This window comes from Pygocentrus nattereri, chromosome 6 (assembly GCF_015220715.1).
Source record: "Pygocentrus nattereri isolate fPygNat1 chromosome 6, fPygNat1.pri, whole genome shotgun sequence".
Lineage (NCBI taxonomy): Eukaryota > Metazoa > Chordata > Actinopteri > Characiformes > Serrasalmidae > Pygocentrus > Pygocentrus nattereri.
The window spans coordinates 16,841,213-16,960,009 of record NC_051216.1 but is presented as its reverse complement, the minus strand read 5'-3'; the positions used below and the strand labels follow the sequence as shown (position 1 = coordinate 16,960,009).

At 39.4% G+C, this 118,797-nt stretch overlaps 10 protein-coding genes and 1 long non-coding RNA gene across 18 annotated transcripts; 5 read left to right on the top strand and 6 right to left on the bottom strand.

The window, feature by feature from the left end:
* Positions 1-22,323: 22,323 nt before the first annotated feature.
* lss (lanosterol synthase (2,3-oxidosqualene-lanosterol cyclase)) lies at positions 22,324-34,621 on the bottom strand. The gene is made up of 22 exons (XM_017691466.2): positions 34,498-34,621; positions 33,778-33,946; positions 33,230-33,368; positions 32,990-33,098; positions 32,298-32,419; positions 31,392-31,488; positions 31,159-31,294; positions 30,349-30,457; positions 30,130-30,248; positions 28,302-28,399; positions 28,165-28,192; positions 27,914-27,970; positions 27,703-27,774; positions 27,514-27,564; positions 27,227-27,376; positions 26,505-26,601; positions 25,713-25,818; positions 25,561-25,626; positions 25,269-25,358; positions 24,385-24,555; positions 24,209-24,287; positions 22,324-23,866 (listed from the first exon to the last, which is right to left on the bottom strand). Exons 1-22 carry the CDS (start codon positions 34,566-34,568, stop codon positions 23,729-23,731), a joined length of 2,274 nt encoding a protein of 757 aa, XP_017546955.1. The 5' UTR covers positions 34,569-34,621; the 3' UTR covers positions 22,324-23,728.
* A 551-nt stretch (positions 34,622-35,172) lies between these two features.
* On the bottom strand, positions 35,173-48,573 carry LOC108423943 (minichromosome maintenance complex component 3 associated protein). Its single transcript, XM_017691631.2, has 28 exons — positions 47,018-48,573; positions 46,646-46,881; positions 46,449-46,530; positions 46,145-46,292; positions 45,692-45,894; positions 45,462-45,601; positions 45,129-45,326; positions 44,697-44,965; positions 44,362-44,524; positions 44,067-44,227; positions 43,692-43,903; positions 42,846-43,129; positions 42,603-42,703; positions 42,255-42,386; positions 41,944-42,057; positions 41,633-41,785; positions 41,310-41,507; positions 41,152-41,220; positions 40,931-41,065; positions 40,507-40,669; positions 40,058-40,331; positions 39,815-39,912; positions 39,065-39,455; positions 38,064-38,324; positions 37,789-37,918; positions 37,085-37,273; positions 36,792-36,939; positions 35,173-35,780 (listed from the first exon to the last, which is right to left on the bottom strand). The coding sequence occupies exons 1-28, from the start codon at positions 48,546-48,548 to the stop codon at positions 35,607-35,609; spliced, it is 6,357 nt and encodes a 2,118-aa protein (XP_017547120.1). The 5' UTR covers positions 48,549-48,573; the 3' UTR covers positions 35,173-35,606.
* Positions 48,574-48,623: 50 nt separating this feature from the next.
* LOC119263625 lies at positions 48,624-55,637 on the top strand. The gene is made up of 4 exons (XR_005130397.1): positions 48,624-48,755; positions 50,443-50,626; positions 50,897-51,341; positions 55,577-55,637. It is a non-coding gene; the product is annotated as an uncharacterized LOC119263625 (long non-coding RNA).
* Positions 49,881-54,713, bottom strand: LOC108423942 (cytochrome P450 27C1). Its single transcript, XM_017691630.2, has 9 exons — positions 54,470-54,713; positions 53,704-53,894; positions 52,948-53,147; positions 51,774-51,971; positions 51,437-51,600; positions 51,163-51,329; positions 50,711-50,792; positions 50,428-50,628; positions 49,881-50,265 (listed from the first exon to the last, which is right to left on the bottom strand). Exons 1-9 carry the CDS (start codon positions 54,698-54,700, stop codon positions 50,137-50,139), a joined length of 1,563 nt encoding a protein of 520 aa, XP_017547119.1. The 5' UTR covers positions 54,701-54,713; the 3' UTR covers positions 49,881-50,136.
* A 4,659-nt stretch (positions 55,638-60,296) lies between the features above and the next one.
* LOC108423941 (mitochondrial chaperone BCS1) lies at positions 60,297-67,305 on the bottom strand. Of its 2 annotated transcripts, XM_017691629.1 has the most exons (8): positions 67,148-67,305; positions 66,600-66,995; positions 66,207-66,346; positions 65,555-65,749; positions 65,391-65,454; positions 63,226-63,398; positions 62,814-62,931; positions 60,297-60,719 (listed from the first exon to the last, which is right to left on the bottom strand). In XM_017691629.1, the coding sequence occupies exons 2-8, from the start codon at positions 66,917-66,919 to the stop codon at positions 60,467-60,469; spliced, it is 1,263 nt and encodes a 420-aa protein (XP_017547118.1). In that variant the 5' UTR covers positions 66,920-66,995; positions 67,148-67,305; the 3' UTR covers positions 60,297-60,466. The 2 variants fall into 2 exon arrangements, with proteins under 2 accessions (XP_017547118.1, XP_037395266.1); XM_037539369.1 differs by lacking the exon at positions 67,148-67,305 and having other exon boundaries at positions 66,616-66,749.
* Positions 67,306-67,351: 46 nt separating this feature from the next.
* znf142 (zinc finger protein 142) lies at positions 67,352-77,423 on the top strand. Of its 5 annotated transcripts, none has more exons than XM_017691624.2 (8): positions 67,352-67,401; positions 68,053-68,245; positions 68,392-68,634; positions 68,754-69,578; positions 70,242-70,419; positions 70,508-73,391; positions 73,572-73,677; positions 74,062-77,423. In XM_017691624.2, the coding sequence occupies exons 2-8, from the start codon at positions 68,107-68,109 to the stop codon at positions 74,532-74,534; spliced, it is 4,848 nt and encodes a 1,615-aa protein (XP_017547113.1). In that variant the 5' UTR covers positions 67,352-67,401; positions 68,053-68,106; the 3' UTR covers positions 74,535-77,423. The 5 variants fall into 5 exon arrangements, with proteins under 5 accessions (XP_017547113.1, XP_017547112.1, XP_017547115.1 ...); XM_017691623.2 differs by having other exon boundaries at positions 67,356-67,401; positions 68,039-68,245; XM_017691626.2 differs by having other exon boundaries at positions 67,366-67,401; positions 68,050-68,245.
* Positions 74,700-86,193, bottom strand: plcd4b (phospholipase C, delta 4b). The gene is made up of 16 exons (XM_017691628.2): positions 86,058-86,193; positions 84,699-84,738; positions 84,420-84,578; positions 83,729-83,957; positions 83,407-83,536; positions 81,127-81,358; positions 80,692-80,893; positions 80,093-80,237; positions 79,834-79,986; positions 78,360-78,518; positions 77,693-77,849; positions 76,869-76,985; positions 76,452-76,630; positions 76,212-76,344; positions 75,887-76,036; positions 74,700-75,789 (listed from the first exon to the last, which is right to left on the bottom strand). Exons 2-16 carry the CDS (start codon positions 84,718-84,720, stop codon positions 75,698-75,700), a joined length of 2,259 nt encoding a protein of 752 aa, XP_017547117.1. The 5' UTR covers positions 84,721-84,738; positions 86,058-86,193; the 3' UTR covers positions 74,700-75,697.
* Positions 86,194-88,799: 2,606 nt separating this feature from the next.
* Positions 88,800-105,756, top strand: usp37 (ubiquitin specific peptidase 37). Its single transcript, XM_017691617.2, has 24 exons — positions 88,800-88,919; positions 90,227-90,490; positions 91,566-91,731; positions 91,899-91,993; positions 92,083-92,198; positions 93,298-93,375; positions 94,196-94,284; positions 94,378-94,471; positions 94,640-94,795; positions 94,877-95,008; positions 95,120-95,243; positions 95,438-95,643; positions 97,506-97,623; positions 97,829-97,908; positions 97,998-98,162; positions 101,538-101,585; positions 101,680-101,812; positions 101,951-102,167; positions 102,430-102,590; positions 102,771-102,831; positions 102,931-103,046; positions 103,275-103,344; positions 103,565-103,703; positions 104,431-105,756. The coding sequence occupies exons 2-24, from the start codon at positions 90,317-90,319 to the stop codon at positions 104,510-104,512; spliced, it is 2,820 nt and encodes a 939-aa protein (XP_017547106.1). The 5' UTR covers positions 88,800-88,919; positions 90,227-90,316; the 3' UTR covers positions 104,513-105,756.
* A 61-nt stretch (positions 105,757-105,817) lies between these two features.
* On the bottom strand, positions 105,818-108,390 carry ybey (ybeY metalloendoribonuclease). The gene is made up of 4 exons (XM_017691622.2): positions 107,683-108,390; positions 107,248-107,379; positions 107,099-107,167; positions 105,818-105,970 (listed from the first exon to the last, which is right to left on the bottom strand). The coding sequence occupies exons 1-4, from the start codon at positions 107,890-107,892 to the stop codon at positions 105,875-105,877; spliced, it is 507 nt and encodes a 168-aa protein (XP_017547111.1). The 5' UTR covers positions 107,893-108,390; the 3' UTR covers positions 105,818-105,874.
* A 51-nt stretch (positions 108,391-108,441) lies between these two features.
* On the top strand, positions 108,442-112,250 carry LOC108423936 (spermine oxidase-like). Of its 3 annotated transcripts, XM_017691619.2 has the most exons (5): positions 108,452-108,490; positions 109,677-109,892; positions 110,029-111,236; positions 111,330-111,513; positions 111,722-112,250. In XM_017691619.2, the coding sequence occupies exons 3-5, from the start codon at positions 110,047-110,049 to the stop codon at positions 111,854-111,856; spliced, it is 1,509 nt and encodes a 502-aa protein (XP_017547108.1). In that variant the 5' UTR covers positions 108,452-108,490; positions 109,677-109,892; positions 110,029-110,046; the 3' UTR covers positions 111,857-112,250. The 3 variants fall into 3 exon arrangements, with proteins under 3 accessions (XP_017547109.1, XP_017547108.1, XP_017547107.1); XM_017691620.2 differs by lacking the exon at positions 109,677-109,892 and having other exon boundaries at positions 108,442-108,490; XM_017691618.2 differs by lacking the exon at positions 108,452-108,490 and having other exon boundaries at positions 108,507-109,892.
* Positions 112,251-112,389: 139 nt separating this feature from the next.
* On the top strand, positions 112,390-116,625 carry LOC108423937 (spermine oxidase-like). Its single transcript, XM_017691621.2, has 3 exons — positions 112,390-114,846; positions 115,274-115,457; positions 116,451-116,625. The coding sequence occupies exons 1-3, from the start codon at positions 113,693-113,695 to the stop codon at positions 116,577-116,579; spliced, it is 1,467 nt and encodes a 488-aa protein (XP_017547110.1). The 5' UTR covers positions 112,390-113,692; the 3' UTR covers positions 116,580-116,625.
* The last annotated feature ends 2,172 nt before the right edge of the window (positions 116,626-118,797 follow it).

Here is a 118,797-nt window from a genome sequence, read left to right as displayed (position 1 = left end):
TAAAAAACACAATAGTTTTACATGCATGCACTATGAACCAGAAATGTACTACTATCTACACAGCACACGAGTGACATGTCATCACACTGTGCTTTGTGCAAATGAATTTTGCACATTTCACACAGGTCATGTTTGTCTTGACATCGTCAGATGGCCTGCAGACCTGGCACCAGCCTTTCATCCACTGTGATATTAGGGCTTGGGTTGTAGAGTAGTGGACGTTGCTCTACCCACTTGTCCCACACTGTCCTAATAGCTGCCAGCTTGTCTCTCTGGTCTATCAGCCCTTGTCTCTCGATTATCAAATCGAATTACTCTGGAGAAAATATGAAAAGTCTCCATAGACATTGTGGCTCGAAATATAGCCCTGCCTGTCTCTGCATCCCACAGACCGGCTGTCAATTCATCTTTCAACTTATAGACCCCCTCCTTCCACTTCTCCCCCAAAACACGCCTCCCTTCTAGATTTGCCATTTCCAGAATGATTTTTTTGTATTGAATCTGGCATGACCAGCTCAAAGGCTGACTTGATGTCAGTCACACAACTCAGTGCCATCCTAGTGGGCCCTGGCACTGTCTTTATTATGTTTTCTGCAGACAGTTTTGCCTGACGCACATTTGGGGATGAAGACCACTGTATTTCACCATTTTTTTGACACGTATGTCTTGCTTGGAGGAATAGGAATAACAATTCCCTCATCTGGTTCAAAATCAGAATCATCAGAATCAGAATTTAGCTCAAGATAGTCATCGTCTTCAGACACATCCTCCTCTGTTTCACTGTCATGATCAATGATGACTTCCGGAGCCTCCTGGACTGTCATCCTTTTGCTTCAGCTGCTCATTTTGTAAAGGTCTGGTCTGCTTGACAGAGTGTAATGTTGGGTGTACTCCCATGCAGAGGATTTTATATTTTGCCCCTCCCCTGTTTAGTGTCCACTGAATGTGGGTGTAGTTTACCCACGAGAACATAAATGGTTTCTATAAGGTAAAAGTCATAACATCTGCACCTCTGTGTGTGTGTGTGTGTGTGTGTGTGTGTGATTGGGGTGAAATATGTCTCACAGTTGCAAAGAAAGAAATACTCTGACATTTTTGACACCCTATTACCTCCAGTTTGACTGCTGGGTCATATTGACCCGAACAGTATCTATGTGATATAAACATGCAGGGGGTGGTTACAAATATGTGAGATGAACCATTTTCATATTATATGTTGATTACACAATTTAAGGCAAGCAGAAGAAGTTTGATGCTGAAAAAATACTTTTAACTATTTTTCCTAGATCTTCAAACCTTGAAACGGGTCAATTTGACCCGTAACATAATAGGAGGGTTAAGCAACTTTTCTACATGCAATTTCTAATAAGCTGATATTTTGTACATACAGATTTGTTTTGTGGAAAGAAAATCATACTTTTGTATTTTTTCAGTAATTTGCAACAGGAGATAAAGACTAAACACCTGGTCTAGAAAAGGGCTTGATTTTTTTGGGTTTTGATCTTGCTTTCATTTGGAAGAATGAAAAACTCAGTATTACCAAATATTACTATATTCATTACTTTACCAAATTCAGAACAGCTGTAAACCTGGAAAACTTTATTTGAATCATCCTCCAAATTTGTTGGAGAGACAACATTAACTGACACTCTTTGTTATTAACAACATTCAGTCCTGTTCAGCACAGTATCTTAGTCATTTGTGGACAAATTGGTTGTGTGAACAAACTGGTTTTACTTCCAGCAAAAGATTCACAAAGAAAAGAAACGTCACAGAGAATGAAAACAGGTTTGTTATTTATTTGGTGGCATTAACTCCCAAATTATTTATTTTTTCCAATGTGGTAAACTTTCCTTAGAAATTGTAAACTAAAAAATGCAGAACTAAATTTCATATTTATGTGAATTCCCTGTAGAGGATGTGTAACTTATTTTCACTTAAGAGAATCAACAAAACATGTTATTTGACAAGGGGCACCAAAACTTTCACCACAGCTGTGTATTCAGTGATTTAATTATAGCATTGTGCAAAAAAAAAATATTTCAGTCTAGTCACTGATGTGGCCTATTTACAGTAATGAAAACACTGGGATTGCGAAAGCCTTAAAGTCTTAAAGGAAAACTTTAATGTCTGATTCAGTCAGTGCTTTCAAACACAGCTTGTTAAAGAAGGGTTAGTGGTGGATTAGTGTAATGATTCATGTTCCAGGACCCAAACTGCAACACTGTCAGAGCTCAAAAGTTTGCTGTTAACATTTAACCCAAAATCACCTTTAGACAATTGTCCTCTTACCCCAAATGTAGCCAATCAACTAAAACACGTTTCCTTATTAAGTTTTGCAGTAAAGCTAAAAGGCATATGTAGCTATCAAGCAGAAGTTTCCATCACCCAAAATATTTTATGTATTTAATATAAATATTTATATTTATTCAAGCAAAACAAGAAAATCCAAGAAACCAGTACCAATGTTGGGTTGAATTGGAATAAGCAGTATATATATATATATATATATATATATATATATATATATATATATATATATATATATATAAATATTTTGTGAAAATAAATTATTAGAATTTGTGTAAAGTAAATGCAGAATAAAAGAATGAAAAGCACAAAACATTATATATAATATATATAAAACATACAATATAATATAAGCAGGTTTCCCCTCATGTTTAAAATACTATTAATTTCAATAAATATCACAATAAAAGACAATTTATATAGCACTTCTCATTTTAATCACAAAACAAAGAACTTTATGAAGGAATCTTCGTAAACGTTGGAGAACTACATGTCATATTTATTGATTATAAAAGCTTTTCTGGTTTAAAGTGCTAATTCTGCATTGAATGTGTTTTTACACATCAGAAAACTGACAAAGAAAATGTTTACTGCACTTTCATAGTAAAATAGAGAGTGAAGTGAGGACAGGCTCTTGATTCTTCATCCACTGTGAGTCACTGCAGGAATTGCCTCTGAAATGCTCAGAGAAGACATGAACTCGTCAGACACAAGAACAGCTATTTTATCTCATAATTATCTGTTACTACATAACTCGCTTCTTTCCATTTCTGATCTTTAGTCTATCTTGTTATCTATCTGACTCTAGATAGAAAAAAAGTTTCAGCAGTGTTTGGGGTGTCTGGTGGTCTCACCTTGCCATTTCTTTGCTTCTTCTAGCAATGCTTGCCGTGATGGCCATGATGATGAAATAACCCATGATGATGCCCATGATGGTGGCCGTGTCCATTGTGATGGCCGTGATAATGCCCATGGTGATGCCAATGGTGATGCCCATGGCCATGATGATGATTAAAGGGGGCATAAACTCCATGTCCATACCCTCCATGAGGCCCTGGGTGCATTGGTGGATAGCAAGGCGGTGGGTATGACATGTTGTTGCAAGGACTTCCCCAAGCCCCTGGCTGCTGATGACAATGAGAGTCCATAGTGATCCTATCCTGAAACACAAAGAAGTCAGAACATGCTTTTTACTGTAATTTATAATAATTACACCCTAAAAAGATTACAAGAGTGGTGACAGACCTTCTAGACCTACAGAATGTACAGAAGATTTTAATCAGACCTTTTCAATGGAATGCTTAATACTACTAAAATTCTGCTCCTGTTATTCTGAACTTGTTATTTGTCAGTCAGAGTTATCGATCACCAATTAGCAATTATTTAGTTTTATTAGTAACCAACCAGATGTATTTTCATCACCTAACTCTAATTTTTGCTGTTGATCTCAGTTGCCTAAAAATGTTTCATATTTTGAATTACCACAAGCCCAAAATCAGTTTCTGTATAATACAGTGTTCAGATGTAAAATTACCCCAGAAAAAATAAATACAGGTGTGAGAAAATACAGATGTTGTACATCTGTGTGGACTTGAACCATGAAAAGATGAGGCTTAATATGTTTGAGTAATAAACATCACTGACCAGCAGAGAGTGCAGCTGATTCATGCCCAGTTTGACTGTTTTGGTCTATGAAACGTCCTGTAGGCAAAAGAGTGGGATGGGAAAGAAACATAAGTCTAACTACATTATGCAAATTTAGTCATCCAAGAAAAGTAAAATTTGTGATTTTACCATTCTAATCTCAACATTTAAGAATAGAATATTAGTTAGTGTATTTCAAAGGTTTTTATGGTTTAAGTAAACGGGAACCTACTTGCTACCAGAGATGAGTCGAAACTTGTGTTGAGCCAGGTGCCAGGTGAAGAGCTGAATTCAACAGGTGCCAGGTGATGTGATGATGTCTCTTTATAGTCTGGAATGACGTCATTATGGGTGACACCCTACACCCATGCGTTCTCTGCTCCCACCAATCTGCATATGTATGTAGGAAGTAAGAACTACTTTAGACAACAAATGGTTTACTTTACTCTTTTAGTATCCATGTTCAGTCTCTTGATCAATGGGTCATCATAACACCACAAAAGAACTGAATGTGTCTAAGAACAAACTGAACAAGTGTTTCAAACCCTCATTTACATACATGTAACTAAACTTACCAGCCCTCATATACTGACTACAATTTGACAACATTTACTTTGAACATATTCAGGACATTTTGAAATCTAGAAAACTTTCAGTCTAAATTATCCATCACATTTGTTTGAGATGAAACGTCAATATGCATTTGTCATCCTTAATAAACATTCCATTCTTTGTACTCAGTTCAGCATATAAATGACCCTGACGGAGAAGCGGCTTAGAAAATGGATGGATGGATGGATATTATTTTTAAATACGTTTTCATGAAACCAAAGTGAAATGCACTGTAATTCATAATTTTGTATATTGTTATTAAATGACAATATGTAATAATTCAGGTCAAGTTTCCATAAAAAGTGTTCAATGAGTGTGTTAGAAACTAACTTATGGACTTTCTTTAGTTTACATCACTATGCAAAAAGAGTCTTTACTGAGAATGTGTTGTAGTCATTGTGTCTGTAATTTAAATCTGTCTTTGAGGATGGTAGTTTGAACATGATGCTCCACAATGCAGTGACTTTCAACACGTCACTAAAATCTGAAATTCATGGATAAAAAGTCCAATTTCAAATTTAATTAGTGTGGAAAATAGTTTCAAATATTGAATTGTACTTGGTTACAATAAGTAATATTTTGGAGGATTTGTACTTTACTCAAGCATATTTGAAACTCAAAATTTTTCCAATGGAGAAATCATGCTTTTTACCCCTTGTATTTAGACCTTCAAAGCACTTGTTACATATCCTAAAGTCCAGACTTTTCTTTTTGTTTTAAGTAATTGCTTTTGTCAATCATGCATCCAATCAAACATATCGTTGTAAAGTGAAACTGCCCACAACTATGCTGCTTCATCTCTGTGCAATGACCATTACTGCCTAGTTGTTTCTGCACCAGTTGTTGGCACTATGTATGCCAACTTCTTCTTGTATTTAAGTGTATTTGAATTTTACAAATATTTCAGAGTCTGTTGAAAGAAGTTTAGGCAATGTGTTACTGCTAGTCTGAGTTATGGAGCTGGTGAGAAACATGTATCTAGTATTTAAGTTATTTTAATTTGAATAAAAACAACAACAAGCAATTAAACAAAAATGTCACTTTCACTTAACTGTATTTTTGGTTTCACACTTCGCTGAGTAAGATTTTGACATGATACCAATAGTTTCACTTAAGTACAGTTTCTCTGTACTTTTCCCACCCTGGAGACAATCCAGCAATTTTTACTCACTCCAGTGACACACCCTCTGTATATTCCTACATGCTCTCTATGTCAGCCATCTGTAGTTTTTACTTCATTTTCATTTATTTCATTCATTTATTTTCATGATGCTTGTATTGAAACAAAATTTTGGTTGGAAACAAAAGGGTTAAATTCTTAAAATGCCCAGCAGAAAAAGATCCAACTGGGATTTTTTTCCTGCTTGGTGTTAAGGTAGATACAGTTAAGTGAGCTCTTCAGTTGGCTAGAACTTTAGAAGCTTTAACCATCAAGATCATTAAGAACTGACAGAGGAAGCAACCAGTCATGTTTTGATTTATGTCACGATTGGCTCCTCCCACTCCATGTGCCTTTTTGTTTTGGTTTGTCCATGTGCTTTTGTTTTGGTTTTGTAACTCCGCCCTGATTGTTTTCACCTGACCCTCATTTTCCCTGTGTATTTAAGCCCTGTGTTTGCCCCTTGTGTTCGCTGGTCTTTGTTCGATGTTTGCTTTGTTGAGCTCTGTTTGTTAGTCCTGTTCTGGTTTGTCATGTCTGAACCCCTGTCTATCCGTGTTGGCTATGTGAACCTGGACCGTTTTGACTATGACCCTGGATTTGCCCCTGATAAATCTTGCTTATCTCAGCGTATGCGTCTGCTTCCTCGCTCTGCGTTACGATTTACAGTAGTTGAGACCAATTTCATGAGAAAAAGCATGAATATGACGGGTTGCCTGACCAATGCATTCAAGTCAATTGTTAGAATTTCAAAAGAGGTCATTAAAGATCATATGCCAGAGCTCTTTACTGGGTCAGTATAAAACCGGTACAAGGGAAATGATTTGTTAAAACGTCTGTTACAAGCTTCATATAAAACACGGAATGTCTGTTACAGGCCTTAAATGTCTGTGGCCAAAAAAATGTTCATAGGAATCACCATTAGCTCAGCACTAACACACCATACTAGTACCCCACTAGCACACATTAGCATTAGCATTTTTTTTCTTGTTTTTGACTTTTAACTAAAGGCTTAGCTTTAATCTTCACGCGTCACCATTGTGTATTATGTAGTATAACTGACAGCTGAATAAATTACCCAACATGTTCAGTCTACAATGCATTCTATACTGTATAGCACATGAGTCAAACTCAAGGCCCGTGGGCCAAATGTGGCCCACCATGTCATTTGATGTGGCCCGCAAGAGTTTAAAAGATCCGATTGACTGCAATCTAGTGGCTTAATGCCGTCGCTTCACGGGTAACATAATCGGCATGAATTGTGGGAAATGGAGTTTATGGTCAATGCATGCTTTTAGACTCTAGTGCTAGAGTACTAGTACTCTTCGATGTGATTTTTTCAACAAGTGGAATTAAGAAATAGCTACAGATATTGATCCCAAAATGTCCAGGAAAAGAAAAATTGATGCAGATGGAAGACAGTTTCAAGAGAGATGGGAAGGCGAATACATGTTTGTGCTTCAAGGAGAAAAACCGGTATGTCTTTTGTGTTATGAGGCGGTGGCAGTTGTCAAGGAGTGCAATTTACATCGGCACTTTGATACCAAACACAGAGCTAAGTATGCCAAAGTTAGCTTTCAAGAAAAGCAACAAATTGTACAAGAATTTAAAGGCAAACTGCGATCGCAGCAGAATATGTTCACAAGAGCTACGGCCCCAAACGACGCAGCTGTGAAAGCTTTAGTGTAGCTGAAGAAATCGTCTGTCTTTTTCAGAGGGTGCATTTTTGAAGCAGTGTATGCTGAAGGTCTGTGAGCAGGTAAATAAATAAACCCTGTTTATTACATATACTACTTTATATGTGTAGCAGTGTATTTAGTGTTTACACAGGTTTATGTGTTTTTGTTTACTGTAATCAAACCATCTGTCATTAAGTGTATGTATGACCTCTGTAAGGATGTGTGCAGCCACTTGTTTTTTGTAAAATGCCACATCTGTTACACATGTTCTTAGCAGTTCACAGCTGTTGGTTGTATTGTATTTCTGCCCCTTTCAACTGTGACAAAGTTTTGAGTTAGTTAATGTCATAACTTGTGTTTGATATTTTTCTTTATTCACTTGGACAGTTTGATCGTTGATTGATGGAGTAATATTGAGTTTCTTAATCTGACAAATTAACAGGATTTATGTTATGTTAACAGAGCAACAAGCAAACAGTTTTACATCTATGCAAATATTTATAAGTTGAATAAGCAATAAATTCAGAGTTATTTAACATTAAGGAGTACTTACATTTATTCTACATTACATTTGGTTACATTTAGTTACATTTATACTGTCTTACAGTTACATCTGGCCCTTTGAGGGCAACCATTATGCTGATGTGGCCCTCTGTGAAAATGAGTTTGACACCCATGCTGTATAGCTTCTAGTGGCTAATTAACTTAAGTTTAAGACTTTTTTGCTGGAGTTAAAAATAATAAATAAACAAATAAAAAAAGACAAGAAATTAAAATAGAGACCGTTTTATTCCTTGAAATACAGTCTTACTGATACAGACGAAACAGAGATTCAATGTAATCTCATTGCATATTATATTTGATTCAACTTACAAAATGTGCTTTATAATAGAACACACATATGTAAATAAAAACAGATTTAACAGATCTTCAACCAGTTGCCCACTGCCAACAATAATATATTATGGCTACAAAGTCTAGCTTCAAATGTATGTAATACATTGATCATTTATTGAATTTATGGTATAATAAAAATATTGCTGCACAGTTTGGGCCATCATACTACAGCTGCAAACCATGACGAAACTTATTTGACATTAGCTGAAAAACAGGAATTTCTGTAAAATGTTAACTAGCTGTTCAGTATGAGGTTGATTATTTTGTGTGGTGTGGCGTGAGGACAGGGTGCAGCTTCCATGTGTGGAGTTTCTTCATGCAGTCTAATCAGAATCACTGCCAGAGCTGCTTCCAGAATGCTGTGGAAAGAATAAAACTCATCAAACAATGTTATAACATACAAATACCATCAACAGCAATAATAATTAGTTGTACATATTTGTGTCTGTGTAGATGCGTCTGTTCTTTTGGCACTTTTATATCACCTTGCCCTTTCCATGTTTTTTCCCATGCTTGCCATGTCCATGCCCATGACCGTGCTTGTGCTTGTGCTCATGTCCATGCCCGTGCCCATGTCCATGCCCATGTCCATGCCCATGCCCATGTCCATGTCCTTGGGCATGCCCACCACACTGTCCAGCACCATATCCTTGTCCTCCGTAGCAAGCTCCAGGGCCTGTGGGTGGATTGCATGGACCTCCCACTCCACACCCTGGTTGGCCTGGCTGTGGGGGTGGGGGTTGGTATGGCATGTTGCCGTGAGGAGCGTTCGGATTTGGATATGGTTGTCCAGGCTGCCCCCATGGCCCTGGCTGCTGTGGATAGTTGGGGTTCATACTTGTACCTGTCAGACGTCCTGCAACAAACCATATTTTATATTTTGTTATAATTATGTCAAAGATTCACTGTGGTATGTGAGAAAGCAATAATGTAAATGCACAGATATGAGCATAAATTTAATCACTGCCTAAAGTTTTGTATACGACTGTACATGTGACAATAAATCAGCAACCTGTTTATTTCTCATGATAATCTTGAATTTATCATTAATCTACCACTGTTTTGATATTAATGTTAGAGCACAAACTCTGGATACTAGATATGTGTGAGGTTTGTGAGGACTGTGAGTTACATACACAGATTTGATTGATTTAGTCACAGAATATTCTAAGAATAATTTTTCCATACTGTGGCATATTTCCAAGTGTCACAAAGACAGTTTTTTTGCTGGAGGGTAGATGAGGGTGGTCAGAGGAGGAGCAGAAACATGATCTTACTGATTAATGTTATTTTTACCCTGGTGCACAGTGATGTAGCAAAAAATCAGACTATGACTTTTGAAATGGGCAAAAGATTGAGGTTTACACAACAGCATTAATTCAGTCATTTAAGTGATATAACATGGTGAATTGTATTTAATATGACCAGACACATGAACTAACAAGCACATTTCAGGTTAACTTTAAATTGCTCATCTAAGAGAAAGATGTAGGTTTTCATCACAGAGATGAGCTTGATTTATGTTTCATGTTCAACAGTCACTGGACTCCATGTAGTCAGTGTCATTTTAATTGAGTGTCAGTTAAAATGACACTGACTACACACAGTCCAGTGACTGTTGGAATAGTCTAGTTGACTGTAGAAAGCACAAAGAAAGCTACAAAGGAAGTTGTTGTCTAGCAAATGTTAAAGTTTAAATATAGAAATTCTGGATGTATACACCAGCCTTAAAATGCTTGTACTGACAGTCACGAGCCATGGCAAGCATGCAGCTCTAACATCAAATGATCCCATACGTATTGCTTTTAATGAACGTGTTACTTCAGCACTTACTTCAAAGAAAAGTTATTTTAGGTTAAAAAAAAGTCAATAGACAAAATAATCACTTACTTTAAAATTGGAGACGTGTCAGAGAAAAGGTTCCTCAGAATAACAGGCGATCCCTGCAGGCTGTGTTCAAGCCTTCAGTCAGACTTAGAGTGTTTCAGTTATGGGTGTCACCTCATATCCTTCCAACTGGCACATTATGTGTGGGTGTTACAGGTGAAAGTCTGATACATATGGAAACATTTAACATCTAGATAAGATTTGGTCACATCTATTATATTTTATACTAACAGTGAACTGCTTATGGACTAAGTATAGTTATTTCTGAATTCACGTTACATTCATCAAAATAAGTCTTACTGTAAACAAGATCATGAGCAAGATTATGTAGAGAAAAATGCATTTGTACAGCTTTAACATGTCACAGTTCTTAAAAACTGGGTAAAATATAAAAGGATAATGTGTTTTCTAGAACATCTGATGGAATGAGAATTTAATTTTGTTTTAGTAAAACATGCAATGCTAGTGAACATTAGTGAAAATAAGACGAGGTAAGTAAGTCTCTCCCAAACTTGATCATATCACACCATTTGCAAGTGACAGGTGGCCAAACAGGTTTTTGGTTGCGTGTCTATCTTTGCGAGTCGAAAAACAAACAGTGTTCATTAAAAAACATATCAAAGGTTAACTAAGTGAGGAATTAAACTTTGATCTCTGTAAATCCAATATTTAAGTTGGACACACCGACTGAGTTTATCCTGGTATATTTATGTATATTTGGACATTATTTGGTTGAATAAAATGACTTGATGGAATGGAAAATATTACACAGAGGCCAATGAACAAGAAATGCAATTATTATGGAAACACATTTGCTAAACAAGGTAAATGCAAATAGAATCAAGTCATATGACTAATCAGCTGATTGTATTGTGCCAGGCAGATGTTGCTAGGAAACATAGCAGCTACCAGTGGACTGACTGATGAAGAAAATAAAATGTACTGTTATCCTGAGATGAGGGAAGATGTTTTAGAAGGAAATTCCACTGATTTAGCAGAATGTCTGCATAATAATATCTTGAAAAAGTAAACAAAGTCATACAGAATGGTTTAATGTGAAACGCTCTGTTCTAGAGAAACTTGCAGAGTCAGAATTTTTTGCACTAGTGCTGATAGGAACCAGACTTCTGAAGAGTTTAACGCCTCTAAACTCCCTCACAGAAAGTTATTACATGAAATGGTTTTGAGACATGATTTAATGGTCATCTTGAGATCAGATGTTGGCTTAAAACACATTTTTGAAGACAGAGAGGTACATGCAGGTAGCTGTAAGGCAAAACATATGCAAATGGAAAATTCAGGAAACTACAGCTAATCACTCCTGGACAGCTGTAACAAGCTGAAGCAAGATTTCACAGCATGCTCTGAGAGTAAGAAGGAAGATAAGAGAGAAGGTAGTATTTGCTTGAAAAGAGTTGCAGGACCAACACTTACTCAAAGAAAAATAAGCAAGGAACTGCACCACAGGCATCATAGTCATCATAACAGGGGCGGTGGCTGGGCTTGTAAAAATCCGGGGCTCAACACAGTTCTTTATAGAAAATGGTTGGTAAATCTTTCACCAGAATTAAAAATGTTTTATTTTTTTTAAACACACACGTCATCTAAAATGCTAATCCTGCTGGGTCGCGGTGGGGTGCTATGGCCTATCCCAGCTGTCATCAAGGGGAACGCAGGATACACCCAGTACAGAATTTAGAAATATAGAACTTGGGGAACTTGGGGAACTTGGGGAGCGGCACGGTGGCGTGGTGGGTAGCGCTGTCGCCTCACAGCAAGGAGGGCCTGGGTTCGATTCCCCGGCCGGGCGGCCAGGGTCCTCTCTGTGTGGAGTTTGCATGTTCTCCCTGTGTCTGCGTGGGTTTCCTCCGCGTTCTCTGGTCTCCTCCCACTGTCCAAAGACATGCAGTCAGGCCAATCGGACATGCTAAATTGCCCCTAGGTGTGACTGTCTGTCTGTCTGCCCTGCGATGGACTGGCGACCTGTCCAGGGTGTATCCTGCCTTCCGCCCGAAGACTGCTGGGATAGGCTCCAGCACCCCCCCGCAACCCTGACAGAGAAGCGGCTTAGAAGATGGATGGATGGATAGATTGGAACTTATAAACAAAATTATTCAAACAAACAAACAAAAAAGACACCAAAAGAAGAAAGACTGCAACAGAAAGGGAACAAAAACCGAGAAAATGTTTCCTCATTAATGCCATTATCAAAGGTTTTCTTCACCTTTCCTCTTTCTCCACACCAGACTCTTGTACACTTCTCCTCTCTAATGTCCTCTTAAAACATTTCATTTACAGTTTTATATACTTAAAAAGCTGAACAGTCAATCAGTAAAGCTCTTCTTCCCTAAAACCAAACAAGAACGGATATTTTTAATGTAAACAATGACAATAAAACATAACATTCTGTCTGGGTCATTTAGTGTCCTGTTAAACATTATTAGAGCTATGTAGCTCAAGCTGATAAACATGTTTTCATGTACATCGTTAAGTTTGGGTTGGGCTGGTTCTCAAATAAGTGATATTTTATGTACACTGTTGTGCAGCTCTCTCACTCTATCTCTTTCTCTCCCCCTCTTTATTGTGCCAATCTACCTATCTCTCTCTCTCTCTCACTCTTTCCTTCCCTCTATCTCTCTCTATTTTTCTCTCTAACTCTGTCTTTCTCTCTGTCTCTCTGTCTCTCTTTGAGTTAGAAGAGTGGGTGAAAACGCCCCAGAACAAAATAAAGGAAGATGGGAATATAATTGAATCGGGGTGAAAGGTGTGACATGTTAAGGTTACAAGGATATAAAAAATATTCCATGCTCCAGCCCTGGAAGCTCAAGTCAGGCGACGCTCCTGCATCATAACAACTTAATGATATTCCAAGCAAACTTCCATAGTACCCAAAAAAATTTATTTTTTCATGACTTTTTTTAGCATTATCAACACTACATATAAAAACATAACAACACTTGTAGGGTCACTGGTGGTTCTGGATAGTATAAAAATTGGTTATATTTGTGTTGTAGACATTGTGACTCCTGGTTTCTGTCACCACCACTATAAAGAAATCTGAATCGGTAGGTTTTTCCTTTCAGTGAACCATTTAACATCAAACCAAGCTGAATGACTTTGTTTACCTCTTAAAGACTGAATTATGCAGAGATTTAGAAAAACACTGAATTTCTCTTTAAGCTGGGCCTCCTGGAATGTTAAGCAGCATATTTGTGACAAACACCATGATGTCATGCTTTTTTCTTTATTAAATGATTGGCAAGAGAGGCCAAAAGATACAGCTGGATATATGCAGCCAAAACTGAATCCATCTTATGTTGCTTCAGGGCACAGAACAAGCCAACAATTACTGCTTTAACAACACACCCAAGATGACAGTTGCCAACTGTTGGCAAGGAAAGCGATTCCCTTCACTGTAAAATGCAGCATTAACTTTAACAGCTACTGCAGATTTTGAAGATATATAAATACATTCTAAAGAACAGAAAAAAGCGTTTGTTCTTTTTCTTGTTTTTCTGTTATTGTTTATAGCAGTTACAGTTAAACAGTCTTGAAATCTGCTTCCCACATTCCTGCCTTTATTTTATCAAAGAAGAAACCTAATAGCAGTGATTTTAGATGGTAACCAGAAAGTGCCTGCAGCCGATCTTGAGACATTTTATTACATCACTGTGTCTTTTTTTGTCTTTTCGTATAGAGTTTTAATCTCTAATACAGAGATGTTGGAGACTAAACTGTCTAAACGTATTCACTCATTAATTCATGCAACAACTGGACGGAAACCTGGTTACACACTCACAAGCACAACACCACAGTCCTGATGATTTAAATCTCTTTTGAAGTAAATCTCTTACGTACTAAACTTAAACCTTACCTTAACCATTACCTTAATCTAAAGCTTAACTCTGGTAAAAACTGTAGCTTTAAATCTAAAGCATGTACAGACAAGTGCACGTAGGCACATGTAAGAACATTCTCTGGAATTTCTTTTCAGAACTTGGAATTCAGTCAGCACAAAAAAGAAGTGCATCAGGGTCTACAGTTACGCCTGAAGAACCAAACCCTCAGAAAGCCAGACATACCGGTTTGAAGGCATGTGAGGGAGAGCACCACACACTACTGCACTGGCAATGAACACCTGCAGCACTAATCACTCCATCTCTCTTCTGTAAGATGGAATACCATGTGTATGCAAACTAGTCCTAACCAAGAGTGAGCAGATATCCCCGTTTTCCAGGGCACATTTTTTCAGTTTTCAGTGGCCTGTCCCTGGCCGGAGTCATCCCCATGATCAATTCAAATAATTTTCCTATAGGCTGACATGCTAACTGACATTATATTTAAACTGCAACATTCAGAGGATGTTTTTAGGATGTTTTCAGGGCTTCAGATGATGTTTAAAACGTCCTGCTGAAAATATGTGTTTAATATTCTCAGTTCTGTTTTAGAACAATCAAACTCCCATAAGGGCTACAATGTGATCTACAAACTGCATCATTTTTTAAAACTGCGTCACTTTTTCTGCCATCCATGTATGACATATGGCATGTGTTGATAGCAGATGTCTCTGTCAAATGGACTAGCCCAGGGGTGTGCTAAGGATCTGGGCTCCAGTGCAAGAACTACTACTGCTTACCGGATCAATTTACTTTCAATAATGAAAAAAAAATACAATGTAATTGGCACGTTTATTCAGTATTGTTAAGCTATGCCACTCCAACCACTAGCATCTAATGTATTTGGTTTACTGACTTCTTACTGCATTCCAGCCATCACTTGGATTTGTTCAATTCCATGAACAAAGTTCTACTGTATGTCTTGGACCTAATACCATGTACTGTGGATGTAAGAAGACCAATCGTGTGAGAGATCAGAGGATCTGGACCTGACAGTGCAGTGCTCTTGTTTAGTTCATCTTTTGCACTACCCAGCCTTTTTCTGTCCAGCAGGGCACTATCTGTGTGTGCTGCAATTAGTTTACTCGTGGCTCCAGTGAGGCTGTTTTCTCCTTATCTGGAACAGTCTGCCCTAGGAACGCACAAAGATAACAGGAAGCATCTGCTGTCTTGCACATATAAGAGTGTGGCCATTATGACACTTGAATAGAGAATAAATCACACAGAAAGGCATAATACCATATTTTCCCTCCACTTATACCACTGCTGCTACAGCACCTTGACAGTCCTGTATTTTTTGTTAAAGTTCTGTTTGTGGACTTCAGCTCAGCTTTTATCACCATAGTGCTAGAGCTGCTGCAGGTCAAACAGTCCCAGCTGTCTTAGTAATGCTGGAGTACCACAAATTTGTTTGTTCTCACCCTTTATCTTCAGTCTGTACACCAAAGTTTCTACAACAGGGATGAGTCTGCCTACAGAAAGGAAGCCAATGATGCAGCAGCTCCCACCTGCTGCTGAATGCACACAAGACTGGAGAAATGGTGGTGGTGATGTTCTTCCTGAGACAGCTGTAGAAATTCAACCTTCCTCAAGGCCTGATGATCTAGTTCTACACAGTGATCTTTGAGTCCATCCTCACATCATTCATAAACATCAAGTTTTTGTTCCTCCACCTCACAAGAATGAACCAAATTCCAGCGCATAATCAGGACAGCGGAGAGGATCATCAGATGTAGTTTGTCAGTGCTTCATTACATGTATTAGGGCAGGGTGAGGAAGTATGTTGGTGAAATTACAACTGACCCCTCTCATTCTGGATCTCACCTCTTCTCCTCCGGTAGAAGATTCAAGGCTGTCAATACTAGCACAACCAGACATGCTTAGAGCTTTTTCCACAACGCAGTACTGCACATTAACCACAGTGGACATCTCACACTTTAAACTTAAACTAAACCTAACAAAACTCTTTATTGTATCTCAGTAAATCTGCTGTGACAATGTTCATTTGCACAGTTGTACAAATGTTCATTTTGCTCTATAGTAATCTGTATATAATAGTTAATATAGGTATACTCAGACCTGCATATGTATAGATATTCATATCTGCATATATACAGATGTTCACACACCTGTTTAGCTCATTTCACATTGACTTTTTATCATTCTTTATTCCATTTATTGCATTTCTCTTACTAGTTAAATGCTAGTTGATAGTCTCTTGTAGTTGTATAGTGCTTGTCTTGTCTGTTCAGTCTGTTAAGTGTCATACATGTATGTAGTTACCAAGTCAAATGCTTTATATGTGTAACAAACTTAGCAAAATAAAGTGAGCATTAGCTGATGTTAGAGTGAAGTTCTAAAATGAGACAAGTGATCAAAAATAAAGCAATGCAGAACTGAACCAGCTCAACACAATGAAGGTACATCCCAAAAAGGAGCTAGGAACTAAATACTAATGAAATGGAACTGAGTAACCAAAGAAGGAGAAGTAAAAGTATTACCACTATCACTCATTAACGTACAAGTCCATCAACATTTAACTGACCCAGTGTAGCTATCATCTGTTCCTTAGTGTGTGTTTTACAGCCAATTAAGTTATTATTTTACATTGCTTACTGGATCTTAGTTTATCAATGCAATATGTGAACAAAGAAGAGAAAATATATGAATTAATGCCATAACTGTTTATGTCATGTTAGATAACCATTATTATGTTTGTATCATGTGTTTTTAATGTAATCTTAGCAAATATATGAACTAATGTTAGTTATTCACCACTTAATATGAAAACACCATTAACGTAATGTAATACTTACCTATTTATTTAATATTGCCTAGTTATTATTAATATAATATAGTTTCATGTGTTGTTCATCTTAAAAAGTGCATGATTTAATGTTAGTTCCTTAACATTTACAGTAAAGTGTTACCATTAAAATTAACTTCACCGTGTGCAGGATCTACTTTAGCCTGGGTGACTCTCACTGAGAGTTGCATGTATCAACATGGGGCTACAGCCACGAAGAGAGTGATAAAAGTGGTTCATGATGGAAGAAAGATATTATTGCTGCCCATTTTGGATTTCATTGTCATTTGAGCATGGCAGCTGTGCTTTACATTGTCTGAAAATTTCTTGATGAACAAACCAATAGAAATGCTCCAAAATAGCTCAGAATAAAAATAAAATCTCTTTACATTAACTTAAATTTAAAGTTAAGAACATGTTTTGCCATATCCTGTAAAGATACCTTTTTTGAACAACTGTGATATGTAAATAAAGACAAATTGGACAGATTATTAATTAGGTACTTCCTGCACCTGAAAACAATAGCATTTGTAATGTTTAAAAAAGGCTTAACAAGGTTTCAAAAGTTGCATAGTTAGTAGATCGTGTGTCTTTATACCATGTGGGATGCTGTGCTGAAGTCATAGATTATTTATTAGATGAATTTTGATACACTGATGTGGAGAAATTATAACCGCAAAGTATGGACCAAATGCTGCGGGAAGAATAGCACTCATGAAACAATGTTAGAAGATATAAAAACTATCACAGTTACAAATCTGCATGTTAGTTATAATTACTCATTTTTGTGTTGTGTGTAAATGCACCTGTTCTATATTCACCTTTAAACTTGACCTCTATATGATGATTGGAGCTCAGATTGGATGGAGAGTGAGGGGGACAGTGGGAAAGGGAGCTTAGCCACTTGGAGTAGTACTCACTTGTTTTGTTTGGATATATCTTAATGTGTGTACACACACACATACACACACACATACACACACACACACACACACACACACACACACACACACATACATATATATATATATATATATATATATATATATATATATATATATATATGCTGCTCAAAGGGAACACTTAAACAACACAATATAACTCCAAGTAAATCAAACTTCTGTGAAATCAAACTGTCCACTTAGGAAGCAACACTGATTGACAATCAATTTCACAGCTGTTGTGCAAATGGAATAGACAACAGGTGGAAATCATTGGCAATTAGCAAGACACACTCAATAAAGGAGTGGTTCTGCAGGTGGGGACCACAGACCACTTCTCAGTACCGATGCTTTCTGGCTGATGTTTTGGTCACTTTTGAATGTTGGTGGTGCTTTCACACTCGTGGTAGCATGAGACGGACTCTACAACCCACACAAGTGGCTCAGGTAGTGCAGCTCATCCAGGATGGCACATCAATGCGAGCTGTGGTAAGAATGTTTGCTGTGTCTGTCAGCGTAGTGTCCAGAGGCTGGAGGCGCTACCAGGAGACAGGCCAGTACACCAGGAGACGTGGAGGAGGCCGTAGGAGGGCAACAACCCAGCACCAGGACCGCAAGTGCAAGGAGGAACAGGAGGAGCACTGCCAGAACCCTGCAAAATGACCTCCAGCAGGCTACAAATGTGCATGTGTCTGCACAAACAGTTAGAAACCGACTCCATGAGGATGGTATGAGGGCCCGATGTCCACAGATGGGGGTTGTGCTCACAGCCCAACACCGTGCAGGACGCTTGGCCAGAGAACACCAGGATTGGCAAATTTGCCACTGGTGCCCTGTGATCTTCACAGTTGAAAGCAGGTTCACACTGAGCACATGACAGACGTGACCAAGTCTGGAGATTCTTTGGCGGGCCGCACAGCCCTCCATGTGCTCACCACAGGTAGCCTGACTACCATTAGGTACCGAGATGAGATCCTCAGAACCCTTGTGAGACCATATGCTGGTGCGGTTGGCCCTGGGTTCCTCCTAATGCAGGACAATGCTAGACCTCATGTGGCTGGAGTGTGTCAGCAGTTCCTGCAAGATGAAGGCATTGAAGCTGTGGACTGGCCCGCCCATTCCCCAGACCTGAATCTGATTGAGCACATCTGGGACATCATGTCTCGCTCCATCCACCAACGCCACATTGCACCACAGACTGTCCAGGAGTTGGCGGATGTTTTAGTCCAGGTCTGGGAGGAGATCCCTCAGGAGACCATCCGCCACCTCATCAGGAGCATGCCCAGGCGTTGTAGGGAGGTCATACAGGCACGTGGAGGCCACACACATGGGGAATGAGCCTCATTTTGACTTGTTTTAAGGACATTACATCAAAGTTGGATCAGCCTGTAGTGTTTTTCCATTTTAATTTTGTGTGTGACTCCAAATCCAGGCCTCCACTGGTTAATAAATTTGATTTCCATTGATGATTTTTGTGTGATTTTGTTGTCAGCACATTCAACTTGGTACAGAACAAAGTATTCAATGAGAATATTTCATTCATTTTCAGATCTAGGATGTGTTATTTGAGTGTTCCCTTTATGCAGTGTATATACATACATATATATATATATATATATATATATATATATATATAGTACAATTTCTAATTTCATTTCTAATTTCTTGTGTCTTATTATTTCAGAGCATTGTAATTCTCTATGAAAATGGCTGGTAGGCTACAGTCTGACTACTGAAGCAGTAAGTCTCAGAAACATATCTAATTCATAATCTGACACAGTACTAACAAAGATACAAGATAAGAACTGAGTCAAGCATCATGTTCTCACCCTTGACATGTTTTTTTCCTGGTCTGTCATGTCAGTGACCATGACCAGGCCCATGACCAGGCCCAGGCTCATGACCAGGCCCAGGCCCATGCCCAGGCCCATGCCCTCCATGGGACCCAGGTGGATTGCACGGACCTCCTCCTCCGTGCCCTGGCTTGCCTGGTGGTGCGCTGCCAGGTGGCCAACACGGTCCTGGTTGCTTTGGATGGTTGGATGGATCTCATGATAAACTTGAATTTCTTGTTAATTTAATCTATATTTTATAGCCATCAGTAGACATCATTGAGCACACGTCAGGCAAGTGCTAGGATTGTAAGGACGGTTTTTCTTTCTTTTAGCTGTATATTCTATTTTAAGAGTAATTATTGCTCTAATTATTGAATCTAAAGGCTTTAAATTGGTCACCTAAGATTAGAAATCCCAATAGCACATTTTAACATAGAGGAACCACAGATATGCAATTCAGATGAGATTGATTTATGCTTCTTGTTCATTAATCTGAAGGAACAACTGATTGAAACAACATGGACTACACTTAAAATTGAGTTGTGCAAATGGTGGCATGCATGGCCAGCTTCTTTAAAGTGTTGCTGTGACTGAGTGGAATGATCTAGCTAAGCATATAAAAAAGTTACAGAGGAAGTAGAAATGGAAAAATATGACTAACACATTTTAGAAGTCAAACTGATCTATGTTATCTTAAAATTACTTGTATATATAATATCTATCACTAGCACACGCCTCTAACATCATCATCAGTGTTAAACACAGTCCCTGTATTACTGTCAGTGAATGTATTGCCAGTTCAGGTATGAAGCTGTTTTAAGTTTGTTAATAAGAGAGTCAAAAGACAAAATACCCACTTACTGCGGTCTGAATGTGTAAAAGAAGATGATCCAGTAAACGTCAGACAGTCCCTGCAGATTATCTCCAGTGTTTCAGTTATGGGAGATGCTTTAAATACATTCAGTATTCCTACAAATTGGAGCACTGTTTATGGGCATAACACAGGTTAGAGTTTAACCTGGCACACCAAAACATTTAACTGATAAGATTTTACAATCAGCTCAATAATGAACTATTACGTCAAGGCTCCCTTGGTAAAAATAGGTAAAGGTAAAGTTTCTATGTTTAATTAGCTGAAACTCAAACAGAAAATATGCCAAGAAAAATATTTCATTACTTCATTTAATCTAAGATAACAAAAACATTTATCAACAGAATGTGTCACGATTATTGTCACCACTCAAAAGTCTAACTGACTTTTGTTCATTTTGTAACTAAAGCATTTGTTTCATTTAGATTTTTCTTTTTTAAGTTCATCTTAGTGTTGAGGAACTCAGCAGTCACCCATGACTGTTTTGTGGGGTTTAAATATGATGTGACATAGGCCAAATTCTCCTCTATACACAAATGAAACGTCAAAAGTATGTTGACCCTCATAAATCAGTCAATGGCTATAGACATAGCTACATGCATGAAAATATCCATATCCAGTGCAATATTTGTTTAAAAAAACTATTTTAAAAGTTTAAAACAGACAGAGCTGTAGTAAACAGACCTGGAAGGGGACCCTTTTTCATCCAGAGGCACAATGAGGAGATTGGATAGAGAGGTGAAAATTTCTCCAAGTCAAAATGGTCACCAAGTCAAAAAATATTAGACACTACCCTATACCATGCTTGTGTTGATGCTCATGAGCATGCCCATTCCCACTACAAAGCCTAAAAAAAAACATGTACTTGGACTGTGTGAACCTCTCAGTCCATGCCCTGGCTCACCTGGCTGTGGGGGAGCAGGTTGGTACAGCATGTCTCCAGGCTGCCCACACTGTAGTGAACCTGCCCCACCCTACAGTCTAAGAAATCAGATGCCGCTAATATGCCAACCAACTATTTGGAAGGTGTGCCAGAAAAGGTCTTTTATTTTATCTAACCACAAACATAAACATTTGGAATTCACTGGATTCTGCAGGAACTTTGACTAGAACTGGGATGATTTAAAAATTGAGCTTTTTGGCAGCAAACACTCAAAGTGGGTTTGATGTAAAAAGAAGGATGGTTATACAAAAAAGAACTTCATCCTGACTATTAAGTCTGGTGGAGGATCTGTAATGTTTTGAAGCTGTTTTCCTCCAAAAGCCCTGGGAATTTTGTTAAGTGGCATTATGGACTCCATGAAACACCAGATTTTAAATGAAAATCTGGCTGCCTTTGCCAAAAAGCCAGGATCTTATAGCTGCTTTAAGATCTGTGTACTATGTATACTTTAAATGTTGTACAACATGTTTGCTAGATTGCTAGAATGAATGCACATTGTGCATTCATCACATTGTGTTGTGGTAAAACACACAGTACAAGTGAACATTACAAGTGAAAATTAATTAAGAATGAATTCAATAATTAATAAAAACACCAAGACAGTAAAGAGTTAAGTAAAAACTATCTTCTTGAAACAGGTAGGTGCATTTCCTTATATCATGCTACTTTTTGTGCATGATAGATACTCAAACAGGGCTGTGGTTGAGTGTCTATATCAAAAAACTAGTCAAAAACAAAGTGTTAATAAAAATTTAAAAAGTATCAAAGCTTGAAAGAGTGAAGTATCAAACTTTGACATGTATTTAAAACCAATATTTATTACTTGGCAACTGGAGACACCAAAGAAATAACTGCCTAGAGACACAAACACACACCCATATAAACACGTGGTGCTTCACTTTTGAGGATGTAATTTTAGTAAAGAAAAAGAAAGAACTGGCATTCAGTCTGGTGAAGAGAACATGGTCAACATGTACAGAAAGCCGGACATACCGGTCTAAAGGCATGTGAGGGAAAGCACCATCCTGTACTGCCCTGATCACGCCATCACTCCTCTGTAAGATGCAATCGCATGTGTATGCAAACTAGCTCCGCCTTTCCGTCAAATCCATTACTCACAAAAACAACAAACCTTCTTCAATTCCATTTTGACCCATCATACTGTATTTTCACCACTGACTCTTGGGTAAGTTAGGAAAAGTTGGTTTCGTTTTCAGTAAGGTTTTATGGAAATCAGTCATTATTTGTTTATCTCAGGGAGTTGCATGAAGAGGAACTGATGAAATGTGAATTTTTAACTTATATGAGGTAGAGGAAGAGAATATGACAAGATCATTAGAGCTGTCAGGAGATCGTGAGTTCGGTCCCTGATGATGCCATGGCCATCTGTGGCCATCTGTGCCATGCTAGAACTGGCATTTTGCGTTCTCCCCATGTGTTGAGCTATTCCATGATGTTGTTAGCACCAGTTTGCAATGATGCAGTGGTGATTCATGTATATGGCAGGATGCTTGTGCCTTTACCCTCCCAGACTGGTAGCTTTGTGTGATTGGGGGAGGCCCAGCTAGATGGTGGAACTAGACATGACTAAATCGAGAGAGAAAAAAAAAGAATCACAGTGGTCGCAAATTCCCCAATTATTATTTATCACACAAGGAACGGGAATTCACCGGACATACTTGATTATACACTGTGCAAAAGCCAGAGACCACTCTTCATGTATTTAATTTCCAGTCAAAACAAACAGTAGGAAGCAGAAGTTAGTATAATAAAAAAATTGAGACTTATTATTCAGTAACTACAGCGATGTCAGAACAAACTGACTGAGCTGTTCTTAGGTTATAGAAATGTGTTTTAAAACCTTGGCCATTGAACAGGTTAACAGATGTTTAAACTGGAAAATAAATGAATAAAGTTGGGTCTACCCATGCACAGTACTGTTAATACTGTTTAATAGTGTATCAAAATTCAGCTCTGGCTTAAATAATGCTCCAAAGTCTTTTAAGCATAAAAGATGGACCAAAAGGCAAATGGACCAATAACTGCAGATTTAGATAACAAAGCCCTGTAAGTGCACAAATTTTAATGATTAACATACAAAATTACACTTAAATTACACTGAAGTACCAAATCAAAGAGTTTCACATAGCAGCAAATTAGTGTGTATAAAACAGAAACTCCCATCAGGTATTAAGGCAGATCAGACACCAAAGGGAAGTAAACTCCTCGCAGGTAATCTCTGAGTCCCTTAGAGTTTCACCTTCCCAGCAAGAGAGCTGGAGGGGTAGAGGCGCGAGAAACGGCCCAGGGTCCAGATAGGAAACACATTCCTGTAGGATGTGTAGCTGATGGCACAGCTCTTGTTGAAAACGCCAGAGATGTTCTCCTGCAACGGTGGAGAAAGTTCTGTTTGTAAAGGCACTTTCCAGTTAAAAAAGGACAGCAAATAGATTAGGAATTAGGAACAGCAAACAGTTATGGAATAACTGAAATTTGGGGGAGGACCATGCCTCAAACCAATCTTACACCCTATAAACTCCCATATCTTCCTTCTATTTCCCCCCAACAAGGTTTTCCAGAGGTTCAGCCTTCTAGTTCTAAGTAGAAGCCGCTGAGACAAAAGCCAAAGCCAAAGTTCCCTCCCTCTACTCATTGTACCACCATATGGTAAAGGAATGCAAACACAAACTGTCCTTGAACAAACAAAGACATGAACAAAGTAACTCACTTGTGGCCAGTCTCCATTAAGAAGCTGTTTGTCAATCAAAAGCTGTATTCCATGCTCAATCACCTTTAGGTCAGGGTACCTACAGAGGAATGAACCAATGAAAAAGTTGAGTTAAATGAACTATAGAAGCCTATTTCTCAGACAGATTCAGTTAGTATTTTGGGCTGTATTATCACCTGACAGCCATCAGGCCCAGAAGAGCCCAGCAGGTGTTGTGGATCTGTGAGTTTTTGCTCTGTACGTAGCACCTCTGTTCACATGACTCAAAGTCCTCTCCCCAGCCTCCATCTTCCATCTGCTTAGAGAGCAGGAAGTCACAGGCACGTCTCACCTCAGCACACACCAGCCTGCCGCACACAGAAGATACACTGAATGCATGACTGAATGAATGTGTGGAGGATGATCTGATAGAGCTGTTTAGATGAACAGCCATCACTAACTTTCCAGAAGCCCAGAAGACAACAGCAACAAACAGAAAACCCTTCTTGCAAAATCTTCAATTGCATGAAATCATGAATCTGAACTGAAATATGTTCACCATACAAATCCATGAGAAAGAAAACTACTGATGTAAACAAAGTCATTCAGGGTGGTTTGATGAGCATCGTTCTAGAGAAACATGCAGTTTTGGTGAATCAGGAATCAGAAGTCCAAATGACTCTAAAACTACAACAATAACAAAGTTATTACATGAAATTATTACAAATAAGCTGTGTGGTGCCTTAGGCATTGTTTACATTGTTTACATATATTCTGGCCAAACATGATTTTTGAAAAATACATTCATGGTGAAGAGGCACATGCATGTTGTAAGGAATAACAGTACCCTGTAATGTTTTTTCAGGTTTACCACTATATTAAAATGATCAACATTACATACAAAATCTCAGAATATGTGTAGCTTCACTGGTCATTTTGGAGAGCAAACAAATTTTTTTTTATTTGTGTTGCAGCTCCTGATTCCTATCACCACCACTGTAAAGAAGTCTAAGCTTTAAAGTTTCTCTACAATGCAAAACAGAAGGCTAACTCTCAGGTGCTTTATAAGTTCAAAACATACCCATCGTATCCATCCCGGAAAGTGTGACCCATACATGCAAATGCCTCCAGGCCAAACCAGACTCCATATGTAAAGCACACACCCCATGAGCTGTAAAAGATACAAATGCAAAAACTATAGACTTTGTACTTTAATAAAAATCGTCTGTTGCGTTGATGAATTACAGAATGCAACAAAGTTAAAGTACATATACTGAATCAACACCACTTCAGCAAATAACTATAGTCCAAAGTACAGTAAAATAAAATTTCTCTCTTCACAAATCAGCACTACATTGAAGGTGCAGGCCTACCCTTCCCATGAGCCATCAGGTCTTTGCATCCTCCTGCAATAGTCGAGCCCCTGCTGAAGCATGTTCCTATAATAACATATTAAAGCTTAACTCATGCTGTGTTTTGCCGTCAGTTTCCTAACATGTTCTGTGAACTGGTGCTGCAGATGTACCTGATCTCCTGCGCTCTGTGCTCAGGGTAAACATGGTGGAAGTGCTGCAGAGCTTGCATCGCAGCTGAAGTGCACTCCACGTAGGTGTAGTCGATCATGATGTCACCTGTTACAGGATACAAAGTGATAAAAAGCCAAGCTGACAAATAAAACCAAAGGCAAACTGAAGATCTTTAAAATACTGAAGAAATAGTGCACAGGAACTCTAATATATATACACTATTACATGCCATTATATATGCTATTATACACACCGAGTTGCCAGTTATTTGGCACCTTTTACCCATATGTTACTTCATCAGGTTGCAATGACACTTTCAGTTATGTTTCATGTACTGCACATTAGTACATATAATTAAACAAGATGATATCTTGGACTCCTGACATTGCTGGGATTTTAGCTCATAATCTGTTGACAATAACACAAAACCTTAGAGAGCTATACCACTTATTATCCCTGTGAAATCTCCTTTTAATTAGACATGCAGTTGGTCAGTGTTCTTTAACAACATCTATGATTTGCCAGAAAAGCTTATTGATTTATGCCAAATGTATCATGATGATGATATCATATTGTCATATCAGCTCTAATAGGTACATCTACAGTACTATGGAAATATCATTACTGTGGTGGTATGTTGGAAAAAACACCATAGGACCACCACTGACCAGATATTACTTGTGTATGTCAGGAGGAGCACATGGAGCCTCAGTATATTCATAGTAAATTAGGCTGCACATTTTCAGAAGGCTTGGGATGCAAATTTGCTTCATCAGGAGAGATGATCTTACCAAACACTTCTGAAGGATTGAGCAGTTCCAGCAGCTTTCCTCCACGTTTGGTCTCGTAAGTGGCAAAACCCCCATCAGCATTTTTCATGCTCAGAAGCTTGGAGAGAGTATTAGATCTGGCCTTCAGTTATTATAGCCTCAAGCTCTGGAAATCCCTACTGAAAATCCTAAGAGGCAGCAACATTCCACTAAAAAGTACCATAAAACGTACTTATTTAATACGTCATTTAAAGGGGATTTATTTTTACATATATATTTGTACATTATTGAATCATACAGATAAACAAAGTTATTCACAGTGTTCTGATGCGAGATCGTTCATTGCAACAAAACTGATTCTGAATTCCTTACAGTGGTGGTGATAGGAACCAGGGGTCACAATGTCAACATTGCAAATATAGCCAACACGTTTTCTGTGTTTTTCATTTGTAATGTTGATAATAGTAAAATAGTGGTAATGTCAAAAAAAAACAAGTTATATTTTATATTAAGTTTCATAATCATTTAATATACTGACTTTGTGAGGCATTAAACTCTCCAGACAACTTCAGATTTACAAAGACAGAACTGTTTCCATCATTGGTGGTGATAGAAACCAGCGAATCTTTGTTGACTGACTTGAATGACTGTTTACATCTTAACCATTTACTTATTTTTACAATTTTCAATAATTTCTTATTTTCTCTGTATTTTACTAAATGTTAATATTATTAAAGCCGTACCACATTTACTGCATCGAAGAGTCTCTCTGCAGGGATGTGATCTGTAATAAAGGTGCACCGCTCCTGCAGTAACATCACTGACTTGAGCCCCTCTGCAGTGCAGTCAGCCACAATCCAGCCACAGTCACGTGTGCTGAAAGGAAAACCTCCCTAATCACACACGCATGCATGTACACACACACACACACACACACACACACACACACACACACACACAATTAACTTACAGTTACACTAAAGCTCCAGATCCACTTCATTGTTTAATCGTACATGAAAGCAATTGGTACCTTGTTCATTTGTCTGTAGTATTTTTCATACTGTGGCGGGTTCTCTTTAATCTGAAATGAAAATCTGATCAGTTCCTGGATTCTCAAAAACATCATAACATTACTATCAAACACAGTGATCTTCTTCCTGGTCACTTCTGCATTGGGACATGACTTTGATTCATGCTTTATTTCATGTTATGCTCTTACCTGGGTTACATTAAAGAACTGGTGGGCCTTCTTTAAGGACTCTGTAAATCGAGGGTTGTCCTGGGCACCTGCCTGCACACCCAAACAAACTTTTTAAGAGACACTCAGGCCAGCACTACGGTGCCATGTTTCTGATTTATGAGGTTCTGATGACGTGGTTTACTATTCAGTCACACAAATATTGTAATAAAATAATAAAGCTTCTAAATACCTCAAGAAATGCTTGTGCTGCAAAGGCAGTGTCCCATAGCTGAGATCCATTGGTTCCCTGTGAAATTATACAGAAAAACATCACAAGCGCAGATCGGATCTTATAAAGAATAACTATATATAACTATATATATATATATATATATATATATATATATATATATATATATATATATATATATATATATTGTACAGCATGATGATTGTGCATTGGAAAAGTTTTTACGAAATTTTTATGAAGCAGAAACTAACCTGCATTTTCATGCCATCAATGCCTAACCTGCAAACAAATATCATCAAATCACTGTTTATGTACCTTATAAATAACTACAAATTGGAAAAACAATAGGTTGGCACAAGCAGTTTGAGATGTCCTGCTGGTCACTAACCAGAGGTAGTCTTGGATTCTGGACACATGCTCCTGGAAGACTGCTGATGAGGGTCCATCAACATGCCAGCGTACCAACATATTAATGGTCTTTGAAATCTGAGGGTGCAGTCAGGGTACGAAAACAATTAAATAATAAACATTTTGGCCATAATATATCTTAGGACGAACATAAAAACTAACCATAAAAATACATTTATGAACATGTTTACAAGTCCAAAGTTATCACAGACATTTCAGTGACAACTCAAACGCATTCACAAATGAAGACAAGATCCTGAACTGTCATATATGTACACCGACGGGACACTTCATTAAAACCACCTCCTTGTATCTACACTTACTGTCCATTTTATCAGCTCCTCTTACCATACAGGTGCACTTTATAGTTCTACAATTGTAGACTGTATTCCATCTGTTTCTCTGCATACTTTGTTAGCCCACTGTTTTTTTAATGGCCAGGACCCCCACAGGACCACCATAGAACAGATATTATTTGGGTATTATTCAACACACCTACATAGGCATAAAATGTTAAAAATGAAGTATAAAAATAAATCCAGTAGGACCCTAATACTCCAGTCGTTCATCATCACAAGTCTCACACAGTAGAGCTTCTTCTTTTCCTACTGTAAGGCTCTCTCTACTGGCAAATATGTGTAACAGCACGTGTCTCAGGCTGAGCACTAATGGGTCTACTTTAGTCTCACAGCATAGCAGTAAATCATGGGAAGGTAAACACAGGTATTATTTGGGTGATGGGAATCAATCTCAGCACTGCAGTAACACTGACGTGGTGGTAGTGTGTTAGTGTGTATTGCGCTGGTGTGAGTGGATCAGACACAGCAGTGCTGCTGGAGTTTTTAAACACCTCAGTGTCACTGCTGGGCTGAGAATAGTCCACCAACCAAGAATATCCAGCCAGCAGCTTCCTGTGGGCAGCGTCCTGTGACCACTGATGAAGGACTAGAGCAGGGGTGTTCAATCTTATCCACGAAGGGCCAGTGTGGCTGCAGGTTTTCATTCCAACAAAGCAGGAGGTTATCCGATCAGTAGTTTGAAGAGCGAGACCAGCTGATGAAACAAGTGAAGTCAGGCGTGTTCCAACTTGTTTGGAGTGAAAACTTGCAGCCACACTTTGCGGATAAGACTGTACATCCCTGAACTATGACCCACTCTCTAACTCCACATCTACAAGGAGGCCCAGCAAAGTATGTGTATCTAATAGAGTGGACAGTGAGTGGACACCGTTTAAAAACTCTGTCTCACCCACTTGTATCAGTGCAACACACACTAGCACATCACCACTATGTCAGTGACTGCAGCGCTGAGAATGATCCACCACTCAAATAATATCTGCTCTGTGGTGGTCTTATGGGGGTCCTGACAGATGAAGAACAGGGTAAAAGGGGGCTAACAAAGTATGCAAAGAAACAGATGGACTACAGCCTGTAATTGTAGAACTACAAAGTGCTCCTATATGGTAAAAGCAGCTAATAAAATAGAATAGAAACAAGGAGGTATAAAGTGGCTGTATATTACATACAAAAAAGGTAAGGGCAAGTGCATCTCCCAAAATGTATCCAGAGTGTTAAAAGAGTTAGCACATTTAAATAAAGTGCAGCAATTTTAAACTACTTGTCTTCATTCCAATGAGTTGGGCCAATCATGTTATTATCATTTCATAATTTTTCATCAACAACATTAAGAAACAGCAGCATCATGTAAACACAGGCAGCTTTGAGAACTAATAGGAACATACCAAAAAGTGTTTTTTACAGTGGGATTATACACAACATGTTAAAGAGGTTCACATAGTAAGAGCTTACCGGCCCAATACTGATGCATTTTGTAAAGCGATCGTCCGCTTTGATGTGATCATACAGCTCTTTCACTGCTTTCTCTCTCAGTGCTGTGCTGTGATGAGCCTCATATACATTCAAGATCACTGTGGAACAGTTTCTTTAGCACAATTCACTGAATACTGAACAACAGGACTGTATAAAAGAAAAGAGATTAATCAAAAAAGAAAATAAAGATGCACTTACAGTAGGCGACAGTGAGCAGGTTGCTGTGGGGGGTGTAAATGTCACAGGCTGCTACGTTGTTCCTTTGAGCAGGCCAGTTAATAGTTGCATAGTCCTGTACATACAGCTCCTGTAAATGAATATCAATGGTACATTGTGAAACAAAGTATTTTTAAATAAGGAGCACAAGTGTATCTGAGAACAAACCAAAACTGATTCCCAAGATTTTCTCCTTGTATGTTAACAGTGTTCCAAACTGAGCCAGGAAAGTCTTGCATTCTTGCAGTTTCAGCCGTTTGTACTTTTCTTCTTTGTGTTGTGATTGTTCTGATTATGTTTTTGTTTTATGTTCTATTTATTACAGTCTTGTAGTCTTTTTTGCCTTTGTAAATACCTGTTTGTGTTGTTTGTGTACTCACTTCATGCAGTCCAGACTATCTGCATTCCTGCTACGTCATCTGGGAATGTTTTTTATTTAGTCATACGAATTTACAGGCGGACTGACATCTCCACAAGATGTTTATTTTTCAATGTGTTCACTGATTTGTTAACATGAATTGGAAATCATAATGCTTCTCCTCCTGGTACTGTGATGTATTTTGAAATGACACCATATAACTTGTGTTTAATATGACCAAGGACATGAACTTGCATGGTAAAACAGATCAATTTTGATTTCAGGTTGATCTACACAGACATAAAATACTAAAAATGAAATATAAAAGAAATCTGGTAGGACTCTAATACCCCATTAACAGCTATTACAAGCACCACAAAGCTTCTTTTTGCTACTGTAAGGCTCCCTCTACTGGTGAACGTGTGTGACTGCACCTGTCTCAGGCTGAGCACTAATGGGTCCTCTTTAGCGGCCAGTCTGACAGCGTAGCAGTAGCTCATTGGAAGGTAAACCTGTCTGCAGTGGCACCATAGGGTGGATGGATGTGCCGGCACCCACGCAGGAAACAGCCTAATTGAATTTCAACATGACAGAATCTTTTGATCAAAATACATGTCTGTGGACAATGCATCATCATTTTTGATGAATCATGACAATGTGTGTTTACCACATCTCTGGAAAGAGGGTGTTCATCCCTTCCCAGCTGTAAACATTTAGGATGGCCAGCCAGAATTTTCCCCAGGATGGTATTCCTACAGCTCCCCCTGTGGAAAGAAGCACAACTCATTCATAAATAAAAAGGTGCATTTCAATCCTACTTTTTCAGTAACAGCTCACTGCACGTTGTACTTCATATACGCTACCATTCAAAAGTTTAGTATTACTTATCACATTAACTATATACTGTATTTTAGTAAAGTATAGTATACAGAACCATTTAAAAAAGGTTCTTTGAAGAACCGCATACAGGTTTTCTATTTTACAGAAGAACCATTTCATCATGCAAAGAACTATTTTTTAAGGAACATCGCAAGACATTATGTCTTTACAAGTGAAATTTTCCATGTTCTGATCAACATATCTAATATTTCTCACCATGAGACTGTTGTAGGAATATTTGAAGATTATTTTCATCTCTTTCTGGGTGTTTTTCTTTTTCATCAAAAATTTTTGTAATATCTCTTAAAAGACACAAAAGCATCTACCAACAGATTACGGCAATTTGAGGGGATAAATTGGAATAAAACAGTCAAAAATTTGAAAAAAAAAGGATAAATAATCTGACTAATGATTATAATATGAGTATATTTAAGATGATTTTCACTTGGCAAGACCTCATTTATTTAATATTTTTAAATAATTTTTGGGAACCCTAATTGCCTATTTGAAGTAATTTAAACACGTCTTTTACTATTCTCAAATCGTTCTGGATAATAATTCTTTATTGTTGATGCTACACAGTTTCCTTAAGTTAATGGAATCATCTACAGCTTTGTCTGTCATTCTGCAACACATCTGGTTTAAAATTTTCAAAAAAAACTTTTGAGCAACACTGTATGAGTTATGGTCAGACCTTTGCTGTGTAAGTTGTTTCTTGCCCGCACCATATCTGGGTCATCAGGCCCAACCCCCAGGATTCTCAGTGTAGTGTAATTCAGGGCTGTGCCAAATACAGTAGACTTGTCTTCAATATGCCTGAAATATAAAGATGTTATGTTTGGGTCATGTTGTCTGCACAAATTGCAACTTTCATGTCATTTTTCACATTCATCAAAATGCGTTCATTTTTTTTAATATAAAACAGCCACTCGTGATGCAGAAACCCTTCAGAGATCATCCAGAGTTTTTTGTGAAATCATGGATGTTAATAGAGAGTTTGCTGTAGTAATAGCCTCTACTCTTGAGGATTTGACAGCATCAGCAACAAGAGCATTAGTGAGCTCAGGTACTGACGTTGATGATCAGTTCTGGATCAAAAAATGCCAGTCTAATTCGTCCCAAAGGTATCGAATGGAACCCCATCACTCCAGAGAACAGTTCCACCGCTCCACAGCCCAGTGGTCGGGGGCTTTAGACCCATGTAGATGAGACACAGTATTGTGTGCATGGTGATATCATGTGTGACTGCTCCAGAGCATCCCATTCTGTTAGCAATGCTTTTCTATGGAGATTACTTACTGAAGAGAAGGGTCTGGATACTTTTGGACATTCTGCACTTGAATTACCTGGAACATTTATTGTGAGCTACTGTAAAATCATACTTACAGTCCCCATCCTCCATCTGACAGCTGCACAGAGCGCAGATACCTCACCATCTCTTTTTTATAGGCCTCTGGCAGGGAGATGTTAGCCACGTGGCAGGTTATAAGAAGACCTGAATAACACAGCAAAACATGCGCATTCGCTTATATCATATCATGAGATCTTCCAAAAAAGTAAAATAACTCCAGCTCATGTGAGACTGCTTTTCCCTGACACATTTATTAGTTCAGTACTTCATCGTACCTGGAAGCAGGAAAAGTGGTCCACCATAGTCTCCAGCCCAGTGGCCATCCTCAGCCTGGAGCTGACTGTAAAAGTCCATGCCCTTCAGCGCAGCTTCGACAGACGTCTGAGCAGCAGAGGATGCTGGGACAAATTCGCTCTGGGGAACAGGACCAATCATTACATCACATAAAAATTGTCATTGGTTTTAATGATATATCACAATCTTTAACCCAACAAAAACCGTACCATATGCTAATAGTTCTGATGAATATGTAAAAATGCCATCTTTTTAAAAAATGTGATGGAAGTAAACAGCCAGTTGCATCCACAGGAAAGCATGTGCACAGGTGTTTACAGATAGAAGCTGAACAGTGAACAGTCCAGCAAAGTGTGAAATGTAGCTGGATCAACTAGCTACAAAATATGTTCTCAAATCACGACATTAAAACTAGAAAGTAGGTATTTTCAAATTGTTCTTCCAAAGCTCATTACAAATACATGTGTTCATACATGTGGTCAGCTTCCATTTTTCTGTAGGGTTATTCACGTTGGTCACTTCTGTTTACCGTGTCTAGACCCACTGAGTGAGCCTCCAGTAAGCTCTGCTTCCTCTCCTCAGTGTCCTCATCCTCCAGATAACTCCAGGTCTGCCTGCCCTCCTCGTTCCTGAGCCTCCAGCAGGCCAGCTCTGTGGCTGGATCTGTTTTATAGGGCCCCCCTCTTCTCCTGAGACTCCTGAGTGAAGCGTGCATGATGTGTTTAATATAATGGAGATAATGTGCAGTCGTATGCAAAAGTTTGAGCGCCTCTGGTCAAATTTACACGTTTTGTTGATTTTGTTGAAGTGATAATAAGTTAACATCCTCTGCAGAGAACACACTTCTCTGTTTATTTGCTAGATTCAACATATTAGAAAAAAATGTGGCCTGTACAAAAGCACGTTTTGATTTATTTAATTTTTTTACAATATATTAAAGAAAATAAATATAAATTGTGCAGTAAAAAATAATAATAATAAGTGCCATTGTTGTAATTAAAGCATTGAAAAATAATGCACATAATGTAAAATCAGTACAATTAATAATAGTCATTTACAGAATGTATAGTTAACTAACACACTCAGCACGAGCAGATGATAAAATAAACAAGGTAATGGAGGCTGCTGTGAGAAAATACATTTGAAACATGGAGCCGATTACAAAATGCAAAAATGTTTATCTGACATAACTGCAGAAATGTTTTGCGCTGCTGTCAGAAATGGAAAGTGAATTAGAGCGAACACTTACGTGCCTTCCGTCATCTTCGGACTTTTGTGATTAAACCTCCCCAGACGTTCAAATCTGAGGCAAGTTACCATGCGAGACCGACGCTCCGCCACACTCCGCCAAATGCTTTATGGGCAATGTAGTTCATCATTGTCCTTTTCTTAATAATAAAACCTACGGCGCGCTCTTATCGACACTACACTTCCCATCTCGCTCAGCGGTGCCTTCCGACACAGCTTCTGCATGGAGAGATATGACCAGAGGTTCGAGCATCCAATCAAAATGAGGGGGCGGAGAAAGAGGGGTGGTATTCTAATTGACGTCTCAGATGAAACTTTAACAGGGGGAGAGGTGGTTGAGACTTACTCATGTTTAGTCAGCTCTGTGTGTGCAAAACGTTGATAGTCGTTAATATTGCTGAATATTTTCAAATTTGAGGCCATATGACAAACAACGAAGCTATAAAACACATTACTGTCCTGAAGTGTGAAAAACATCAGTTACCCTTTTGAGAAATCACAAGAAACTAACACCATTTACAGACCCAGATACACAGGCATTTTGCTATATTTATGCTTTTCTGAATGCTTATGATCGTATATGATAACGTTATTTATGTACTTGTGAGCAAGCAAATTGACATCCTCAGTTCCATATTAGTTCTTAATTCAGTTTCTTAATTTTATTAATGCACAGTTTATGGCATAAAAACATTGTTTTATTGGTCTCCTGAAAAATATATATATCTTAGACACTGGATAATCCTCACATGCCAAAAATATATTTTTCATCATTTCATTATAACCATGGTAAGGCATTATGTACACACATGCACGCATGAACAAAATGGTCAAAAAACAGCCAGCCATTCCTAAACTTTCATTTGGGCATCATATAAATGAATTAACATGTGTAGCACTCACATTACTTTAAAACATAATAAAAAGTTTAAATTTGAAAGTGGCTCCACACATATTCTTTCATAATCCTGACAAACTAAAAGAAAACATTTTCATGACATCAAAAGTAAAACAAACATTTAAAATGAACACAGATTCAATGATTTTGACTCAAAGATAAACCAACCATTAACCAAACATCAGGAAATAAAGAACAGTAACATGAATTTTTCAGTCTTCTATGATTTCCAACAGGCCTTTTAGCTTCAGACTGCATGCAAGCTCCTCTTCATGATTTGCTACTATCAGCCGATCAAGCTCCGCCAGCCGCTGTGTTAGAGATATGGGTACATCTTTTCTACAAGTGGAAGGAACCTTCTCTACATGGTCATCTGTTTCCATCTTCTAAAAAAGTAAATGCACACACACAAATATATGCCAGAAAACAACAACAACATCATCAACATCAACATCAACATCAACAACAACAACAACAACAACAACAACAAGAGCATAACACTAGCTACAGGTCTTTGACAATCCTCAATTATCCAGCCAGAAAGACCCTTTTTTTTTTTTTAGGGATTTTGGGCTGATATATTTTTCACTCCTGCTGCCATCTGTGAGTACATAAACATATATAAAATGTTCAAACTGAGGCTGCATCTACTTGCATCAACATTATGGAGAAATACAAATTTATTTCTGTAGTTTTACAAATGCAGTAAAATACAAATTTGCAGGTACTTCAGTGCAGTAGTCCAATGATGGCTAAATGCTCTGCTTTTCTCAAGCATTAAAAAAAAAAAAAAAAAAAAAAAAAAAATTCACAAATACTGGTTGGAAATATTGGTCAAACTGTCCAGTGCTGATAATTTTTAAAGAAATTATCTGCCAATACTGAAATAATTTAAACGTCATGGTGTGTATCTACTTTTAACTTGTGTTTTAGACAATTTAGTAAGTTACTAAATTACACATAATGTACCACATTTGAGTCCTCAAGGCATTTTAGAACCTTTGAGCTTAAAACATACTTCACTTTGGCTTATAGTAAATAAGCACAAGAAGAGTATAGATGAAGCATGCTGTGCAGAATTACTGCCCAAAAAGTGTAATAAAATTTAGCACTTGTTCAAAAATGTAGAATTTGCCCAATAATGTAAAACTACTGACAATCCAATACCTTATTACATTATTGGATATTAGGTACATTTTCAGGTGGACTATAATTAATGTCTTATTATTGGGTTTTGATACCTTTTTGATAAAGTGCAAAATTCTATCCAAGTTTTGGGAAATTATGACATATTGGGCTCTACATTCCATCTATTCTGTACCAGCACAGCAGAAGTATCCATGGCTGCAAGAGCAGTAAGAAAGCAGAGTAAAATATAAAAAGAAGCCTAAGTATACCTGTGTGAGGAAGGTAGTGGACACAGGGGGGTGTCGGGAGGGAGTCAAAATCTCAGGCACAGATAGTAGTGTAGAAGGAATAAATAGAGGCATAGAAGCAGAGTCAATGTGATCCACTTCCAACCAGCGCTGCAGCTGCTCCTCAAATCTAAACACATAACAGAAACTTCAGGATGTTTATACAGGTGATAGGCCAAATCTGCCACCAAATTAAAAAAAAAAGGCTCAAATAAACTGTTCCACATTGACAAGGATTCCCTAAACAATTTGCATGCTTTAAATGCTAGACTAACCTCTGGCTCTGAGCTCTCTCCTGCTCAATATTCAAAAGCAAGCGGTGGGGTAGCAGCTCCTGTGCAGAGGGAGTGTGTGTGATGTCAAGCACAGAGGGGCTCTCCTCTGGCTCTATCCAACTCTGGAACAGCCTCTGTCTGGGGAAGTGTGCCGCTGGGGACAGAGTCTGCCTGGAGCTCACTTTTGACCTGGGGGGAAAATAAGAATTATTAACACAAGAATTATGTCAAGCTCACTGTATACTTTACACAGTTAGATTGATGATCATTGATGCACATGACCATATAGCATTTGTAGAGTTTGGTGGTCATTTGACCACAAAGTATTTGTACAGTTACAGCAAATGCGGCAAGAGGCTGACAGGAAGGACTAGAGGAAATGTGGGAAGCACTCCTTTTGTCACAAAATTAGATCAGAACTGGGTTACTTGAGACATTTGTAAATGCCAGGTTGAAACAGCTTCGTGTCCTGCCTGTGGTTAGATCAGTCGAGATGGCTCTGTGAATACCTGGCCTTAAAAACCAAAGTGATGCTCCATTAGATACAGGATTATAAATGATTTCATTTTTGAACCAGTCTAACTCCTACCACATAGGAGCCAGAAAACAGGACTTTACAAAGGCAATTGCCCAGCTCCAGTAGGTACTAAAATGTTAAAGTATTTGGATTGGTCAGGTGTGCATCTACAGTTTCAGATTCCTACCTGTCTGTGTTCTGCTGTTTCTCCCTATGAGTGCGTTCCACAGCTGCCACCCAACTCTCTGGAGGCTTAAAGTCCTTCAGCTGTTTTTTGAAATAGTACACCAAAATCTCCCCATTGTCATTAATGGCATCTATAGCAGAAACAGAAAGCCAGGTTAAAATGGGTCCAGTCTCCAAACAAAACAATTTCTCCAGCTCATACAGGGTGACCGCACTAAACGAATCTGCACATACACTTCATGTACATTTCTATGATTCTTAAATTGTCTTCCTCACCCTTTGCTACAGGAGTCTCTAGTAACTGCCAGTCTTTCATACGATGCTCTATGCAAAGGAATAAGATGTCATCCCAAGGTATGTGGTTAAAAGGTCCAGCATTTTCATCACCATCCTTTTCATCTTCAATGTCTGTCTTTTTGGAACGCAGATTTCCAAGCAGGTGCTCCAGACGAGACATGAGGAGGGGCTGGCTCTGGGAAGAGCTGGGAATCTGGGATACATACTGAAATATGGATGCACACAAACGGGGCCACGAAGCTGGTGGAAGAACAATATGATGTTTTCATAAAAAAAACTAAATCATGCATTATGTAAAGTCAATGCACAGTGGATAACTTAAAAGTGCAAAGTGCATAATTACTTTTTGCAAGTAGCCAACATTTTTTTTAAACATTCTAAATAATCTTTTCCAATGTAGATTTCTTTTCTTCCACTCCAACATCTACTAAATTTGCATGGATAATAGCCAGACCAATTTCTTAGACTAATAAACTGGATGAAACCCAAACTTTCACGAGTTGTGCTAGACACTAGACCATTTATAGTTTTGCTTACATGCATGCCATTAAAGACTGATTTAACCTCAGTGAGAAACACCCTCTTCATGAAACAATTAAGTTTATAAACACAGAAGTACAAGTTTCCTGCAATTTGAAAATATCAATGCTCCTTGCATCTAAATGTGAGGTATGCCCCCCTTGCTGTCATTACATTACAGATAGTGCTGCAAATTGTCACAAAAACTCTGTAGTAGTCAGGGGAGTGGTCAAAGTGTTTATACGTCCAAATCCTATCTTGAAGAGCCAATATCGGCCTGGAACACATATTTTGAATCACACTTTGCTTTTAGGAGAACTAATATCATAGTGGGATCCTGACAACCAGACGGTATAGTTTACATGATCAATTCTTAAATTACATTTGGCTTAGAATAGTTCATCAGGTGGATATGTATTGCAAAAAATCTCTCAGTGATAAAATTTTAGTACCATACATACCATTTTGAGGGGGAAGATCCCACTCAGGGATCTGCAGGCTCAGGATGGCTCTTTTCAGCCAGTCCAAGTGCTGTGGAGAATTCCAGTCCAGGTGAGGCACAAGGTCTCTGGTCTCAGGTAGAGAGAACTCAGGTGGTGGCCAAGACACACCGATCAGCCTCTCACAGCTAACCAAACCTGCCAGATAGGTCAGTACGCTGTTATACAGCTGGATGATGGCTATTGCATCCTGGCATGAGAGACCTGCCTGCATACGCTCCTGCTTGTCATGGTGGAACCTGGCATGGAATTCACGGCAGAGCCCTCCTTCTACAAACTGGAGCAGTGGCTGAGATGAAAGGACTGTAGAGGCTGGAGAGTGGGCTACCAGCCAGCGAATTGCCTCACCAATCTGACCAATGAAACACAATTTACTCAATATTTACTTATTATAGAAGTACATACTGTAATATTTTCGATAAGTCAGAGGTCAAAAGATCAGCCTTTGGAGGTTCACTGTCCTAAAAAATTTAGCTCAAACCACAACTGGCAACGCTCCAACTAACCAATGTTTTTGCAGCAGGTCTTTATGAGTTAGATGAGGTGTTTCTGGAGTTAGAGCTGGGCAGATAGAAGTAAGTTTATAAAGAGAGCTGGTTCTGTTTTAGATTCTTTTTTGTCCATATGCATTTTTTATAGTAATTTCTTAAGACTCATTTTTATTAAGCTACTTGAGTGAACTGAGAGTCCAAACAGCTTGATAACACTGACCTGCTGAGATCCCTGGAGATCACTTGTGCTTCCTGAGACACGGATGAAGATGTATTTTGAGATGAGCCCATCATTAACTAAGGTCTTTAGCTGAAGAACTGTAGAAGACGACAGTCGACAGAAGAAGACAGACAACAGAAGAAAACAACATGAATTGTTTATTATAAATAATCTTCTCCTAAGCTCATAAAGAATATTCAAGTCATAATAAAACAAGAGGACATGCCATCTCCCCATACCCACCTTCCTCTAACTTCTGATCAGTAATTGCTTCCTCCAACTGGCCAGGTATGACCAGTGCCAGGGGCAGTGCAGAGTTCCAGCCACTAGCCTCTTGCACCTGCTTCAGCTGAAGAAGAGCAGACAGCAAAGGCACATCCTCATCACCCTGCCCAAGGTCAGTGAGACCAGTGCTGGGCAGATGTGGCAGCAGTAACAGCAGGGCGCTGGTGCCCAAGAGTTCTTTCTGTTCCTTTAACTGGCTCTGGCCCTCCTTGCTCAGAGGCCCACGGCTCACCTGCACACAGATGACACGTACAGTTGACAGTCCAACAGAAATGCATTTGCTGGGTGTTAGATTACAATATAACATATATAAAAATTAAGCATAAGCATATTTGGGGTTTATTAGGTTTATTAGCATAGTAGGTATATGTAGTTTAAACTTGTACTATCAAAAGTCAAGGCCTCACCTTTACACAGACATGAACTTTGTGGGTCTTTTGTCCAATATCTCTCAAGGTGTTACTGATGAATAGAGTTTCCAGTTTTCCTTCCACCTCTGACATGACTCTGATGCTCTCCTCCATCCTCTCTCCACCACCCATCTTCACTTCTAGCCATTTTGTCAAGGTGCTGCAGAATAACCATCACAAAACAACATCACTGAGTACTGAGCCCCAACAAATGACATTGGTTCCATGTTCATTTACCATTTTTCTTAAATCATAAATGAATGATTCCTATATGTTTTATAAGTATTAGCATAAGTATTAGCATTTCTGTGCAACATCAAGTACCATCTTTGCATCCAGTGTAGAATATATTTGGGAATATATCTCGACCATTGATCTACAGTTAAGGACAAATAGTCTTGGTATTCAATATCCCTAATACCTGGTGGCAAAGCTCATATCATTATCTTGATTGCTGGGAAGCAGAAGAGAAGCTTTCCAGAAGATTCTCTCAGGTGGACTGGGGGTGCTTTCAACCACCAGTGTGGGTAGATCAAGAGGATTCCACACACGTTCACTGAATTAAAGGAAAACACATTCATTGATCTGTCTGACAATGCACTATGTGGTTATGCACAACTACATAAACCCAAATTCTCCCACCTTAATAACAAATTATAGTAGAAGTTCACTCTCATCTGATGGATGATGTCGCTCCTTGTTTTCAGTAATCTGCAAATGCATAACACAATGACTATTAATGACATTATGACTAATCATGCTCCTGACAATGTGAACAGTTACAAAGATGATGTGGTCACCTTGTGCAGGACACAACCATGTTCCCTGCATTACCCAGGCTGATAAAGCCCTGAGCGAGGGTGTCCACACAGGGAGCAGATGGAGCACTAGGTGCCAAGGCTTTCAGCTTGAAACGAGGGTCCACACAGCAAGGGGCCGCAGGGAAACCGCGCATCTGTCTCTTTAGCTGTCTGCGTACTGCTACCACGTCACGCCACCTAAACATAGATTCACAATGTTTATTATATACCAAAGTCTACAGTTCTGGAAAGCCCATAGCAGCAGCAGAGATGATATACACACTCTGTCATGGAACATCGACAGACAGAGCAAAAGCGTTCACCTCTTGATGAACTTGTGTATCCGTCGTAACTCCATATCTAAAACCTCTTTTCCAAGCTGAGCGATTTCCAAGTCCAGCGTCTCCTCCACCAAGTCATTACATACCTCCTCTGAGCAACGAGCCAAACGTGCAGCCTTCTCCTCCAATGCAAATCTGTGGGGAAGAAATTTTACATTTAATTTCTACATTTTCCCATAACATGCACTTTGTTACATTAAACCTCTGTAGTACAACAGTTGACCATACTGTGGAACAAAATTCATGCTATTTTCAAAGTTGTTTAATATCCGGCCAAATGCATAGAAACTAACTTTCTCTCTCCATCAGCTATTTCTTTGGTGTACTGTGTAAGGACCTCCTCAATGATCCCAGCACACAGCTCTGAACTCAGCTTATCCAGAAAAGCCTCATGTTCTTGTCTCCGCCTGAAATCAACCACAGAAATGGCAGCAAGTGGTAAACAGGACTTGTAAGGTGGCATTAACACAATCTGCAATTACATTAGGAACATAATTTAACCCAGTATCACCTGTATACTTAATAATTGCCAGTTGCTGAAGGAAAAACAGAATACGAAAAAGAATATAGGGAATTCTTTGCAAATTAATATTCTTTCACACACCTGGCTTCTTCCAGCTTACGTTTCTCTTCAGCAATTCTCTCCTTTTCAGCGGTGATCTCAGATGCTGACAAATCTTTCAGCATCTGGGCAACAACCTCACTAAGCACAGTTTCCAGCTCATTCTCACTCACACTGCAGACAAGTGTAGGGTGTCAAGATATGTAGGCTCATCACAATATTAAAATCAGACAAGCTTAGTCATGTAAGGTTTTAGATAATGCATTACTCAGATGTGGATTAAACTAACAGTCCTTGACTATGAATAATCCTTCACCATAAACTTCTTGAAACCTTTAGTAACACATTCAAACTTATGGCATATTCTAACCAATGATGGAGTACACCTACTTGAGAGCTACAGACACATATTCAGCCCCAGCTTTAGCCATGTCTGAGACCTCAGCCTCCAGAACTTCTTCCATCATGGAGTCCACTTCAGCCATTAGATCCTGTAGGGGCACAGAATGGACCTGAGAGCTTAAAGCATTTTTTGACTACAATAACCGCTTCTGCAGATAAGTTATTGAAAATGAATTTTAAAATTGGCATAAATTAAACTGTACTCCTCCAAGTGGAGGTTAAGTGCCTCACCTGATCAGTGTAGGCTGGCTCTGGTTTAGAAGGAGGCGATGGGGGTCTGACAGGTTGAGGCTGTATTATGGGCTGGAATATCAGATCTGGGTTCACTGGCAGCCCTGGTACTGTAGCCTGGGATGACTCCCCAGTCTCTGCTGTGATGCCAGGCTGGCACAACTCCACTGCTGTAGGGGGCTCAACAAATATCCTTGGCTCTACCAGTAGCTTGGATTTAACCTCCGGCCTTGGTTCCATCTCAACCAGGGGTTTCATTTCCTGTCTCTGAGGAAGCACGTCCACTGTAGAGACAGCACAACAGTTAATCACTTTGTACAGTCATAAGCTATAGACAAAATCTCCCTAGAAGAAACACATTACCGGGACATAATTAAAAAGTAATATTATTTTGCCTTGATTAATTTTATATAATTGATCTATTTTATATTTTACTCCTTCTACTGAAGAATTTGACAGCACATATTATTCTGTCTACCATTTTTACATACTTTTTATAGAAATTAAAAATCCGTAAAATGGAAATAACTTTTTAAAAATAAAATTTCTCCCAATATTTCACCCAATTTATTGATTGCCACCAACTCACTAGGTCACTTAGAGTGAATTATCACAAAATTATATCCTTCCTCCAAGACACCTGAAGCAACACATCTCTGCCGCTCATGCATTTTTAACAGCTAACAGAGGCCCGAGTTGGTTAGCATCAGTGTGTAGAATGGAGAGAAATAGAGGGCCACACAACCATCCAGAGGGAGCAAGGCATGCTCTCTCGAACCCTCCCGACAACTCAGAGAGCCATGACTTACATGTTATATAAGGAGAATTTAGTTGATTTTACAGCACCTGTCACTGGCTCAAAGGGAGTTGGGTCCCCTCTGTATTTGTTGTTCGAGTCGAAGCTGCAAACTGGAGTGTGCTGCGGTGGGTTGGGAAGAGGTCCTCCATTCACAACCTCCCCAATCAGCACCAACCTCTTCTTCTCGATGGCCACAGACTTCCTCTGTGGCAGAGGCAGATCTGGCTCCTGATAGGCTGTACGGCTCAGCTCAACCATGCTGTAGATATTACACACATAAAAGTGAAAAAGGAGAAAACATTTGTGCAGGACACAAGCAAGCGCCGCATTACCCCCAACATTATAAAAATAGTTACTTTACATTATATTACATTAAGTTGCTTAATGTAATATGTGGACAAGAATATTATAAACGCCTTTACCCTTCAGTGACACTGAGCCCATACTGCTGCAAAAAATCAGTTGCTTCAGAAGCACTGCGGAACATAAGCATTCGGACTAGGTCATCCACAGGGAAGGTGGTGGACCTCTGAGAGCCCACAGTGTACGCTATATTCAGGGCCTTCAGTGCAGAGCGTCTCACCTATTCACACAAAACACACAATATATTCACTCTAAACTAATTCACTCTTTTTCCTTAACACTGAGTACATGTAGCCTAATATAGTTGCCATCTATAAACACCTGGGCTAATGTTAGGGCATAAAAGGCACAAACCTGGTTAAAGTATCTGTGAAGAATGCAGCTAGCCAGATAAGATGCTGCATTTACCAGCTTGAAGAACCTGACAAAGTTGTTGCTGTTGAGGGCTGCAAAAGCTTGTACTGCAAACTTCACCGCTGGTGAGTCCCGGACCTCTTTACGAAACTGCTGCACCTCCCTTTAAGGCAACAAACACCAATTTGCATAAGGTAGTTTTCACATCATAACAGGTAATACACATAAGACTACACCCAAGATTATTTTCACAAATACTGAAGAAAAGGACCACACATAAGGCATGATCATAGCCAACAGCACAACACTTTGTTATTGCTAAATCAGAAACATACCGAAGAATATCTCCATCATTAAGTTTGAGCAGCACATTGTACTGGCGGAATTCAGCCTCACGGGGGCAGTACACTTCCTTAGTGGCCAGATCCTGATACATTTCCTTCAGGCTTTGAAGGCATTTGGTCATGTTCTCGTTATTGATTTTGGCATCAAAGGACATCATAGGTTCCTCACATAGGTGGTGGGCACAGTGGATGTGGAAGCGAGTGCACTTTTCTATGAGAGACACAGTTGTTGGGTCGCAGAGATGCTGCTGGGTAATGTCCTATAAAGGCAAGCAGCAAAAATGCAGACTAGATCATTTCTGAATTTAAAAATAATATTAACAGGAGAAAAAACATGTTATCACAGACAGGAAAAAATATCAAAAGGATCATAAAATGATAACAAATAAACCACAAAAAGCAGGAAAAAGCAGTGAAGTGCACCTTGCGAATTCCTCTGGTTCTGTTCCAAACAAAGTCATACCAATCACGGCAGTTGCCTTCTCCCTGGTCCATTATCTGAGTGACCAGGTAGTCCATGGTCATGCTCAGCACTGGCAGAGGTCGCAGCTCATGAGGGAGAGGCTCCTCCTGGTCAGCTGATGATCTGCTGTATTCTTTAATGGCAGCACAATGGTCCACCTGTACAGCGGAGAAGAATCACTAATTTTATTTCCTTTCAACATTATTGATGTTCAAATTTATGCTTGCATTACCACCTGACAATGATCTCATGGTACATATAATTTGTGTAAAAGGAGAAAATTAGTGAGAAACCTTTTCTGTCTCTGAAATGAGCTCAAAGACACTGAGTTGATTGCGGGTTTCCCTCATGTAGCGCTCCTTCTCTGGGCACATATCAGGACAGGTTCCCACAAACACTTTGGACATATCCAAGTCTGTTCTCTTAGGGCGAGCTACAAAGAGAGAAATCTTCATTAGCTTTCCACCAGTCCAAGTAGAAAAGCTCAGTACATATAAACAAGCTAACAACAATGCATCTTTACATTGTCGAAGGATCTTGTCTTTCTGCTCAAGGAGACGATACTTTTCCTCTGATGTCTCAGCCAGCTGACCAATCAGATGCTGAAGGGATGAGGGCAGGTTGATTGCCGGTCGATCCATGCTCTGTCCCATTGAGCAGACATCCTGTTGTGATTCACTGTCAAACTGCAGGGTTTTTGCTACATTGGGTTTCTTGGCAGGAGAACTGGAAGAATAAAACAAGTTGGTTAAAAAAAAAATTAAGGTAATTAATAATACATTGTATTATGACATGTGGGCAACAAGGCTAAATTCATGGATAAGCAAGTTAAGGTAAGGTGATGTTAAGCTGAACAAATACAACACTTTAAGAATACTTTAAGCTGAATAAATTAAATCATGTTAAGTTGGCAGCTTTGTTGACATCAAATTCATGCTTTTTACATAAATCATAAATCACTGCACAGTTAAGTTACCCTTGAGTGAGGGAGCCAGAGCTGCCGACCACTGGAGATCTGGGCAGAGGTTTTCTGGAAAGTGGAGTGACTTGAGGAACCACTGGTCTTGACTCCCCTTCTGCAACTTCCTTGACCTCTGAAGGTCCTGTTGCTTTGTCACTTGGACCTGAACAAATAAATATGCCAGGATATTTTTAATTTGGCAGAATATATCAAACAGAAAAGGAAAACTTCTGTGTGGTCATACTGAAGTCAAGATCTGGCAAAGAGTTATCTGGCTGGCTTTGCAGCATATGGCTTAAAAATCTATGTAATCACTTACTTTGTTTCTTTCTTTGCCAAAAGATTTGGATTTCACTCCCCTGGAAATGTTTACCTCTCTTTTTTGCCTTTGCAGCTGATGCCTGAAAGAAAGGTAAAAGATGGCAATAAAAGTCTGTGGACTGTAAGATATTAATGTGAGAATGATCCAACAGATGTTGAACATACTGATGAACAAAATGACCAAATAAAACTCACATGATCGAGGAAATGCACAATGGCAAGATTTTTTGCAGGTTTGCAGTACACTCTCCGCATTTTCCCAAAGCGACCAAAATGTTTCTCAATTAGGTCTTTCCGGTTGAGGGTGGGTGGGATTCCTTTGCACTGTATAGCAGTGGCTTCAGAGGGAGAAAGACCACCTAGGCTGTCAGTGCTCTCCCCACGTTTAGCCCTTCGGACTGGGGTGATTATTTCAGGTTCAGGCTCTGGAGCTTTGAAAGATATAAGTCAGACTTAATACACTGCAACATCACTATGGAAGCTCTTTTCACAGAAGCATCAAAGATTATTATTTTTAAAAATGTTACATGCTAGTTCTGCCTTACAACCTTAAATAAATATACTCACCTGGTGTCTCTGCTTTTTCCATAACATGTCTTATGGGAACCAGAGCTCTGGGTGGAGCGACTGGTATATCAGCATTAGGAACAGGGGCCTCTGGCCTATCCTCATGACTCCAGTCCACAGGGTGATCTTCTTTCTTGATCATGGGAGCCGATGTCTTCATCAGATCACTCAAAGCATTTTTGAACAGTCCACCAGTAGGCCCTCGACTTCTAAGTAGGGGGCGCTTGGATAGATGCCTTGAGGCATCACCTCTACCTTGAGGCTCATCAACTTTGGAACTTTTTTCTTGGCTTGCATCAACAGGGTCAACAGGCTCTTCTTTCCGTTTCATGCCCTTTCCAAAACTACCAAAAGCTGTCTCTCCTGAGCTCTCCTCATCTCCTACTCTCCCCTCAAGGCTCTGTGCAGATTTTGGACCTCTGAATAATGTTGGTTGGCCAAAAGGCATACTACCAATCTGAGACATCTTAACTTCTGTCTGGGGATGGAGGACCTTTGCTGAGAAGCTGAATGAGGAAGAATTGCTGGGAACAGTGGTGGGTTGAGCAGCAGTGATGATGCTGCTGCTACTGGAGGGATTTGCAGGTTGAGAGAATGTGAACTGGAGAGAGTTTGCACCAAGTGCCTCTGTCTGAGAAACGTTAGCACTTGTGACTGAGGCAGAGGGGGCTGCTCCAGGCTGGGAGAAGCTGAAGCCCAGAGTGCTTGACTTTATACCTGTGAAAGGTGAAAAACCAGAGCTACTAGGTCCACTGCTGTTTGAGCCACTTGCAGTTGGCTTGGCTAAACTCAAAATTTCAGGAGCAGACTGAGAGTTGGAAGGCTCTGGACTGACGCTGAAAATAGGTTTGAATACAGATTCGTTTGGTGGCTTAAAGCTAAACTTTGTTCCAAAGCCACCAGTCTGAATATTGCTTTGGCCACTCATAGCAGAGGTTGAGGTGGCAGTTGGCAAAGAAAAGGCTGATGACTGACCAAAAGATGTTTGGCCAAAGCTAGGCTGAGATGCTCCAGTGCTGATGGAACTAGCGGACAGTTGCGAGTTACCAGAAGAAAGGGCAAATGGAGACGTGGGGTGTCCAAATGCAGAGGTTTGACCGAACGCAGAAGTTTGTCCAAATGCTGGCACATTACCAAAAGCAGGAGTTTGATTCTGTCCAGTAGATGAAGGAGATACTCCAAATCCAAGTGTCCCCTGACCCAAAGGTGACTGTCCAAATGCAGGTGCTTGAGCTATGGAGGAGAACGATGAGGACTGTCCCAGCCCACCACTTTGACCAAAAGAGGATGTCTGGCCAAATGATGGTGTTTGACCAAAGCCAGATGATTGTCCAGATGCCTGTCCAAAACCTGACTGCTGGCTGAATGTTGAAGGCTGGCCAAATGTTGATGTCTGTCCAAAGCCCACATTTGGTGTTGTGCTGCCTGTGCCCTGCTGACTAAATGACTGAAACATGCCACTGCTCTGACTGGCGTTACTGGGTACCTGAAAGGCACCTTGCTGCCTACCGAAGATATTAGATGGATTCATTGTAAACAAACAAAAAAAACCTTACAACAACAACAATACACTAAAACACACTGCAAAAGCCAACCCTATATTAGACTAGATTTACAGCATCCTAGGGGGCTTATCCTAAGACGAGGACAGGGCTTGTTCACACTCTGACATCAACGTTTGAACGCAAGACTGCGAATTCCATCGAAGACTGCCCAAACATCCTTCAGCCCTGTTAAGGTAAGCCAGAGAAAAGGTGTTTCAAAGAGAAAACGGTTCAAACCGATTGTTTCCTTTGTAATTAAGCATGCATAAAGATTACTAGGGTATTGTTAAATACCACCAGTTCCTCCACAAAAACACCAAAGTTAAAATATTTGTTATCGTTTGTCCTGAGTTAGTAAGCTACACCGATTCCTTCTGGTTTTAAAATGCGTCTGTAGCTCTCTTAGTTCAGGCTAGCTTAGTTAGTCCTATTATAAAAAAAAACTGGTGTGCTAACGATGTTAGCTTAGCTGGCTTTCTCGCTGAACGCTTTACAACACAAATCTCCAGAAGGTCGCAGTAAGCCACCAAACATACAGACTGCCGTCCTCTGTTAATCTAAATCAGGCGTGCATGTTACATAAATGTTAACCACTGCAAGACGAGATACGGCTAATGTTGTTAGCTTTAGCCAGTTAGCACCACTTACCAACACTTTCTCTATTCTTCGTTGTAATGGCGGGGTTGTTTTTCTGTGAGATTCAAAACTACCTTCTGCCCCCTGTTGGTAAACGGTAAAATCGTTCAGCTCCGACAGGCCACTCGTCTACCTCCGGTAAGATCCATTTTATTCGGATTGACAAAAAGTCACAAAACGCCTGTTCTTGAGTTCGGTGCTGCTGGTTTCAGCGTTCCGCTTGCTGTCACATCAGCACCAGAGCCACTGTCCCTGTTTTTATGTCACCAGTTGGTCACACGGCATTGTTAAATCAGCAGTCAAACGTTTGACACACTTCTACTTACACTATAAGTGCAGAATGTTTAGCATTGTGTTTTAGGCCAAACGTATTGTTAAAACAGAAGAACAGCACCTAACACGTTCTAGTTCCTATGCTGATAGATATTGCATGTACAAAGACATTTCACTAAGGTTCTTGAACTTAGTACTTAAGTAGCTTTTGAGCTGATATATTTTTATATATTTTGGTAGCAACTTTTGCTTAAAGTTGAGTCATTATTAAGTTAAGTAACAGTTTTACTTCAAATGCTGCTCTGCTTTTCCCTGATTAATTTCCACCTGAATGCTGCACTAAAATTGATATTAGTTTTCTTATCCCCGTTGAAACATATAGGCCTACAACTAAAGAGACAATAAAAACGTTTTGCATTTGTTGAAAAAATTTTATTGAGTGAAACATTTTACTGTGCATACTGAATAATATTTAACAATATTTATTACATTTGAAAGCTATACACCAAGACAGGGAGGAACAGATCACAGTGGTATTCATGATTGTTTATCACACTTTACCTCAAAGCACCAGAATATTGTGGAATGAGCATAGATGTTTGATTTTTTTTTTCAGACTACAGTTTCTGGAACAGAGTAATTTCCTTAAAAACAGTGACAAAGACTTTAAATTGTTGGATTTTTCCGATCCAGAAAGTAAAAGTTAACCTGCCTGTCTGGCACAAGCACAGTCCGATTGATTGCTTTGACGTCTCCTACTCTTGGATCGGGCTTGACTTCAAACAGCTTGATTATCTAGATGGGAATAAATTGCTTCAATTAAATACTTTAGCGCTGAGGAAGAGGAGGTTGTAAGATAGAAAAATAAGCAAAAAAGAACAAATTACATCACTTAAGCAGATAGATGCTATATATTGCAATATAACTCAATAAACCAATGATCATTTGTCTGCTTACCCTTGCCAATGCCAGGTGCATCTCGAGTTCAGCAATACGTTTGCCAGCACACCCTCTGACTCCGAACCCGAATGGGATGGACCCGAATGGGTTAGGCCTCACCCTACCATCCCGGAACCAACGTTCAGGCTTAAAGGACCGTGGTTCAGGGAAGACCTTCTCATCCTGACTGATCGCGTAGTGGTATAACACAAATGTGGTCTGTACATAAGAGTTATTGATTCGTTACATTTTCATTAATGGAAGGTAGGCAATGAAATATGGATAAAGAAAAAACAAGCACCTCTTTAGGAAAGTAGTGTCCTCCAATTATTGTGTCACTGACTGTAAAAAGGCGTGCATTTAAGGGAACAACAGGGTACATCCTAGACATAATGATAAAATAATCAATAAATGGTTAAAATAATGAAGTGTTAAACAAAACACAACATTAAAAAAATCTAACAAACGTCATTTGCATTTATGACAGGTTTGCTAGGACAACTGAAATTCAATTTACGTCATTTTCCATCAGCCAGGACATATTTTTTGTCTGAAGTTTTCTTCTTTGGTTTTGCACTGGAGCTCCAAGCCTAATTACGCTAACAAGTAATGGATGCTTACAGCCCAGCTAGCATCGTGATCTCAAATGCTTGAATGTTGGCTGATCGACTACATTTGGAGCACGGGGAAAGGTACATTTGTCTATTTGCCTATCAAAAACCTTGTTTTTTCTTTTTCTCCTTTTTACTCTACCTTAGAGTCTCCTTGATGACGGATTTAAGGTAGGGCATGTTGTTTATATCTTCAGCTGTTGGAATTCTGTCCCCCTTGATGGTGCTGGCCACTTCCTGATACAGTGTGTCCTGTTTTTCTGGATCACGTGACAGCAGATACAAGGCCCACAGCATGGTGTTGGAGGTCTTAATGCACAGGTAAGACAAATAAGTGTGTCTTCCTACAGCAGTTTAGAACATAATTTTTGAAGTTGTACTAGCCAAGCCTATGTAGAGAGCACTGTTGTACTTACTGTATCAACTCCTGCCAGTAACAGTTCAGCAACACTCCCATACACATCCTTTTGGCTCATGTTGGTGTTGGAGAGCAGGTAGGTGAGGTACTCTCCTTCAACTTCCTGATTTGTGTCCAGACGCCTCTGAATGTCCTCCATCTTCTTGTCAATTTGCTTGCAGGCTATACAAAACCAAATGCACACACACACACACACACACCCCTTCTAAGCCTCTTCTCATTCTGGGTCAAATGCAGACATTACTCTCAATTTCGTCTCATACAGGAGCTTAAGGTTTTTAGGGTGTAAAAGATATTGTTATATTTGTCTAGGAGAAATTAATTAATGAACTTACCAAACTTAAAAATGCCCTCCCAGCCACTTATGTACCACCAATGGAACGGCAAGAAATTGCGGGTCCAGCTGGGTAGAATGGACGCAATCATACTATAGGTGAACATCTGGACAATGCTGTTAATGAAGTCCTGGGTTTCAGCTGGTATCTTATTCTCTAGACAGCCAATGCGAGTCTCAAACAGTATGCAAGAGATCCCTGAATAAGCAGGAACAGGATAAAACAAAGTGAAATGCTCAGTTGGTTTATCTTCTCTATTTTGTTATATTTTTATGTATAAGTTTATAACATTCATGGTCCAAACTGGATTTAAAAGTGTCTGTGAGATACAACTGACAGACAGCTATATTTATAGAGGTATTCTGGTTTAAACTATTTAATATGTTTTTTTGTTTTTTTTTACATTCTTTCTGTAGTGTAGCATTGTATCCCACATCTTAATTGACTTGACAGAATTTACAATTTGGCATTGTTTTTATGTTTTCTGCCAGTGTTCTCTTATTTCAATACCTAGCATGCATTACATAAATACATCACTGAGAATCCCTAAAGCACTTAACAAATCCTGACCTAGCCACTGATCTAGAAGCTAATACATCTGTGGTGCTGGCTATTAATGGTATACACCTACTATAATTAGTACATATTACATGTAACACTAACCTCAATTGTCAGACTTTTTTCATTATTAAAGGACCCAGCTAGAGAACAAAATGCAAACAGCCCACCCCCAAGTATCTACCCCAAAACCATTCAAAATTATTAAGATTAAGTGACCCTTATTAGTCCCACGACGGGGAAATTTCACCTCCACATTTAACCCATCCGTGAAGTGAAACACCACATACACTCTAGTGAGCACACACACACACACTAGGGGGCAGTGAGCACACTTGCCCGGAGCGGTCTTGCTCAAGAACACCTCAGTCATGTGCTGTCGGCTCTGGGGATCGAACCGGCGACCTTCCGGTCATGAGACTGGTTCCCTGACCTCCAGCCCATTTACTTCTCCTTCAAGATATATTATCAAGAGGGATGTTTCCTAGTCTTTAAACCAGGAAATCTCACTCTAGAGACTAATGCAGCACCACTGTACAGGGTAAGCATGTGTTTTTTCAACAGAGGTAGCAATGGTTACATTTTTAATTTTGGCCAGATTGAGGTCTGACCATACCTTCTAGAGCAAATCGATAGAGCTCATTGGACATATTGGGCACCAGGTCTCCAGTGGGGCTCGTCTTGCGCAGGTGGTTTATCCTTTTGACAAAGTCTGTGACCACAGTGTTGACCACACTTTCATACTTCACTGAGTCTCTGGGATGCAGCATGCGTTTATTCAGCACAGCTCGGAGTGTGTACCACTTCTCTCCTTCTCTGGTGAAAGAACAGAAAACATATCACTGCTGTCAAGAAAAACTTCATATTTCCAAAATTCTAACTTTACAGGACAAAAGTAAAAAAAAAAAGTTTTTAGAGGCAATGAATATAACTATTTTATTTCATGAGTCTATATATTTTAGATGATTTTTAAGTCATTTTGGAGCATTTCCACTGGTCCAGTTGTCATGAAATGTTCACACAATAGCACTATCAAATAAAAAACTGAGTTAAGAGGTTTTGATATTAAGTACTGAGAATTGTCTTAGTGTATGTTTTATTCCTGTTGTATTGTTATTTGGAGGGACACTAAACACTCCAAAACACCAAACAGGTTGACCTTTTACATACATTTCGCAACAGCACAGCAGTACAACAAAATATGTAAACATTCCATGTTATGTAACCTCTGTGTTTTCTACCTCAGTTACAAGAGTAAACTTTTGCTCTGATTGGCACTTTATGGAACAATTAAACCAAGTGTCCAAATAAGCCTAACACACAATTGATGTTTACAGTTAAGGTTTAAAGCAATTCCATAAAACTGGCTTACTCAGTGAAGGGCCCATAGCCTAAGCCCTTCTTATCTCTGTATTCAGTCCAGATAGTCATGTCTCCTCTGCGAGGAAACTTCTCTTCTTTCCTCAACAGCTCCTCTAGCAGTTCCACACTGCTTATAGCAATGGTGTGCATCTGACCAGAGACCACTTTAAACATGTGTCCATAAATCTTCTTTTCATACAACTGTGGAAAAACAAAGCAATTACTCTTTAAAAAAACAGTGTGACCCACAATAATTCAGTAGGGTCAGTTCTCCAAAAACAGAAAACCCTTGGTTAAATTCCTCTTTTAATAGGGATTATTGAAGAAATAATGCTGTAATAACCCTTGTTAGTATGATGTAATGTTTATTCTTTGCCTAAAATATTAGATAAATAAACCTAATTTATTGTCTCATTAAGGTAGATGAGGCTCATTTGACCAGTGTTTAAACAATTCTTTGAATAAATCATGTTATTTGAAACCAAATGACCTCATTTCCATTGACTAATTCTTTTCCCATCGTATCCTAGAAGACAGACACATATGAAATCAACAGTTCTGGGTTCAGTTCTCAAATATCCTCATTTCATCTTATTTGAACACTCTCCTCCTACGAGAACTAGTTGTGGTGCACCATGACCTGGAACGCAACAAGACCACAAACATAAACACTTTTTTTTATCAGTTCTTTAATAAGGACCAGTTTAAGATGACTATCAGAGACTAACAGAGAAACAGCAGAGCACAGAAAGGCCATATCACTAAACACACTGTACCTGCATCTCATGCATGCGATTGTAATACCCTTTAAATATGAGCCTGTAGAGTACTGTGGGCAGAGTGACCACAGGGAGGTCAGCCTGGGTCCTGATGTTTCCAGGAATACCCTGTACTGCAGCAGCATTTTCTCTTGCCCCTCTCCTTACGTCCAGAGTCACAGCGCTGGGCCTCAGGATCAGTCGTCTGGCTGCAGAGCCAGCTGAGCAGAGAGCTCGATGGCCTGCCATCGGTGCACAAAGCAGGAAATGTGAACAGCAGCTTATGTTTCAGTGTTCAGGGAAAAGGAGGTGGGGCTACTCCCAGCAAGTTAACCCTTCACTCAAACGCACAGCTCAACCTGGCAACACCATTGCTGAAAAACACTGGTTCCAAATGAAAAAATACTGGCCTGCCTTCCAAGAAAACTAAGAAAGCTTGAAATTTCCTTTTTGTAATTGAGCCGTGATGTTAACTTACATAATGTGCTTTTGATAGTTTTGCAAATCTTGCTAAGGTGGCTTTCAGCTCACACGAGTAATTCCCACAAAAGTAATTGAATACAAATTCTAATTCAGAAAATGATTTCAAAAATGACATTTGAATAGAAAGTAGAGGGCCTTGCTGCATTCACTGATGGAAGGAAATTAAACTCAGCTTAACCTGTCCTGACTATAAACTGCCCCAATAGCTGTACTGTAGCCATTATAGTCATCTCACTCTTTATTTTAAAGAACGTGTACAGAAGCGAAGAACAAGACAAAGTCTTTAAGTCTAGACTAAAAACTTACTTGTTTAGTTTAGCTTTTGGTAGTTAATGTTAATTCCCTTTAGATAAGGCTGCAGATCCAGGGGTTCATGGACATAGTGAATTGTGGGTAAACTGAGATGCTGGTGCTGCTGTCACTCACTACATGCAGTCACTCAGGTTTGTGGACGGTGGAGTGGGTGAATGCCAGTGTCTCAGGGAGCCTCCGTGTCTATGTTACCTTCTGGCTCTCTCCCTTTAGTTAGGCTGTTATATTCAGACCTGCCGGAGTCATTAGTCACACTCTGATAATTTTTTACATTTTCTGTTCTTCATAAATCCAGTCTAAACTAATTCCTAAATCTTTCCTTCCTCCGAGTTACTGACTGTCCACCGGTCCGGCCCAATACTGATGGATGTCCCACCCTCAAGTCCCCCTGTCCCCCTGATTGACCAGACTGATGGAAGTTTCTGGAACGCAGCTTCTCCACTACAGATCACATCCAAATCTATATGAACTCTAATTGTTTCCACTGTTGATTATACACACCTGAATATATTAGAACTGCGTGGATGTAAAATTGACTTTTCAATGTTTAACTTATAAGTTGTCTGACCAGTGGTAGGATGGTCCCCCCTTTAGATGTGAGTCTTGGTCCTCCCGAGGTTTCTTCCTTCTCCAGCTCTGAGGGAGTTTTTCCTTGCCTCAGCGCTCACGGGGGTTCTGTATATTCTGTATATTATGTTCAGTGTTTTGTCTGATTCTCTGTGCTGTGATTCCCATTTTTGTAAAGCTGCTTTGTGACAACATCAGTTGTAAAAAGCGCTATATAAATAAATTTGATTTGATTTGATTTGACAAAGGAAAGGCCATCATTTATATCAGAGAGTGCTGTTTATTTACAACATCAAAAAAGGCACATGGAAAACAGAAGGGGATAGCAGGCAGGTCATGTCTAGCTATACACCACTATGTCAGTTAACATAAAACCCCACTAACTTTAACACACACTAACCAAGGAGCAACATTTCATGTCCCTTTTATGGAGGGAGGCTGGACGCATGACGCAGCTCTGCAAACAACACCTCCAAATCCCCTTGAAACATGGAATGTGTGTCAGGTGCCACATTGTGTTCATGCGTCACAATTACTAATCAGGATTCTGGATATACAGTGGCTTCAAAAAGTATTTGGGCATTTGTGCCATCCTTAAAAATGTTCATTGTGTGAGAAAACACCAAGTCAAACCAAGTGGTATTTACTTTAAATAGACAATTTAAAGGCTTTAATTTTCTTTTTGGCAATGTATTTTTTTAAAAGGAGCCTGGGGTGTTTCATTTGCATCCTAAATGCCTTTATACACTTTTGAGTTCATGATCCCATCTATGAACACAAGCTCACTGACACCACTGAAAAAAAACACCCCAGACTCTGATGTTTCCAGGCTTTCTCCACACAAAGAGTCTACCATCCGTTTAATGTTGTGCTGTTTTTTTTTTCTTCTGAAACAAATGACGGTTTGTTTCTACATTTTATGAAATAACCTGAAGAACTTCATTCAAGTTTGCCAATGATTAAATGTGTCCAAATATTTTTTGCAAAGAAGTGAACTTTTTAAAGCTTGGGCCAATGGTCTTAAAGACTCCACCATTGGTTGCAGTGCTATGCCTTTTAATAAAAACATTATAAGTTGTATAATTATAGTGTACTATATTTATTACCATATAATACCTTAATTACTCAGAAGACTCATGTTTATTGCTTTTGGTTCTTTTAAAGGATTTGAACATCACAGCATGTTAAATATCTCTGTACCTTATTCCACTACCTCAGGGTTTGCTCATCAGAAGTGGCTGACGTGTTTGTGGATATATTCAATCTGTCCCTCATGCAATCTTTTGTGCCATCATGCTTCAAGTCCACCACCATCGTACCCCTCCCAAAGAAAAGCATAGGGACATGCCTAAATGACTATCGCCTTGTTGCACTCACCCCAATCGTGATGAAGTGCTTCGAGAGAATAGTCATGACTGACATCCAGGAGACCATTCCGAACACTACAGACCCTCTTCAGTTTGCACACCGTCAGAACAGGTCCACAGACAACGCAGTGAACACAGCCCTTCACACAGCCCTCACACACCTGGAGGGCAAGGACACGTATATCAAAATGCTCTTCATCAACTACAGCTCAGCATTTAACACGGTCATCCCACACAAACTCTCAGAAAAGCTTCTCACCCTCGGACTGACTCCTGCCCTCTGTAACTGGGTGCTGAACTTTCTATTAGATAGACCCCAGTCAGTCAGCCGCACATCCAGCACAATAACAGTGAGCACAGGGGTCCCCACAGTCTTCACTTATGACTGTGTGGCCTCCCAGAACACCACCAGCATCATCCAGTTTGCTGATGATACTACAGCCGTTGGACTGATCACTGGTGGGGACTGCTCCACCTTCACTGTCCCTCTGATCTGCTCATTTCTAATCTTGTCCATCCTTGTCACTCCCAATGAAAATCTCAGCATCTTCATCTCCGCCACCTCCAGCTCAGCCTCCTGTCTTTTAGACAGAGCCACAGTCTCCAAACCATACATCATAGCAGGACGCACTACTGTCTTGTAAACCTTCCCTTTCACTCTTGCTGCTATCCTTCTGTCACACATCAGCCCTGACATCCGTCTCCACCCACTCCATCCTGCTTGCACCCTCTTCCTCACTTCTTTTTTGCACTGTCCATTGCTCTGGAAGGTTGACCCAAGATATTTGAAGTCATCCACCTTTACGACCTCTACTCCTTGCATCTTCACCTTTCCACCTGCCTCCCTCTCATTCACACACATGTATTCCATCTTATCTCTACTGACCTTCATTCCTCTCCTCTCCAGTGCAAACCTCCACCTCTCCAGCTTCTCTTCCACCTGCTCTCTACTCTCACCACAAATTACAATGTTATCTGCAAACATCATGGTCCATGGAGCCTCCTGCCTGACCTCATCTGTCAACCTGTCCATCACCATTGCAAACAAAAAAGGGCTCAAAGCTGATCCCTGATGTAACCCTACCTTCACCTTGAAACCATTTGTCACTCCAACTGCACACCTCACCACTGTCTCACTATCCTCATACATGTCCTGCACCACCCTAACATACTTTTCAGCTACACCTGACTTCCTCATACAGTACCACAGTTCCTGTCTTGGCACCCTATCATATGCCTTCTCTAGATCTACAAAGACACAATGTAGCTCCTTCCGACCTTCTCTGTACTTCTCTACCAACACTCTCAACACAAAAATTGCATCTGTGATACTCTTTCTGGTCATGAAACCAAACTGCTGCTCACTGATCTGGACCTCTCGCCTTAACCTTGCTTCAACAACTCTTTCCCATACCTTCATGGTGTGGCTCATCAACTTTATACCTCTGTAGTTACTGCAGCTCTGCACATCACCCTTGTTCTTAAAAATGGGGACCGGTACACTGCTTCTCCACTCATCAGGCATCCTCTCACTCTCCAGGATTTTGTTAAACAACCTGGTTAAAAAGTCCACTGCCTTCTCTCGTAAACATCTCCATACCTCCACAGGTATGTCATCTGGACCAACTGCCTCTCCATTCTTCATCCTTTTTAAAGCTGCCCTCACTTCCACCTTACTAATTCTCTGCACTTCCTGATCCACTCCTGATCTCTCCCCCCGTTGTCCTCCTCTCTCTTTCGTTTTCCTCATTCATTAGTTCTTCAAAGTACTCCTTCCATCTACTCAACACTCTCTGTTCACTCACTAGTACATTTCCCTCTCTATCCTTTATCAGCCTAACCTGCGGTACATCCTTTCCAGCTCTATCTCTCTGTTTAGCCAAACGATACAAGTCCTTTACTCCTTCTTTACTGTCCAGCCTCTCATACAGCTCATCATAGGCCTGAGCCTTTGCCACCATTCTTTTTACTATGCGACTAGCCTCACAGTACTCCTGCCTACCTCCTTCATCTCTCTGGTTATCCCACTTTTTTTAGCTGCCTTCTTCTTCTGAATACTCTCCTGGACTTCCTCATTCCACCACCAACTTTCCTTGTCTTCTTTCCTCTGACCAGATGAAACACCCAACACATTTTTGCCAGTTTCTCACATCACCTTAGCTGTATTTTCCCAGTCCTCAGGTAGCTCCTCACTGCCCCCAAGGGCCTGTTGCAATTTTTCCCTGAACTGCCTGCAACCATCCTCCTCCTTCAGCTTCCACCATCTAATCTTTGGCTCTGTCTTCACTCTCTTCCTCTTCTTTGTTTCTAATCTCATTCTACAGACAATCACCCTATGCTGCCTTGCTACACTTTCCCCTGGCACCACTTTACAATCTCCAGTCTCCTTTAGGTGGCATCTCCTGCTAAGGATATAATCCACCTGTGTGCACCTCCCTCCACTCTTGTATGTCACACTGTGTTCTTCCCTCTTCTGAAAATACATGTTTGCTGTGCATATGACAATAAAACTCTTAAATCAATCATGTGTTCCTCACAAAAATGTGTGCTGTGTTGGTGCTACACTGTCCTCTGTTTACTGTGTCTAATTTATCGTATTGTTTCTAGCTTACTTTTTGTTTGCACTATATCTGTATGTTTGCACTTTGTACTTTTTGTTCCTTGTTGCACTGTGTTGTTCCAGGAGGAACGTGATTTCACTCCACTGTGTACTTGTACTTAGATGGAATAACAATAAAAGCCTTGACTCGACTTGAAGTACAATGTGAAAGTATGAATAATACGTAGCCTAATAGGGGGAGTTTTAGAAAGCTGTCTGGTCTGCTTCAAACATTTTCAGCACATCCAAGTTTTCAGATAATAATTAACAGAAAGAATAGTTAAGAGAAGCTTACACCCTGTCCTTATGTAGCTTTATCACATCATGTGGGCTACATACAGCTGGTTATTGGCCTTTAGCCTACTTCATTTGAAATGATCTTGTTGCTGTGATTTCCAGCCTGCATATAAGATAGGCCTAAAAAGGATAATAATGATATCTTGTATGCTGCCATGCTACTTTGCATTATTTACTTATTACTGTACAAAATCTAAAATACTAGAAAAACAGGACTCAATAAATTTCATAGCTTTTAAATTTAATTGCCAAAAACTGTGTTTTCTAGAAATAGCCACAGAATGTCACAAGTCACTTCATGATTGGCCTCTCTTGAAGTTTCCTCTTTACATTTTACATACTGTTTATTTCAAAGTTCATGTCAGTGTTCCCATTAACCTCTGAATGTCCTCATTCTTTAAATTTTTCTACATTGTCAATAGAGCCTGCAGGGTCCATTTTATAAAGCATGAAGTGGCCTTGCACTTGAGCTGCACTGAGCTCTTTGTGAACACTTAGTGCTTGCTCTGCAAATCTTTCCCCCTCAGTTGCAGGCTCCAACGGGTAGAATCTCCGGAACATCTGGGTCAGTTGATAGTGTGTGCAGTGGCCAACATACTGCTTCAGGTCCACACGACCAGGTCTTATTAGAGCTGGGTCAAGTCTTTATCATATAGGGGGAAAAAAAACAAGACAAAGTCAGGATAAGATACATAGCACACAGCTGACATAATTACTTGCTGTCACTCTACAGTAATATGAGAGAAACAAGTATAAGAGAAGCAACATGTCATGATTTTAAAAAAAATCATATCGTATTTACACAGGTGCGAAGGTGAGTGAAAATCTTAATTGTGTAGCCTCCTTGTAGTTCTTAAACATATATAAAAAGTATACACATTATATACCCCAGTATTGCACTACTTTCAATAAAAAGTTTTTGTAACAGTAATACAAGTTATGAAACAAAAGCTATGATATGTACAATTTCCATTTATGCAATTGGCGAGTCTGACGTAGATAAACGAGATGTAGGGTACACAAGGGATAGAACATAGATATACAGTATATTCCAGATTATACCCAATAAGGATCATATGTACAAGATGTCAATCTACATGTGCAGGTATTGATTTGCTAGATTGAAGTTACAGTAAGGTCAGAATGAGTCTGAGGTGTGGATGTGATGTGGACTGTCCATGAAGATCATCATTACATTACATTACATTAACGGCATTTGGCTGACGCTCTTATCCAGAGCGACTTACAATTTGATCATGATTCAGATGTGTAGAGACAGGCTCTTTAACTGATACACCAGCACTACTGGACTGAAAGCAAGGTATAGAAATGTCCAAAAAGAAAGGCCACCACCAACAACGCTTCACTACCTAAGAAACCAGTTGGACAAATGACAGGCAGAGCGATGGAGAGATGGGTTAAGTTGATAGCTCAATTATGGGAGCTAGGTCAGCTGTGATTTGGTTGTTAGACAGACTGAGATCATAGGGGAACGCATAATTTTGTTAAAGCTGATCTCGGAGAGACAAGTCACATCAGCCTTGTGATCTATGGGACTAATCCCTATCCATGATCAACCCACGGACTACCCACTTTACACTGAAAAAAATCCATTATTCAAAAATCCAAATTGGCAAAATCCATTAGCCATCTACTGGGCACTGGAACTGTACAGAATATAGTTTTTGATTGGATACCCTGAAGCACACAATTAAGAATCAGTTTTCACTTCAACAGTTATATTTTCAATTAAAGGAGAACATTTTGTTTTCAACAGTGGGACGAAGCTTTAAACCTTTAAGAAACACATCTTCGGTAGCCTACATACAGTAATCATGTGTACAGCTAAAAAACATTTAATCAGATTTTTAAAAACAAGTGCCTTTAAAGGGTTGGACCTTCACATGTTCCCTGCTCTCCAAAGTCCATATTATTATCACCCTGTCCTCTCTTCTTTCTTTCTATCCCTTCCACAATGATTAGGTTTCAACCACCTCCTTCCTTCCACTTGTTGCCTAATGTTGGTACATCCATATTTACGTGATCAAGCTTATTATTAAATAACCAGGCTTAAATAATCTGATAACTGTTCCATGCCAGGACCACAATGACTTTCAAAAATGTTTCACTGTAGTGTATTCAGTAAAACTGGGACAGTATTTAAAATACAAAGAATTAAATAATTTATTGTGACTGCGAGGATATACACAGTCAATTATACATTGTCTCACTTTTGTTTAACTCACCACAGAAGAAAAATCAAATTAACTAATCAATATTTTTTATAAACAATTTGGCATATTCAAGTAAAAAAAATCTTGGTAATTATTTTACAATGTTGTAGCTATGCGATTATCAGGTAATAATATGTATGTAACATCACACCACTAAACACATGCATAAATCCAGTATAACATTGATGACAAGCTTAGCAGACTGTTTAGTCTGTTTAGACTACGTCCCAAAAGAGCTCAGTTATGCTAAGATAAATAGATCAATCAACTCTTGCTTTAGCAGAAATTTCAGTGTTTGCTCAGAAGCTGTTTGTTCCTCTTTTCAGTCTGTCTAACGAGCAATTTTGCTATATACCATATGATGATGTTAAAATAGTTAAAAATACAAGAATTAATTGTGTTTCTTTATTCTGAAGACATTTTCCGAAAACTTCTATTTTGTTACACCTAGTCCTCCATATAAATTGTCACAACACCTCTATTACCTCATCACTGATCCTTACCTCTCAATAAAGTTAGTAGTCATGAAGACAATTCTAGCCTCTGAAGAAGCCACTCCATCCAAAGCATTAAGAAGGCCACTGAAGGTGAGTCTTCCCATGCCTTGGTAGGCCATCGGGTCTAACAAGAACATAGACAGAATGAATTTGAAAGACAGGCAAACAATATGTGAACACAGTGATATAGTGATAACACATTTTCAGTTTGAAAAGTGAACAGTACTTAGAGGTATCTAATCATTATAAGCTATAGTGGTTCAGGTTGAAGGCTGTAATTACTAAATCATGTTTTCTACTCAACACTGTAGTATCTGCCTGATATCTTTATTGACAATATTGTTAAAATTACTCAATGAGGTCACTATGAAGTCACTAGGTGTACAAAACATAGCTTGTGTAAACTCTGTGGACTTACTCTCAGTAGGCAGAAGCTCTCGACTGACGAAGGCAGCATCCGCGTCTTCCAGCAAAATTATGCTCTGCTGTGGAGCCACACTCAGCAGGTGGTTCAACCGGTCATCTGATAGACTGCGGTCACTCAGACTCATCAAACAGATGCTGTAACCTAACTCCCCAGCAAGGGCTGTTCTGAAAAATTGAAGCAAAGTACACAAACATACCTAATACACATACATAAACATATATTTTGTTAACGTGTATTAAACTTTTTAATTTTATTTATTTTAAAAGACACCTGTTCATCCAATGTTTCTTCTGAAATCATGGGTATTAATTTGGTGTTTGACCCCACTTTGCTGCAGTTACCTCCATCCTATTCCAGGTAGGCTTTACACTAGATGTTGCAAGATTGCTATGAGGATTTGATTACATTCAGCCACAAGAGCATTAGTGAAGTCAGCTACTGATGTTGGATGATTAGTTTCACTCCAACTCATCCAAAAAGTATTGAATGAATATTCATCATGCCAGAGAGCGTAGTTCCACCGCTGCACAGCCCAATGCTAGAAAGTCTTATATACCTCTGTCCAACACTTAGCACTGGACTCACTGATCTTAGGCTCATGTGCAGGTGCTTTGGAGTGTCTTATTCAACTGACGGTGCAGTTCTATGAACATTATACAAGCTGTGTATTATCTGTATCAGCAGTGGGTACACCTTACTTTAGCTGAATTCACTAATTAGAAATGGGTTCTGGATACTTTCAGATATTGTTATGGAAATTGTATTAATTCAATGTATTCGTATATGTGTATTCATATGTATACGTGTCCCAGGTTGTCAGATGACGGACAAATTGGAGGACATTCATGAGATGAAAATAAACTCATCCTTAACCTCAAATAAATTTTGAGTGAAGGCTTTTCGTTGTATCCTGCACATGAGGACAACTGTGGCTCACCGATAAGGTATGATCTCTTTGACTTGCTGACGTTTTGAAATGAGGTAACTTTTACATAAAAGGGCAATGCGATTCTCCACCTGAGCAACGGCATTGGTTGATTTACCTTGTTTTGGATAAAAATAAAGCACATGGTTTTGACGAAAACATGTGGTGAAATATATAGAAGTATGCATTCCACAAAAGGTGGCGATTGCTGTGTACGAGGGAATATATTCATGAAAGGAGTGGTCCAATTATAAAACCACATTTTATAATCAGGCACTGAAACACAGTCTAGACGTACTTAATGCCTGGAACCACAGTATGTGGATAGTCAAGTAGAGAACAGTGTGAGTGAGACCCTGTGGTATTGTTGCAACACCTCGCTAAAGAGGGCCACAAAGCTAGCCTTTCTAAACTACAGTTCACCCAAACAAAGTGTATAGACCGACAGAGACTTCAGCAAAGGACCTGACTGGGGTGCTTGCAGACCGCGTTGCCAGATGCCTGCTTTCTTCACCAAACAGCCAGACAATAAATTGCGAGTACAAGGGAAGACAGGAGGGACTGCACACCTATCGTGTCTTAGTTTGTCCACTTTGCCCTGGCTACAGCGGTGGGGTCCTGCATGTAATAGGGACTGGGGTACTGGCCCAGTGGAGAAATAATCCTCTACCACGCAGTCCAGAGGTAGAGAGGGTGTGCTGGAGACTTGTTGAGGTGGGACGAGTGCTGATTGGGCGTGCCCACACTTCTGGAAAGACAAATTGAGACTGCTCTCACGAAGAAGGATTTGAGACACACATATCAGATGATTACGGTCACCGACGATGTGACTGTGGATCCACCAGACGCATACCCCACACCTGACTGGGTGCCTAACCCTCCGTCCGAGCCTGATTCCAATGAAGAAGGTGCAGATGTGCTCCTTTCCATCAGAAGAATGCTATAAACATATTTTCCTACTCTCTATAGCTTAGCTCAGAATTATAAGAGTGCTGTACACTTGTAAAAACAGCCTTAGCACAGTACTCATGAATTAATTTGTTATTTTGTTATAATTTACATTACACTATCATGAAATTACCATGACAATATACATATAGCCACGGCATCTTTGACAGAATATTTACACATTTTTATACATTTATGTTCCGTCTTTGACACACTATTACACTGGTGTTGTCATAAATGTAACAATGTTTTGTACTAAGGTCAAGAATGTCACTATTCTTACATAAAGCTGCTCTTTCCACAGCCTGGTGGTCCATACAGTAGATATCCTCTTCTATAAGGGATCCCTTAAAAAACACACAAATAAATAAATAAATATATAAATAAATACAAACATAAATATCCTCTTTCTCTAATCACATATAACAGACTATGTGTTACTGTTACCTCTATCAGTATACCACTTTGGATTATTAATGAATTCCTTAACATCATCCACAATCCTCTCAGCCACCCCATGATCCAGGACAACAGAAGACAAAGGGCGGCGACGGCGGGGAAACCCAAATGGCCTCCATTCTGCTCCCAGAGCAGTGTACATCACAGTGCGGCCTTCCTCCTGCTTCAGAGCCAGCTCTCGTGCTACACAAGCAAACAAGATTCAAATCAATCGTCTTGCCATAAAAAAAGTGAAATTTCACTGTGTTCTGGAAATCTACTTCTATCTTAAACCATTAGAGACTTAACGTTCAACTGAGTTAAACCAAGTATGTCAGCAGAGAAACACCGAACAGTGCACTGATGTAGCACTCCCAAGCCCAGGAGTTGCCCATTTCTGAAACAGAGAAAGTGCTATCGTTTCAAGTCAGGGATTCCCAACACTTGGGTACTGTCCAGGTAAATTTTAGTTTACTTATATATATATATATATATATATATATATATATATATATATATATATATATATATATATATATGTGTGTGTGTGTGTATGTATATATATATATATATATATATATATATATATATATATATATATATATATACGCACACACACACTTACATATTAAAAAGGTCTTTTTTTTTTCTAACAGTGTACCTTCCTGAAGTATGTTGAAGAATATCTGCCTGTCTCTACCAAGAGCTGTGAACGTTACAGACTCCCAAGGAGTTCCTGTATGCAGATCCACCATCTGCTTCTCTCGGGTCCTCTCCACTCTGATCCACTTACTTCCATACCTACAACAAAACCACACCTATTCATTATATTTTATATATTATTCATGCATGTATTCTTTCAAACAGCTAGCACTATTAATTATGAAATTTTGGCATTAAACAAAGTTGATTAGCTTTCATCACATTATGTCCACCACAGCCTTTACAATTAACAAAGAAGGACCAAATAACCAAATACGTTAAGTTACAACTGTCATCTGAAGTCTTTCACAGATTTTCACTGAAAGATCTGGTAAGGTCTGTGCTGCCTCACCAAATGATGTGGTTACCAGGACTTGGGTGGAAGTCAAACTGTGTGTGGACCCGTCCACTCTCATGCTGTAAGTATGAGGTCTCCACGCTTAGATGCTGTGTATGCTTGGCATGTTTGGTAATCCAGCTCAGCAACCAGTGGTAACTCTTATCTCTGCTGGGAACCTCCAGCGTGATCATGTAATGCCGCCTAAAGAAGACCATGCCTATCTGTGCCCCCTTCCTGGCAACTGCCAGCGCCGTGCCCACACCAACCAGTCCAAAGCCAGCCCCAAAGTAGGGATTGTCCTTCAATGCCCCAAGGAAATCTGAAAAGGTCATTATCTGGATGTCTTAAGTGTGTCCTTCATGAATCACTAGCTAGCAATGTAGCTGCCTCTTCCATCCACTGTGCACTCTGTAAAACAGAAGATCACAAACATACATTTATCCCAGTCTATTCAACACTGAAACAGCTTTGAAATGTCCAGATGATGTGATTATCGAGCTATTCTCTGTTCTCTGCCATTCAATACAGCCAACAGAAAACGCATCATCTAAATTACTTACGCTAATTTCATGGGCATCTCCAACGTCATGGTTTCTATAAGATAATCTCAAATGGACACATATTTGCTTCTAGTCTACCGTTTCCTGTGATTTGGAGACACAGGCACATCCATTGAACAAACGGCCAGGGCAAATCACATGGGCAGCACAATGACACCTCAGATGTTCAGGGAAATAGTTCCCCCTTGAAACGAGTACCACCAAAATAGTTCCATGCTACATGCTAGGTAAAAGAGAAACTTAAGTGGAAAGAGGTAGGTTATAACATTTAAAAAGCCAAAATACGCTTCATAATGTCTAATAAGGCGCCACGTAAAAATGTATCCTCCTTTTCAGCCTTTCCAATGCAGCAATAACGTAAATGTTGGTTTTGTGGAAACAAATGGCGCCGCTCGCACGACGTTTTGCTTGATAGCGCAAGAGCAGGTAACGAGAGAAGATTAGCAGAATTAAAACGTTTATAAATATTTTTTTAGTTAAATTGCTGAATAGCTGGACTTTTAAAGAACCCAAAATGATGTCTGAATGAAGCTAGTGTTAACAAGCTTGAGATTTAACAACATGAGCTGTCCTGAAAATGCGCTGTTTTCCAGAATGAAATGATCTGAAAACTCGAGGCAGTAGGTCTCAATTATGTTTCGATGGAAGTCACAGTGTGCTGATGTTCTCCTGTCAAAAACACTTCAGTTACTCCGTGTAAAACACGTTGTGTATCTTTAAAAATGTATTGGCCATTTTAAAAAGTGTTGAGGAATGTAAAGGAACCCAGCTAAAATCACGAAAGAAGTTTAGACCACTGACCTAATGTCACGCTTTTTGTTGTTTACCTCAGTTTGAGTGGTGTATTTCATATTAATACTAACTATGGGAACTGCGATGTGGTTAATTTAGTCTTCCTGAAGCAGGGTCATGGTCTAAAATACTGATGCAGCGGGACCCTCCTTGTGAACCTTGTGAAGATGCACTTGTCCACCTCACTTCAAGGCTTTACAACTGGGGTTTCACTGCTGGAGAGGATGGAGGAACGAAAAGTAAGCCTGCGTGATGAAGATCAGCTTCATCACAGCTTACAACATGAGAAAGCTGTGACAAACAGGGGTAAGATAGGATAATTTCAGGTGTAGCTAAACATTCAGGAAGACCCATCACAAAATTGCTTATTTAATAATAATAATAATAATAATAATGTCTTTAATCAATCACACCTGTTAACTTCATCTGTTTTTTCCCCTCTAATTTACCAGTTCATTACCAGGAAAACATTGTGATGCAAGATGATGTACATGATATGCTGTGTGAGAAAAACAAATCTGGAACTCCAAAGAAGCAAAAAGAGAAAAGAAGAAAAGTGCAAAATTCTTCATCAGCTTTGTCTCAAAGTAAAAAGACTGATGTTCAGAATCCTCAGCCTCAAGTACAGAAAAATCCAAGCAGAAGAGGAGAAGCCTCACTTCTTAGTGGGAAAATGTCTGTGCACTCAGTCCAAGGTGAGCAAATGTAAAGGTTCTAATTTTTCCAGATTGTTTTATTTTTATTAATTCATTCTTTTATTAAAGAAGCTTAAGATTAAGTGTAATGTATTGAAGAGCATGTTTCTGTGTTGTAGATCACGTGGAAGAGGGTGCAGAACACATGTTTCGCACTCACATATGTACAGAATGCAGGCGTTGCTTTAAGACCCGCTCTCATCTGATGGAGCATATGCGTCTTCATTTTCCTGACCCCAGCCTGCAGTGCCCCACCTGCAAGCACTACTTCACCAGCAAGAGCAAGTTGCGTGTCCACATGCTGAGGGAGTCTGGTGAGAAGCTGCACCGCTGCCACTTGTGTGATTATGGTGCTGTGGAGCGTAACACCCTGCGCCGCCATCTCATCAGCGTGCATGGTAATCTAGGAGAGGATGACGGTGCCATGGACCTCTATATGTGCCCGACCTGCCGAAAGGGCTTTCGGCAGAGTCAGGAGTTAAAGAGTCATATGAAGTCCCATCACATGACGCATGACGGGCAACCTCTGCCCTGCATCAAAGTAGGATGCCCCTTTCAGTGCACAGAAAAAAAAGTGCTTCAGAAGCACCTATTCGATGCGCATAGCATCAAGGCCATAGAGTGTCGCCACCATGCCTGCAGTGCTTTGTTCGGATGTAAGACAGATATGGAGGCTCATTTTCTGACCCATAAGGCCTTTCACTGCACACATTGTGACTTCACATGCTCTAACAAGAGCCGTTTTCAGCAGCACAAAAGACAAGGCCATGCAGGGGACACACAGCTAAGTTGTGACTTCTGTTCCTTCACTACTTTCAATCCAGTGGAGTTTGACCAGCACGTAGGCCACCTTCATGCCAGTGAGAAAACACACAGATGTCAAGAGTGCAGCTTCGTGACTGCTCATAAACGAGTTCTTAAAAGACACATGCTCATGCATACTGGTGAGATGACTTTTAAATATATTATTGTACATTTTGTATACGTTGCACAAATCTCAATTTCAAAAAATTGGAATAGCATGTGAAATGCATACTGCATTTGTACATTTGTGAATCCACTTTGACCTATATCAGTACAAAAACAGAGAAGATATGAAATATTTTACCATATCAGCTTCATTGTTTTTGTAAATATACACTCATTCAATTGTCGCAAAGAGTTGGAACAAAATTGCAGAAGCACCATTCATTGAAATAAAATAAAAACAGCTGCTTACATCATATCAAAAATTAGGCTTTCAAAACTGGATCAAATGATGTCTTCAGTCCTCAAACAATTATTAGGTGTTGATGAGATGATACAACAGTAGGAAACATGTTCCTTTCCAAACTTGAGGAATGTGTAGCAGACATTCTGTTTGGAATGAGCATATATTTACAAAAAAAGAAAACCATTAAAGCTCATAAGGTAAAACAACAAAAAGATGTTTTTACTTTTTTGTTTTCAGTTTATGGAATTTGCTAAACACTGTTTTCTATTTTTATTTGCATTTCATTTAGTCTCACAACTTTACTGTTGTTGGTTTGTGCTTGTTACTGTATATGTCTGTGTAATGCAGTATTACTAACTGTGGTGGTCATGGATTTATTTATAAATTTTTGCAGGTGAAAAGCCCCACAAATGTACACTGTGTGAATTCAGATGTCGAGATGAAACATATCTCTCAAAGCACATGCTGACACATTCTGATGACAAGCAGCACATGTGTTCAGAGTGTGGCTATGTTACCAAATGGAAGCATTACCTGAATGTCCACATGCGCAAACATACTGGTGATCTCAGGTATGTTTCAGTCTTGATTTTTTTTTTCTTAACTTTTTTTTCTATTAACACTTGTATCATTTGTTACATTTCCTATTCTCACTCTTAGGTACAAATGTAATGAGTGCATGTACCGCTGCCACCGCATTGACCAGCTGAACAGTCACAAGCTTCGGCATCAAGCAAAGAGTCTGATTTGTGAGGTGTGCGCTTATTCTTGCAAGCGAAAGACTGAACTGCACAAACATATGCAGCTCAAACACTCAACAAGTAAAGACCACCAGCCTCCTCTTTACCAGTGCAAGTTCTGTGCATACACAACAAAATATCGTCAAGCTCTTCACAACCATGAAAACTGCAAACATACTAGGACAAGGGAGTTTCGATGCGCTCTCTGTTCATACTCTACATTTAGCAACACTGGCCTCTTCCTGCACAAGCGTAAGGCCCATGGATACGTGCCTGGGGATGTGAAGTGGCTGGAGACATATGCAGAGAAAGAGAGACAAAACAATTCAATGGACCTGATGCAGACCTTTTATTCTAAAGTTGTAGGTACTGAAAAAATAGCTGAGGAGCAGGGGGGTTCTGAAGGTCATTCAAAAACCTCTAACCAAGTGGAGTTGCAAAATGCTATTATGACAAATGATGACCAAATTCCCAATAGTTGTGAAAGAGTGAATGATTCAGAGAGCATAAGTACTGTCTTAGAACATCAAGGCAGTTCAGATGTTAATTCATTCGGAGATAAGACAAACAATGAAACAGAACAGCCAGTAAAGATCAGACAACTTCAGCCAGTTGTCCCTGACCAAGAGGAATGTTGTATTCTAACCCAAATAACATGCAATGTTAGTGCCCAGGCAGCACCCTTGCGTACTGAATCAGAAGACCAGGGAATCACAGATGTGCCTGTTGATAGCTTCCCTAGACCTGACTCATCATGCAACATTCCTGAGATCCCTGTTGAATCTGTAAGTGAAGAGGAAGATGATGCTTTGTCAGACCCTGAGGAAGGTAGTGATTCCAAAGAGCAGGGGAACAGAGGAAATGTGATCATGCAAGAAGTGCCCCAAAGCTCAGTGGCCCATCATGCGGTCTCCTCATTAGTGTCCTCAGTTGATGGTGCAGGTTCAGAAAATCTGCTCCAAGTTATGAGGAGACGGGACAAAGACCAAGCTGATGCACTGATCCTGGAAGGTAGAGTCCAGATGCTGGTGGTCCAAACCCAGAACAACATATACCAGTGTGATCACTGCTCTTATGTGACACGAAAGCAGGCAGCCTTAATGCGGCACTGCAGATCTTCCTGCCAGGTCATGAAAGCAGCTCTCCAGTGCCAGGACTGCGGTTTACGCTTCAAACAATTACGTTCTTTTAACACCCACCGCCTCCGAAAGTGTCTTGCACTGCAGAAGAAAAAAAAGATTCTCTCTGTTGTGGAAACCTCACACAAGATAAGAGATTTTGGAACTACACAGGCCCAGGATACATTGCATAATAAGAATGAGGCTGCACGCCCTTTGTCACCTGTCACAGAGGCTGATCAATGTGGGGACTGTGTGCTCACAAGCTTAACTGGAGATAAAGGGGCAAATGTCATCCCACAGAAGAATAATACAAACCATGCTTCTGAGTCCCTGGGCTTGGCAACTGTTGACAGCTGTGGTTACCATGAAGATAATTATAAGTTCACCTGCAAAATATGTTCCTTTTCATGTAGCAGAAAAGCCACAATAGATCGTCATTGTGCAGCCTGCTTCCGAAGCAGAGCTCAAAGTAAGCTGACAGTGAATGAGCAAGAGGATGAACAAAGTGAATTAGATTGTGAGCAGGAAGAGCAAGATGGAGAAAACAATGAAGGAGACCCAGGAGAGAAAATAGTGAAAAGCATAAAACGATTTTCCTGTCCCAACTGTCCATTTGTTTGCCAACAGAGAAGAGCATTAACAAGTCATGAGAAACGTGGCTGTTTAAAGCCTGGCGAGATCCAGTGCCAGCAGTGTTCATTTGTGGCCAAATCAGAGAAGTCTCTAAATCACCATTTCTTAGTTCACAGTAAAGACAAGGATTTTAAACGAGGCAAAAGAGCTCGACTTCACTGTAAGCTTTGTATCTTCACTTGCAAGCAAGAGCGATGTATGGCTCAGCACGTGGCACTGAAGCATGAGGGTGCTCGCCCATTCCACTGCCGCTTCTGTGATTTCAGCACAGCACGGCGCCACCGTTTGGATGCCCATGAGTCCAGGCACACGGGCATCGGCAGACACTGCTGTGAGCTGTGTGGTCAGAGCTTTGGCACCTCATCTAAGCTACGGCTGCATCACCAGCGAATCCATGACAGACAAGCCACCCACTTCTGTTCTCTTTGTGACTACAAAGGCTATAATCCTACTGACATCAGCCGCCATACCCTCAGCTGCCACACAGGAGAGTTAAGCCATCCCTGCAACCAGTGTGATGCCCGCTTCAGCTCTGATATTGCTTTGAAACAGCATTGTAAGCGGACACACCAGGCTGCCAGCAGCCAGCGCTGCACCCAGTGTAGCTTAACTTGCAACAGCAAGGCCAGGCTTAAAGCCCATGTGCAACGTGAACATTCTCAAAACAATAATGTGGTCTCACAAGTAAACTCTGACTCTCAACTGGAAAGCCGCTGCAAGGTCACCCTCACCCAGAAGTGCCCAGATTGCCCTTTTACCACTGGAAAGAGGCTGCTGCTTGTCCAGCACATCTTGGATGAACATGAGGGAGGACATCAGGAAGAAAAAACTCTGAAGTGTGATGTCTGTGGCTTCTCTTGTTTCCATCAGCTGGTGTTTGACCAACACATCCGTTCACATGGTGGTACCTGTCTCTACAAGTGCACTGAATGCAATTTCTCAACCCGGAACAGACAGAAAATCACATGGCATATGCGCATCCACACAGGAGAGAAGCCATACCAGTGTGAGAAGTGCAGCTATACCTGTGCTGAACCTTCTCGGCTCAAGGTATGAAAGGCTGTAAGATGGCCAGATACTTCATTTGAATACTTAATTTGCATAAGATGGCCAAATACTTACTTATGCCTGATAGTTATTTTTTCACAAGGCAATTAGAAGTGTTTAAAGAGCACTGGATTTTCATGACTTAATGGATCTGAACTGTTATTATTATTGTCTTCATTGCAGTATCACATGAGGATTCACCAGGATGAGCGCAAATATCTCTGTCCAGAGTGTGGTTATAAATGCAAATGGGTAAACCAGTTGAAGTACCACATGACAAAACACTCAGGTAATCGCCATCTTCTATCATGTGCAATGTTTGTAATATGTGTAATATTTCTTCTTTGTCCAGACCTTAAATACAGTTTCTGAGTGTTATATTTGCTGATAGTGAACTGAACTGTTCATGTATCAGATTGGCAATCTAGTGACATACTTTCCACTGACTGCAAATCCTGGACTGCAAATCTGAAGACCTCTATAGTATGTATCACAGTGGTCCTCAGCCTGGTCCTTAGGGACTCCCATATGGTCCAGATTTTTTGCTTCAACCTAGCTTGCAATACATTAGGTTAGAGCCAAAGTGTGGACCATCTGGTTGGTTTTAGAACCACCAGTATTAAATCTGCAAGAACTGCTCACTAAGTACTTTCCAACCTTCCTTTGTGCTAAGGAGCCAAATCGTATGCATGTGAGGAATGTGAATATCGAACAAACCGTGCTGATGCCCTGCGTGTCCACTGTGAGACACGTCATCGAGATGTGCGCTCCTTCATCTGTGAAAAGTGTGGCAAGGCTTTCAAGACCCGCTTCCTGCTCAAGACGCACCAGAAGAAGCACAGTGATGAGCGGCCCTACGTGTGCTCCATATGCCAAAAGGGTTTCCGTTGGCCTGCTGGCCTCCGTCACCACTATCTCTCCCACACAAATCAGCTGCCCTTCCGCTGCCTGTACTGTTCCTACCGAGCCAAGCAGAAGTTTCAAGTGGTGAAGCACTTGCGTAGGCACCATCCAGACCAGCCCGTTCAGGGAGGGGTGGATAAGGACCCTGACACCCACACTGTCCCGCTGCAGGAGGCCCGTTTGATGCCAAAAGAAGACTTGTTGATGGATGGACAATGTATTGCAGAGAAAGACACTGAATAACATTAGTCTGTCTTTTTATCCTCTGTGTTTTTTAATTAGGAAAAAGACACTGTATTAGTCCTGTAATGAACCTCCGCTCAAGTGAAACTGAATTAATGCCTTTTAGCTGAATTAATATTTGAATACTTACGTATTCAAAGGGAAACTCAATTAATTCATCACATGGAAGGTGTCAACAGCATTTATTGAGGTCATTGCCGGATCACTTAGTGAACATCTAAGAATAGATAATGTCCCTAAATGACTAAAATGCACATGTGCAACAGTTTAAATGGATATCACGTACTGTAGGTGGAGCAATTTTAGGGAACAGTAATATCAACAGCAGTGAATACTTTCTAGTGTGGGTGTATATATGTTTAGAATTTTATACTAAGTATAGAGAATATTTATATTCACTTTATTAGTCCCTTCTGTGAGTTGCATCCAGTGTATATAGCAGGCAGTAGCATTTATGGCAAAGTCATACCTTCACTACTGTAAGACTACAAGGAACAATGTTCAGGGATTGAAGGGATACAGAAACTTTAAGGAAAGTCTGGGTTTTGGTATATTTTAGAGTACAAGATTGTCAGGAACAAGTTATCTTGACAACAACAAATAAATATATAACAGTTAAAATTTAAAATAAATGCTTTAACAGTTAAAAATGAAAACTACTGGTTAACAGGATCTAAAACTCTACATATACAACTTTTTAGAATTTTTTCTATGGCTTGTTTAAATGTGGTGCTTAATATCTTGTAGTAGCCTTACAGCATGAACAAAATGTTAATGCATCAGTTTAATCTGCAGCTGTAGAGTAGACAGTTTCTTATACTGTAAATACTTATAATTTATTATTGTAAAGCTGAGAAGGCACTATACTGACTTTACTGTTTAGCTACTCTTTAGTTATTTTTTATTTAAAACTTTGTCACAGAAGTCTACATCATAGCAAGAGCAATAAAACCTGGATACTAAAGCCTGCAGTTTCTTTAGTTATGGTTAATATGGGAAATATTGCTTTATGTGCAAGCCATATGCAATATACAAATAGGTGTAGCTGAGTTATAATGCCTAAAGTCTTAAATGTGCACAAAGAAACACACAATATGAGTTTGCATAACTTTCTGAATTACATATTTTCATTGTGTAGAAGTATTTGGATGCTGCATGCTCATCTAGGAGGCTTCTGTAATGTTAATGTTCACAAACAGAGAGGAGGGGCGAAGGCTTGTGCCGTCTTTCGATAAAAGATGGATGTGGCGATACCCTAGAAGAGAAACGAATCAGTTTAATTTACCATTTAATAATTTATAGCTAGCTTATTGTTTTGAGTGGAGTGACTCCTGTCCTGATTGCTCACTCACCTGACTGAATGCAAGAGAAGGGAACTGTGTACTGCCCTATAAAATCATTTTTGGTTGCCATGTCATAGTCCTCCACGACAAAGCGGATGAGTGCCAGCTCAGGAGTATGGACCGCAAACTCTAATGTTTCGTTCCAGCATGGGTTGAGTCCTGCACAGATGAAAACAGGAGAAAAAATAGTCCTAACACAATCTATGGGACTGAAAGCGCTCAAAACCCATTACATGTTGATGTATAGTTGCATAAATGCATTTTCAGAAAAAAAAATCCTTGTCATATGGAAATGTTCTTGAGACGGCTCGACAGCATCATCTCTTTTCCTCACCGTTGTTCTCGATGTAGCTTGTCTCCTGTGTGGCCTGGTCTGCAGGTAAACCATATATCTCCACCCTTACAAAAGGGTCTACAATGGACCCTACTTTGTTGTTTACTTTAGGGAGCTGCTGGCCACTAATTACCTAAAAGTGAAACACAAAGGGATCAGACATTTAATATTTTTAGTTACATTTGTCTCACCCAAGTTATGCAAGCCTGGATTAGAGCTGATAAGTGAGTTTTTCATTGCCTGAATAGTGAGGATGAGGGGACAGTAATCTTTGCGGTCCTGGGGCTTGTCTGGATTGAATTGTTGCTCACTGTTGCGCAGGATCTCCGGTTTCAGAACATATCCACAGCGGTTATTCTGACTAAAGAGACCATCATTAAGATCCATCTCCAGCCCTGCTGTCTGGAAGTTTAAAGCCACTGTGGATCAGAGACACATTAAAATTTAATGCAGTTTAAAATCCACTTCCAAGTCACCAGCCCTTTTGCATTTGTGCAATTTACGCTTTTAAAGACATTTCCATTAGACTGAATTAGATTGATTTGTACAGCACAACCAGTAATGTTCGATTAATGTCCACAGTGGTTAATTTACATCTAATTTACTCTTTCTAGAGTTAATTTGGCTTCAGTTTAATTGGATTTATTATTGACATACCCATTTGGCATCCCACATTCCACATGTCTTGGGGACAGAAGTTTGAAGAGTCTGTCCTTAGGCCACTAGGATAAACCCTGGTAATCTGCCTTGCGTTGTGCTGAGCAAAATCAGCAGCTGTGGACATAACAGAAACACGAGCATGTTACTAAAGAATTTTAACCAGGAAAAACTGCAAACCTGTGTAAATACATATGACTTTTTAACCGTACTGAACATCATTATGAAGTCTACAGTACCGTGCAAAAGTCTGAGACCACCCTTAATTTATTTAATTCCCAGTCAAAACTGCCATTAAGTACAAGTTTTACATTTTTTTAGTAGCTGTAAAAAAAAAAGCAGACAAAATATATTTAACAGAAAATTACACTGAAGCCCAAACAACTAAATATACTTTGCCTTTATTACAGCCTCCATTTTTTGGGAGATTTGCTTTCAGTTTCACAAAGATAGGGATTTTCCTTTGAGAATTTGAGTAGAGAATATTAGAATCTTTCACTGTGATGATTAAGTTCCATGTACAAAGGTTTACATATTAAATTAATTTTGATACAATTAATGTGCACGTGTACAATAAATGTGGCAGAGAGAGAAACAGTTTCACAAACTTAAAAGCGTAGTCTTAAAGAATCACTGTATAAGTGATTCTGTGTCTAAGATGTGTTCAATAAAGCAGCCCAGAGTTTTACTCTTTCAGCTGCTTAATACTTGATGTCTTGGCAAACATTTACATAATATTTTGATATATTTTCTACATAAAAATATGTTAATGCAAGCATTGCCAAATTTGTTAGTATCTTCAACCTTAGTGTTCCTGAGCCTACCTGCTTCCTTGATAATTTTGCGGGCCTTGGACTCAGAGAAGGAGGATATGTCATATGGCTTGCCGTGGATGCGTGCATGTTCAAAATTGTTGAAATGTTCATTCTTGCAGTATATGACAAGGTCCGAAAGCTCCTTGGTTAGACTTTGCTTTGATTTCTAGTCAACAACAAACAAGAAACATTTAAAACACTGAGCTAGAATTTTATAAAATGGGGAAGGGGAAAATAAGACTTTATTTGCATAGTAGCTATAGTTGGTTTGAAGATGTTTAACCAATTATTTACTAATATGCCTAAAATGAGTCTAATCCTAATCCCAACCTAATCATTTTTTTTCCATTTTTCATCTTATCAGTGTAATTATAGGCAGTTCCACTGTATTATGTCAATCACCTATTGTATCAATCTGTGTTATGCAGCACTATTGAGCTCTGCAATGGTGACCCTTGGACATTGAAGGCACATGGCACTTCTGAACCCTGAACCTAAATCCTAGAGTTAGAACACATTTGTGAGCAATCTCTGGAGTACTATCCAAATAAAGTGGGAACAGAACAATATATGTCATAGTTAGTAACATAGAATGTACTGAAACAAATAACAGCATGTGTTGTTAATTTATTAATTGAGAGTGTAACAAACACATGCTATGCACACATCTGCTTACCTTGCTGTCTGATGGCAAACTCTCTGTGGTCAGACTGTCCCTGCGCAGTTCTGAAGAATCATCTTCATCACTCACTTCGCCACTTACTGGATTATCTGCATCCAAGGACTCCAATCCTCCAATCTTCTTCCCTTTCACCAGAATTTTCCCCTTTAGTTCCTGAAACAAATGCACACATGTGCAGGGCTTGGTTACTTTGTGTAAAATCATAAAACATTTTATTGTTGTAAAATGAAGTTAGAAACTTTCCACGACTGTCCATATACAGTATCATATACATTGATATTGATTTAGTAGAGTGTTCTGTGACTGGAAGAAAAAATGGCAGACCGCAGCTGTCATGTTATATGAAACATATACTCATGTAAAGCTATAAGTTAACGTCTTTGAATTGTTAATGCTGAGAAAATCCATTATGATATATTAGATCATCCTCTTCTGATAGAAGTGAACATCATTATAAATTCTATATCAGCATGATGTCCATGAACAAGTGTGGAAGGCTTTGTAATAGTGTTTAAAAGGCCCACATGCTGCATTTGTCTTGTGTTTTAAATGTTTTGTCTCGACAATGAAATCTTAACATTTGTGTGGTTTTATGTACCAAAGACAGTCATAATTCATTTTTATGTATGACCTTTTTCAACTTGTCTTTATCCTTTAGATTTAAACAGGCTGTTTTTGTTACTGTGCTTTTAAGACTAATATATGTAAATGAGCTCTGTTCTGATTGGCTGCCCTATATTGTGCCTCATTCAGAAAGCAATCCTGGCTGAAACACTACTTATAACTTGAGCATGAATGGGTAGAGCTAAACTGTAGGCTGAATAGGCAGATACACAGTGCTGCACAGACGTCTCAGGCATCTGAGAAAATTAGGTTTAAAAGGCTGTTTATCTGGGAAATAACTATTTATTTGCTAGTTTACTAATATTAGAAAGACTAATAATTAATTAATGCAACATTAAGACAATTAGTTGTGATTTTATGTATGTTCCAAACCCCCCCTTAAGGAAACGTAATGTTATTTATAGTTATCATCTATACCTGGTTTGGCTGACCAATACTTCACTACATTAAATCAAGTGTTCTGGTGACAAAATTGAACAAATCTGTGCAATGACTCAGGGCATCAAGGACAAATCTGGAAAACAAGGTCTTGAAAATAACTCACAAGATATAAACTTTTGGCTCTACTTATGTTTATTTGTAAGTATTTTAAAGATTTATGGTGTTTTTTTGCATAGTACTGCATGTGCTTGTACTGTTTGTGTGGTTTATTTGGATGAATGGACTGATTTTGTAGCTTAATTTTAATATATGAACTGTATGGACTGAAGATCCAACAGTGTGTTTTGAAGCTTTAAGACTATTTACATTCTACATCAAACTCTTTTATTTAAAAAAAATGAGGAAAGGTGTGGGCCCTTTAAAGCTGCTGCTAGTTATGAAATGATGCTGATCCTTAGCTCACCTCTGGAGATGGGAGTACACTAGGGACTTTGCCATCTATTGTAGTCCTCAGCAGCATGTCACCAAGGATATCCTTTAAGAGCTGAGCCATGACTTTCTGTTGCTCCACGCTGCATCGGTTTTCAATAGACAAGATAACTGGGTATTCTGATGTCTGGAATGCACAGTGGTGGATTGAACAAACAGACATATTTAACTGCACAACTGGCTGAACATGTTTTCTGTTTTGTTGAATTCATTGAATATTTCAGACCATTTACCTTAAAGGCATATTTTGCCACTGTGTTAATTACATCTTTAAAGAGAATCTTGGATGTGAAAGTGTGTCCATGGTAAACAACAGGCTCTCCACTGGAACCATCCCAACAGTCGATCTCCAAGCAGCGACAGCCCCGCTTCAGAGCCCTAGAAAGAAGTTTATTAGCTTCTTTGGACGATCAGAGTGACCTTTGACTGGGTTTAAGTAGGAAACCTCATGCTAAATATACATATAACCGCTATATGCATATCACTGCTTTTGTAAAAAACTTGTGTCTCCATTTTTGTTTGGTTTTTGACATTTGAAAATGCCTGTTGCTCTTTACATTGTGAATAAATTTCATGAAGAATGGACCAAAAGAAATGGCCCAAAATGGCTTGGAAAAATGTGCGGTTTCATTGACTTACTTTAAAAGTAAAGTAGGTTTTTTTCCTTTTCCTATAAAGTTATCATTTTGGAGATACATGGTTTTCTTTTCCAACAGCGACTTATGTTTACAACATGTTGTGATACATTTCTGAATAAGGATTTATACTTTTCTTCCCAGAGCTGTTTTACACAATGGAGTCCACTCAAAAGACTAAATCTGTGTTTTTTTACTGAATGTAGCCCTCCACGCTGCTCCTTCCTTTCAGCTGGTCCTCTAGAAGGTACGTGTTGTGTGATGAGCTGATAAAGTAATGCTTGAGAGGCTGAGTCATGTCCTGATAGAGACGCTGATCTTCTGAGTTGAAGATGGAACCATCAGCAGAGGTCAGATACATCAAGAAGCCATCTATTGACATGGTGTGGTTGGCTTTGGCTGCACAGAATGCACAGAGAAGGGACTCATGCTAAATTCCATTGATCAATAAGGCTGTTGTGCAAATGAATTAAACTACTGCCATTATGCTCTAACAATAAGGAGCTCATAGCTGCACAATAAAGTGTAATGGCTTGGAAAGCTCTGTTAAGTGCTTGAAACAACTTCTTGAAAGTGCCTATCAGTGTAGGTTGTGTTGTTTCAGGTAGCCACCTGGCCATGGTTAACAGTACCTGTATCTGAAGGCTCATATCTTTGGATCAGCTCAAGCGCATGTTCTTGACTCCTGTCTCCCTCCAGCTGCTCCTCCCGCAGAAACTCCTCCAGATCACAATGTGAGAGCGTTTGTCCATCGCTGGAGTACTCCTGGAACAGCTCCACAACCTCTTTTCTCTGAGTAAGCATCTTGTAGAAGTGGACAAATTCCTCACTTCCCAGAAAACCTGTCTGACTCTTATCGGCCATCTATGTCGAGAAGGGTACAGGAAAAAGAAGATGAAGAAAATTAATCTAGCATTATATACTTTCTCTTCTACAGTAGGAATTACATAATTTGTTGATTTTCTAAGTGTAAATAAGTTAACATGCCCTCTACAGACAACACACTTCTGCACATTTTAGAGCACAATTACTGTTTATTTCCAATTAATTCCCACCTTTTCCAATATGCAAGTAAATTATGTACTAAGATTATTTAAAGTAGCAGCATGTAAGATTTAGTGGCATCAAGCAGAGAGGTTGCAGATGAAAACCAACTGATTACCCCTTTCCAACCATGTAGTAGAACCTATGTTTGCCATCAGGTTTTCTGCCATCACCTGGGCCCTCCTTTCACCCTCTTTTGTTCTTTGTTCTGCTAAATAATAAGGTTGATCCTCCATTTGTCAAAATTTAGGTTCTCAAAATTCTCACAGGACAAAATGGTTAGCAGCACTGGCAGCAATCACTGATTCTTCTTTTTCTATGTCTCCCAACCAGTGCTATAGTGGCACCAAATTCAAGCTGCTACTTCAGGGTAAAAACATGAAAGACATTGATTAGATCTAGTGTTTGATTTGTCTGTTCTGCAATACTGTTGAAAGAGCAGTATGTAGATATGAAGGGCTTATTCTAAGCTAACGAAAACACGGTGACTTGTAATTATGGTGATGAGTTTTGGATACTATATTGTAGGTGCTAATAGACCCTCCTAAATCATACACACTTCACCTTTAAGTGTGTTACTTGTAGAAGATGTGTTCATTTTTTTCACTTTGAAAATCAATAAAACATGTCATTTGAGTAGGGGTGTTCAAACTTTACCCTACAACTGTTGGGTATGCACTGGGTTTTGGTTTAGATGGATGTTAACCTTCAAGATGGTTTCACAATGCAGAGTGGTCTCTTTTAAAGCTGTTCTGAGTATATATATATATATATATATATATATATATATATATATATATATATACAGTGGGGAATTTAATCAGTCACCAATTGTGAAAGTTCTCCCACTTAAAAAGATGAGAGAGGCATGTAATTGACATCATAGGTAGACCTCAACTATGAGAGACAAAATGAGGAAAAAAATTTCAGAAAATCACATTGTCTGATTTTTAAAGAATTTATTTTCAAATAATGGTGGAAAATAAGTATTTGGTCACCTACAAACAAGCAAGATTTCTGGTTGTCACAGACCTGTAACTTCTTCTTTAAGAGGCTTCTTTGTCCTCCACTCATTACCTGTATTAATGGCACCTGTTTGACCTTGTTATCTGTATAAAAGACACCTGCCCACAACCTCAAACAGTCCCACTCCAAACTCCACTATGGTGAAGACCAAAGAGCTGTCGAAGGACACCAGAAACAAGATTGTAGACCTGCACCAGGCTGTGAAGACTGGATCTGCAATAGGCAAGCAGCTTGGTGTGAAGAAATCTACTGTGGGAGCAATAATCAGAAAATGGAAGACCTACAAGACCACTGCTAATCTCCCTCGATCAGGGGCTCCATGCAAGATCTCAGACAATGTGATTTTCAAAATTTTTTTTCCTCATTTTATCTCTCATAGTTGAAGTCTACCTATGATGTCAATTACAGGCCTCACTCATCTTTTTAAGTGGGAGAACTTGCACAATTGGTGACTGACTAAATACTTTTTTCCTATACATATATGTATATGTATGTATGTGTATATATGTATGTTATGACTCCCTCACTGGTCACTTGGCTGGCCACCTTGCTCGTCACAGCACTGTACCAGATATTACCTTTCAGTATTGCCTGAATCACTTTGAAAAAAGTCTCCATTCTGTTGACAGACATCACATCTTGTCACCATGTAACAGTGTGTGTTTTAGGCTGTGTACTCTACTTTTGTAGGATTTTAACGTGTTCTGCAGTTTTAATGCTTCTGTTCAATATAATACATCCTAATCGATTTAGATTACCTCTAATGTCCATCACATTTTTTTCTATTCAATGTAAATAAAAGAGGATTAGAAAAAAATGCAAATGACCAATCCTCCACTCACCCTAAAAAGAGAGCTTGCATGGTCTTCATTCATGTCCATGTTCATGAGCTTCAGCAGCCTGCGGACCTCCTTAAAGCTTATCCTGCCATCTTTGTTTCTGTCTGCTTTCAGAAACAAGTCAGAGATCCATCTGAGCAGATTGACTGTTAAAGGAAAACAGTTTATGTCTGATATTCATATGTTGGAATGTTTTAACCCCTTAATCTCTAGGCTTAGTATTTAGGGAGTAGTATAAATTATTTGGTGAGTACTATGAAACTTATATATAAGTTATGAGATGGAGGAGCTGAAGTGTGAACTGTAGTGTACATTAGAAGGATACTGGTCAAGTTTTTCACTCTCGCCCATGCTCTGCAGATTCTCTATGAGGGTCTGCATGCCCCTTATCCAGGCCTGAGCCTCCTCGGCTGACTCTGCCACCAAGTCCAGGTTCCCACGGCGGCCACGAAAAACGAGCGTGAAGCAGCGCTCTGGAGGATATTCATCTGCTACACTCAAGAACACGTCGGACTCATGGCCCTCACGCACTGCCTCCACATCACCTACAGAAACTACAGGCACAAATGTTGCGTATAACTGTAGCATTATAACATACAGTGTTGCAGCACTGTAGATATTCATGTGACCAGTCAGGAGCCAGACAGGCCTGCATAGCAAAATTAGCAGCATTAATTTACAAACCAATCAGGTATAACAGTACAATGAAAACTGGGATCTGTTTACCATTGATGGATTTGTTGTATGCAGTACCAAAGTTAGTAAATACTGTTTAAAACCAGTCATCAGGGTATTGGCTGTGACCAGACAGGAAAATGAAATCATCACATTTTACTTCTTCTATCTTTTTCTGATTATGCAAATGCAAGTTTTCAATCAGTACCCAGAGTTCCACATTAATCCACATAAATTCTGACTAATCCAGCGGAAAGGGATGAGCATGATGGATTTCAGCATGCATACTAACAATAGCCTCTCCTGCTAGGAAGGATTTGACACATTTTGGGAGTACCTACAGGTTGAGTACGAGTTCATAGCCCAGCTGGATTTGTACGCAATGGTCTTGCAGTCATCCTGCAGTTTGTAATGGCGATGTCCTCTCCACATGCGAGACTTTGCTTTTCTCAGGACACTTCCAGCCTTCATGATCTCAAGACTAACATCAGGCTTGACACCTGAAAAAGGGTGAAATAGGATACATCAATAAAGCACGTTCACTGCTCTCACAATGCTTTATTGTTTGGTCAATTATGACTGAAAGGGCGTGGGGGTGGATTAAGGTCAGATGAACTTACAACTTTGCTGGGGAGATTCCATTTCCCACACACGGCTTACCTGTGAACATTAACGTTTATTAATTTTTTAATCACCTTCCACACTCCAACACATCGTTGAGCATAATAATCAGAGCTCAGCTCACCACTGACTCACAGTGAATAATAAATCCTTTTCTTGAATGAAATACATGTGGTTAGCAGAGATTAAATACCTCATTCCATAAGCCATTACCGAGATTGTGCCTTGTTAATTGAAGCCCAATTTATCTGCTACATTCAGGAACACCTCAGACTCATGGCTCTGGGTGCATTCATGGGCATTCTCTGGAGACTGGGCGTGCACCAAAAGAGAACGTACTGCATGTGGTTTGTCCAGGGACAATATGAGCACTCCCCAGAGTCATATAAGGTTCTCTGTGCAATGTTGTGACCATTTGTTTCTTATGCATTGATAAAACTATGGCCTGTTTCTTTGTTGCTAGAGAAGAGTAAAACCTGACATTCTAAACTCAATATGTTCTAGCACCAGGTCTTTGGAAAATAGCAAAATACAATAATAACTTCATTAATATAAGACCATACCCATTTGTTTCATTATTTGATACAGAAACATGAGAGCTAATTCCCAATCCTGCATTTGGCCAGTGTCATATGTAAATTTGTCAAATCTTTAAAATCTACTATTCACATGCTGCAGTGCAGTTGAGCATACTATAAAAAAAGACTTGTAGGTTATGGCTAAACAGCTCTGAAACAGAATAACAATAAACAGTACATAGAGTCTGTTACGCTCCAGTGTGACCCCACCAGACTATGAAAAAGGCTTACTTATAAAAAGTTTTCTTAACAGTGAATGAGCACCAGCAGGCTGCCTTCACACTGTAAACTTAAGCTATATTATATCAACGTATTCAAACATATAGTTTCACAAGTGCCATAAGCTTTAGTTTAATTGTTTAATTTATTCTGGGTTTTCAGCCTTGTAATCGTCTGCTATAATGGCAGCCCTGTGTCATCACTTGTGTAATTTTCCAGCACAGACATTTACTGTACAAGTGATCACAAATTATTTAATATTCACAAACACAGCAGGTCAATGTATGCTCTTACCATAGCAAAATGTTTCTTAAAAATCATTGAAGAGCGAATATGAAAGTATAAATACATCCTAAACTAAAATCTTATTATCATCCATCCCATCCCTGCTGTAATGTGAGCTCTACACCCAAGCAGAGAGAGGCAGAGAGAAATGCAGTGTTTCTACCACATTTACAGTAAAAAGCTTTGTTAAGGAAAAAGCTACATCAGACTTTCATAATTCCTTACTCATGGAAAAGGAAGAGAAGCAGCCAGACAGCAGGGAGAGAAAGCACTCACCAGGCTGAGAGGAAAAGCAGCAGATGCGCAGGGCCTGTGAGACAGGGAGTCTCTTTAGGGAGGCTGTGCCCTCAGCACTGACTGAGCACACTAAGAGACAGACAGAAGCTGAGAGAGCAGAGTTGTGCTCAATGCTGCTCTCCTGCCCCGAATAGCCTCCCTCCCTCCCTCCTCCTGTCTCTCTCACTCCTTCCTCACCACTCCCACTTTCCCTTTTTACATTGTCATGCTACCCGGCTTCCGTTTGTTAACCTACCACTCTTGCTTCTGTCACTGTGCATCAATTACAACTTCATTTCCAGCCATAAAGCTAGAATGTGTTGTTTTTGCTTGTTTTAAGGATGCGTCTTTGAATCAGTTCAGTTTAAAGTTGATGGTACAGCTTAATCAAATGCATTATTGTGTATTTATTTGCATTTATTTAGCTAAGGGAACTCCAATGACATCTAGGTGGAAAACCTCGATAGTGTGGCTCCATAACAATATGAACAATGCAATAATGTTTAACACATATTTTCCAAAGAATATTTAACTTAATATCTTTGCCCAAAGTCACTTCACAGACATTTTAATGCATTTCATGATGACTTTAAACTAAATTTACAGCAGTACAATTCAGATATTCAATGTAACTTCTAAATAGTGTAGATTACCTTCTTTAATTTGATTTTTAGGAGTAACAAATCAATCATTCACACATGATAGACAAAAGTAGCAGACTATGGTTAAAGAGAAATTCCACCAAGTATATAGAAAAATTCTGTGTAACTAAATCATTGAGATAATTCAGTGTAGTTTTATTGCATTGTAGAGAAACTTACTCAAAAATCTTTAAAACCACAAACTGCACAATTCTTTTGTATGTAATTTTGATAAAGATAAATAAAATTATTTTATTTATGCACAGTATTTCCTGACGATGGCTGTACTTTTCCACCATTAATTTATATTTAAAAATCCATTTTGTACCAAAACTGTATCTGGGATCAGGCAGTATAATCATAACCATTTCATGTAATAACTTTCTGCAAGGGAGCTTTTTGAATCATTAAGCAACTCAGATTCCTATCATCACCCATGTGAACAATTCTGACCTGGTAAGTTTCTCTAGAATGGAGCTTTCACATAAAACCCCTATGCTCTCAATGACTATGTTTACATCATAACCACTTAATCATTAATCATTTTTGGATTACAATATAGGATTGTTTTTCAAAGTCTCCAGTTTTTTTTTCCAGTTCCAAATTTATTTTGATCTTTAGAACTTCCTTAAGATTCTCAAGATTGGAAAGCCATGCAGGGCATTTGACTTAATTGTGGTGTTTAAGAAGTCATCATTGAATTTGTTAAGCAGCATATATAAGCAGTGTCTCACTTTGGAACGTAGGAATATCATGAAAGAGTGCTTGCAGTGTGGGGTGCATATAGTCTTGTAAAACAGCCCCTATGGTCTGAATGTCCGAAGTAATCATAGAATCTCTAGACGATTGACCATTCTATCATGGGCACAGGCCATGCTTAAGAGCTGGCCATAGACATTGTGGCATGAAGACATTTTTTGGCTTTATCCAAATCTAAAAATGTTGAAAAAAGGTCAAAGATGATATATCAGACCAAATTACTTTACTTTTTTTATACCATTTTTTTCTGAGATCCCTATTAAATAGCAGTGAAACCTTTCTCATTAGTGCATTTTACTGGGGTCACTGTTATTTTCTGAAAAAAAAAAAACAAAAAAAAAAAATAATAATACCTTTAGACCATCAAAGGTGGTGGACTCCACAGACAGACTTGAATTCTACATCCTATTTACACATATTGCTGTTGGCTAGACTATTTTAGGTCTATAGGACTTACATGCTTACATATTACTTACTACCCTACATATTTTTCATGTAGTCAAATTGGAAGATTTTGCCAGCCCTATTTTATGGATGTAAGACTTACAAAAGTACATAAGCAAGCATTCATAAGTCATACATTTTTTTACTTGCAGCAAAACCACTGAGTCATTAAACAGAATATACACCCTGTGGATGTTCACACCCTGTACTAAACTGAAATTATACACCTCCATACGATGTGCTTTTGTTTAAGGATCTGGGACAATTCAAAACCTTAACTTATTACATTTGATCGACTGCTGTTCAAGAAAATTCTTTATTGACAAAATGAAACTTTAGTTAGCTTGACAGGGATAGAGTTTCAGACAAAGAGGTGAACACATAGATAGATAGATAGATAGATAGATAGATAGATAGATAGATAGATAGATAGATGGATGGATGGATGGATGGATGGATGGATGGATGGATGGATGGATGGATGGATGGAGGGACTGGCCGAAAGAAATACATTTAAACCTCCATAAAACGATCATAATGAACATTGTCACCTACGTTTATCTCTGGTACCTTGTTTCTTTGCACAAAAATGATGTTAATAATTTATTTAGAGTCTTTAAATATTAAATTGGGTCAAATTGTTCCCAAAGATAGCAGGGGGGATAGGTGGATGGATATGCCTACGTTATTTTCTTTATTTCACTATTATGTAAGATACTTTTTTTATTTTACCACCCCAGCGCAGCGGTTTAGCGAGGCTATCGGCGGTAAAGTCTGCTCTGCTGAGTCCTGGGCCGAAAAGCTCACACACGACATTCTCTCAGGTATTCGCGTCAAAACATGGCAAAATCTCGCGCGACTGGCGCTGGTTCTCGCCTCCCATTTCCTCTGAGTTTTTCGTTCCCGCCATCACCGCAGCGCGCCGCATGCCGGCAGCTCTCCATCTCCGTCACCCAGAGACTGCACGGGAGAGATAACCTGCTGCTGAAAACGTGTCCGCCTTCAAGCCTGGAATAAGGTACAGGGGCCGCTGTTTTATCAGAAAGCTGGCGGTGTTTTACTCGCATAAGAAATGAGTGTGTGGAGCAGCGCAGCGAGGAGGCTGCGTCTCCGGCCTGAGCCGCTGTAGCTCCGTGCTAACCGCTACAGCGCCGATGGAGCCGTGAGACTTATGATTGGTCAGTTAGCGCCCTGAACAGGAGACGAGGGAATGTGTGGAGCGCAGCCTGGCATCTACTACAGCTATTGTTTTTTACAGGGCAGTTCAGTAGAGTGTATTTCTCCTATTTTATTTTCATTACTGCCTGCGTATTTGTCCAGGAGCATCGTACTTCTCGGGTCTCTACAGCTAGCAAAGATGTTACTTGGCTATGTAATCAAGTTAGTTAGCCAGCTAGCCAGCGCCAGCTATTTGACCTGAGCGCTCTTAAAGCTCGCCGTCTTGTTTGTGTTTCACTTGTAAACCGTAACTACCAACGAAACGCTGCCGGTTGTTGCTTTATTTGTCAGTTTTATAAGACGCAGTATGAGCTGTGTTCTCGCCGCTGTGTTAAGTGTTACCTCAGGCTGGACGAGCTAACTTTTTTGCTGCGAAGCTGAAGTCAGCTTCTTATTCTGCAGCTTTTTTCAGATTTTCCCCGTTCCACCTTAAATCCCACAGCAGTCAAATTCTGGCGCCAGAATGTACAGTTAACTGCTGCACCATTTAAGGTGGAACGGGAAAATCTGAAAAAAGGGCTGGCGAATTGAAAGCCAGGTTAAGCATCTGTTGTGAGAGCCTTAGTGGGCTGGTCAGGAGGTGGTGTAAAAACAAACACACGTTCATTATCGTCTAGCTAGGCTGAAGATGAGGCATTTAGCTGTAGACATGTTTCATGTTTATATTTCACTCCAAAGTAGCGTCTAAGCAAGAGACAGACATTTAAAATCAGCAGATTTGAGCAATTTTCACTGTTTAGCTCTTCAGTTGTTTTGTCAGAGTGACTCCGTTTTACCTTCAAGTGAGCTCGTTTGTCGGGTTAGACACACGAATGTGTTTCGTTATTGTCGTTGCTCTTCGGGCGATTGCACTTAAAACGCAGTAAAGAAGGGGTTTAAACTTCAGCCACATATCGGATGAAAGCTGGTTGTTATGCTCCCAGTGCACTGCATGTGTATAGTTAACCTAGCAGTTAACTCAACCAGCCACCTGTTTTAATGTCCTGCTCACGCAGTGTGTCGTATATTGTAACTTGAACTGTGTTTTATTGCCGTAAGAATCGCACTGGACTGTGGTGTTTGTCGCTGAAAAGCCTTTCCCCGTCCTCTCTGTCTCTCCATTGTTAGGGCTTTTGTGAGGGACACTGGCCTCATCTGTTCGTCCTCGATCGCATTCAAAGCCCCAAATTTGAGCGCCTTGTCCAGTTCGACGCACTCATGGCTGCTGTAGTGCCCAAGATGTCCAGCGGTGGCGCTGTCCGCATCCGCTTCACCAGCCTGGAACTGGGCACGAGCAGATGGAAAGAGGGCATGTTTGAGATCCACGAGAGGGACAACAAATCAAATCTAGTACTGAAGTTCAACAGTGGTGGAGCTCCAAAAAAGTTCCCGGTAAGCAAATCCCTGACACTGCCCCTGCAAGAAATAATCACATGTAAATATGTGGGGTTTTTTGTTTTTGTTTTTATTTTGGTGTTTTATTATAGATACTGTACACATTTGTCACAGTTTTCATTTGTGATGTCAGGTTTTATTTTTCATTTGAGATCTTTCTCCCAAGGTTTATTTGTTTGTACCCTTTTCACAAGTGATTTCATGGTGTAACATCCAGGGGTACAGTGTGGCCATATTCACATTGTCACACTTGTTTACTTGTAGACATGTGTGTTTAGACACTTCACATGTGATAACATGAAATGTAGGGCTGTTATAGGGCTATCAGAAAAAGTTCAACTGGATTATTCAGTAAAAAAAAAACTTTAAATTTTTGAATTTCCTTTTTTTATCAGAATTAGAAGTGATTAGTTTACATGATAATGATCTTATTTGTCTCTCTTGCAGAGCCTGATAGACACCCATTTTTTGCAAGACTGTTTTTATATATTTACTGTTTCTCTCACATAGGGTGTATTTTGGTGTATCTGATTAATGTTTATGTAGAAGATATAATTCAAGTCTAGCTTGTGTCTTCAGTTTCGACATGTTTAACCCCTTTTGCCAGTGATTATGACTCCTTTTGTCAGTCATAAGTCTTGCAAATGAAAAACTGTGTGTTTGTGATAGCTGTGTGCAGTCATTGTTTTAAAAACGTTAAAGTGGAGATAATAATTAATTTAGGTATTTACTTATGCTTTAGAGTTGATGTTACAGACCCCTTAAAGGCTTAGTTTTTTTCTGTTAAGGTATTTTATAATCTTTAAAAAGCTGTGCAAGGTTTGATATAATTCAGTTAAATACATTTTTAATTTTTTTTTACCTTGATTAAAAAAACTCACTTATTTAATCATCAAAATAATTGATTGGTAATGACATTATTTGACACAGACAGCCCTGTTTTCATCAGACAACAATTATGTAAGGCTGGTGAAGCTGATGAATGTGCACATATTAATTAACTTTGATGGTGGGTGTTGTAAATGCACTTTGAATGCGCTGCTAATAATAATTTATTTGTTTGTCATTACAGTTGAACCACAATGTGAAGAATGTTGTTTTGACTCCGACACACTGTCACAACCGCTTGTCAGTAACACTGAAGGACTCAAGTGTTGTTATTTTTGAAAAAATACCCATAATGGATGCAAAAAAATTGAAGGACTACCTTGAAGCAATTAAGCAGGGAAAGCAAACAGGTGTGTTTGAATGATTAATACGGTTTAAAAATAATCTACAGTCAAACTAATAAATGCATTGAAAGCATTCTCTTTCATTAATTATTAATTAATATCATCTAATCATATCATATAATATATGTATTATCATATCATAATAATATTAGTATCATCATTCATTTCATCAGCTCTCAAGACAAACCAGGGAAGTGCCAGTTTTGGATTAGTACTTGGAAATCGATCAACGCAGAATGATCCAGTCTTATCTTCATCAGAAAAACAGGTGGGATGTCTTTACTGGCTCTTTGTTTTTTGGTAATAAATGCTTGTATTCACTGGTGTTTTTAACCTTTGTTGATTTATGTTCTCAAGACAACACAAAGACGGTCGAGCTTGGACAGCAAAGAAGAGAGCATGCCACGGAAGCCGCTGGCCAGTCCCAGCCGAGTCACTTCAACGCCAGTACGCAGTGGACTATCAGAGAACAGGTAAATTTATGTAGCTGTTCTATAGTGTTTTTTTCAAGACCGGCACTTTTGTTTTCCTTATCTTAATTTTGTAAGTGTTGCAGTTATATTATGGCCAGTGAAAATGATGATGCCCTCTGCGTCATTCGTCATCAAGCCGGGTAGTCCAGTTGATCAATTTCAAACTTTCAGTTCTTTAGCAAGTGTTCCAGCTTTGAAATTCTGTAGTTTCACTGTTCTTTTGTAAAAATTTCAAAGCAAACATGTACTTTTAAAATTGTCATGAAAAGTTAAGTATAAACGGTCCAGAAAAATGTAAATTGGCTGGCCATGCTTTAGGTTTGTTATTTATTATATATTAAGGGAAAGTTGTGCCTATCATTGGCAGTTGCACACTTTGTAGGTATGGGTGCATTTTTGATGTGTACTTGGCATAAAACAATAGCAAAACTATCACTGCAGGAAGATGTTGAGTTTGGATAGGATGATGGCTTCACAGTTGTCAGCAATAGAGCATAGCTTAATATCATGACCTAGTGGGGAAAAGTGTGTTTTGAAAATCATAGGAAAAAACTTCCTAGGAGACTGGCTCAGATTTTCTTTTGCTCGTGCCTCTGGCTCTGTTTAGCCCCGAGTGTTTGAATTGGCTTATTAGTTATGTTATACAGAGGTTCTTGAATGAACAGCATGTCTCACATGCTTTTATCATTTTACCTATGATGTATGGTATCTTGAGAGCTCAGTGACTGACAAAGGTGGCTAGCTCAATAAACCTCTTGATGTTTAATACTGGTGTGTAGGTAAATAATTATGGACACTTTGATATAACTGTTTTTTGGGGGACCGTGTAGATTCATAAACAGTAAACCTTATGGTAAAAGAAAGGGCTTAACTGGTTTCTGATTCTGTTCTAACCAGATTATGAACACTTTGTTGTGGTTGAAGCTCAGCATCCAATTATTAGTTCTGCTTTAAGCAAACTGTTTTGTTTTTTATTCTTTTTGAGTCCCTCCTTCAAGTTACCTCACTAAGTTTAACAAGTTGTTTTTAACCTGACAGGCTGTAAACAAAGTACCATGACTTTATATGATTGAGCTGATCTGATGCGTGTTTTCTCCAGGAGCGAGAAGAGGAAGAGGCTAATGAGCTCAGACAGCGACATGACTGAGGACTACCCCAAAGAGAACGACTCCTCTAGGTATTCAGCACTTTCAAGTCAGATAACAGATAACCATTTCCATTGTGTCTGTGGAAAGGTTCCATACTTCTTGAGGAAAGCTGTATGATAAGTCACATTTTTAATGCTAATAATTGTAATATGGGTTTCTGCCATAAACACAATATTACAGCGTCAGTGACTAAAAAAAATTGCCACACAAACTGTTAGAAGGCTAACGAGTGCTTCTCTGTGCTGGGATTGAACCCTGCTGTTCCATGAGGGAAGCGATTAACTTGACCATTAGATTAAAAATGCATCAAACGTTAGGATTGTTCACACTCAGTATTGTTTTAAGTGTGTGATTCAGTAATTCCTACTGTCAAAACAAACATGATGACTTTGAGTGCACAAAAGTCTGTTTGTAGTTCTGATGTAAGTAGCTGTTAGTAGTTCATTTCTTTGTAAATTGCACAGTAGCTAATGGCATTTTATAATTTTCTATTTTGCTGTAGTGTGAGGTTAGTAAGATTTCTAATTACACATCCAAAAACAAGTCTGTGCTTGGGTAATGTCAGAGATGCACTTTAAAAAAAAACACTTCCCATATCATATCAGTATGACATCCAACAGTTTTATTGAACATCGCATTTTATGTTTGTATCCTACAGCCCTATTTTGATTTGTTTAAGCTGAGCAAACAAAATGAGTAATTATGGTAAAGTTGTTTATAGTACTTTGTCTCCTGTTCCTCCATTGTCCTCTATATGTGGTATTACGTATGTCTTGTCTTTAAACTTGTACACACTGCTGGGATGATTAGAATACTCCAAAAATTTGTAACAAGGTTTCTTTTCTCCAGCAACAATAAGGCCACTTCAGACCCATCGAGGAAGTACATGCTCAGTTGCAAAGAGAAGTTGAAGCAATCAGAGGAGAACAGGACTTCAGGTGGGTACTAATGTAGGTGTGAAGCATTGCAGAATCATTTGTTCTAGATTTTTTGTTTACTTATTCTTTTGTATATGATTTCATCACAAACAGCTCCTCTGGTATCTGCACCCCTCCAACCATCATCCTTCTATGGAAGCAGGACAGGAACTAAAGATTACTCACAAACACATTCGTTCTTGGACAGGTAATTGTCATGTGACATTTGTTTATTCTAGTTCACGTTTGCATTTGTATACTCCCAACATTCACAGTTGAGGCATTGTTTCAGTAAGTGTTGTCATGATGCATAACCATAAAAATACACTGAGCAGGGGCTCAGCTTTTAATATCGAGCTGACCTTTACCATTAAAGGCCCACCAGCACAAGCCAGTCCCCCTCTGCCAAAAGAAGCCTGATGCTACCAAACCACTCCACTCCCTTCAAAAAAGTCCGCCCATCCCTGGAATATGGAGGCTGGAATAAACAGAGACCCTCCACCTTATCTCAAGCTCAGCCTCCTCTGCAGGGGTGAGTTTTACACCTTGCTCACCTTGCACACAGTGTTTTCAGTTCATTCTAGTGATACATGAGTTTCTGTGCTTTAATTAGATTCTCCAACTTGGGAAACACGTGCTACATGAATGCCATACTGCAGTCACTTTTCAGCCTGCCCTCTTTTTCAAATGACCTGTTGAAACAGGGCATCCCATGGAAGAGAGTCCCCCTCAATGCCCTACTGAGGTACTGTGGCATTGCGGTCTTGTTTTCTAAAAGGTTTGGGGATGCTATAACTATTGTTTCACTTCATGTCGAGGGTTTGTAACATAAACTGTCATGGGTAATCTCCATTAGGCGCTTTGCTCATCTACTGGCCAAAAAAGACATCTCCTCTCCAGAGGTGAAGAAAGATTTGCTGAGGAGGGTGAAGAATGCCATTTCTTCTACAGCTGAGCGTTTCTCTGGGTACATGCAAAATGTAAGAGAAGCGTCACTGTTATTCTTCATGTACTGTTCAGTGCCTCACTTCAATCTCACTATTTATTTTCTAAATAGAATAATCATCTAAATAATCATTGTTTTGAATTGCTACCTTTGTTTTAAGATGCATTTAGGAACAGTGGGCAAGGATGTGACTTATTGCACTTCAGTAAGTTAATACTTTGCTCCCAGGATGCTCATGAGTTCCTGAGCCAGTGTCTGGATCAGCTGAAAGAGGATGTGGAGAAGGTCAATAAGAGCTGTAAGAGTGAGCCCATGGCCTGGGATGAACCTCATGGCACACGGCTAACGGAGGAGCCGGACACCTCACGCATATACACTTGTCCTGTTACTGTCAACATGGAGTTTGAAGTGCAGCATACAATCACGTGCAAAAGGTGGGATGTTTTTAGTTTATATATCCATTGTTTGCTTAGTTAACTGCGTTTCTGGATGTTTTCTTGCTTTTTATCTGGTGTTTGCCCCTTCCCAATTTCTCCTGTTTTTTGCATGTATGTCACACTTAAATGTTTCAGATCATCAAACTGCTTTTAAGTTTAGACAATGGTAACCCAAGTAAACAGTGCTCTTTTTAAATGACTTTATTTATTGAAGGAAAAATTGTACCATATCAGTCAGTTAAGATTTTAATTGACTGAAGGGTTCAGTTTCACTAGCCACACCATGGCATGATTGATGTCGACTCTAAACCTGTCTGGCAATGTGAAGCAGTCTAGAAGGAGGCTAAAGAGATTTAGATACATATGTGAAACAAAATGATTGAAATGTACCAATCTGGAAAGGGTTACAAAGCCATTGCTAAGGCCCCAGCACTCCAGTGAACCACAGTGAGAGCCATTACCCACAAATGGAGAGAACTTGCAACAGTGGTGAACTTTTCCAGGAGTGGCCAGCCTACTGAAATATCACCAAGAGCGCATTGACAACTCTTCAAGGAGGTCACAGAAGACTACAGATCAACATCTAAATAACTACAAGCTTCAGTTGCCTCAGTTAAGGTCAATGTGCATGATTCCACAATAGGAGACACTGGGCAAAATGGCATTCATGGGAGCGTTGCAAAGCCCAAGCTACTGGTGACCAAAAACAACACACAGGCTTGTCTTGCATTTGCAAAAAATTAAGGACTGTTAATATTCTGGTGACTGAGTAGTCAAAGATGGAAGACATGGATCCAATTACATTTTGCAATCAACAGCAATCATACCATCAGTCGACCCTGGTGGTGGTAGTTTAATGGTCTGGGCCTGCTGTGCTTCTGCAGGACCTGGATGATGTAATTAATGGAGTCATGAATTCTGCTTTCTATCAGAAAATCCTAAAGGAGAATGTTTTCCTGTCAGTTTGTGACCTAAAGCTCAATCACATTTGGGTTATGCAGCAAGACAGTGATCCAATGCACCAAAGCAAGTCCACCTTTGAACGGTCCAGAAGAAACAAAATGAAGATTTTGGAGTGGCCGAGTCAAAGTCCTGACTTGATTCCCATTGCAATACTGTGGCAAGACCTTAAACAGGCAGTTCATGCTCAAAAACCCTCCAAAGTGGTCAAATAAAAAAAATTCTGCAAAGAAGAGAGATCCAATATTTCTCCACAGTAATGTGCAAGTTATTGCAAATATTTAATTGCAGTTGTTGCTGTCCATGGTGGCAGGTTTCATGGGGCACTTTTTCACATGGCTATTATAGGTTTTGAATACATCTTCAATAAATGGTCATATAAAAGCTACATTTTGTGTTTACTTGTGTTGTCTTTTATATTAAAATTGGATGATCTGAAATATTTAAAGATGGTAAATTAGTAAGAATAAAAGAAATTAGGCAAAATGTTGGTGTTGGCGTTTGTGTCCAGAAAATTTGACAACTATTTCAAAAGTGGGAATGTTATGTTTAACATTTAGAAGCAGATGAAATGGGTTGATTGGTTACTGTCCCTTCTGTAGAAGGATTCATTAGATTTTTATTTTCTTCTACTGCCTTAACTGTTCCCTTTTTATTCTTGAAATGTTATTACTGTTTTTTTTTTTTGTCCTTATAAGGACTTTGTTTACACAGTATTTTCAACTGACGTTTGCAAATATCCGTGTTTGTCACTGTTTTGTTCATAACTGTTGCATTGTTTTGTATTAGAAATTTTCTTTGTACTTTTTTTTTTTTTTTTGAATAATTTTCCCTTAATGCTGTGCACAAGCTAAGTCTTCATTGTCTGTATTGTATTGTTCTGTCCACATGAAACTTAGCTGTGGAGAGGTGGTGACAAAACGTGAACAGTTCAATGACCTTTCCATTGACCTGCCTCGCCGGAAGAAAACTCTCCCTCTGAGATCCATCCAAGACTCACTGGATCTTTTTTTCAGGGTAGGCTTACGTGCTGTTGCATGCATTCTGTCATCAAAACATTCTAATATTGCCCTAAATACTTTATCATCTGACATTTTTAGTTCTATACTCTTCAGGACACTTGAGTTCTGTCTTCATATCCAAATACTTCTGAAAATTGTTGATTTGTTCCATTTATTAGTTTCAACCAGCTGTGTTAACTTGTTTTGGTGATTCTTTGTAGATGGAAGAAATTGAATATTCTTGTGAGAAGTGTAATGGGAAAGCTGCTACTGTCACACACAAATTCAACAGACTTCCCAGGTAGTATGTCACACTTATTTCTTATGGTGTTATTTTTCATCTGCCAAATCCAGAATATCCAACGTAAGCTTTTTGTCTGTGTTTCTCAGGGTGCTGATTCTTCATCTGAAACGGTACAGTTACAATGCACAGTTGTCTCTCAACAGCAAGTTAGGCCAGCAGGTTCTGATCCCGAAATACCTCACCCTGCTCTCCCACTGCACAGAGAATACACGCCCCCCGCTCAGCCTAGGCTGGAATGCTCAGACAGCCCTGTAAGACTCTGTACATCATTCAGTCTAGCATCTGGCTCTCAGTCTCTGTGTGTGTGTGTGTGTGTGTGTGTGTGTGTGTGTGTGTGTGTGTGTGTGTGTGTGTGTGTGTGTGTATGTATGTATATATATATATATATATATATATATATATATATATATATATATATACGTGTGTATGTATGTGTATATATATATATATATATATATATATATATATATATATATATATATATATATATATATATATATATATATATATATATATACAGTGGGGAGAACAAGTATTTGATACACTGCTGATTTTTCAGGTTTTCCCACTTGCAAAGCATGTAGAAGACTGTAATTTTTATCATAGGTACTCTTCAACTGTGAGTGATGGAATCTAAAACAAAAATCCAGAAAAATACATTGTATGATTTTTAAATAATTAATTTCCATTTTATTGTGTGAAATAAGTATTTGATCATCTATCAACCAGTAAGAATTTTGGCTTTCACAGACATGTTACTTCTTCTTTAAGAAGCCCTCCTGTTCTCCACTCATTACCTGTATTAACTGCACCTGTTTGAACTCGTTACCTGTATAAAAGACACCTGTCCACACACTCAATCAGTCAGACTCCAGCATCTCCACAATGCCCAAGACCAGAGAGCTGTGTAAGGACATCAGGGATAAAATTGTAGACCTGCACAAGGCTGGGATGGGCTACAGGACAATAGGCAAGCAGCTTGGTGAGAAGGCAACAACTGTTGGTGCAATTATTAGAAAATGGAAGAAATGCAAAATAACAGAAAATCTCCCTCGGTCTGGGGCGCCATGCAAGATCTCACCTCGTGGAGCATCAATGATCTTGAGGAAGGTGAGGAATGAGCCCAGAACTACACGGCAGGACCTGGTCAATGACCTGAATAGAGCTGGGACCACAGTCTCAAAGAAAACAATCAGTAACACTCTACGCCGTCAAGGATTAAAATCCTGCAGTGCACGCAAGGTGCCCTTCCTCAAGCCAACACATGTCAAAGCCCGTCTGAAGTTTGCAAATGACCATCTGAATGATCCAGAGGAGGAATGGGAGAAGGTCATGTGGTCTGATGAGACAAAAATAGAACTTTTTCGTTTAAACTCCACTCGTCATATTTGGAGGAAGAAGAATGATGTATATATATACAGTGGGGAGAACAAGTATTTGATACACTGCTGATTTTTCAGGTTTTCCCACTTGCAAAGCATGTAGAAGACTGTAATTTTTATCATAGGTACTCTTCAACTGTGAGTGATGGAATCTAAAACAAAAATCCAGAAAAATACATTGTATGATTTTTAAATAATTAATTTCCATTTTATTGTGTGAAATAAGTATTTGATCATCTATCAACCAGTAAGAATTTTGGCTTTCACAGACATGTTACTTCTTCTTTAAGAAGCCCTCCTGTTCTCCACTCATTACCTGTATTAACTGCACCTGTTTGAACTCGTTACCTGTATAAAAGACACCTGTCCACACACTCAATCAGTCAGACTCCAGCATCTCCACAATGCCCAAGACCAGAGAGCTGTGTAAGGACATCAGGGATAAAATTGTAGACCTGCACAAGGCTGGGATGGGCTACAGGACAATAGGCAAGCAGCTTGGTGAGAAGGCAACAACTGTTGGTGCAATTATTAGAAAATGGAAGAAATGCAAAATAACAGAAAATCTCCCTCGGTCTGGGGCGCCATGCAAGATCTCACCTCGTGGAGCATCAATGATCTTGAGGAAGGTGAGGAATGAGCCCAGAACTACACGGCAGGACCTGGTCAATGACCTGAATAGAGCTGGGACCACAGTCTCAAAGAAAACAATCAGTAACACTCTACGCCGTCAAGGATTAAAATCCTGCAGTGCACGCAAGGTGCCCTTCCTCAAGCCAACACATGTCAAAGCCCGTCTGAAGTTTGCAAATGACCATCTGAATGATCCAGAGGAGGAATGGGAGAAGGTCATGTGGTCTGATGAGACAAAAATAGAACTTTTTCGTTTAAACTCCACTCGTCATATTTGGAGGAAGAAGAATGATGAGTACAACCCCAAGAACACCATCCCAACCCTGAAGCATGGCGGTGGAAACATCATTCTTTGGGGATGCTTTTCTGCAAAGGGGACAGGACGACTGCACCGTATTGTGGGAAGGATGGATGGGGCCATGTATCGTGAGATTTTGGCCAACAACCTCCTTCCCTCAGTAAGAGCACTGAAGATGGGTCGTGGCTGAGTCTTCCAGCATGATAACGACCCAAAACACACAGCCAGGGCAACTAAAGAGTGGCTCCGTAGGAAACATCTTAAGGTCCTGGAGTGGCCTAGCCAGTCTCCAGACCTGAATCCAATAGAAAATCTTTGGAGGGAGCTTAAAGTCCGTGTGGCCCAGCGACAGCCACGAAACCTGAAGGCTCTGGAGGAGATCTGTATGGAGGAGTGGGCCAAAATCCCTGCTGCAGTGTGTGCAAACCTTGTCAAGAACTACAGGAAACGTCTCATCTCTGTAATTGCAAACAAAGGTTTCTGTACCAAATATTAAGTTTCTTTTTCTGGTGTATCAAATACTTATTTCACACAATAAAATGGAAATTAATTATTTAAAAATCATACAATGTATTTTTCTGGATTTTTGTTTTAGATTCCATCACTCACAGTTGAAGAGTACCTATGATAAAAATTACAGTCTTCTACATGATTTGCAAGTGGGAAAACCTGAAAAATCAGCAGTGTATCAAATACTTGTTCTCCCCACTGTATATATAATGTGTATGTGTGTGTGTGTGTGTGTGTGTGTGTGTGTGTATATATATATATATATATATATATATATATATATATATATATATATATATATATATATATATATATATATATACACATACATACATACATACATATATATATATATATATATATATATATATATATATATATATATATATATATATATATATATATATATATGTGTGTGTGTGTGTGTGTGTGTGTGTGTGTGTGTGTGTGTGTGTATATATATATATATATATATATATATATATATATATATATATATATATATATATATATATATATTAGAGTATTTTGAGCTGTTGCTTTAATCACTCTCCTAATTATCACTGATCATTTCAGGCTACTCATGACTGTGAATATTTTCAGTTTTAAAAATAAAAAAATTTAAAAACATAAGGAGTTCTCTCATTTTGAAGCCACCACATCATCTTTATGGATAGTCTGTTGCAGTCAAGCGCTTGGAAATTTGCTTGTGGTTGTGAAAATTGGTCAGAAAGGGCAAAAGGGGATGTTAAAATCAGAACTGAAAGTCTCTTACATGTTATATGTGCAACCTGTCATTACAGGTCCAGAACACTGAAAACGTCCCAGTCTGTGAACTCCTCAGTGCTACGGTGAGGCAATAGGTGTACACCATTGTCATTCCTTACATTTACATTCCTTTTGAGTATCAGGTGCATTAAATGGTAAATGTTTTTGTATTTACAGAAAAGGTTCTATAAAGTCTGAGAACACGGGCAGTATCTTAGGTGACTCTGATAGTGAAGAGGATCTAACACGGAAAGTTAATTGCAAACGTCGGCTTGGTGAATCCCTCCCAGATGATGACAGAATAGAGGAGGTGAGCTGGCACTCGTCTTTGACTTGGTATCCGTTGGGGAGATGGTACACAATTATTACCTGTAGGTCAGAGTATTGTAGAGAATCTCTACCTTATTGGAATTTTTATAATTCAAGTAATTTTCTCCATCTTGTTTAGGTGCAGCAAAGTGGTGCAGTGGAACACACAGAATTTACAGGTATGAATGATGATGAAATGCTGGCTGCAGTTCTCGAGATGAGTCGCCATGACACCGGTCTTTCTGGGCCCCATGATAATGAACCAACCAGTAGCCCTGATACAGGCTTTGGAGACACAGATGCTCAGGAGCTAACTCAGCATTTGGACATGCTGGAGGGAGACAAACAATCGGGAGGTACTAAAAGTGTCACAGCACAGTATATGTATTGAGTTTGTAGTTTTTGATACTTTTTGAACATCGCACTGCTTGTTCTTAGGCTTATCAGATGTTAAAGTATAAGTGTGTATTTACAAAGTGCTGTTTAGTGACAGTTTTTGAAAATATGTACAACACATCTGTTTTTCATCCAGTGAATATGTTCAGTCTTTGGATTAAAATCAGATTGATTATGTATTTGTGTTTGTGATCTGCTGAAATGTCATTGTGTAACACTCAGATATGCTGGGCTCCTTGGACCTGACTATGGATGAGAATAAGGAGAATCAGACTCCAGATGGGTCTCAGGGTGAGCTGGACTGGGTACAGCAGTACAATTTGGACCAGGAGCGTGAAGAGCAGGAGTTACAACAGGCCCTTGCGCAGAGTTTACAGGAACATGTATGGCCTTTTTACTTTCTCCAGCCACTCCAGTTTGTTTTTGACTTTAAAAATATAACTGACATGGCAGATGATCTAGGAGCTGTAAAATCCATGTGGGTCTTATGCATTGAATTTGTATTCACAATAAGTCAGTTTTATGTAGGAAATGGTTAATATTTAGATCCTATCCATGCACAGGAGGCAAGGGAGATGAGGGAGGATGACGATCTGAAGAGAGCAACAGAGCTCAGCTTGCAAGGTAGGGCGGTGGAGAGTTAATTGCATTAATTATATTGTGAATTTGTTTTTTTCTCTTCTGTTGTATTTCTTACCTTTTTGACCTTTTTGGTTTTCCAAGAGTTCAACAACTCCCTTCCTGATTTGATGTGTTCTGATGATGATTCGGGTAATGAGGATGCACTGGACATGGAGTACAGTGAAGCAGAGACAGAGCAACTGAAGAGAAATGCTGAGGTACAAAAAGGCCATTCTCAAACACTACAATAATCTAGTCATAGCCTCCTTCCCTTTTGAACCACGGTATTACAAGGCAGTAGCCTGTATGAACAAATTAATATAGTGAAAATTAAAATAAATCCTTTAAAAAAAAATTTTTTTTTTATTTCATGCTTTAGTTTTTGGCATACTTTTGTCAAAATTCTAAGTAAATCGTATTAAATATTCTAAATATCTGCTCTGCAGAGTGGAGAGCTCGCCAACTCCTTCAGACTCATCAGTGTGGTCAGTCACATTGGCACTAGCTCATCATCAGGTAGGAATAACTTGTGTCCAGTTCAGTCACTTTCTGTGCATTTGTGTTGTTTTTGGATTCTAAGCTCTGAAAATAGTAACATAAAATGAAAACAAGTAGGTGCTTGTGCACATACAAATCTGCTGAATGCTCACTTTATCTATACCTTCAAATGATGTTACAGACTGTGCTCTTTTTAGCCTGAGCATCATTAAGAATGGTCATTCTTTTTTTCTTTCAGGTCACTACATAAGTGATGTTTATGACATGAAGAAGCAGTCCTGGCTAACTTACAATGATTTAGATGTGTCCCGTACCCAGGAGTCCACCGTTCAGAGGGACAGGGACAGAAGTGGATACATTTTCTTTTACATGCACAAGTAGGTTTTTTAACTCATCTGTTTGTTCAGCAATAATGCCATTAGAAGATAACTGTAATTGTACTTGCTTGTATCACAGAATTGTTTTTCACACTTTTTAGAAATGAGCATGATGTTGTTCAAATTTAAACAGTCATTGCCAAGTCCATATATTGAAACTAAGCTGCATAGATATAGCCAGTTTTAAATACAGTGGTTTTTGTAATGTCACGTAAATCACCCCATTGAAATGTCTATTGAGCCTGTGGTACTTTATCTCAGCACATTCAGACTGAAGTTATGAGGAGTGTTTCAGCCTGAACTGCTTTTTGAATAAAGACCAAGACAGGGCAGCCAATCAGAACAAAGTTTGTTTACATATCAATCATAAAGGCAAAGTAATATAAAAACAGTCTGTTTAAGTGTAAGGAATAAAAAGAGGTTGGAAAATGGTCATGTAAAATGAATTATGTGTCTCATTGGTACATAAGCCCACAAAAACTGGACCTCGGGGAATAAAAAATTCAATTCAAGTAAAAAAAAAAAAAAACTAGCATATGAGTTATTTAAAAATGGCATTTACAGCTGATTAACAGTATATGCACAGCTGTTTGTTGTAAAAAGGATAAAAATACATCAAATATATATTCATACATGATTGTTTCCCAAGAATTACCATAATCCAAAGCTCTGCTCAAACTGATTCTGCATTTATATGTAAATGTGACCACCTCTGTCCTCTCTTCAGGAACGTGTTTGAGGAGCTGTCAGAGCTGGAGAGGGCAGGAGGGAGCAGCGATGCCAGCCGCACGGTCCTGCAGCCTTTATAAGAGGCTGCTTTTTCAGGCCCGACCTGCAGCCTGGCGCTATTGTGATACTTGTGGTGATGAACGGGTGAGCTGAGTCTAGGGTAGAACATCTCTGTCCAGTACTACTGATCACCGTCCACACACGCTCACCTACTTCAGGCACTTTCTTTTTTTCTATTTTTTTCGTTTCTCCTTTTCCCTGTTGTGAATATTGTCACTGATTGTTTCTAGAGTAGACTTCAGTATTGATGTTCCTCAAGCTTGTGTAGATATGACAGTTTATGGGAAAAGACACAAAAAAGAAATAAAACAAACTCAACATACTGGGTTTCTAAAGGAAATGAAATTCAGCCTTGAGACATTTGTTCTTCTATTTTTCCAAATCTTCCTATTTACTGAATATTGCCTTTGATAAAATAAAGTCCCTTGGTGGAGCAGAAGCCTTTATGCATTAATAAATTCAGAGCAAATGTCTGAGGGTCAGGGAGTGTTTGTCTCTCTTGAGCGGTTTCTTTTTCAACTTTTCCAAAATTCTTTATGATCTATTGAATATAAAGATTTATTCTTATATGTTTAAGGGTGGTATGGGCATCTGTTTCTTGTTTTGATATGCAGCTGAAAATGTGGTGCAATATTTACTTTGCCAGTTGGCTTTTATATGTCTGTCCTATAGCGATGAGAAGGGGTTCCAGTTTATATTCAAGGCTTTACTGACTGTTTATTGTTATTTTAATCATATTTTATAAGTATAATCTAACAAGCTAAATGATTAATGTAGCTTTTCTGTTTTTTAAAGGACACTTTTGAAGGCTTCTTTGTCATCAACATACACACCCAGTAAAGTACCGTTTCTTTCCACCTGTATAGAGCTTTACTTTGTGGATGTTGCACTTTTTTTGTAGGACATCTTTCTTCAGATCGAAGCCAGAAACAATGCATACACCTTTAGAAAAGCTATTCCAGTGTGATTTTGGCTCCCTGTGAGGCCAGAAGATGTGAATATTTATTTTACAACTTTTTTTTTGGGGGGGGGGGGTAAACCACTGTCTGTTATATTCAGTAACCTCGAACTTTTATTTACACTTGTGTTTTTGCTTTTTTTTCCTGACTGCATTAACAAGAGTGGGCTGAATAGTAAACTCTGTATGGTATTTTAAGGAACAGTTCTCTGAAGAAACAGTGGTATAAAATTATCAGTTGCTTAGTGTTTCAGTCTTTGAATTCCTAAAGCGCATTTTAAAAATAAAATTTATTTAGAAAACAGGAATGCCAAGTTGCTTGAATTATTGAAATCAAAAATAATTGTTAAATCAAAAGTCTCAGGAGTTGAGAAAGTTGTGAGTCCTTTATTCTTCGTTTGTTCAAGTCCATTCCGGGAGCTTGTCATCTGTCTTGGGTGCTTCTCTTTGTTAAAGGTTCGAGATGACTGCCAGTCAGCCTGTTGAATTCACTCAGGATGTAACTTTCTCTTTGAAACATCTGTGAACAGAACAATAACACTGTACTTTTCTCACAAGGCACATTAAAATTAATTTTATTTACATATAACACTTGTTTATAGAAAATTTGGAACCAGAGTTGCTGTGTTTTTCCTGGCATGACAGACTAATTTTCTTATTACACTGTTATTTCACAATCTGGAATTGAGTGAAAGAATGAAGTCCTAAATTAGTCACTTGGCATAGACCAGGGGTCTCCAAAGTCTAGCCCCAGGGCCAAATGTGGCCCACAAACAGACTGTAATTGGCCCCCTGCTTCTGTTTTACAGTGTATTTTAAGCAGCCTGCCAGGCAGTACATTGCAGTTCTTCCTTTCACCTGATGGTGGCAGCTGACTAGATCTGCACCTTCATTTACTGTCAGAATTATTCTCCATGGTGTTGATGGGAATCAGACACTTGAAGAGCTGAATGTGTAATAGCTACCTCTCAAAGTTATTACATTAATAACTATTTAATGTGCTGATCTTATGTTTTACAGTAGTTTTGAGTAGATTCTGGCATAAAATGCATTTTTCAAAAGCCATTCATGGCAGAGGGGGTACATGCAAGATCAGAATCAAGCTTTATTGGCCAGGTGTGCGACGAATTTGGTTTTGGTTATAGGAGCTCACAGTGCACAGCATCAGACAGACATTCACATGTAGGGAATAAGATAAATACAAAATAAAGTACAATAAAAACCTGCATTCCTACTCACTCAGTCTCACACACACACAGTCATACCTGTAAACCTTACATTGTACAATGTATGAGTAAAGTTAAAGTGCTGAGTGCAGCAGCAGTTAAAGGGTGTATGGTGGCAGAGAAAGGGATCAATGAGGTGACATGTTTTAAGGGAAAAAATAATATCCAGTGTGAATGGTATTTAAGGGTGTAAAACCCTGTAGTGTAGCTTCACTGGTTATTTTGAGTAATAAATACAATATCTATATTTGAGTGGTAGGTATTGTGACCCCTGGTTCCCATCACCACTGTAAAGAGCTCTGAATCCAAGTTTCTCTACAGTGCAGCCTTTCGCATCACACCACCCCGACTTGGGTTACATCAACAACTGAATTATGCAGACATTTTGAAAAACGAGAGGAATTAGTGTCATCCATTCATACCTCATCCCACTCTTCGTCTGTCTCGTGTCTGTACCCCAGTAAGTGACAGATTCCATGTGCAGCGACCACCTGTGAACAACACAACAAAGGTCATGGCTCGCGCTCGGTAAATGGCCTCTTCATATTAGCTGCCGTTCAGAGATACTGACTGTCAGAGTTCCATGAAAATCGCAGGATGATTCTTTACACTGCTGCATAACATACTCCACCCCCAGGAAAACATCTCCTAGATTAAACTCATCTCTGTGAAGGGCGCATGGCAGCTTCCCGGGCCGCAGGTCCTTCAGGACAAAAGAAAACCCTGTTGTCAGCGTCACCTGAAGGCTTGTCTCTACATTAGTTTAATATGAACCGACACCGCAGACTGTACGAAGTTACAGCGGCTCGCCTCTTCGCCACTTTCTGTTCGGATTTTCCCGTTCCACCTTAAATGGTGCAGCAATTACATTCTGACATTCCTCCGGCAGAACGTACCGTTTAAGGTGGACCGGGAACATTCGAGCAAGAGGCTGAGCAGCCTGTGAGCTGATCCTCAGACAGTGACCGGCGTCTGTAAAGGCTGTTCAGGTTTTAGTATCTTTCACCTCATAGAAGGGAAAGGACAGCACGTCTGTGGGCTCGTTCTTCTTCCTGTAGAGCCTGTTGAGGTGCTGTATTTTGCGGTTGTCCACGCAGATGATACCCAGATCAAATTTCTGGACCCCCAGAATGTGTCGCAGGGTCTCCACGTCTCTGCGCAGCCTGGCGCGGCGGAGCTGAACCACGTTTTGGAGATTGCGCAGAATAACACCCATAATGGAAATGAAAAGAGGTTAAAGCACTTGGCACGAGACGTAAAGCTCCCCGCGTTTCTCTGGAGTTGTGATGGGTTCTTTCCCTCGTGTATCACAAGGTGGCTGACCGGCCTGCCTGCAGGTCTACCATCACTGCTCTGATAGCGGGGAACGGCAACTCAGCTGTCCGGTGCAGTGAACACGGCCCCGAATCAGAAATCTGTCAGATTGTCATTTGTGCGAGAAACGAAAACTCATCTAAACATCGGTATAAACAGGTTTGTCCCACTTATCGAGCGGTCGTGCCGAGCATGCGCACATCATTACTACAGCGCGTTAACTTAAGTTTTTCATGTTAAATCAGGCTTACTTCCAGTCTGTCATACAGACTACTGATACCTGAACTGAACTGCCTGCTAAGCTGCTATCAAAATATCCGAATTATTCTTTAAATGCCGGTAGCACTTTCTGATAAGGAGGTTAGGCTTAGCGCACCGGCTCTCTCAACCCTCAGCTCAGCCTCAGCTTTCTGCTCGTTGTTTCCTTCAGGGATCTAAATAGCGATGGACAGGAAACACGAGTTCGACTAGGTTGTCGTGTGTACGTGAACTCTTCTCAGGTGGGGGTGAGGGGGTGATTATTAAATAACGGCTCTAAAATATCGCGAGAGATTCTTATTTAAGAGTCAGGCTTTGTATTTCTGCTTTTATTTTATTTATTAACCTTTTAAAGATGTTGAGGCCAGGTCAGAGTCAGGGGGGCAAATGGGTCAGTGGGTAATGCCCCACTAAACCCAGTATTACAAGGCAGGAAAAAACATACCAGTAAATGTTTCTGTCTGTTCCTGGTGGTTTTGTAATGTGCCTTGGCTTTGCCTGATGGGCTGATCTCACAGTGTAAAGGATTCTAATGCTTTAACTGATCACCTGGGACTGACTCCAGATGCATTTGATGGGTCCCTATGTGTAGGGGTCTTGCAGGAAAATGGTGGTCTCTAAAGCTTAATCCTTAAACCCATTCCCATTAGCAAGCAAAAACATTAGGCTTTAGTCCTAGTGGTTCTAATGGTCTTTTTCTCAGTAGGGTATGTACATGCTTCTATACTGACAAGAGGCAAAAGAATGTAAAAGAGGTTTGCTTTGATCACTTTATATTATCTTCATGTAGGGATGCGCTGTATGATGTGTAAAGATAAATAAGCAGATTTCCTAAATGAGCATACCTTGGGTGATTTGTATAAATGTTGCTCTTGTTGATTCTCCCCTAAATGTGTGGCTCCCTTTGGGTGGGTGAGGACCACAGAACAGATTTAGTCATACCAAAGAGTTCTCACATATATGTACCTATTTTTGTCTGCCGTGCAGAAATGTAATGGTACACTCAGCCCCTGACTCAGTTAGGCTCTTGATACTGAATTCAGTAGATTCAGTGTTCCACGATATTTTGAACAAAATTCAAATGATGATGATCATTATTATCATAAGACCTATACGAATAGGATTAGTTTTAGATGTCATGTAATTTTTGTATCCAAGTGATTTTCTCATATCAGTAAAGATTCTGACACTTTTTACTTCCTATAGAATTAGCTGTAGAAATAAACCCAGGTGATATTCCATGCAAATTGACAGTAAATAGAATCAGTAAAACACTATCATTTAAATCCAGAGAAAACAGAATATATGTGCCATTCTAATGTTCTGTAAAGTTCGAAAGTTGTAAATTAAATGTGCAATTTATTAGTATCTTTAATAGTCTGAAACGTGCACACGTTGAAAATCTCCTTTATGCATATGCACGAACAGGTATCCATACACTCATTGCGAGGCTAAGAGGTGTAAAACCAGACTCAGATCAGTTTCATAAATCAGCTTTAATGGAACCTTTATCTCATGTTGACGTCACATTGGCTCCAAAGGTCACATATTTCATAACCTGCGCTGTTATCATGCCAGCAAACTGCAGTGGCTGTCACAGTAGAGAAGACCTAGCATATCGGCTTTTATTTGCAATCATCTGATGTGAGTACAGTTTTAAAATCATTATGCTCAAATTTACTTGAAGTTTTGAAGAAAAGACATGTGGAAATGGAATGGAATGGAAATGTGGACATATGGAAAAACTAAGCATTCATTTCATTTTTTGTCAATTCCATAGCAACGTTGAACAGTAAATATGAGTGCTTCCAGAGATGCCAAGGTCGTGGTGGTCGGTGCAGGATTTGCAGGTTTGGCTGCAGCAGTCTCTCTGGTCCAGGCTGGTTTTCAGCACATCCAAATCCTCGAGGCTAATGGACGAGTTGGAGGCAGAGTCCATACCACCAGACCATTCACCAAGAATATTATAGAACTTGGTGCCAACTGGATCCATGGACAGGATGGGAACCCGATTTTCCAACTAGCAAAAGAAGGTGACTTGTTGGTTGAAGGGATGTCTTCCAGTAAAATAATGTGCTTGCCCCACTCAGTAACTCCCCGTGATTACTTTTTCAAGCAAGGTGGGAAACAGCTTTCTGCTGAAACTGTCGATCAGGTATGTTCCCTATTCAGTAAACTCACCTCCAAGGCCTTTGACTCAGAGCTGGAAGATAGACACAAAGCCTTAAGTCTAGGGAGTTATCTTGATGCTGCCTTTGCCGAGTCACCTTTAGCTGCTTCTGAAGATTCTGAAAGACAAAGGATTTTTGAGTGGTGTAAGAGAAGTGAATGCACAGATGAGGCAAGTTCATCGCTATATGAAGTGTCTGCATCGCAGATTGGTTATTACATTGCTCTTGAGGGAGGCTTTTTTAACTCTTTGGGTCCTGGGGGCTACCAGGCAATATTAGATATTCTTTTGAAATGTTTGCCTTCAGGAATGATCCTGAGCAATAAACCAGTGAAGAACATCCACTGGGACCTAGAGGAGAAATCCCAGGGCACTGAGAGCAGAGAGATGCATCCTGTGAAGGTGATCTGTGAAAATGATGAAGTTTTTGAAGCTGACCATGTAATTGTGACTGTATCTTTAGGGGTTTTAAAGCAACAGGCAGCAGCTATGTTTAAACCAGCCTTACCAAAATCTAAGATGGATGCTATTGAGAGGCTCGGCTTTGGTACGGTGGACAAGATCTTCCTGTGTTTTAGTGAGAGGTTTTGGCCAGAGGACTGTGCTGGAATCCAACTCGTGTGGGATGAAGGGCCTGAAGATAAGTCTGTCTACACTTCGCAAACTGAAGAGGCCTGGAAAGAGAAGTGGTTTAAGAAGATCTGTGGATTTGATACTGTGGCCTGTCACCCTACAGTACTCTGTGGCTGGATTACAGGCAGAGAAGCCCTTCACATGGAGACACTTCAGGACAGTGAAGTGGGAGATACCTGTGTGAGGTACACCATATCATGGTGTCTTGCAGTTTATGTTCTAGTAGTAGTTTAAAGATTTTAAACATTTTTCTGAAGATTGGTGCTTTATTTTGAAAGACTGATCAGGTCCTTCACCGGCTGGTCTGTTCCTGATGTGTCCCAAGTGCTGATCTCCAGGTGGGGTTGTGATCCTCATACCCTTGGTTCCTATACATTTGTTCCTCACAATGTGAATGCGGTGAAGGAGCATGAGGCACTAGCAGCACCTCTTCCCTTTCAAAATAAAGTTCCAGAGAGCAAGGTATGACTGTTTTTTCTTCTATCATTTTTATGAATATTGTAACTGACATCACAGGGTTGAAATATAAGAAACAGCTGAATTGGGTCTCCTGTTGAGTGAGTGTATGGAATGCTATTTGAGTTTAATCACTGGTAAATGTACTTAGTATTTACAGTGTATACCCTTGATTTACTAAATCTAAATCTAATGTAATTGTCTATCTGTGAAGCCCCTGCAGGTGCTGTTTGCAGGAGAAGCCACTCAGGTGAACTTCTACACCACCACCCATGGAGCCTACCTCTCAGGAGTCAAAGAAGCACAGAGACTCATAACTCTGTACTCTGATAAGACACTCAGTCATTAGAGAACAAAATGCTAACTGCTGTGACTCTTTTTATTGATTTTTATGACTGCGCAATGATTGACAGACTACATGAGCATGATCTTTGCAATTTTCAAGGACGTGAGCCAGAATTGTTGGAGCCCACTAAGTAAGACATACTTGCTTAGTGGGCTCCAATGACTGACCATTGGGGCGCTATGACTGACATATATTTGAAACATTTGAATCCATAGGAGCATTGCTATCTTTAATTTTTGAGCAGATTCCCAGCTGGATTGTTAAAGGGGTCCCTCCTCTCCATGGTCCATATGGTGTAGGACTGTTGAGCTGACCTTGATGAAGATAATGCTTAACTGCATCTGCAGGAATGTGTCTTTACTCCATACCTGTTATATAAATATTATGTCTTTCAGAACTTGTGAATTGTAGATGACCGAGCACGATAGAAGTTAGAAAAGCAAGGTACAGGAAAACAAGCGCAGTAGTTTATTCAGTCCAAGAGGGTGAAATGTTTGTCTTCGGTATCTTACTAACGAACTATGTGATGTAAGATACTTTTGTTTGATTTTAGTGGAGCGCAAGAGGATCGTAATTAGAAGTCTCAAGGCACAGATGAGTTAAAGGGGGGCAGTTTAGGGTTACGTTAAGGGTTCTGTATTGCACAAAGGTGGAAATGTCAAAGTCTTGGGATGAGTTTCTTACTAAAATCATGAAGCAATCAGGAAGCAAACCTGTTGAAATCTGCAAAGAAACTACTCTAAAAATAACAATCTGACACAACTCTTCACCTTTTGATGGATCTTGGAATGGTTGGCTTAATACCACTTGATTTGAAATTTGGTTTCCCAATACAATGAGCTTCATTCAGTTTAAATATGGCACAAATGTTCAAAAGCTTTTTAGGGCCACAGTAATTAAAACTGCTTTGTCTGATTACAAAAGAGTAAGGCTGATGCCGTCACCACAATGAGCTAGATAGCGTTTATTAGGTGATAACACCATATGGCGACATGGGTACATAGGCACAGATTAGTGGTGTCTGCCTTTTGGTGTTGCCTGAGCCCGCTGTAGTATATATTTCAAATGTCACAAAATTCAGAGTGACCTTTAAACAGGTAATAGCTTACTGTAAGAGCAGAATTCAGTGTACAGACTACAGTGATCACAGCACTTGCACTGTTAATTGAAATGAGTATTATTTTGGAACCCAACTATTTTATTTTGACCTGAAAAGCATTTCTGCTCGACCACCAATGGAAATGACTTACTACTCTGAGGTTGGAGAAGCAGAGAAACTCATAACTCCCTGATTAGACACCCTGCCGATAGACCACCGCACAACCTAAAGGTTTAGGTTTTTATGACTGCAATAATCTACAGGCTGCATTTTTCAAGGATCAGACACACGAGTTCTGTGTTTTGATGAAGTGTTTTCTTATTGGATGTTTAGCACAGAAGACTCATCTTTTCATAATAAGAACTTGGGCATCGAATTCATTCTTTTGGTCATTCATTATGATCAATGGTGAGGCTGATGTTGTTGCCATAGTGCTCCAGTTAATTTTTAACTCATGTTGTCACATGTGCACCGACTCGTGCACTATTGTATTTCTACCTTGTGGGTTGTGTCACCTAAGCCGGGAGTATATGCTTGTATTCTAAAGGTTGTGTAATTCATGGCACTCCCTGAACAGGCATTTGTAGAACATTTGTTGAAGAACACAAAGCCTATGTTCATACTGCAGAGATCAACTCTAAAAGGAACCAGATTGGTGTGAGCAGCATTTCGTAGTCTAGCTGTATTTTATTTCTTATGCGCACAAACTCTCAAACTCTGCTCTCAGCAAAACTGCAAATATGAGTGTGTCCAGAGATACCAAGGTTGTGGTGGTGGGTGCAGGATTTGCTGGTTTGGCTGCAGCGGCCACTCTAGTCCAAGCTGGATTTCAGCATGTCAAGATCCTTGAAGCTAATGGACGAGTGGGAGGTAGAGTTCGCACAACTAAGCCATTCACAGAGAACGTTATTGAACTTGGTGCTAACTGGATTCATGGACAGAAGGGAAACCCTCTTTTCCAACTCGCAAAAGATCAAAATCTGCTAGCTAAACCATCTTTGGAAGACGATTCTGATGATTACTTTTTTAAGGAGGGAGGAAGGCGTCTTGCTGAAAAGCTAGTTGACCGGGTCACCTCTCTCTTTGAAGAACTAACCTCCAAGGCCTCCGAGTCAGAGCTGGAACGCAAGTACAGAAGCCTGAGTTTGGGGGATTACCTTGATGTTGCTTTTTCCAAGTCTTCTTTAGCATCTTCAGAGGATGGAGCAAGGATTTTTGAGTGGTGCAAAAGAAACGAATGCACAGATGAGGCAGCTTCTTCCCTCTTTGAAGTGTCTGCATCTCAGATTAGCGAGTATGTTGAACTGGATGGAGACTTTTACAATTCACTGGGCCCTGGTGGTTATCAAGCAATATTAGAAGTCCTTTTGAAACGTTTACCTTCAGGAATGATCCTGAGCAGTAAACCAGTGAAGAGCATCCACTGGGATGTGAAGGAGAAATCCCAGGGCACTGAGATGAGCCATCCTGTGAAGGTGATTTGTGAGAATGATGAGGTTTTTGAAGCTGACCATGTAATTGTGACTGTGTCTTTGGGGGTTTTAAAGCAACAGGCTGCAACTATATTTAAACCAGCTTTACCAGAATCTAAGATGGATGCTATTGAGGACCTCGGCTTTGGTACGGTAGACAAGATCTTCCTGCACTTTAGTGAGAGGTTTTGGCCTGAAGACTGTGCTGGAATCCAACTTGTGTGGGATGAGGGGCCTGAAGATGAGTCCGTCTACACTTCTCAAACTGAAGAGGATGACTGGAAAGAGACGTGGTTTAAGAAGATCTCTGGTTTTGACGCTGTGGCTCGTCACCCTACAGTACTCTGTGGCTGGATTACAGGCAGAGAAGCCCTTTATATGGAGACTCTTCAGGACAGTGAAGTGAAAGACACCTGTTTGAGGTACTGTATACTCTCAAAAAAAACAAAATAAAACATACTGAGCTGTCACTGGGGTAGTACCTTTGGTACCTTTAGTTAGGGAACATAACTGTACCATATTCATTTGCAGTTATATTTGTAAGTGTTATTGACTCCCACACCCTGTCTTGACTCCTGGCTTTATATTTGATGGTTCTTTTTTAAAAGTTAGATATGAAAACGTACAAATACATAACCCTCCCGTGGAAAAAGTATTAAGGTACACAGTTAGATCTTAAAATCATTGTTGTACTTTTGAGGGTACCTTTACATTGTTTAAACAATGATAAACAAAAAAGTGCCTGCACTGTCAGTTTTTCTGACAATGCATGCCACGTTGTCTCACACAGGAATGATGTAGAACAGGTTTTGAAGATGTTGCTAACATATATTGTCTCTATTTTGTAAGACTGCTCAGGTCCTTCACCGGCTGGTCTGTTCCTGATGTGTCCCAAGTGCTAATCTCCAGGTGGGGTCATGACCATTGTGTCCTTGGCTCCTACACATTTATTCCCAAGGGTGTAAATGGCGTGAAGAAACAGAAGGAACTAGCGGCACCTCTACCTTCACAGAGTAAAGGCTCAGTTGGCAAGGTACAGTTGCAGTTTTGTGCTATTTATTTTTTTGATGTACCACCTCTGATGTAATACTGTATAAGTGTGGTTTGGACTCTCACAAAAACTTACAACATATGCTATATCTATCAGATACCACTGTTTGGACCTGTTGAGTTATTTCTTTTTTAGAGTTTCATGTGTAAAACAGATATTTTTATTCAAGAACTGGTTACAAGTACCAGTTTCAAATTTACACAGAGGTAAACAATGAAGACCCAGAGTTTGCAAAACTACAATTAACCAAGGGCAGAAACTAGTGGTGCAGTGGGTGTTTATAACAAGATATAAATTGGGTGACAGCCCCACCATCAGGCTGGCCAGAGTTACTGTAACTGTAGGAGTTGCAGAGCAAGGAATTGTGCATAGTATGGAAACAGGGCCCTGATTAATAAAACAAAAAAACAAAAAAAAACTCAATGTACTGATCAAAAGTATGAGTACTGATCTAGGATTAGATTCCTCTTTTTTTACTATGACTTTACTGACAGGAACATATCCTAGATCAGCACTCCTTCTCTGGGAAGCTTTGCAAGCAAAAAAAGCAAGTATTTCATTTTTATTTTTATACATCATTTGAGCAGAGCAGCTGCCCTTTATGTTGTATAAAACATTTCATAATGAATGGTCCAGTAGAAGTGCTCTGTAATTGCCTGGAATGAACTTCACATTAACTTATACTTTATATATACCACATACTGTGGAGAACTGGGTCATTCAAGGAATGGTCTAGTGAAAAGTCTAATTTACCACTCACCCCAGATGTAGTCACACAGCCAAGGCATGACTGGGGTACACATTTATCTTCTTTAGCCCTGCAGCCATAAGGCTGAAGTTGTTAACAAAAACTAGAATTCAGTGGTCACCTGAATCTTTTCCATGAATTACTCTCCAAAACTTCTCTAAGCCCACTTAAACTGCATCAGGGTCTTTATTTTTATCTTTATTACTAATTGATTGTTGTCTGTGAAGCCTCTGCAGGTGCTGTTTGCAGGAGAAGCCACTCATGTAAACTTCTACACCACCACCCATGGAGCCTACCTCTCAGGAGTCAGAGAAGCACAGAGACTCATAAACCACTACTCCAATAAGAGCAATTGAGTTTAGATTTTCATGAAGATAAATAAAATAACATTTGGAAGCCTGATTTTTTTAAGTGTTGGTAAAGTCTTTAAAAAGTCAGTAATTATGTGAAAGTAGAATGATCTGATAGATAAACTGACCTTTTCTTGTGTGATAAATGACAAATTAATTTATGTACTTTGGCCATTTTTACTTCAAATTATGTAAAGTAAATCATTTTCCCTGTATTCAGCTAATTTTAATTAAAGTGTAATATTTACATTTTGTTCTACAATGTTCTTTAGAAACTATGAGCTTTGGATGAAGAATTGAATAAAGTGTGAAAAATGTTCAGTATTTTCACCAGATGGCGCTAGTGTACAATCGCTTTTTACTTTAGTTTGTATGAGATCATACACCTGGCTAACACATCCTCCACAGGGAACCCACTTAAACATTTTAGTGTCTAATTTCTACTGATTTCCTGAGGTTACCAACAAAATAAACAAAAAACAGCAAAACATAGTCTAATCAAGGGCACCCAAACTTTTGTATATAAATGCACTTCACTTTAACCAACTATTCCCTGAATGACACACCATAAACCAGAAGATAAAATATTCAGGTGGCCCTTCATCTGGTCATGTTAGACTGAAGTTGGAACTAAACTGCAATGTGGTAGATAAGCTTACAAACAACATGCTAAGCATATTAAAGGAAGTTACACATTTTTAAAAATGCATGCATATTTCAGTCACTGAGATATGAACAAAGTTAATCAGAGTGATCTGATGTGTGATGGTGCACTGTAAGGAAACAAGATTTTAAAGTGGACGTGATAGGAACCAGAGGTCACAAAGATGTTCTCATTAGATACTGTTACCTGCATGTGTGTCCATGCCATTAATGGATTAAAAAAAACTGTTTTGGGCCAAAACTTTACCTCAAAACTGTTGTAAAACAGTGTCTCAGGCAGCATATTCATAGCCATTTAATGTAATAACATTCTGTGATGCAGCTTTAAACCCTTTGTATGTCTGGTTCCCATCAGCATCGCTGTGAACTGTTCTGACTCTGTAAGAATGTCTTATTTCACATGAAACCACTCTGAATGACGGTTTACACCTTAAAATTTTCGGAAGTCTCTACTTGAATTTAACCAAAAACAGCACCGGAGTCAATGATAAAGGGATATAGTGGAGATTTAACCATCCTAAACATAGTTTACCCAATTTGTTGAGTAGCTACACATTATAGTTATATGATGGAAATTCATAGTCACCTGCCCATCAGAAAGCTGCTCACTTCTCCAGCTTCTTGTTCAAATTTCCCCACTGCACTTTAAATAGTACTGCAGTGAATGTGGAATAAAGTTCTGACTAAAGCCTGAGTAGACTGATGAATATGTGATCATCAGTTATTAATCACAGCATTACTAAACTTCCTTTGAGAAATGGCAGAACTTCATGAATAATAAATAAGCTTAGCTTTGGTGTTGTACTGGACTCATGCACACATTTCATGGAAAGTTTCATACGTTTTCTAAAAATCACACCCACATTACAGTCAGGTTTGCAAGATTTTGTTATTGTGATAAAGTGATTTGTTTGCTTAGTTCTTGAGATGGCAGTGGGATTATGACCTGCAGTGAACCAAAATCCACCATGAGAGCCAAAATAATGATGAGAATTGGAAATAAGTGAATTTTTCATGGAACATATTAATGTAAAAATTGAAAAAAAAACTGCCATCAGTAACAGCAACGGTGTGAATTAAGTAAAAAAAAAGCAGTTTTCCCTATGTACCTTATCAATAATCATTGTAAATGTATTCTGAATGTGTTACTTTTTTACGTATTGTAATTGAATGTTGAATGCATTACCAAATACATTAACGACAGTGTATTCAGCCATCACTACCTTTTCAAAGAATTCTACCCAAACATTGCTTGTAATGTGTGTTATTGTATGGTTGTGTCTAACTTAAGCTGGAAAGTGTCACCTTTCAGTATAAGTAGTGTTATTTAGAAATTCTTCACTGTTTCTGGTTTAGAGAGAAAAAAAAAGACCAAGCACCAGTACATGACCTCCAAAAGCAGAATGTAAACTGGAAAAGTATTTTAAATTCTAAAAACATAATTCTAAGTTTTTAGAATTATCACTTTGGAAATAATTTGCCAGCGTAATGTTAACTAGCTCAATGCTATGCTAACACTATTAGCATGAATGCTAGCATTTAGAGAACAAGCGTTTGTTTA

What these genes read in the sequence shown, in the direction of transcription:
- lss (XM_017691466.2), bottom strand. Translation starts at nt 34,568, where the DNA reads ATGGTAACTTGCCTCAGATTTGAACGTCTGGGGAGGTTTAATCACAAA. An exon ending in AATGCATCAGTATTGGGCCG is followed by an intron (nt 28,400 to 30,129) that starts GTAAGCTCTTAC and finishes CTGCACCCTCAG; the next exon opens with ATTTCAAAGACCATTAATAT. An exon ending in CTGGGCCTGATGGCTGTCAG is followed by an intron (nt 24,288 to 24,384) that starts GTGATAATACAG and finishes ATTCCTCTGTAG; the next exon opens with GTACCCTGACCTAAAGGTGA.
- LOC108423943 (XM_017691631.2), bottom strand. Translation starts at nt 48,548, where the DNA reads ATGAATCCATCTAATATCTTCGGTAGGCAGCAAGGTGCCTTTCAGGTA. An exon ending in AATGATGGAGATATTCTTCG is followed by an intron (nt 44,525 to 44,696) that starts GTATGTTTCTGA and finishes GTTGCCTTAAAG; the next exon opens with GGAGGTGCAGCAGTTTCGTA. An exon ending in TACTATAATTTGTTATTAAG is followed by an intron (nt 41,066 to 41,151) that starts GTGGGAGAATTT and finishes CCTTTAATTCAG; the next exon opens with TGAACGTGTGTGGAATCCTC.
- LOC108423942 (XM_017691630.2), bottom strand. Translation starts at nt 54,700, where the DNA reads ATGGCAGGCCATCGAGCTCTCTGCTCAGCTGGCTCTGCAGCCAGACGA. An exon ending in TACTGGCAGGAGTTGATACA is followed by an intron (nt 51,330 to 51,436) that starts GTAAGTACAACA and finishes CTGTGCATTAAG; the next exon opens with ACCTCCAACACCATGCTGTG. An exon ending in TGCACCTGGCATTGGCAAGG is followed by an intron (nt 50,266 to 50,427) that starts GTAAGCAGACAA and finishes ATTCCCATCTAG; the next exon opens with ATAATCAAGCTGTTTGAAGT.
- LOC108423941 (XM_017691629.1), bottom strand. Translation starts at nt 66,919, where the DNA reads ATGACCTTTTCAGATTTCCTTGGGGCATTGAAGGACAATCCCTACTTT. An exon ending in TGTGGAAAGAGCAGCTTTAT is followed by an intron (nt 63,399 to 65,390) that starts GTAAGAATAGTG and finishes TCAATTTTTCAG; the next exon opens with AACAGCCCTTGCTGGGGAGT. An exon ending in ACTACTAACTTTATTGAGAG is followed by an intron (nt 60,720 to 62,813) that starts GTAAGGATCAGT and finishes TATATGATAAAG; the next exon opens with ACTTGACCCAGCTCTAATAA.
- znf142 (XM_017691624.2), top strand. Translation starts at nt 68,107, where the DNA reads ATGCACTTGTCCACCTCACTTCAAGGCTTTACAACTGGGGTTTCACTG. An exon ending in GAAAGCTGTGACAAACAGGG is followed by an intron (nt 68,246 to 68,391) that starts GTAAGATAGGAT and finishes CTAATTTACCAG; the next exon opens with TTCATTACCAGGAAAACATT. An exon ending in CCACATGACAAAACACTCAG is followed by an intron (nt 73,678 to 74,061) that starts GTAATCGCCATC and finishes CTTTGTGCTAAG; the next exon opens with GAGCCAAATCGTATGCATGT.
- plcd4b (XM_017691628.2), bottom strand. Translation starts at nt 84,720, where the DNA reads ATGGAATCTCCCCAGCAAAGTT. An exon ending in ATGCAAGCTCTCTTTTTAGG is followed by an intron (nt 81,359 to 83,406) that starts GTGAGTGGAGGA and finishes TTCTCGACATAG; the next exon opens with ATGGCCGATAAGAGTCAGAC. An exon ending in AGCGTGGAGGGCTACATTCA is followed by an intron (nt 80,238 to 80,691) that starts GTAAAAAAACAC and finishes ACTTCTTTCTAG; the next exon opens with GGCTCTGAAGCGGGGCTGTC.
- usp37 (XM_017691617.2), top strand. Translation starts at nt 90,317, where the DNA reads ATGGCTGCTGTAGTGCCCAAGATGTCCAGCGGTGGCGCTGTCCGCATC. An exon ending in TGGCACTAGCTCATCATCAG is followed by an intron (nt 103,345 to 103,564) that starts GTAGGAATAACT and finishes TTTTTCTTTCAG; the next exon opens with GTCACTACATAAGTGATGTT. An exon ending in ATTTTCTTTTACATGCACAA is followed by an intron (nt 103,704 to 104,430) that starts GTAGGTTTTTTA and finishes TCCTCTCTTCAG; the next exon opens with GAACGTGTTTGAGGAGCTGT.
- ybey (XM_017691622.2), bottom strand. Translation starts at nt 107,892, where the DNA reads ATGGGTGTTATTCTGCGCAATCTCCAAAACGTGGTTCAGCTCCGCCGC. An exon ending in TGTCCTTTCCCTTCTATGAG is followed by an intron (nt 107,380 to 107,682) that starts GTGAAAGATACT and finishes TTTGTCCTGAAG; the next exon opens with GACCTGCGGCCCGGGAAGCT. An exon ending in ATTTTCATGGAACTCTGACA is followed by an intron (nt 107,168 to 107,247) that starts GTCAGTATCTCT and finishes TGTTGTTCACAG; the next exon opens with GTGGTCGCTGCACATGGAAT.
- LOC108423936 (XM_017691620.2), top strand. Translation starts at nt 110,047, where the DNA reads ATGAGTGCTTCCAGAGATGCCAAGGTCGTGGTGGTCGGTGCAGGATTT. An exon ending in GTGGGAGATACCTGTGTGAG is followed by an intron (nt 111,237 to 111,329) that starts GTACACCATATC and finishes TTATTTTGAAAG; the next exon opens with ACTGATCAGGTCCTTCACCG. An exon ending in ATAAAGTTCCAGAGAGCAAG is followed by an intron (nt 111,514 to 111,721) that starts GTATGACTGTTT and finishes CTATCTGTGAAG; the next exon opens with CCCCTGCAGGTGCTGTTTGC.
- LOC108423937 (XM_017691621.2), top strand. Translation starts at nt 113,693, where the DNA reads ATGAGTGTGTCCAGAGATACCAAGGTTGTGGTGGTGGGTGCAGGATTT. An exon ending in GTGAAAGACACCTGTTTGAG is followed by an intron (nt 114,847 to 115,273) that starts GTACTGTATACT and finishes CTATTTTGTAAG; the next exon opens with ACTGCTCAGGTCCTTCACCG. An exon ending in GTAAAGGCTCAGTTGGCAAG is followed by an intron (nt 115,458 to 116,450) that starts GTACAGTTGCAG and finishes TTGTCTGTGAAG; the next exon opens with CCTCTGCAGGTGCTGTTTGC.